Source organism: Pristiophorus japonicus, chromosome 5 (assembly GCF_044704955.1).
Source record: "Pristiophorus japonicus isolate sPriJap1 chromosome 5, sPriJap1.hap1, whole genome shotgun sequence".
In the NCBI taxonomy this organism is placed as follows: Eukaryota; Metazoa; Chordata; class Chondrichthyes; family Pristiophoridae; genus Pristiophorus; species Pristiophorus japonicus.
Window position 1 is genome coordinate 147,973,873 of NC_091981.1, and position 144,179 is coordinate 148,118,051.

General features: G+C 45.0%; 1 long non-coding RNA gene across 2 annotated transcripts; it reads right to left on the reverse strand.

Moving 5' to 3' along the window:
- Positions 1 to 37,186: 37,186 nt before the first annotated feature.
- On the reverse strand, positions 37,187 to 101,772 carry LOC139264475 (uncharacterized). 2 transcript variants are annotated; one of them, XR_011593348.1, is made up of 5 exons: positions 101,598 to 101,772; positions 74,027 to 74,106; positions 66,821 to 67,035; positions 64,214 to 64,345; positions 37,187 to 38,273 (listed from the first exon to the last, which is right to left on the reverse strand). It is a non-coding gene; the product is annotated as an uncharacterized lncRNA (long non-coding RNA). The 2 variants fall into 2 exon arrangements; XR_011593349.1 differs by lacking the exon at positions 74,027 to 74,106.
- Between the last annotated feature and the right edge of the window lie 42,407 nt (positions 101,773 to 144,179).

Sequence of the window (144,179 nt, forward strand, 5' to 3'; positions counted from 1 at the left end):
CAGGGGAATAGAGAGGTGTTTCTGCGGCCGCAAACGAGACACCAGGATGATATGTTGCCTTGCTGGTGCAAGGGTCAAGGATGTCTCGGAGCAGCTCCTGCGCATTCTGGAGTGGGAGGGTAAACAGCCAGCTGTTGTGGTACATATAAGTACCAACGATATGAATAAAAAATGGAGTGAGGTCCTACAAACTGAGTTTAGGGAGCTAGGAGTTAAATTAAAAAGTAGGACCTCAAAGGTAGTAATCTCAGGATTGCTACCAGTGCCACGTGCTAGTCAGAGTAGGAATGGCAGGAGAGCTAAGATGAACACGTGGCTTGAGGACTGGTGCAGGAGGGAGGGATTCAAATTCCTGGGACATTGGAGCCAGTTCTGGGAGAGGTGGGACCAGTACAAACCGGACGGTCCGCAGCTGGGAAGGACCGGAACCAGTGACCGAGGGGGAGTGTTTGCTAGTGCTTTTGGGGAGGGGGTAAACTAATATGGTAGGGGGATGGGAACCTATGCTGGGAGACAGGGGGAAGTAAAATGGAGGCAGAAGCAAAAGATAGAAAGAAGAAAAGTAAAAGTGGAGTCCAGAGAAACCTAAGGCAAAAATCAAAAAGAGCCACATTACAGCAAAATTCTAAAGGGACAAAGTGTGTTAGAAAGACAAGCCTGGGGGCTCTGTGCCTCAATGCGAGGAGTATTTGTAATAAGGTGGACGAATTAACTGCGCAGGCAGCTATTAACGAATATGATATAATTGGGATTACGGAGACATGGCTCCAGGGTGACCAAGGCTGGGAACTCAACATCCAGGGGATTTCAACATTCAGGAAGGATAGACAGAAAGGAAAAGGAAGTGGGTTAGCGTTGCTGGTTAAAGAGAAAATTAACGCAATAGTAAAGAAAGACATCAGCTTGGATGATGTGGAATGTGTATGGGTGGAGCTGCGGAATACCAAAGGGCAGAAAACGCTAGTGGGAGTTGTGTACAGACCACCAAACAGTAGTAGTGAGGTTGGGGACAGCATCAAACAAGAAATTAGGGATGCGTGCAATAAAGGTACATGATGTTATCATGGGCGACTTTGATCTACATATAGATTGGGCTAACCAAACTGGTAGCAATACGGTGGATGAGGATTTCCTGGAGTGTATTCAGGATGGTTTTCTAGACCAATATGTCGAGGAACCAACTAGAGGTCTGGCCATCCTAGACTGGATGATGTGTAATGAGAAAGGACTAATTAGCAATCTTGTTGTGTGAGCACCCTTGGAGAAGAGTGATCATAATATGGTAGAATTCTTTATTAAGATGGAGAGTGACACAGTTAATTCAGAGACTAGGGTCCTGAACTTAAGGAAAGCTAACGTTGATGGTATGAGACGTGAATTGGCTAGAATAGACTTGCGAATTATACTTAAAGGGTTGACGGTGGATAGGCAATGGTAAACATTTAAAGATCACGTGGATGAACTTCAACAATCGTACATCTCTGTCTGGAGTAAAAATAAAATGGGGAAGGTGGCTCAACCGTGGCTAACAAGGGAAATTAAGGATAGTGTTAAATCTAAGGAAGTGGTATATAAATTGGCCAGAAAAAGCAGCAACCTGAGGACTGGGAGAAATTTAAACTTCAGCAGAGGAGGACAAAGGGTTTAATTAGGAGGGGAAAAATAGAATATGAGCGGAAGCTTGCAGGGAACATAAAAACTGACTGCAATAGCTTCTATAGATATGTGAAGAGAAAAAGATTAGTGAAGACAAACGTAGATCCCTTGCAGTCAGAAACAGATGCATTCATAATGGGGAACAAAAAATGGCAGACCAATTGAACAAATCCTTTGGTTCTGTCTTCACGAAGGAGGACACATATAACCTTCCAGAAATACTAGGGGACAGAGGGTCTAGCGAGAAGGAGGAACTGAAGGAAATCCTTATTCATCAGGAAATTGTGTTGGGAAATTGATGGGATTGAAGACCGATAGATCCCCAGGGCCTGTTAGTCTGCATCCCAGAGTAATTAAGGAAGTGGCCCTCGAAATAGTGGATGCATTGGTGATCATTTTCCAACAGTCTATCGACTCTGGATCAGTCCTATGGACTGGAGGGTAGCTAATGTAACACCACTTTTTTAAAAAGGAGGAAGAGAGAAAATGGGGAATTATAGATTGGTTAGCCTGACATCAGTAGTGGGGAAAATGTTGGAATCAATTATTAAAGATGAAATAGCAGCGCATTTGGAAAGCAGTGACAGGATAGGTCCAAGTCACCATGGATTTATGAAAGGGAAATCATGCTTGACAAATCTTCTGGAATCTTTTGAGGATGTAACTAGCAGAGTGGACAAGGGAGAACCAGCAGATGTCGTGTATTTGGACTTTCAAAAGGCTTTAGACAAGGTCCCACACAAGAGATTAATGTGCAAAGTTAAAGCACATGGTTTTGGGGGTAATGTATTGACATGGATAGAGAATTGTTTGGCAGACAGGAAGCAGAGAGTCGGAATAAACGGGTCCTTTTCAGAATGGCAGGTAGTGACTTGTGGGGTGCCGCAGGGCTCAGTGCTGGGACCCCAGCTATTTACAATATACATCAATGATTTAGATGAAGGAATTGAGTGTAATATCTCCAAGTTTGTAGATGACACTAAGCTGGGTGGTGGTGTGAGCTGTGAGGAGGATGCTAATAGGCTGCAGGGTGACTTGTACAGGTTAGGTGTGTGGGCAAATGCATGGCAGATGCAGTATAATGTGGATAAATGTGAAGTTATCCACTTTGGTGGCAAAAACATTAAGACAGAATATTATCTTATTGGCCACAGATTCGGAAAAGTGGAGGTGCAACAAGACCTGGGTACATTAGTCATTGAAAGTTGGCATGCAGGTACAGCAGGCAGTGAAGAAGGAAAATGGCATGTTCTTCTTCATAGCTAGGGGATTTGAGTATAGGAGCAGGGAGATCTTAATGCAGTTGTACAGGGCCTTGGTGAAGTCTCACCTGGAATATTGTGTTCAGTTTTGGTCTCCTAATCTGAGGAAGGACATACTTGCTATTGAGGGAGTGCAGCGAAGGTTCACGAGACTGAATCCCGGGATGGCAGGACTGACATATGAGGAGAGACTGGATCGACTGGGCCTGTATTCACTGGAGTTTAGAAGAATGAGAGGGGATCTCATAGAAACATAAAATTCTGACGGGACTGGACAGGTTAGATGCAGGAAGAATGTTCCCGATGTTGGGGAAGTCCAGAACCAGAGGTCACAGTCTAAGGATAAGGGGTAAGCCATTTAGCACCGAGATGAGGAGAAACTTCTACACTCAGAGAGTTGTTAACCTGCGGAATTCTTGACCACAGAGAGTTGTTGATGCCTGTTCATTCGATATACTCAAGAGGGAGTTAGATATGGTCCTGATGGCTAATGGGATCAAGGGGTATGGAGAGAAAGCAGGAAAGGGGTACTGAGGTGAATGATCAGCCATGATCTTATTGAATGGTGGTGCAGGCTTGAAGGAGCGAATGGCCTACTTCTGCACCTATTTTCTATGTATCTGTGGGGTCAAGTTTCGTCCTGAGTTACTCCTATTTTTTTGGAGCAACTAGTTTAAAATGGAGCATCCTAGAAATTGCAATTTTCGGCATTTAATTTGCTCCAGTTCTAGTGAGTTAGAATAGTTCCATTTTAGAACAGATTTTTTTATTCAAATGGGGGCGTGTCCAGCCACTTACGCCTGTTTTTAAAGTTTAGGCAGCGAAAAATTACACCAAAATGGAGTAAGTGTACATTTTTGAACGCTCAGAAAAACCTTGCCTACACTTAGAAATCAGGCATAGGGAACGAGAGATGGAGGCAGGGGGGGGGGAGAAGGGGTTTAACAAACATTAAACACTTCACTTTATACAAATAAAGTGCCATCATCAATAATAAATGATAAATAAATCAATAAATAAATCAACAAATCAATCAAAAACATTTTTAAAAAATTAAAAAAAATAATAAAATCACTCAATAAATAAAAATGTATTTCTACTCAGCTGCTGCAGCATTGGGGAGAAGAGAGGCAGGGGGAAGAAGAGAGGGGGAGGGGAGGAGAAGGGGGGAGAAGAGATGGGTAGAAGAGAGGGGGCGAGAAGAGAGGGTGAGTAGAGGGGGGAGAAGAAGAACGGGGAGGAGAAGAAGAATGGAGGGGTGACAGAAGAAAAACGTGGGGAGGCAGAAGTCGACGAAGCCGGGCCCCGCCAAGGACTTCGGGCGGGGCCCGCACGCAGCCGATGCTGGGCTGTTGCCGACGCAGGCTTCTCTTTGGGCGGGCCCGATGCGGGGCGGGCAGGCTCCGGCGCCGCCGCCGAAGCCGGGCCCCGCCGAGGAATTCGGACAGATCCCACACGCAGAAGACGCCAATGACTCTTCGGGCGGGGCACACCACCAGCGAGTTGCTGGGCGGGCGGGCCCTGCCGACAAGGTAAGATGCATCAGGCCTCTCGGCCCGGGATAGGTGCGACGTCCTTTCGGCCTGGGAAAGGGTCGTCGCCCGGGAGATGGGACGCGACGGGAGGGCTACGAGCTACTGCGCACTCACGCAGCCTCCACTGCGCAAGCGCGCAGCTGCCGGCACTGTTTTTGGCACAGGGCTGTAGCTCCGCCCCCAGCAGCTCCTGCTGCGCCGCGCCGAGCTAGAAACAGGCCTACAACTATCAGAGAATCGTGTGGTAAGTATTCGGCACAATTTTTATTCTACAAATTAGGCAGACCTCTCCGATGTGCGCCATTCTAGCGGGAGTCCGAAACTTGAGCCCTATGTTTCTAAGTTCCACGGCCTGGGGATGCAGCAGGATCGGTAGCAGGTGGACCAGTCAGCCTAGGGCTACAGCAGGTACAGCGGGGTGAGCAGTCCTTTTGGCTAGAGACTGCAGTCGGGGGTGGAGGGGAGGGGGGCAACAGATGATAATCCATGAAATAGTTCCCTCTGAAAAATCTTCTTCCTTTGCTCCAATTTCAGATTTCCCTGTGAAAAAATAATCATGCATTTGTATTTAAATTTGTATTTTGCCTTGCTCCAATGTCATCTTGTGCGCTGCGCCGATTTCCTTACGTTAACAGATTTGGGTGAAAAAGAACCCAGCTGGACAGAGTTATTTCAGTTCTATCCGAAAAAATTATACATTTGTTTTTTTACATTGTGTTGCTCCAAAAGCTCAGAAATTACTTTCTGAGTTATTTTCACAGTACCCTGTCAAAAAAAAAATCCATGTATTTGTACTTTATTTTGTCTTCTTTTGCCTGGCCCCAATGTCCTTTTGTGCACCACGCCGATTTCCTTAAGTTCACAGACAGAAGGTTTTTCTTTCTTTTTGGGCAGTGTGCGTCGTGCTGAAAAAAATCGTGGACGGCCAAAATCGCTTAACTGCACCAAAACGGCGCCTGATCCCGTTTTCACTTGTGTCTGCGGCAACATTTTTAAACTGGTGCACATGGTCGGCACCGGCATACAAACGTTGGCGAAAGTTGAAAACAGAGGATTTCACGCCAAAAAACAGCGCACACCAAACAAACGGCGCACAATCGTGGCGAAAATACCCTGATTAACATATTCTGGCCACTCAGCAATTTGGCAGCCGGCGCACTTCTGGGAGGGACGATCGGATGTGGGGAGATCGCGCTCATCGGTTGGATCGCCCCACCCCACCACCTCCTATTTTTCGTCCAGAAATTGAGCATGATGGGAAACAATTACTCCCTATTTCCTCCTCAGAAATCGTATTCCCATGATTTGTAGTAAGTCATTAATTCCAGTAAAAAATAATTCAGACCCAGTTATCTGCAAAGATAATCTTTCTTTGTAACCGTTTTGATTATGAGGTAATTCAGTAGACTATAATTCCTGTTTAAGTTGTTATATTACTTCTTTCAGGCCTTGGTCTGGAACTTGTGCTGGAACCTGTGTAAGGCAAGGACACATGATCATGTGTTTCATTAGAGCAGTTGGCAACAAGTTTCTTTATAGTGTGTTAATGGATATGAATCTCTCTTTCCTCATCAGCCATAGCAATAAAAAGGGATCAACAATGGAAGTTTAAAAAAAAGAAATAAAATGAAAAATACTTTTTGAAATAGCCTATTTGTTCTTTGTCATTTCCTGTGTATAACTGACAGCTTCGAGTCGTTTAGCGTGTAAGCCACAGGGAGAATTAACAGCGGTTGAAGTGCAATTACTGAAGATTTACAGAGAAATAATCTGCAGTTGATTACAAGGAAGTGCAGTATAAATGATGTAAGGGTAACAACGATTAATATAACCATTCCAGTTAGTCATGTATAGACATACAAAGAGTGGTATCCAATACAAGCTGGTCATCAGTGCAATGGCTCTCAAGCCAAAAAATAAAGATCCCATATTTCCCTGTGTTGCCATTTATATCTATCAAGCTCCATACCTCAGTATAAATATCTTCCACATTAGACTAAGTGCCTATCCACATGGGAAAGCCGGAGATTTAATCCATTAGTCAAGAGGACTACACTTCCTGCTGTATGCGCAAAATGATTTATTCTGTTGCAGCAGTAATATAAAGTAACTATATCCTGTAATCCCTCTGGCAGATTGAACTGCATTCATTAGTAACAGTAGTTGAAATCATTGCATCAACAATACATATTCAAAATCTTCCTACAATGTATAAGAACAATAGGGATAATTGTGATCCCCAAGAATGGGTGGATTTGACTCAGGCGAGAAGTGAAATTCTTTAAATTTCAAATCCGACCCTAATCTGGTTTTAATGGAGGTGGGTTGGGGAGCAGGTGACCAATCCGCTCTTAGGAGATTGGTCGGTCATTGAAATCTTTTAAGGAGACTCTGTGCCTCCATTTTAACATGAGTTTTATTTTTAACTAATGTAGGTTGTGTTTCCTGGGGTTCGTGAAACCCAGCAGGTAAAAGGAGGTGAGAAGAGCTGGAACCATCAGGTAAGTGCCTTTACAGCACTGCTTGAGAGCCAGGAGGACCAGGAGTGTTTTCTCCAGGCCCAACAAGCAAACTTCTTCATAGACACTACAATTGGCAAACCACCACCAACCCCATCACCCCCAACACCAACACCACCGCTGCCCCCCCACCACCCCCACTGCTACAATCAGTGTTACATTTTTTAAAGGTTTCTGAACATCCAGATAAAATATATTATAGGGTGGGCCACCATTCACTTTATCTGTAATTTGCTCAAAGAAAGGAAGGAGCTTTTTTAACAGGATCTGTGTCAGCTGTGTCTCAGTTTGTAGCACTTACGCCTCTAAGTTAGAGGTTGTGATTCAAGTCTCACTCCGGAGACTTGAGCACAAAATCTAGGCTGATACTACAGTGCAGTACGGATGGAGTTCTGGGAGATTGGGGGGGAATCGGAGGTGGGAGATTGTGGTGGTTGGGGGAGATCACAACAGTGTGGGGGTGGGGGGGGGAGATTGTGGGTGGGAGATCATGGACATCAGTTAAACCGAGGCCTGTCTGCTCTCTCAGGTGGGTGTAAAAGATCCCATGGCATTATTTTGAAAAAAAGCAGAGGACTTCTCCCCAGTGTCCTGGCCAATATTTATCCCTCAATCAACATCACTAAAAAAAACAGATTATCTGGTCATTATCACGTTGCTGTTTGTGGGTGCTTGCTTGTGCACAAATTAGCTGCTACATTTCCTACATTACAACAATGACTACACTTCAAAAAATACATCATTGTCTGTAAAACGATCACGATTTGGGACATCCTGAGGTTCCTCTATAAATCCAAGTCTTTATTTCTTTTCCCCACAACCTCCACAATCTCCCACCCGCAATCTCCCCCCCCCCCCCTCCCGCCCGACATCCACTAGATCTCGCCCCCGCGATCGCCCTCCCTGATCTCCCCATGCGCTCTCCCTCCCCAATGTCACCCCGACCTCCCCAGTATTGCCCGGCCTCATGATCCCCTCCAAACTCCACGCAATTTCACACCCCACCTCCCCCCAATCCCACGATCTCCCCTCCCGCGAGCTCCCATCCCCGATCTCTCGCTCCCTCCCTCCCTCGTCTCGACTTCCCAGCTGCAGCCTTGTGCCGCAAGCTTCCCTGTCCGACAGGCAGCCAGTCTGTCAATCAGGGAAATCTGCAGAAACAGTTAAAAGAATTCCTGCTGCTAATTTCAGTAAAACATTTCGGAAACCTGTATTTCTGGCTTTAACATCTGAAAATCTTCTTCCGCTCTCTTCACAAGTTAATTATGGGGCCAATATCATTTCATTATGCTTTTTAAGGAAAAACATTATTGAGCTGCTGAGGTTTTTAACCCTTATAGTGTCAAGGAACCAGGAATTAAAATGGTTGCAACCAAAACTATGTTATGGTTAGCACATAAATGTATAAAAACAGCTTCTTTTTTCAAAGTTTGTGATTTGTTACCGGGCTGTTTTAAAACCTGACAACAGCTACCTTCACATGCACCCTTAGCACAAAGTTATACTCCTGGCTCTACACTGCTCTGTGGGAGCAAGTCTTCCTCGATTTCGAGGGACTGCCTATGATGATGCTCTGTACTAATCTAAAGTACTAATCTAAAGCAATGGTCTGTATCTGTGTACCCAAGTGTTAATAAAAAATGTTAGGTTCCAGCACTGGTACAACACAAAAGCTGCATCCCATCCATCCAGGGGTTGTAGCATAATCAGCAATGTCTCAAAAGGGATCACCCTACTGTAATGGCAAGTGTTTCAGTGTTTGTTTATGGAATAAAAATATCTTCTTTCAACTGTTTTGGACAATGAGCTGCAGTTAGACTGGAAAAGTCCTACCATTTTCATAGTAAGTAGTTTCTCTTTAAATCATTTCACAAAAGTTTCTGGTAATTTAACAATTTGGATTTTTCCCACAATAAAGTGTCATTTGGTTCACTACAAGCAGCAAATAGCTGTTTATCAGTAACTTTGAGATATACAATAAAAAGGTAATATTCCTTTTTAAGACGTACTGGGTAACTTTCACTAAGTCAGTTGCAAAATTTTCGTATTTATTCGATGGCTTTCTTCATTTTCAAAATAAGAATGTTTATTGAAGTGATATTTTAGATGTTATACCCTTTGCCTAAATGTTCTATTCACTCTAAATTAAGAGCTCTGTTATTGTTTTCTTTTCATTTTTACCCTTATATACAACATTAGAGCAAATAAATGGTCTCTTTTTTCTCAGATAGGTTTGGGCCAGCATTCCAAACATTGAAATTCCTTTTGGGCTTTACTTGGTCGGTGTTTTGAAAGCTTTCCATCATAAATTTTGAACCTTTAGACCAATTCCTATTTAATTGCTGAGATCTGGATCATGAATTATATATCAAAGATGTGTGTGGCGAATTCCCACTTGAGGTCGATCAAGGATAATTGAGTCAGTATGGTGCATCCCACTGAAGAGAGTGGGTCAATCGAAATATACAATTAGAAGATTAGAAACTGGAACAAGCAGTGTCACTATGGGCAAGTTAGTAGCTTTATAAAATCGCATTAATTGACAACATGTTTTGTAAACTAGGCTGACTCATATCCTTCTATTCCTTTCAAATATAAATGCAGGATGTTGGTAATGAAAGTTCGAAGGGTATATTCTTCTACTTTGGCGGATGAAGTAAAAACAAAGTCCCAGTTATAGTGTCCTTTAATCCTCGTGTGTGTAATTATGAGGTGAAAGGCTGGTGCTGTACATGAAATTTAATGAGAGATGGATTGAGAAATATATTTATGAAGCACTGTAGGTGAATAAATTATGATGAACTATTGAATATCGTGAATGTTGAAAATGCTTTAAACAGGCGCTGGAGGTAATTTTAACTCATCAAGTCTGGTGGTAAACAACAACAAGAACAACAACCTGTATTTATATAGCACCTTTAACGTAGTAAAATGTCCAAAGGCACTTCACGGGAGTATTATGAGATTAAAAAATTGACACTGAGCCAGATGAGGAGAAATTAGGGCAGGTGACCAAAAGCTTGGTCAAAGAGGTAGGTTTTAATGAGTGTCTTGAAGGAGGAAAGAGAGGTAGAGAGGCAGAGAGGTTTACGGAGAGAATTCCAAAGCTTAGGGTCCTGGCAACCGAAAGCACCGTCACCAATGACTGAGCGATTAAAATCAGGGATGCTGAAGAGGACAGAATTGGAGGTGCACAGATATCTCAAGGGGTTGTGGGGCTGGACAGATTACAGAGATAGGAAGGGGCGAGGGCATGGAGGGATTTGAAAACAAGGATGAGAATTTTGAAATCGAGGCGCTGCTTAACCGGGAGCTAATGCAGGTCAGCGAGCACAGGGGTGAGGGGTGAGCGGGACTTGGTGCGAGTTAGGACACCGGCAGCTGAGTTTTGGATGACCTCTAGTTTACATAGGGTAAAATGTGAGAGGCCAGCCAGGAGTGCATTGGAATAATCAAGTCTAGAGGTAACAAAGGCTTGGATGAGGGCTTCAGCAGCGGATATGCTGAGACAGGGGCAGAGACGGGCGATGTTATGGAGGTGGAAATAGGCAGATATGTGGTCGAAAGCTCATTTCAGTGTCAATATGACAGCAAGGTGGCGAACAGTCTGCTTCAACCTCAGACAGAAGTTGGCGAGAGGGATGGAGTCAGTGGCGGGATCCTGTTTTACACCCTGCCTGATATTACACTCCATTGAAGTCAAGTGACAATCGGGTGGAGTGTCAAACAGGCAGCTGAACCAAACCAATAGTCTCCCATCAAGCAGGTTAGATTAAAATTACCCCCAGTGTTTCTTTTTCTCTACCTTGGCACAATCTACCAAAAAATTACCTTTGACATGAAAGCTGATATTTTTTGTGCTATGTATAAGAACTTTGGGGGTGAAATTCAGGTACTTTGTGGCTCCCATTACCGGCCCTCGTGGGGCGCTAATGGGGCGCATATGTGTTTTCACCCAGGTGCAGCGAAAATGGCGCCTTCTGCTAAATTGGGCGGGGGCTTTGCGGTGTAAGCTAAATTCGGTTGCAGCCCCTGTCTTACCACTTGGCTCTGACAACATGAGCTTCAGCTGTTGAGTTTCAGTCAGGAGATGGCTGGAGGAGAGCTATTTAAAGGCGCCATCTTGAGAAACAATTTTAGTTGGCCATTACTGTTTGCAGCTTAGTATCACATCGGCAGACAGGCTGTTTGACAGATTTCAGCGATCTTCAGTTGAAGGAGTGTTCTGGCTGTTAAACATTCCTGACTTTCATTGAGGACAGGTTTGAAATGACAGCATACATATCGTTTCATGTATTGGCACTCGACCTCTTGCTGCAAAGTCATCCTTCAGAGGAAACATAGACAGAGAAAAAGGCAGGGAGAAAGGTAGGGAGAAAGATAGGGAGAAAGGTAGGGAGGAAGGTAGGGAGAAAGATAGGTAGAATGACAGCAAAATGTGGCCAGAGGGAGGAGGCCAAACAGGGCTGTCAGCAGGAGATCGTACCCTCCCAGGGTATTCGGGCAGCAGTTCTCCTGCATCAATTTCAATGAGGAATAGTATGTTCGAAGGCTGTGTTTCAGCAAGGACATGGTCACAGAGCTCTGCCACCTCCTGCAACCACACGTCGAGCCTCAGACCAGGGTGAGGGCGTCTCTCTCAGTGGCAGTCAAGGTCAGCATCGCGCTCAATTTCTATGCCAATGGATCCTTCTAGTGCGTAATGGGAGACATCTCCAACATCTCTCAGTTTGCTGTCCATCGCCCCATCGGAGACAAGGGCTATCCACTCTCCACCTTGCTCAGGACTCCCCTCCGCAGCCCCAAAGCTTCTGCCTAGTACTCATTCAATGACAGCTATGCTGCCGCCAGGAACATGATTGAGTAGACCATCGCAGTGCTCAAGCAACAGTTCTGCTGCTTTGACTGCTTGGGAGGAATCCTCCAGTACTCAGCTGAGTGGGTGTTCCTTTTTTGTCATCATCTGCTGCATACTGCACAACTTGGCCATCATGAGGGCGCAACCATTGCCACCAGGCAGAGCTCCACCACCCCAGGAGGAGGAGGAGGAGGAGGTAGAGGAGGAGGACAAGGAGGAGGAGGAGGAAGAACATCACCAGCAACGGAGGAGGCAGCCACTCAATCGCGATTCTGCAAGGGTGGTCCACGACCGCCTCATCAGACTTCAGTTCCAGTGAATTCCTTCCCACTTCCCGGTTCATCTGCACCTCCCTGTTGGGGTAAAAGGAAGACTTCTCTTCCTCGAGGTGGACTACCTGATATAGGAAGTCGACACCTGCCCTTTCTGTTGGGGTAAAAGGAAGACTTCTCTTCCTCGGGGCAGACTACCTGATATAGGTAATCGACACGTCGCCTCGTCCTCCGACCACGGAATCAAACAAACAAAACTTTCAGTTCAACTGGCATTATTTTGAGCAACTGCAATGAATGGCAGTGGTGTGGCTGGCATTTGTTAAATCCCAGTCTTACGTGGGGAGCTGATATCTGAAAGATTTGCTGAAAGAGCGCTGATGTGAGTGACAACGCTGACACACTGCTGTGTGTGTGCAGCTCAGACATCAATGGTGCCCATCACCTTGGTGCCAATTAAAATGTACGTTGATTGATGTTAAGTTGTATTTAACCCTTTCATGGTAAGGAATCACCAGTGTGTAACGGTCCAGCTATCTGAGACAATGTGCAACAAGGTTATGTTCAATAACAAAGATTTAATATCAACATTGGTCTGAAATCATAAGTATCACAGCCAATAACACCCAACCCCTGTCCACACCCCACTTTTTCCACCATTGACATAAATCACATGGTCAACATGCCCAGCAACACAAAATACAAAGGCAAAGCAGGAGCGTGGTACCAGGTCCCATACATTGCAACAAATTGCATACACCCAGATGGAGATATAACACAGCCATCACCTGCACACATGCACATCACTTTCCTTCCCCCCTCTTCTTCTTCTCCCCACCTCTGCCCCTTCCCCTCCTCGCTCCACGGTGCCTGGCCGAGGAGCTCCTCAGGCGGTGCCTCATTGGGGGGCTGAAGGCAGATGGGTTTGTTGCATGGGTACGGGAGCGGGGGGTGCCAAGAGGGCAACATTCTCTGATGCAGAAGCAGGATCTTGGTCCTTGCTCTCATTTGTCATTCACAATCGTGGTATGGAACCTAATGGTGGAGTGCCGCGCTCGGGGACCACTGGGAGGCCTGTGGCAGCAGTGTTCCTGGCTATCGCATCCAGGGACTCCGCCATGTGCGGAATGTACTCAGTCACGGTGGCCAATTGTCGGGATATACCCCCCAATGCTTCGATGAGCTGGTCACCAATGTCTACAGTCCTCCTGGACAACTGTACAATCTCTCCACTATCATCTCGCGCTCGTGGAACAGACCTGCCGTGTCCACAAGCCCTCCACGATGTCGGCACCGTCCTGGGGACAAATGGGGTACCTTGTGGAGAGGTGCTTGGGGCCGGTACCTCAAGGGTGGAGGCGGGATTGACCGGAGGACCACTAGATGGCCTTGGGGTGGCTTCCGGAGCGTGGCGATGCAGGCTCTTCAAAGTCCACGCTCTCATCTGTTGAGAACCGACCCAGTGGATTGACGGGCGAGAATCGGAGCTCCTCAGCACCAGATGTCGTAGGATTGTCTGCCGACTCCTGCCCCGCGCCCCCACCTTCTGGCCTCTGTGGTCTTGCCTGGGACCGCGCTGCTGGCTGAGCTGCAAAACACAAATGAGGTTATTTGAGGAGAAGCGGGTGCTAGGGTCACAAGGTGAGTCCAGCACTACACACAGCATATACACGACAAAAGCACCACCGCTATCAAAATCATCACAGACATCACATTTCATGACCATCAACACATTGTGGATTACAATGATTTTCATTAGGCCAGCATTATTTCTATGACACTTTTAGAAATCATCTATCATATATGATTGTTCGGATATGAGTGGGTGTGGCATCTATAGACTTTACATGACGCAATGCTGTAAGCTTTACTCATGTGGCATCACTTTAGGGTCAGCAGATGCATCCGTGGCTGTCTGGGAGTGCTTCCCCACGAGTGCAAGCACTCGCTCCTCCATCTCTGTGATGTCGCTGGGGACTGGTGGCCCTCCACCCGTTCGCCTCTGCATGGACCTCATCGTCGATAGTTTCTTCTGTAAAAGGTGACAGGACGACATGGCATGAGATCATTGCGTGATATCATTGCTAGTTACTGTCACAGAAATTGATACAACACATAACCGACAGATGTAATCATGATTATTATGATTATTGTCATTCTTTACCTAAACACGTACACCATGATCGCAGGCTTTGAGTAAAATATTCTCGGTAAAAGTGCAAGACCTCACATCTGATGTTAGTCACTCATGACTGTTACAAATCAAGTTATATAAATACATAAGCACATGTAAATCAATGTAATACTTACTCTTGCAGATCCCACAAGGTCGTTCCATCGTTTGCGGCATTGGTTGCCCTCACACACCTCGTTGGTCGCAGACGAGACCACCTCTGCTATCTCGGTCCATATCCTTTGGTAGGCCTTTGGGGTGGGCTTTCCACACCCTCCCTATGTCAAATCACCCCAACGTAACTCGACCTCCTGCAGGAGAGAGGCATTTGCCTTGTCCGAGAACCTCCTGGTTCTTTTGCGGCCTCTAATGTGCTCCTCTCCCACCTCACTGCTCTATCCAGCGTCAGTCTCCACAGCGTGCTATGATGCCACCTCCTCTCTCTCCTATAGGACAAATTTGGACAAATATTTGGCTGGTAACAGCTAATTTTTGTTTTCCTACTTGCTGTGAAGCTCTAAAGTCTCCCTCCTTCCTCCCAAAGCAGCCACACCAGACCCAGCCACACCTTCAGTCCCTCTGAGCTACCTCTCTCTCTGTCTCCTCTTCTGCGCATGTCATGGTGACCCTTGACCTCCAGAATCATGAGAATCGAGTGTTGCCATGCTGTTGCTAAGGACGGACACATTTTATGGCAGAAGGTCAAAAACATTTAACGTTCCTGCCCATTTTATATCGCTCGCGGTAACGCCCATTTTCAAAAGTGGACACTATGTGGTTTGAAAATGGACGAGAAGCCAGCGATCTGAAACCTCTTTTTTACCGCCGATGCTGGAAATAACGCCCATTTTTTGGCATTAACCACAGAAGTGGAGGTATTAGCCCTATATCTCTTACACTCCCCATCAGCACATTTATTTCCTCTTCCATACCACAGCCCCAAAACTGAAATGAGACACATCACCAAGGATGCAACACTTACATTAAAATTTATCTCAAAACATTTAAAAGTATCATAAACAACAAACATATTTAACAATCACCCATGTGCAATTCATTATATCCCCTCTTAACACTCGGTTTAACTATTCTACAGCTCCTCCGCTGTGTGTCCCCTGTGGCTGCAGCATGACTGGTGGAAGGTTGCTGTGTGTCAGGGCCAGAGACTACAGATGTCCTTGCAGAATGCCCTTGACCAGCTCTGGGCCTGGAAGACCCGGCTGCAGATTGCACCACCTCAGGCTGGGCGGTGGCAGTCTGGGGTGGCTGGGTGACAGGCAGCAACAAGTGCAATGGCAGAATGGTAGTGGTGGGATCAGGAATGCTGTCATCGGGAGAGAGGACAGCAGGTTCCTGCTCCACTGACCCAGTGCCACTCCCCCGGGGCAGCACCTCAGCATCCCTACCAATCTGCTGGAGCACAGACTGGTGGCCTACTGTGACACCGTGAGATCCCCGGTCGACTGTGGTGGACCTAGCAGTGATACCAGCAGTCAGAGCATGCGTGGCATCCAGCTGAGACTGCATGGGAGCAGTCTGAGCTTCGATGCCACCAACCATTGTCTGCATTACAGCACTAAGATGTTGCGTTGCTTCCACCCGTGCTGCAATGGAAGCTGCCACATCGCCCATGACATGTGTCATGAAGTCTGGACCTGTACGGTCTCTCGAGGAGTTCATCATCGTCTGCCGACTGCAAATGATGGGTTCCATGGAGTGCACAGAGCTCTGTGCAATGCTGGACGAGGACTCCAACATGCTCCTTAGCATAGCAGAGAGGCTCTCGGGCACCCTTGCCATTGTACTTATCATATAAGAGTGCATGGCCATCACCATGCTTGTGAATGTCTACCATCAAGGTTCTCATCTGAGTCCTGTGCAGCAGAACCCACATGTGAACGTTCCCTCCAGGATACCCTTTCCCCTTGATCTTACTGCAGCCCTCTAGGCTTCGGTGCATCAGCCAGTGCAGACCCCTCTCCTAAGCTAACCTCTAACGACCGCTTACTGCTCGTATCTGAGCTGGTGCCTGCGGGTGAGAGATGCAATGACGCAGTGCTTGGGTCATCTTCCTCCTCTTCTTCCTCTTCAGTGTGATGGTGGTGGGGGGGTGGTTTAGGTACAGGCTGCACATCTGCTTGCTAATGATCTGAAAACATAAATTCAGAAGACTCGTGTTAAGGTGAGGGCAGGAATAGAGCAACGAAGGCAGAAAGTATCAGGAGCTGGAAATTGATAAAGCCTTCTGGTGTGACAGGGAATTGGGACAAACATACCTGTTGTTGCCCCTAGTGGTGTCGACGTCTCCACCAGCCACGGCACCCACCACCCGCGGGCCAATGAGCCGCAGCACTCGCTCCTCCAGGTCAGACAGCTCTTGCAGTTGAGGTTCACCTCCACAAGTCCTCTGCTGCTCCCTTTGATTATGTGCCATCTTGGCCTGCAAAAGAAAGAAACTTGTGTGAGTAAGAGTCCAGCTATACATGTGGGTGATATTCCTGCTATAGTTGAATAGCTGTGAATGTAGGCAAGGCATGAGATGAGGATGTGAGTTTGAGTAGCTGCACATGTTTGATGGTTGAGTGGTGGGGAAGTCATGGTTTGCGCAGTGAGCATGGACAGAGGTTCAGAGGCTGCTATGTAGGAGGTGTGGAAGCATGTGCTCACCTTCACCACCCGACTGAGGTCGTTGAACTTCTTGCGGCACTGTTTGAGGGTTCCATTGACTACAGTGCTGGTAACTTCTCTCCACATCACCCTGAAGACCTGAGGCAATGGCCGACTTCCAGATGCGGGGAACAGTGCATCCCTCCTTCTCTCCACTGCCCCCACCAATGCCTCTAATGCCACATCAGTGCCTTGTCCTCTCCCTTGTAGCAGGATTTCCAGCAGCCATCCCAAAAAGTTGTTTCAATAGCTCGCAATTCTCCCTCAAATGCAGCAATGCTGAAAACGAGCAAGGCAAGTGAAGCTTGAGATAACCTTCCCTTTAAGAATAGGAATCAGTCAGTGTGCTGGTTTGAAGGATGATTGCTGAACATAAGTTACCTGAAGATTGATAGCGCTCTTCCATTAATGCTCCTGCAGTGCTCCACTGATGTCAATAGTGCTTCATTTACTGCCCCCTTCCTTCCTGGGGCACTAAAGCTCAATTTAGCAATCGTTTGCACCTGGTGCTAACTTTTCAAACTTTTAAAAGTTAACGCCTGAAACAGGCGCTACAGAATTTCACCCCCCTTATACTTATAGTGCCAGTTTGGGTCAGTAGTAACACTCTCAACTCTGAGTTGGAAGATAATAATGGATTTATAACATTTATAAATTTAATTAAAAATTAACACAAAACTGCAATTCAAGGGTTTATCCTGCAACAGACAGAACATCTAATATGCAGCAGATTTCCCAGATGACCGTGATATTTAATTGGAATTTTCAAAACAGATTATGTTTGGCTGTTCCAGGAATGAAGCCTACATAAAAATAATACAACTTTCCTTTAAAACTTTTGAATGTATTTGATCATCAACAGAATTATGGGATAGAAACATAGAAACATAGAAAATAGGTGCAGGAATAGGCAATTCAGCCCTTCGAGCCTGAACCACCATTCAATAAGTTCATGGCTGATCATTCACCTCAGTACCCCTTTCCTGCTTTCCCTCCATACCCCTTGATCCCTTTAGCCGTAAGGGCCATATCTAACTCCGTCGTGAATATATCTAACGAACTGGCATCAATAACTCTCTGTGTGAAGAAGTTTCTCCTCATCTCGGTCCTAAACGGCTTACCCATTATCCTTGGACTGTGACACCTGCTTCTGGACTTCCCCAACATCGGGAACATTCTTCCTGCATCTAACCTGTTCAGTCCCGTCAGAATTTTATATGTTTCTATGAGATCCCCTCTCATTCTTCTAAACTCCAGTGAATACAGGCCCAGCCGATCCAGTCTTTCCTCATATGTCAGTCCTGCCATCCTGGGAATCAGTATGGTGAATCTTCGCTGCACTCCCTCAATAGCAAGAACGTCCTTCCTCAGATTAAGAGACCAAAACTGAACACAATATCCAGGTGAGGCCTCACCAAGGCCCTGTACAGCTACATTAAGACCTCCCTGCTCCTATACTCAAACTCTCTCGCTATGAAGGCCAACATGCCATTTGCCTTCTTCACCGCCTGCTGTACCTGCATGCCAACTTTCAATGACTGATGTACCATGACACCCAGGTCTCGTTGCACCTCCACTTTTCCTAATCTGTCGCCATTCAGATAATATTCTGCCTTTCTGTTTTTGCCATCAAAGTGGATAACCTCACGTTTATCCACATTATACTGCATCTGCCATGCATTTTCCCACTCACCTAACCTGTCCAAGTCAACCTGCAGCCTCTTAGCATCCTCCTCACAGCTCACACCGCCACCCAGCTTAGTGTCATCTGTAAGCTTGGAGATATTACACTCAATTCCTTCATCTAAATCATTGATGTATATTGTAAATAGCTGGGGTCTCAGCACTGAGCCCTGCGGTACCCCACTAGTCACTGCCTGCCATTCTGAAAAGGACTCGTTTATCGCAACTCTCTGCTTCCTGTCTGCCAACCAGTTCTCTATCCATGTCAATACATTACCCCCAATACCATGTGCTTTAATTTTGCACACCAATCTCTTGTGTGGGACCTTGTCAAAAGCCTTTTGAAAATCAAAATACACCACATCCGCTGGTTCTCCCTTGTCCATTCTACCACTTACATCCTCAAAAAATTCTAGAAGATTTGTCAAGCATGATTTCCCTTTCATAAATCCATGCTGACTTGTACTGATCCTGTCACTGCTTTCCAAATGCGCTGCTATTTCATCTTTAATAATTGATTCCAACATTTTCCCCACTACTGATCTCAGGCTAACCGATCTCTAATTCCCCGTTTTATCTTTCCCTCCTTTTTTAAAAAGTGGTGTTACATTAACTACCCTTCAGTCCATGGGAACTAATCCAGAGTCGATAGACAGTTGGAAAATGATCACCAATGCATCCACTATTTCTAGGGCCATTTCCTTAACTACTCTGGGATGCAGATTATCAGGCCCTGGGGATTTAGCAGCCTTCAATCCCATCAATTTCCCTAACACAATTTCCTGACTAATAAGGATTTCCTTCAGTTCCTCCTTCTCGCTGGATCCACCATCCCCTAGTATTTCTGAAAGGTTATTTGTGTCTTCCTTCTTGAAGACAGAACGAAAGTATTTGTTCAATTGGTCTGCCATTTCTTTGTTCCCCATTATAAATTCATCTGATTCTGACTGCAAGGGACCTACATTTGTCTTCACTAATCTTTTTCTCTTCACATATCTATAGAAGCTTTTGCAGTCAGTTTTTATGTTCCCAGCAAGTTTCCTCTCATACTCTATTTTCCCTCTATTAATTAAACCCTTTGTCCTCCTCTGCTGAATTCTAAATTTCTCCCAGTCCTCAGGTTTTCTGAGTTTTCCGGTCAATTTATATGCCTCTTGCTTGGATTTAACACTATCCCTAATTTCCCTTGTTAGCCATGGTTGAGTCACCTTCCCGTTTTATTTTTACTCCAGACAGGGATGTACAATTGTTGAAGTTCATCCATGTGGTCTTTAAATGTCTGCCATTGCCTATCCACCGTCAACCCTTTAAGTATCATTCTCCAGTCTATTCTAGCCAATTCACGTCTCATATCATCGAAGTTAGCTTTCCTTAAGTTCCAGACCCTAGTCTCTGACTCTCCATTTAATAAAGAATTCTACTATATTATGGTCATTCTTCCCCAAGGGGCCTCGCACAACAAGATTGCTAATTAGTCCTTTCTCATTACTCATCATCCAGTCTAGGATGGTCAGCTCTCTCGTTGATTCCTCGACATTTTGGTCTAGAAAACGATCCGTAATACACTCCATGAAACCCTCCTTCTCCATATTGCTACCAGTTTGGTTAGCCCAATCTATATGTAGATTAAAGTCGCCCATGATAACTGCTGTACCTTTACTGCACGCATCCCTAATTATCAATGGATTATCAATTTGCCACCTGGGCATAAAACCGACGTTGAAATCACTGGAAATGAAAAACAGGCTGTTTCGATAATACGCAGCCAATCCGCAACACCAGTTTTATGCCCCGACAGCGAGTTGAAAATCTATCCCTCAATCTCCAAACCTAGCATCAATGCCTTGTCAGTTGGTCTCAGAAATGGTAACAAATAATTTTATTTGAAAGTATCTACTGGACGTGCAAAATAAAATGGAGTCCTGATTTTTATTCAGATCTAAACTGACGGCACTATCAGAAACATTCCAGCTGATATCAAATCAAGTAAAGAAAGCAGATGTGGAAGATAATCACTTTAGGCACTCTGAGGGAGTTCTTGACTTTGTAAAACGGGCTGCTGATTTGCTATCACTGGTTTTACATTATCACACAAGGACGAGATCCACCACTCTATTTTCATTTGAGATAAGAGCATCAATTACAATTGTTTTACTTGTTAAGTTAAAATAGGAAATGATGGACCCACCCACTTAGTCATGCATTTACTTTGCAGCACTGCTGTTTCCTCTCATCCCCTTATAATAGATGATAGAATCAGAACACACTGAACAGGGAGGGGCGCATAAAGTAAACATTTTCATTTTTTTTCACAGACTGGTTTTCCCTGTGAGAAAGTTTGCAAGTTGTAACTAAGTGGATAAAGGTTAATGGCATGGGGCACGTGCTAGACAGTCACTTCTATACTGTGAAAGAAGCAGTTTGCAGCAAAAAGCTATTTTGCAAAAACTCGTTACGTTTAAAATATTAGACTTCAAATAGCTTGAAAGTTTGAAAAGGTTAAAAAACACTAAATGTTGAACTCTCATCCTTAATTGGAGGACAAAGCAGCTCATGTCTCAAGGGGGGTGATTTTAATTGCCTCCTCCTGGCGTATGCGATAGCAGCCTACAAATGGTGTTGCGTCACTTACCCCCAATTTATGCTGGTGCCCCAGCAGCTACCATCTTGAATAGGGTCCTGAGATGGGAGGCATGGGCACGGCGTCAGACAAGAGGCCACTAGTTATATGCAAATTAGGGTTCTATGATGTACATAGCACCTGGATTGCAATTTTGAGGTACAAATAAATGAAGCATGCACCGTGCACGCTCCATCCATTTGTACCGGGGCTGAGTGATCAAACCAGGCCGCTCAGAACACAGCCAAAGTTTTTTTTTAACTTTCACTTTTGTGGTGCCAGGACCCTCCTGCTGCTCCAAACTGTATATAACTGCATCATCCAAACAAGGTCAAAGTTCAAATTGTACCCAATGAATGTGAACAGTTCTAATGTAAGTTAATTTAGATTCAAATTTTTGTTTGCTTTTCTTTCCTCTATTATTTCAATAAGCTTTGTCCAGCAGAGATAGAATCTGAATACTGGATAATGGAAAATAAGTACAAGACTGTTTTTTAACCTGAGGGTTTGACGACATCAATAAAGCTTTCAAATTATAGAATTGTGGCTTGTGATGTCATATGAACCTTAAAGATAAACAACAAGCTTTCTTAAATGCCCAACATCCATAATTCTGTGTATTCAAGTCCACTGTTTCAACATCCCTAACTATTTTTGTTCAAATTGCTCCGAGATACAGGCCGATAAATTACTACTTGTGATACGAATGGGTGAACACCTAGTACATTTGAAAGACATTTCTTGCCATTTAAAATAAATAGGCTAATATCATCATTAAAACAGCAAAATAGAAGTATGTCGTATGAATGTTTTAAGCATCTGTCAGCTGATATCATCAGTATCAGTATCCGAACAATAACTTCTCGGCTATAACTTTATGTAGGCTAATATCATAAAATCAGAAAAGGAGGCTAATAATTCTATAATAACCATGCTGCATATCTAATTTTAGCAAAAATGGTCAATGTGAATATGAGCGGAAATCAGGAAATGGAGGAAATTAGCCTCCAATTGCACAGTTTTAGCAAAATGGTGCTGAGACTTAACTCAGTACCCACAATCCAAGTGGACTAGAAAAACGCAGTCTAGATCACAAGAATTAAAACATCAACTTGCATTATTATAGCGCCTTTAACGTAATAAAATGTCTCAAGGTGCTTCACAGGAACGTAACAAGATTAAAAAACTGACACAGAGCCAAAGAAGGAGGTATTAGGATTGACTAAAAGCTTGGTCAAGGCAGATAGGTTTTAAGGAGCATCTTAATGAGAGTGGTGGAGAGGTGGAGGGGTTTAAGGAGGGAATTCTAGAACTTAGGACCTCGACGACTGAAGGTACAACCACCAAAGGTGGGAGAAGGAAGTGAACGATGCACAAGAGGCCAGAGTTGGAGGAGTGTAGATTTCTCAGAGGACTGTAGGAGGTTACAGTGATAAGGAAGGGCAAGTCCATGAAAGGATTTGAACACAAGGATGAGAATTATAAAATTGAGATGTTGGTGGACGAAAAGCCAATATAGGTCACTGAACACAGGGATGATGGGTGTATGATGTTGGTGCGAATTAGGATTTCATGTTCTTACAATAATTCTGTGTCTATTCAAACCATAACAGAAATATGATGGATACGCCAAATTTGGTTCTACCAAAGAAACTTCCTAATTGTCAGTCTTAATATATCACATTTTTATTATTAAATTATGGCAAAAATATCACTGAACATTGTGCATTGTAGTGCTCACAAGATTTTTTTTGCATTAGTACATAGCATTTTTAGGAATAGGAAATATAATGCTCACAAGATTATTTTGAGATATTCAGTTGTTTTCTATGCTGCCAGTCAATCAAACCATATTTCCAGTTATCCCCACAAAGATACGGGCCATGGAATTCTTTGGGAGTCTGGCAGAACATCCTGGAAAAATACAGGGACTCGGATACGCCTGGTCTCAGCCAACTTTGGGAGCTCCTAGTTGGACTTGTATGGGGCAGGACCTCTAAGTTGCCTTGTTCAAAAAGATAGTATTCATGCGAGAGCCTTGACAGTGAGATTCAGCAGGTCATTTAACCATGTGGGCCAGTCCGATCGTAAAATGCTCCTTGTGTCAGTTGAATGGTTGCTGAATGGCATATCAGGAGAGGAATCCCTGTCTGATTTTTTTCTCCCTTCCCAAATCCAGGGGGACTGAAGCGAATTATCGCAACCCTACCGCCCCCTCCCGTCTGAAATCAGAGAGCTCAACACTGACCTGTGATCTTCTTGATCTGTGTGACTTAGCAACTCGCTGAATAAACTTGCTGAGCCCTTAGGGGAGGTTATTGACCATCCTGAAATAAATTGACAAGAATTAATTATCTTTTTAGTCTGCTCACTGTGAGAGTCATAGATATGTTCTAATTGTATTTACTTTGGCAAAATATCATAAAAATAGATTACTAGCTAGTCCATTTTTTAATAAAAATCTACTGATGGTATTGTATTCCCAGTAATTAACTACTTAGAGTTGCAGTGTCTGTGTGACATCACTTTTCCTTCATTGATGTCACGAAGCATCGATAACATGGAGCATACTGGCCTTCACGATAGCCATCACCAGCTAAAAGATAGACACCTAACTCAAAAATAATAATCTCATGAGCTTCGCCAATTCACCCAGCCTGTTAAGCCAATGAATAGCGGAACCACTTAGATCAAAAAGGTCTCAGGTTCAACCCCTATTCTGAGCTGATTTAACTGATCACAACTGGGATATTATCATTGTCTTAGTGCCCATGCGTTATCAAAATCAAATGGCCCTTTCTGAAAAAGAGGGCCAACATGGATTTGGAAAGGATCAGTCATGTCGAATGAGCCGAATTGAATATTTTTCAGGAAATAACGAAAGTAGTCGACAGGAGAATGTCTATGGTTGTAGTTCATATGGACTTCCAGAAGGCATTCGATAAGGTTCTGCATAACAACAACAACAATACCTTGTATTTATATAACGCCTTTAAAGTAGTGAAATGTCCCAGGGCGCTTCACAGGAGTCTTATGAGACAAAAAAATTGACACTGAGCCGCATAAGGAGAAATTAGGGCAGGTGACCAAAAGCTTGGTCAAAGAGGTAAGTTTTGAGGAGTGTCTTGAAGGAGGAAAGAGAGGTAGCGAGGCAGGAAGGTTTACAGAGGGAATTCTAGAGCTTAGGGCTCCGGCAACAGAAGACACGGCCACCAATGGTTGAGCGATAATAATCAGGGATCCTCAAGAGGGCAGAGTTAGAGGATCACTGACATCTCAGCGGGTTGTGGGGCTGGAGGAGATTACAGAGATAGGGCGGGGCAAGGCCATGGAGGGATTTGAAAACAAGGATGAGAATTTTGAAATCAAGGCGTTGCTTAACTGGGAGCAAATGTAGGAATTAAAGCTCATGGAATTGAAGACAAATTATTAATCTGATTGGCAGATCAGATTAGCAGAAGACAGAGCGTAGGCATAATGGATATGTACTCGAATTGGAAGAAGTGACTAATGGTGACGAGTGGTGTCCCACAACGATCTGTGCTGGGGCCTCAGCTCTTCACTATATTTATTACTGGCTTAGATAACACAATAGAAAGCCATATATCCAAGATTGCTAATGACACAAAGATTGGTGGCATAGTAAGTAATTCAGACAAAAGCATAAAATTAAAAAGAGACATTGATAGATTAAGTGAGTGTGCAAAACTACGGCAAATGGATTTCAACACAAGTAATTGTACGGTCATTCATTTTGGATCAAAAAAGGATAGCTATGAGTATTTTTAAATGGTGAAAAGCTAGGAACAGTGGAAGATCGAAGAGATTTAGGGGTTCATGTACACAGATTTCTAAAATGTAATGGTAAGGTACAAAAAAAATAACAATACTAATGGAATGTTAGCCTTTATGTCTAGAGGAATATAAAGGGGACTACGTTTTACTAAAGCTGCACAATGCCCGGGTTAGACCACATCTGGAGTATTGTCTATAATTATGGGCAATGCAACTTAGAAAGTATATACTTGTTATATATGTAAACTTGTATATACCTTGTACAGCCACCAGAGAGCTCATCCCCTGGATTGTGGGATCCCTTGGGAGCACAGGTACTTTAGGCGGCCTCACAGGCTGCAGAGGCACTCTGGAGACCTGCAATAAAAGACTAAAGTCACATTTTACTTTGAGCTCACAGTATCCAGTCAGACTCTCTATTCATACATAACAACTGGCGACAAGATACAGATGACGAACCCAATGATGCAGAGAATAGTGGGCATCCTAGAGAAATTCTCGGAGGGAGCTGATTGGGAAACCTTCGTGGAGCGACTCGACCAATACTTCATGGCCAATGAGCTGGAAAGAGAAGCAAACGCTGCCAAACGAAGGCCGATTCTCCTCACCATCTGCGGGACACCAACATATGGCCTCATGAAAAATCTGCTTGCTCCAGCGCAACCCAAAGAAAATCGTGCGATGATTTGTGCACACTGGTCCGGGAGCAACTGAACCCGATGGAAAGCGTTCTGATGGTGAGGTACCGGTTTTACACCTACAAAAGGTCTGAAGGCCAGGAAGTGGCAAGTTATGTCACCGAGCTAAGACACCTTGCAGGACATTGCGAATTTGAAGGACATTTGGAGCACATGCTCAGAGACTTTTTCGTACTTGGCATTGGCCATGAAATGATACTTCACAAACTTTTGACTGTAGAGACCCCAACCTTGAGTAAAGCCATAGCGATAGCCCAGGCATTCATTGCCAACAGTGACAATACTAAGCAAATCTCTTAGCACACGAGTGCTGCTACAAGTACTGTGAACAAGGTGATGTTGTTTTCAAATCGCAACATACAAGGCAGGCCCCACATGCCTGCAGCTGCACATCCGCAGATGTCTCAGAGTCCAACATTGAGGATAATGAATGCAAGGCCATTAACACCTTGTTGGCGCTGCGGGGATGATCATCGTTTCCATTGATGCCGCTTCAAAGGGTACATTTGCAAGGGCTGTGGAACAATGGGACACCTCCAACGTATGTGCAGACGAGCTGCAAACCCTTTTAATCCTGCAAACCACCATGTTGCAGAGGAGAACGGATCCATGGCGGATCACGACGAACCAGAGCCTCAGACCGAGGTGGCAGAGATATATGAGGTGCACACATTTACCACAAAGTGTCCCCCGATAATGCTGAAGGTTGAATTAAATGGACTCCCGGTGTCAATGGAGCCGGACACGGGCATGAACCAGTCCATTATGAGCAAAAAGACTTTCAAAAAATTGTAGTGCAGCAAGCCCTCAAGGCCAGTCTTGACTCCCATTCGCATGAAACTGATTCCGGTAATCGGCAGTGCTACTGTAAAGGTCTCCTACGATGGTACCAGGTGATGGTCCAACACTGCTTGGCAGGAGCTGGCTGGGAAAGGTATGCTGAACTTGGAATGACGTCTGCTGACGACACTTTGTGCGTCCAGATCTTAAACAAGTTCCCTTTTCTGTTCGAACCAGGTATCGGGAAGTTCCAAGGAGCAAAAGTGCAGATCCACCTAATTCCGGGGGCATGACCCATCTATCACAAGGGAGAGCAGTACCATACATGATGAGAGAAAGGGTAGAGATCGAGCTAGACCGGCTGCAAAGTGAGGACATTATTTTGCAGATCGAATTCAATGAGTGGGCCAGTCCGATTGTTCCAGTCCTCAAGGGAGATGGACCCATCAGAATCTGTGGTGATTACAAAGTAACTATCAATCGTTTCTCCCTGCAGGATCAATACCCACGACTGAAGGCTGACGACCTTTTTGCTACGCTGGCGGGAGGAAAGACATTCACGAAGCTGGGCTTCACCTTGGCCTACATGATGCAGGAGCTGGAGGAATCATCGAAGGGCCTCACCTGCATCAACACGCACAAAGGTCTCTTCATTTATAACAGATGCCCGTTTGGAATTCGATCAGCCGCAGCGATTTTCCAGAGAAACATGGAAAGCTTACTGACATCGGTCTCATGTACGATGGTCTTCCGGGACGACATCTTGGTTACAGGTCGGGACACAGTCGAGCATCTGCAGAACCTGGAGGAGGTTCTTAGTCGACTCAACCGCGTGGGGCTCAGGTTCAAACGCTCGAAGTGCATTTTCTTGGTGCCTGAAGTGGAGTGCCTGGGGAGAAGAATTGCGATGGACAGCATCAGGCCCACCAATTCGAAGACGGGGGCAATCGAGAACGCACCGAGGCCACAGAACGTGACGGAGCTGCGGTCGTTTCTAAGACTCCTGAACTACTTTGGTAACTTCTTACTGGGTTTCAGCACACTGTTAGAACTACTGCACACCTTACTGCGTAAAGGAGATGAATGGGTATGGGGCAAAAGCCAAGAAAATGCCTTTGTAAAAGCTAGTAAATTGTTATGCTCAAACAAATTGCTTGTGTTGTAAGATCCATGTAAGCGTTTCGTACTGGCATGTGATGCGTCGTCATATGGCATCGGCTGTGTATTGCAACAAGCTAATGATTCTGGGAAATTGCAACCAGTTGCTGATGCATCCAGAAGTCGGTCTAAGGCTGAGAGAGCTTACAGCATGATTGAAAAAGAAGCGTTAGCTTGTGTCTATGGGTGAAAGAAAATGCATCAATATCTGTTTGGCTAAAATTTGAATTGGAAACTGACCATAAGCCACTGATATCCCTGTTTTCCGAGAGTAAGGGGATAAATACGAATGCATCGGCCCGCATCCAGAGATGGGCGCTCACGTTGTCCGCATACAACTATGCCATCTGCCACATGCCAGGCACAGAAAATTGTGCCGATGCTCTCATAAGGCTGTCATTGCCCACCTTGGGGGTGGAAATGGCGCAGCCTGCAGATTTAGTCTTGGTTATGGAAGCTTTCGAAAATGCGCAATCACCCGTCACAGCCCAACAGATTAGAACTGGACGTCACTTACTGTCACTAATAAAAAATTGTGTGCTTCATGGGAGCTGGTCCAGTGTCCCAGTGAAAATGCAGGAAGAGATAAAGCAGTACCAGCGGCGCAAAGATGAAATGCCTATACAGGCAGACTGCCTTCTGTGGGGAAATTGGGTAGTAGTCCCCAAGAAGGTCAGAGACACTTGCATCTGTGACCTCCACAATACTCACCCAAGCATCGTAATTATAAAAGCGATAGCCCGATCCCACGTGTGGTGGCCCGGTATCGATGCGGACTTAGAGTCCTGCGTGCACAGGTGTAATACATGCTCGCAGTTAAGCAATGCACCCAGGGAGGCACCACTAAGTTTATGGTTTTGGCCCTCCAAACTGTTGTCCAGGGTCCATGTTGACTATGTAGGCCGGTTTTTGGGTAAAATGTTCCTTGTGGTTGTAGATGCGTACTCCAAATGGATTGAATATGATATAATGTCGGTAAGCACGTCCGCCGCCGCCAATGATAGTCTGTGGGCCATGTTTGTCACGCACGGACTACCTGATGTCCTTGTGAGCGACAACGCGCCATGGTTTTCCAGTGCCGAGTTCAAAGAGTTCATGACCCATAACGGGATCAAACATGTTACATCTCCCCCCGTTCAAACCAGCATCCAATGGTCAGGCAGAGAGAGCAGTGCAAACTATCAAGCAGGGCTTGAAGAGGGTAACTGAAGGCTCACTGCAGACTCGCCTATCCCGAGTCCTGCTTAGCTACCACATGAGACCCCACTCGCTCACTGGGATTCCACCTGCTGAACTGCTCATGAAAAGGGCACTTAAGACAAGGCTCTCGTTAGTTCACCCTGATCTACATGAACAGGTAGAGAGCAGGCGGCTTCAACAAAGTACATATCATGATAGCGCAAATGTGTCACGCGAAATTGAAATCAATGATCCTATATTTGTATTGAATTATGGACAAGGTCCCAAGTGGCTTCCCAGCACTATTGTGGCCAAAGAGGGTGTTTCGGGTCAAACTTTCAAATGGACTCATTCACCGGAAACCCTTGAACCAAATCAAACTCAGATTCACGGACTATCCTGAGCAACCACTTTGGACCCTACCTTCTTTGACCCCCCCAACATACACACCGGTGGCAACCGACACCGTGGTTGGTCACGAAGCAGAACCCATCACCCGCAGCAGCCCAGCAGGACTTATCACACCAGGCAGCCCAGCAAGGTCAGTTGCACAATCGCCCAGAGAGGGCCCAACAAATGATTCACCAAACCAGCATTTGCACCGAGACGATCAACCAGGGAAAGAAAGGCCCCAGATCGACTCACCTTGTAAATAGTTACACTGTTGACTTTGCGGGGGGAGTGTTGTTATACATGTGAACTTGTATATACCTTGTACAGCCACCAGAGGGCTCATCCCCTGGAGTCCCAAGGGATCCCACAGTCCCTTGGGAGCAAAGGTACTTAAGGAGGCCTCACAGGCTGGAGATCTGCAATAAAAGACAAAGGTCACACTTTACTTTGAGCTCACAGTATCCAGTCAGACTCTTTACTCATACATAACAATACTGGCCTTGGCAGGAGTGCATTTTGAAAGGAATTGATCGGTTGGATAAAGAGAAACTATTTCCACTGGTGGGGGAGTCTAGGACAAGGGGATGTATCATGAAAATCAGAGCCAGGTCATTCAGGAGAGAGGTTAGGAAACATCTCTTCATTCAAAGGATGGTAGATGTATGGAACACTCTCCCACAAAATAGAGTAGATGCTAACTCAATTAATTGTTCATTTTTTGTTTGACAAGCAGGGGAAACACCTTTGATCTGCTGCACAAGCCTGCTTCTGTGGTTCTGCTTCAGTCATACTCCTTTAGCTTTGCTTCAAGCCTGTTTCCCCACAACTTCCAACCTGTGCTAGCTTGGCTCTGCCGGTAGCACTCTTATCTTTGAGTCAGAATGTTGTGGTTTCAAGCCCCATCCAGCACATAATGTAAGCTGACACTTAAGTGGAGTAGTGTGAAAATGAAGAATGTTTCTTCTTCTTAGGTAGTCCTCCAGAGTTGAGGATGACATGCTTCCACACTAAAATGAGATCTAAGATGACTGAAGAGGCCAATGCCGGATCTACAATCTCTGTTACAGGTGGGGCAGATGGTGTTTGGAGGGACGGGTGGGTGGGGTGCTTGATTTGTCGCACACTCCTTCCGCTTTTTGTGCTTGGCTTCCGCGTGTTCCTGGTGAAAAGACTCGACGTGTTCGGCGCCTCCTCAGATTCTCCTCCTCCACTTTGAGTGATCTTGAGCCAGGGATTTTCAAGAGTCAGTTGGGATGTTGCATTTTTTCAAGCAGGCATTGAAGGTGTCCTTGGAGCATTTTTTCTGCCCTCCTGGAGCTCGCTTGCCATGATGGAGCTTGAAGTAGAGTGCTTGTTTCGGGAATCTAGCATTGGACATGTGGACAATGTGCCCCACCCACCGGAGCTGGTCGAGTGTGGTCAATGCCTCGATGCTGGGATGTTGACCTGAGAGAGAATGCTGACATCGGTGTGCCTATCTTGCCAATGAATTTGCAGGATTTTGCGGAGGCAGCATTGATGGTACTTCTCCAGTGCTTTGAGGTGCCTGCTGTACATAGTCCATGTCTCTGAAGCATATAGGAGGGCGGGTATTACTACTGCTCTGTAGACCATGAGCTTGGTGCCGGGTTTGAGATCCTGGAATTCGGACACTCTTTTCCTCAGGCGACCGAAGACTGCACTGGCACACTGAAGGTGGTGTTGGACTTCGTCATGGATGTCTGCCCTTGCTGATAGTAGGTTCCCAAGGTATGGGAAGTGGTCCACATTGTCTAAGATCTCATCATGGATCTTGATAACCGGGGAGCAGTACGGTGGGGAAGCAGATTGGTGGAGGACTTTTGTCTTACTGGTGTTTAATGTGAGGCCCAAACTCTTGTACGCTTCAGTGAAGATGTCAACGATGGTTTGTGTTGTGTCTGTAAGCAATCTAGTAATGACTCCACGAGGTAAGGTATTGCACTTGAACAGTTGTGACCTTAGTCCATTTATTGCAGCTCCTGAATGAAGGTACAGTAAGGTGAGCTCCCTTTTATACTTGGTTACCTGCAGTGTGCAGGTGACCTCTAGGTCTCCACCAGTTGTACCCTCTGGTGGTAAAGACATATTGTATACAGTGTGAAGATACATTCAATGGTCGTATGTAACTGTACGTTGGGTGTACAGGATATATACATACAAAACAGTTTGGAGTTCGAGTGTGCACAAATACAAGTGTCATCTGCATATTGTAATTCAATGACAGAGGTTGGAGCAACCTTGGATCTGGACTGGAGGTTGAACAATTTCCTGCTTGTCCTGTAGATTAACTCCACTTCAGGGTGAGGTGACACACTGCAGCGAGGAAGATTAAGAAGAGCATTGGTGCTTGACCCCAGTCAGCACTTGTATTAGGTTTGTGGTGGATCCATTGGTAAGAATCATGGCTTGCATGTCATCGTGAAGCAGATGGAGGATAGTGACGAATGTTTGAGGGCAGGCGAATTTGAGAAGGACACTCCATAATCCCTCTTGGTTGACAGTGTCGAAGGCCTTTGTGAGGTCAAAGAAAGCCACGTATGCTGCTCGCTACATTTTTCTAGGATTTTTCACGCAGTCCATGTCCATTGTGCCCCTTAGTGGGTGGAATATCTGCATTGCAACTCTGGGAGGAGCTCTTCAGTAATGGGAGGAGACGATCGAAGAGGATTCTTGCGCTGATTTTCCTTGCGGCAGACAGCGGGGAAACTCGTGTGTAATTACAGCAGTCGGACTTGTCCCCTTTCTTGAAGATGGTCACGATTACGGCATCTCTGAGATCCTCTGGCATGCTCTCCTCCTTCTAGATAAGAGAGATGATGTCATGGATTCGCACCCAGAGTACTTCTGCACCATTGTTTAGTACTTCGGCAGGGATTCCATCTGCTCCAGATGCTTTGTTTTTCAGTTGTCGGAGGCCCTTTTCAACCTTATGCCAGGCTGGGATTGTGCCGAGGTGGAGATGGGTAGCATTCCGTGGGATGGAGGGGGACACTCACGTCAAAGACAGAGTCCGGGTTGAGGAGATACTCGAAGTGCTCCTTCCAGCGGGCACTGACTGCCTCTCTGACCTTGATGAGCACCTCTCCGTTCTTGGCTCTCAGTGGAATAGGACCTTGAGTGCTTGGGCCGTATGTGGACTTGATTGTCTAAAAAATCCACGTGATTGTCAGCTTGATGCTGGATCTCCTGCGCTTTTTCAACCCACCATTTGTTCTTTAGGCCAAAAATTTTTCATTGGACATCGACCTTCAGTTGTCTGTAGGTCTGCTTTCTTTCACTCGAGTTGTGGAGTTGTTTCCAATTCAGAAATGCCTTGCGTTTGCAGTTTATTAGCTCCTGGATCTCCTGGTCATTCTCATCGAACCAGTCTTGATGTTTTAAGAACATAAGAAATAGGAGCAGGAGTAGGCCATTTGGCCCCTCGAGCCTGCTCCGCCATTCAATAAGATCATGGCTGATCTGATCTTGGGTTCAGCTCCACTTCCCTGCCCACTCCCCATAACCCTTTACTCCCTTATCACTCAAATATCTGTATATCACTTAAATATATTCTATCACCCAGCCTCCACAGCTCTCTGGGGCAGAGAGTTCCACAGATTTACAACCATCTGAGAGAAGAAATTCTTCCTCATCTCAGTTTTAAATGGGCGACTCCTTATTCTGAATCTCTGCCCCCTAGTTCTAGATTCCCCTATGAGTGGAAACATCCTCTCTGCATCCACCTTGTCGAGCCCCCTCATTATCTTATATGTTTCAATAAGATCACCTCTCATTCTTCTGAACTCCAATGATATAGGCCCAACCTGCTAAACCCTTCTTAATAAGTCAACCCCCTCATCTCTGGAATCAACCTCGTGAACCTTCTCTGAACTGCCTCCAATGCAAGTATATCCTTCCTTAAATAAGGAGATCAAAACTATACACAGTACTCCAGGTGTGGTTTCACCAATACCCTGTATAGTTGTAGCAGGACTTCTCTGCTTTTATATTCTATCCCCCTTGCAATAAAGGCCAACATTCCATTTCCCTTCCTGATTACTTGCTGTACCTGCATACTAACCTCTTACGTTTCATGCGCAAGGACTCCCAGGTTTCTCTGTACTGTAGCGTTTTGTAACTTTTCTCCATTTAAATAATAATTTGCTTTTTTAATTTTTCTGACAAAGTGGTAACCAAGAGTCTCTTCACTGGTGCTAATTATGGTGGACTTGAGGGCAGCCCAGACACTATGGACGCTCTGCCGCTCCGGTTCCTTGGAGGTCGTCAGGTTGACTGTGAGGCTTTGGCTGAGTAGGGCTTTCTTTGCGGGGTCTTTGAGTGCTTCAGCATTGATCTTTTTGTGGCTGTATTTCTGTTGCCCCTGCTGTTTTGGGGCTAGGTTGATGGAGATATCAGAGCGGATTAGACGGTGGTCAATCCAGCAGTCTTCAGCTCCTGTCATGGCGCGGGTGATGTGGACGTCCTTGCGGTCCCTCGCTCGGACGATGACATAGTCCAGCAGATGCCAGTGCATGGAGCGAGGGTGTTGCCAGGAGGCCTTGTACTTAGGTTTTGTTTATGACAAGACCATGTTCTGAGAATTTTGTTGAAGTATGATGTTTCAGGTCCAGTATTTATGGTGTGCTGGAGTGTGTGGCTCAGTGTGTGAGCAAGCAAGCAAAGAGAAAAAGAATAACAGGTAAAGGATGGTACTAGCTCTGAACTTGGGGAACACTCTGGGCTGGCTTTTCGGTCTTCTGCTGCCCCGGAGGGGCGGCAATAGCGGCGGGAATGGTTTCCAGGAGGGCGGCCGGCCAGCTTGCAGCTAGTTGCCGGCTTTGCGGGAGCGCTGATCAGCCAGTCAGAGCTGTCCTGGCAGTGGTGAGTGCAGTAAGTAATGAATGAGGTAAGTGGGATTGTTTTGTTTATTTTTATTTTTGCGATTTATCCTAATGTGGGGTGGTCAAGGTATTGGGGATTTTTTTTGTGTGCTTTTTGCCGATTTTTTTTTTTCTTCAAGCAAGCCTCATCTTAGGGCGCTCTGAGGCTGGCTGTTTAGCTGGGGATTTTCGGATGGTCAGCCGGCCTAGCACCCTAAAATAGGTGTGCAAAGCCTCCATTCGTGCTCTGCTCCACACTCAGGGCCCAGCTGATGAATTTTATGGCTAAGGACGCAAACCATTTCCTGGCGCAAACTCTCCTGCCCCGCCATCATTACTACCCTGAAATGACCAAAACCAAAAATCCAGCCCTCTCGTTTTAACCTTCCCCATTCCCTTCACATTTTCCACTCCTACAATTTTGAGGGTCGTCTCTTCAAATAAACTCAAGAGTTAAGGGGCTGAAATTGCCCCTTCCCTTAAAGCCTATTACCACTGGAAATCGGCGGCCACATTGCGGAGTGGAATGGCCGCCAATTTTTTGTGGAATGGCCGTCATTTTGAAAATTCTGCTCCTGTGGTATCCCGGCGGTGACCAGCTCCCCCCACTACTGCTCCGCTGCTGCCGATCCGTCCTAAGTGCATCATCAGAGCGCCACACCGCCGATGTTCCCCCTCCGAACGCAAAATTCCGCTGAGAAAATCTTGCACCCACCGCTCGGTGCCACCGGCAGCCTTTTCTGCCAGAGCACTGTGCTTGGAGTGTTTGCAAAATGGTGATGCAGCTGCCATTAAAGGGGACGGCTCAATGCCACAGCCACCATCTTTTTTTTTGTCGGCCGACAATTATGTTCCCGGGTTCGGTCGGGCTGCCAACAGGCAGCCTGGCATCCTCCTCTTGGGTACGATTCTTTAAGTTAGGTCCATTGGGTCACCAGAGAGGGTTTCAGCCAGGCCACTCTCCGCTTGGGTGCCAGGCTGCTGGCCTGGCCGAAACCCTCTCTAGTGGCCCAATGGAGCTAATTTAAAGAATCGCAGTGGCCCTCCCCTTTAAGTAAAGGGGAGAGATGTGGTGACGCGCCAGCATGATGACATCATCAGCGCTATGCTGATGACTGACAGCAGCGGATGCTCCGTCCGCCCCCCCACCTCCGCCCCTCTAATGTGTAAACTTCCACTCACTACCACACTTCCGCCCCCATTATGACCAACTTTCGGGCTGCTGGAAAAAAACCACAGAACAGAATTTCGCTCAACAGGCCACTGCATCCACCACACCGATAAAACCAGCTGAAACAGGGTAAGTGCGCTGCGTTTTTGGCGGGGACAATTTCGACCCCTAAAATTGCTGGGCTCCCTCCTGTTATGTGTCACCTTTTGCTGCAAGCAGGCAACTGGTGTTAAGAGGTTTCAAGCGAATATGAAATAATACCAAAATGTTCATCCAACATCCTAGTGCACGTGTGAGTAAATGAGCATATATCTTACACTTAAGTTTCTTTTTGGGGTGGGACATTGTTTTCAGGGTTTAGTGCAATGAAGTTGTGGTTTTAAGTTGTAACTAGAAAGCTACAGCTTGGGTATACATGTGAAAGAGTCGGATGGCTGTCTGAATTTTTTTGCATTGTGACTGCTGCTATGGTGCAACAGGCTGAGAAGAAACAATTTGTGGCATGTATACTTTGCCCTTGTGCTTGGTGCAGGAAATTGCTGGGCAGCTTTATGTTAGCAGATTTTTTCAGAGTGAAAAACTTATTTCTCAGTTCTGACGAAAGGACAACGACCTGAAATGGTAACTCTGTTTCTCTCTCCACAGATGCTGCCTGACCTTCTGAGTAGTCCTAGCATTTTCTGTTTCTATAATTACTTCCTCATCTGGACTCAAGCCATCATGATGCAGAACATGACATTCGCCCTCTGCGCCACCTCCTTCCATGCAGTGTGGACAGTTTTCCTGTGGTAAGAGTGTGTTAAGATATCGAACAAAGCAGCTTCCTTTTATTCACAGCTGTATCTGTGAAGTAAAGAGCGCGTAACTGCTGCTGTCCCAGTGTTTGAAGATTATTTCAGGTTCTGTTCAATTTTTACCTACCACAAATAAATCTTTCTTTACATGCCTGCTGTAGCATCTTTAGGAGCCCCAACAGCACCGAAAATCCCCCCCACCATGTGAGCTTCTGGGAGAGGCCGGCCGCCTAATCCAAACAAAGTGTTCTATAATTAACATTCCATCCCTGTCCCAGCCAGCTCCAGGTACACAGAAGGCTGGGATATAGCAACTTGCTGGGGGCAAGCGAAAAGCAGTAAATCTCATCAAGTAGGGTCTCCCTTCCAGAATTAGTTGCTTGCATTGAAATCACCTCCATTTCATCTCTGCTCCCAAGCCAGACATTTTCTTGATGTAGCTTTTAACTGTCAAAGAAATGTCATTAAAATGCAGCAACATGGGCCTAAACTTTCCGAGTAAATGCTGGTGACAAGGATCCTTAATCACGACCAGTGCGTATTGGAAAATGTCAGCGAGTGACCTGCGATTCTGCAGTATATACTCACAGTGGGTGTGTACTCAGGAAACTTTTGGCATGCAGTAAATTGGCAAAGTAATTGTGAGGATTCAAAGTTTCCCCATTCCTTTTACTTATCTTTAAAATGTGCTGACTCGTAGTCCCCCGGAAGATAATTAATGTGTATTAAAATAGCAGATTTCATCCCAGTATCTCCTGGGTGCCATTGTCACGTATCACAATGTTATTCCTGCTGCTTCAATGCTGCTCTTGGCATTTATTAAATTACCATTTTAATCCAATTAGCAAATGGCTTTTCCATACAATTTTTCAATAACTGACTCTACCCCCCTCACCCCAGCCCCAGATTCTGACCTCAGATTTCATACATCTTTCTTCCTCTCCCTTATAGAGGGACAATCCACCATTCTAATAGGTAATAATTGATGCGATTGGAACATTCGGGGCCTGCCCAGCTTCTCATTTTGTATTGTAAAATGAATGAGACATACAAATGCTTTCAAAATCTATTTTTTATTGTGCACCTGAAAAGCACCAAAAAAATCTTTGTAGCTGGTGAACTATATCCTCTCCCTTTAAATGATCACGGATCTAAATGGCAAGCTCACCAAACACTCAGTTGGAAAAAGAGGTGTGTGATTGAGCCATACAGACCAGAATTTCTGTGCTGATTTATCTGATCTAAAGCAGGGGCACTATGATTGATCTCAGTGCCACAATTTCCATTCTTGCTTAGTACCCAGGGAGCTTTGCTGGAAAGTGTGTATTTGGGAATGTTCAATGAGGACAGGATTGGGGGTTTGGTTGTGCTGCTCAATATCTGGGCTCACGCATGAAGAATGGTCATTGGACAAGGTACCGAATGGCACTGGTAGAACTGTATCCCAGCAAGGAGTCAATGCTTTGAGGAGAGGAAGATTAACAAAAAAAGATTCCAATTGCACATCAGTGGTTGGCAACTAGCTTGCACATACAATTCCAATTAAGCTTGAGATGCCAGGTCTGGAACATACTTGGAGCTTGGAGCGCAACAGGATTCAATTAAGAAGGTTGGTATGGCTCAGCACCACTGAAGTAGAAGTACGTGACCTTGTGGCCATGATTCTATACTATCAGATACAATGTGACATATTGCTTCAAACATTACATTCATAAAACAGCAACAAATCAGAGCTGAAAAGGTAAGAACTTATTAATGAACACGTAGTATCTGCAGTTTTTTTTTATATAGACAAATTTTCCTGCGAAAAAGCATTTAGTCTCGAGATGACCACAAGATGGAACATTTGAGCAGATCAAAGATCACATTTTTGTTCCGCTCCAGTTAGAATTTGCAGTCCAAAATAGATAGGTCTACACACAGCTACACCAAAGCAGCAGTAAGCTTTTCTCAAGCCAGTCATTTGATGCCTATTGGAACAGAGCCATTAAGATAGAAACATCATTGTATAATATGCTAGCCCATCTCCTGTAGCATTGCTGCTGTTTGAAGGCATGAAGCTGTATAATCAGAGCTGAAGAAACAGAATTGCAAAGCTTGAAAGGCTTCAAATGGTTTCCCGACGTGTTTTACAGACTGCAAGGAACCAGAAGGCAAAATGGAATCCAGCTATTTATCTCCTGGGAGCAAGCAACAAATTAAAATGACTTAGCATCAAACTGTAAAATCTGAGTAGAAGAAACATACCAAAAAGGATTTAAAGGTTCTAAGGTGACTCATGTGTGGCTCATTAAACATAATGACCCAGATTTTGCAGTAAAAATAATGGTGAAGCTATCAGCACTCACCGTTATTAAAGAGTAAATCGAACAACAACTTTCGGTGACTGCACATGCACAGTTAAATGCGGAAATCAGTAAGTTGCTCTCTGAGTTGCACTGTTCCTCCAAAAGCTGTGCTATAACAGTACCTCGCTGAGAGACTCGGCATTGAAACGTATGGAACAGCATGAAGTTGCAGTATTTACACGATAGATACCCATTAAACTTGGCAAAGTTATAGCTTGTCTATTCCAGTATCAGTACATTTTTTATGCTATGATAAGTCTTAATTACTGCCAAATAACCTCTCTGGCACTGAAAATTAATTTTTACAAGTGTGGAGTCTCATTCCTTCAGAATGTAATTATTGTTGCAAACATTACAAAATAAAAAAAATCTGTCTCTTTTATCTGTCTTTCTTAGTCCAATCTTATTTTCACTCTCTTTATTTTGCTTTCTGTACATGATTTGGCATTCAATTAACTATTCTAACTGACACTTCTTGCTTCAAACTATGCATGCCTTTGTAAGAATTCTTCAATCTGATTGGTTAAGAAGATACACAATTGGTTTCCCTGTTCACACAGGTCCCAGATCTCACAGTAAATAGCGCTGTGCCGAAATGGCTTTCTGATCACAACAAGTACTAGTGTAAAAGCAAATAGAAAGTCTGTGGGCAAGCCGGCGCCATTCGTTCACTGCTGACCAAAAAATCTGGGTCACTATAATTAAGTATGACTTTTAGGCATGACCTCAGGCACTGCTAAGTGTTCACAGTATCACAGTGTATGACAAAAATTGTGACATAGGGAGTAAGGTTGTGTGATACAGGTTGTAAGAACTATATACATGTTAAAGTGTGTGTGTGTTACTCAATTTAATGATCCTATCACTATAAAGCAGCATATTCTCAAGTTACCATGGGCAACACCACAGGAGATTCATGAAGCTAAATGATATGTGATGTTTTTTAATATAAAAAAGCAGAATAAATGAAAAGCTGCTGTAATATATGGTGAAATAAATTTGAAAATAATTTGATTGTGTAACAGACTGTAGTCTAAATTATTATAGGAATTAACTAGTAATATATAACAAAGATTTCAATCATTCTGCAAGCTGCTTTCCAGTATCACACAATAATGTCATTATCAGTCAAATTGAGATTTTGCCCAGTTTATTGAATGTCTGTATATATTGATGACTTGTCCATATTTTGTCCCTCAATTTAACATTTTAAAAATCACTCATATGATGACATACTTCAGAGATTCTTCACCATTACTTTCATAATTTCAAGTGCTCCTCCTAACAGAGCGGTACTATGAACTGGATCAAGCACGTCATAAATTAGCTTATACGGGCAGCCCAGAGCATGACACAGAGAAGGTAAATGAATGAGAACACATCATGTAGAAGCTTTGCATATTTGTTGAAGAATTAATTTTCTTCATTATCCTTGTTTTAGAGCCATATCAGTAAAATTATGGTACAATATTATGCTACTTGTAATCCTGTGGTTTGAAACGTAAAGTAAAGATTAAATAATTTGCCTGTTATTCCGTACAACATGTTTACTGAGGGTCAATACTTAAAGCAACACAACAGAACTCGACAGCAGGTGGTATAGTATGTTGTAGCCTAATGTATGTTGACCCCGAATAGTTGAACATGGTTTTGTGTCTGCAATTTCTCACAAAAGGTACTTTTACATTTAAATTGGGTCACAGGGAAGTTATGCTCAAATGGAGACCCACAATGGGAGTTCCTCTCCCCCATTAATCTTTTGTCGGCCATCACTCCAAATCAAAACCCATAAGAGCTAAAATGGAAGGACTCCAGCTCTGTGAACTTAGTTTTAAGTAGAGACCTGACAGCAACGTGTAAGTCCCATGGAAACCTGGGTCCTTTGGATTATATTAGAGATGGCCATCGATGACAGAAGTACCACCTATCTCTTTCCACTATACTCTTTGTAAAAGGGCCGAAAGAAATGAGTCCACAATCTCCATCTTGCAGTGGCACCAAATTGAGTCTACAAGAAGGAAAGGAGGCAACTGCTGGGAAGTCAGTCTAGCTTGTGGTTTTGTGCTTCCTATTAGCTGATATCAAAGGTCTGGGAATAATTGCCTGCCACTCTCTTGAAAGGAGATGGTCCGGAAAGCCCAATATTGGAAGGTTATTAAAAATAAATTACAAAATCTTTTTTTTAATAAAAGCACAACACAATCAATGCTATCTGGAATCAGGACATTTAGGTAAAACTGCAAAACATTGTTGAATTTGCTGTCAGTGTGTTTATATCTTTAAAGGATGTCATAATACTTGTGATTTTTTAAAAATTGAGTAGGACAGGGCATCAAGATATACTGATATTTAATAAACTAAGCAAAATCCCAATTTGATACAATGATGTTGCTGTCAAGTGATATCTCCTGTAGGGGACGCTGCTGTTAATTTTTTGCTGACAAACTAAGTTCCTCTGCCAATCATTGAATGAGTATGATAGCTTTACAGTGTAATTTATACTCTCATATGCGTGGTATGTTAAAGAATTAATGGAAAATGAGTGAGCAACAGGAAATGACACCAAATACTATAACGCATTCAAATGAGAGTAATGGGTGGGTAATCTGGCACAATTGAATTCTAATAGTTTGATGTGTGCATGATTATCCAGTGATGTGTAGTGAATTGCTCGATTAATCTATAACTGCATAGTTCTGTGCTGTTATCTATTTATTTAGTTTTATCTTCATTTTAATGGATATTGTCATCTCAAAAAAAGAGTTTGCAGAAGCTATGTCATTTGTTTCTCAAACACAGGCAACAATGATTTAACTCACATTGAAGCATATTGTTTTGTCACAGAAATGCTAATGTCTTGCTTGTGCTTGATATAACTGTGATGAAAATGACGGACGGCACATCTCAAATCAGCAATAATCTCCCTTTAAAATTCTGCCTGATTCTTTACAAGTGTTCCATTCCCCAATCAGACATTGCAAAAGTAATAAAAGATATCAACAATGCCAATATTGTTTTGCTCAACACTTTTACCTCATTGAGCACTTTTATCTCAGTGAGCATCTTTACCTCACTGAAATTTTCAGCACTATCACTTTAACCACTGAATCCTGATTTTTTTTTTAAAGTATAACTTATCACACGAAGTGATTGAAATTGCATCGTGTGATTTTGCATTCATATGAAATCATCTATCTAATATTTTAACAAGTTTGAATACACTTAAAATAAACCTGTTTAAAAATATACAGGTCCATGGTTTTGAAAGGTAATGGATGAACAAATTTCACATAAACCTATTAACGTGCTAGTTACTAATGCTGCGCAGCATCAAAATGCTTCTATATTCTTGGTATGCACAATAATCATACTTTATGTTTAGAACAAGAACATGTATTTATATAACACCTTTAATGTGGTAAAATGTCCCAAGAGGCATCACAGGACAAAAATTTGACACCGAGCCACATAGGAGGAAATTAGGGCAGATGACCAAAAGCTTGGTGAAAGAGATAGGTTTTAAGGAGTGTCTTAAAGGAGGAAAGAGAGGTAGAGAGGCAGAGAGGTTTAGGGAGGGAGTTCCAGAGCTTAGGACATAGGCAGCTGAAGGCACGCCCCCGATGGTTGAGCGATTATAATCAGGATGCTCAAGAGGGCAGAATTGGAAGAACATCGATATCTCAAGGGGTTGTGAGACTGAAGGAGATTACAGAGATTTAAAAAAAAATATTTGTTCATGGGATGTGGATGTCACTGGCAAGGTCAGCATTTATTGCTCATCCCTAATTGCCCTCGAGAAGATAATAATGAGTTGCCTTCTTGAACTGCTGCAGTCTCTGTGATGAAGGTACTCCCACAGTGCTGTAGTGGGGGAGTTCCAGGATATTGATCCAACGACGATGAAGAAACAACGATATATTTCCAAGTCAGGATGGTGTGTAACTTTGAGGGGAACTTGCAGGTGATGGTGTTCCAAATCACCTGCTGCCCATGTCCTTCTAGGTGGTAGAGGTCGCAGGTTTGGGAGGTGCTGCCGAAGAAGCCTTGGCAAGTTGCTGCAGTGCATCTTGTAGATGATATACACTGCAGCTATGCTCGCTGATGGTGGAGGGAGTGAATGTTTAAGGTGGTGGATGGGATGGCAATCAAGCGGTCTGCTTTGTCCTGGATGGTGTTGAACTTCTTGAGTGTTGTTGGAGCTGCACTCAACCAAGCAACTGGAGAATATTGCATCACACTCCTGACTTGTGCTTTGTAGATGGTGCAAAGGCGTTGGAGAGTCAGGAGGTGAGACCCTCGCCACAGGATACCCAGCCTCTGACCTGCTCTTGTAGCCACAGTTTTAGTAAGTTAAGTTTCTAGTCAATGGTGACTCCCCGGGATGTTGATGATGGGGGATTCGATGATGGTAATGCCATTGAATGTTAAGGGGCGGTAGTTAGACTGTCACTTGTTGGAGTTAGTCATTGCCTGGCACTTTTGAGACACGAATGTTACTTGCCATTTATCAGCCCAAGCCTGAATATCGTCCAGGTCTTGCTGCATGCGGGCATGGATTGCTTCATTATCTGAGGAGTTGTCACCAGCGAACATCCCCACTTCTGACATTATGATGGAGGGAAGGTAATTGATGAAGCAACTGAAGATGGTTGGGCCTAGGACACTGCCACTAAGGAACTCCTGCAGCGATATCCTGGGGCTGGGATGATACCTCCAACCACCACAATCATCTTCCTTTGTGCTAGGTATGACTCCAGCCAGTGGAGAGTTTTCCCCTGATTCATAGAAACATAGAAAATAGGTGCAGGAGTAGGCCATTCGGCCCTTCGAGCCTGCACCACCATTCAATAAGATCATAACTGACATTCACCTCAGTACCCCTTTGCTGCTTTCTCTCCATACCCCTTGATCCCTTTAGCCATCAGGGCCATATCTAATTTCCTCTTGAATATGTCGAACGAACTGGCATCAACAACTCTCTGCTGTAGAGAAATAGAAACATAGAAAATCATTCCCGATGATTTCAATTTTACTAGGACTCCTTGATGCCACACTCGGTCAAATGCTGCCTTGGTGTCAAAGGCAGTCACTCTCACGTCACCTATGGAATTCAGCTCTTTTGTCCATGTTTGGACTAAGGCTGTAATGAGGTCTGGAGCTGAGTGGTCCTGGCGGATCCCAAATTGAGCATCGGTGAGCAGGTTATTGGTGAGCAAGTGCTGCTTGATAGCACTGTTGATGACACCTTCCATCACTTTGCTGATGATTGAGAGTAAACTGATGGGGCGGTAATTGGCCAGATTGGATTTGTCTTGCTTTTTGTGGAAAGAACATACCTGGGCAGTTTTCCACATTGTCAGATAGAGGTCAGTGATGTAGCTGTACTAGAACAGCTCGGCTAGAGGCGCAGCTAGTTCTGGAGCACAAGTCTTCAGCATGACAGCCAAGACATTGTCGGGGCCCATTGCCTTTGCTGAGAGGGGCAAGACCATGAAGGGATTTGAAAATAAGGATGAGAATTTTGAAATCAATGCGTTGGCTTAAATAGGAGCCAATGTAGGTCAGAGGGCACAGGGGTGGTGGGTGGATGGATGGGACTTGGTGTGAGTTAGGTCACAGGCAACCAAGTTTTGGATGACCTCAATTTTACGTCAACAGGATAGCTCTGCGCTTATCTGCCAGTGTGGCCGGATCATCGCCTACCAGGTCGTTTGCTACGAAATATTGGTCGAGCTGCTCCATAAAGGCTTGCCAATCTTCACCCTCTGAGAACTTTTCTAATGCACCAACGGTAGTCATTTTTGCATGAAAGTTCGTAATCTCGTCGCCAGTTGTTATGTCTTTAATACTCTTATGAATGACTCCATGAGATCTAGTATTGTGCTTGAGCTGTTGTGACCTTAGTACCATTTATTGTAACTCCAGAGTGAGGCATAAGCATGGTGCAACCTTTTATACTGGGCCCTGCAGATGACCCTCAGGTCTCCCACTGCAATGCCCTCTGGTGGCACACATTATGTGACTATACAATTAGTATACATGGTTGCCTGTGACCTAACTCGCACCAAGTCCCATCCATCCACCCACCACCCCTGTGCCCTCTGACCTACATTGGCTCCTATTTAAGCCAACGTATTGATTTCAAAATTCTCATCCTTATTTTCAAATCCCTTCATGATCTTGCCCCTCCCAGCAAAGGCAATGGGCCCCGACAACATCTTGGCTGTCGTGCTGAAGACCTATGCTCCAGAACTAGCCATACATGACAGTCTAAAACCACCACAAACGCCACATTGATTGATTCTAACTACTTCTATATTGCATGCTGGCAGCACATTGTCTGCCATGTTGGTGTCAGCTGCAACCCATGAGTAAATTTGCCAGGATTTGATAATCATCTGGGAAAAAACATGGGGATGACATTCGTGTTTTCACTATTCTCAGTAAAAACATAGACAGCAGCACAAAATGGTGACTTTTTACTCACATCTACTTTTGCACTAAAATTGGCAAAGGTGCAAGTTTCACCCCCTCCCCTGCAATATTCAAACCAGAATTTAACTGTACCAAAGGAAGGGTCTCACTATTGCAGTCTCTAAAAAATGAATGGAAAAGCAATGGCATATCAATTTAGAATCACACAATCATTTGATTTACCATTTGTGTTTCTTGCATTTGTGGCTCTGTTTATTCAGCAGCTGGTATTGTGCTGGGCAAGCCAACAGTGCAATGGAGTAAATGCCAGAGTTTATGCTCACTGGGAGATTTATATGGGACATGCAAAACCTAACTTCAAAATGATCCAAATTGAATGGGTTAGGTCACTTCCTGTTTTCAAAACAATTTGGCTCTTACTCTGCTACATTTGTTGTCCTGTGGCCACCCCTAGCATCTTTAATCATATATGCCACAAGCAATAATACTATAATGACACACTGAACATCATGTTGAATTGAGCTGGGCCACGGATAAATTAATGACACATGTACTGCAGTTCCTGTGTGGCTTTGCTGAGACATATTTGCACCAATGTGTTATCCCGCATCTAAAAATTATAATCAGAAACATTTCTTCACTTCTGTAATTGAAATTACTAATATTACTGGTCATGGAAGGTCAAACCAAAATTGCTGCTAATCATTTTAATTAAAATAACACACTGAATTTATAGATGAATATAGTAGACATTTTTGCTGAATTTTGCAGTCTTCATGCATATTTAAATATTTTGAAAATAATAATGAAGTGAATTAGCTAATTAGTAACTCTAGTGAGACAGTCATGATGCCATTTTAACACGAAAGCATATTGATCCTTCAAATATTGTGAAATAGATAGACTATAACCAAACAAGATGATTAACATTGACGTTACTAACTTGTCCCTGATAATATGGCTCATCCAATCAGTGAGTCCATGTAAACGGCAACATGGACTGGTTGATCTGATTGGCCTGCCTGTGTTGTAGCTTTCTGTTATGTATGCAATACTGAGCACTGTTTAACTAAGCAAGGTACAACCTTGCTTCTGCTTTATTTAGGCCCAAAGTGCCTGACTCTCAAAATGGCTGGCCTTTTATACCTGAGCAGCACCATGTGTGTGCTGTTCAGTGGCCTCCAACAATGATGCCATCTGGTGGCTACAAACAGAATGTACATACATGACAATACCCCCCCCCCCCCATGAGAACTTATCACAGTCTTTCACAGGTTGAGACGGTCCGGGGCTTTGCGCTCCCGGGTTGACCGTCTCAGTTCGATTCCAGCCTTGGGTGAGTATGCGGCGTCTGTTGTGGCTGATGGCTGGATGACTGACTTGTTGGGCGTGGCAGTGGCCATGTCAGGAATTGCAAGTCCATTTTTATTAAACAGGTCCATGATGAAAATTCCGGGTTCACTGATGACCCTCGAGTCCTCTGAAGACTGCTGGTAGGTTGGTTGGTCGTCGATGGTTTCTTCGTCCGACTGTTCTGGCTCGTCTGTGTGCCTCAGCTTTGTCTGATCCATGTGTTTCCTGAAAGTTTGCCCATTCTTGAGCTTAATAACGAATACTCTGTTACCCTCCTTGGCCATGACCGTATCAGCAATCCATTTGGGACCCTGACCATAATTCAACACGTACACAGGATCATTAACAGAAATCTCGCATGACACAGTTGCCCGGTCGTGGTACCCTTGTTGACTTTGTCTTCTGTATTCAACATGATTATTTATTAAGACCTCTTTTCATCATGAGTTCAGCAGGCGAGACCCCTGTGAGTGTGTGGGGTCTTGTCCTGTAACTCAGCAGTATGCAGGACAAGCGGGTCTGCAGTGACCCTTGGGTTACTCTCCTCATGCTTTGCTTGATAATTTGTACTGCACGTTCAGCTTGCCATTGGATGCAGGCTTGAACGGTGCTAAACTTACATGTTTTATGCCATTGAGTTTCACAGACTCCTGAAACTCCTGACTGGTGAAGCACGACCCACTGTCTCTCACCACTATGTCAGGCAGACCATGTGTCGCGAACATGAAATTGAGATTCTCTATGGTTGCCGTGGATGTGCTGGATGACATGATTATGCATTCTATCCACTTCGACTAAGCGTCCACCACCACTAAAAACATCCTGCCCAGGAAGGGACCTGCAAAATCTACATGGATCCTGGACCAAGGTTTGGATGGCCACAACCACAGACTCAGCGGCGATTCCGCTGGTGCTTTGCTGAGCTGCATGCAAGTGTTGCACTGATGCATGCATGCTTCCAGCTCCGAATCAATTCCTGGCCACCATACATGGGACCTGGCGATGGCCTTCATCATCACTATACCAGGATGTCGGCTGTGTAATTCACGCACAAACTTCTCTCTCCCTTTCTTGGGCATTACAACGCGATTGCCCCACAATATGCAATCTGCTTGAATAGACAGTTCGTCCTTGCGACGAATGTACGGTTTGGCCTCCTCACACATTTGCTTAGGTATGACAGACCAATCCCCTTTGAGGATGCAACCCTTTACCACTGATAAAATCGGGTCCTGGCTGGCCCAGGTATTAACTTGTTGAGCCGTGATAGGGGTTCCTTCACTCCCAAAAGCATCCATGATTAACATTAAATTTGCCGGTTGTGGCGTTTCAGGCTCAAAGCATCAGCATAATTCTCTGTGTCAGGTCTGTGGCGGATGACATAATCATAGGCAGATAATGTCAGCACCCACCTTTGGATGCGGGATGAAGTGTTGGTATTGATACCTTTGCTCTCGGAAAACAATGAAATGAGCGGCTTGTGATCAGTCTCTAATTCGAAACTCAGACCGAACAGGTATTGATGAATCTTTTTAACACTATACACACATGCTAAAGCTTCTTTTTCTACCATGCTGTAGGCTCTTTCTGCATTGGACAAACCTTTGGATGCATGCGCGACAGATTGAAGTTTCCCCGATTCATTGGCTTGTTGGCGTATGCAACCAATTCCATATGACGATGCGTCACAGGCCAAAACTAAACATTTACATGGGTCATAATGTACCAGCAGCTTGTTCGAGCAAAGCAGATTGGTGGCTTTCTCGAAAGCTCTGTCTTGCGATGCGCCCCACACCCAGTTGTCTCCTTTTCTCAATAGCATGTGCAGTGGTTCAAGTAAAGTGCTCAATTTAGGTAGGAAGTTACCAAAGTAGTTGAGTAGACCCAGGAATGAACACAGCTCCATCACATTCTGCTGCTTGGGTGCATTCTTGATGGCCTTGGTTTTCACATCAGTAGGTCTGATGCCATCAGCAGCAATTTTCCTCCCGAGGAATTCGACCTCTGGTGCCATGAAGACGCACTTCGAGCATTTCAGTCTGAGTCCCACTCTATCCAAACGCAGTAGAACCTCTTCCAGGTTGTTCAGATGTTCCTTGGAGTCACGACTGGTGATCAGGATGTCATCTTGGAACACGATGGTTCTGGGGATGGATTTCAGTAGACTTTCCATATCCCTCTGGAATGTTGCTACAGCTGAGCGAATTCTGAAAGGGCACCTGTGGTAAATAAACAGTCCTTTATGCATGTTAATGCATGTAAGTCTCTTTGACCAATTCCTGTGTCATATAGGCCGACGTCAAATCCAGTTTTGTGAACGACTTCCCTCCGGCTAGCATCGCAAACAAGTCATCAGCCTTCGGTAATGGGTACTGATCTAGTTTTGAAACCCTGTTGATCATAGCCTTGTAGTCTCCACAGATTCTGACTGTGCCATTACTTTTCAGCACAGGAACAATGGGGCTGGCCCATTCATTAAATTCAACCCGTGATATGATCCCTTCACGCTGGAGTCTGTCCAGTTCAATTTCGACTTTCTCCCTCATCATATATGACACTGCCCAAGCTTTATGATGGAGGGTCTTACATCTGAGTCCACGTGGATCTGCACCTTGGCTCACGTGAATTTGCCGATAGCCGGTTCGAACAGTGAGGGGAACTTGCTCAATACTTGGTCACATGTATCTTTCTCCGACGACAACGCCTTTATGTTGTTCCAGTCGCATCTGAGTTTCTCCAACCAGCTCCTGCCAAGCAGGATTTGGTCATTGCCTGGAACAATCCACAGCAGTAACTCATGAACCGCACTGTTATAAGACACATTAATTTGTGCACTGCTAATCACCTTTATCAGTTTTTGGTGTACGTGCGCAGCTTGGCGTTAACAGGGCTCAGCCTGGACCTCAAAATCTTGGTATCCCACAGCTTATTAAATGCCCTTTCGTTCATGATCGATTGACTCGCCCGTGTGCCCAGTTCCATCGATACCGGTATCCCATTAAACTTCACTTTAATCAAAATATTTTTACTCTTGATTATGAAGGAGTACAGTCCATACACTTCCTCCTCTGGCATCTCGGATTGCGTATCCGGATCCGCGCTAGTCTGACACTCATCCTCCACGTGGTGTGTCGCAGCTCGCTTGCTCATCTGCAGACACTTGCGCTGAAGATGCCCCACTCTCAGACAGCCTTTGCAACTATATTGCTTAATTTGGCACTGCTGGTGCCGATGATTTCCCCCACCACGCCAACACGGAGAAGTCGGATACATTCCTGCTGGCGGACTTTGGGCAGCCACAGTTTCGCGAACACAGCTGGATAGGCTCTGCCATGTGCTGCTCTGTCGAACGCCAAATCAATCGCATTTACAGTACTTGCCGAAGTTCGATTCCTCACCGCTATTTGCTTTATACTCCTGTCCATCATCATACATGATTGAGCGATCTGGATGGTCCTTTTTAAATCCAACTCCTCCACAGCCACAAGTTTGCGCAGGATCATCTCGTGGTTGATACCGATAACAAAGAAGTCCCAAACTTGCACGGTCCCGCTAAACGTTTCAGGTCGGCAACAAATTCCGCCGCACTCTGGCCCTCTGATCGAATGTGTGTATAAAACCTGTATCTTGAGATGATGATGCCGTCGTCTGGCTTGAGGTGCTCCCGTACCAATGTACACAACTCCTTGTACGTTTTCTCTGTTGGATAACTAGGCATGAGTAGATTCTTTATCACACTGTAGATCTTTGAACCACACGCAGTGAGAAACACGGCCTGGCGCCGATCTGCATCGTCGATCCTCTTCATTTTGTTGGCCATGAAGTACTGGTTCAAATGGCTCACAAAGTTTATCCAATCTTCTCCCTCCACGAATCGCACTAAAAGTTCAATCATGCTCATCTTGCAAACAAAGGTTCTTGTATTCTCGTCGCCAAATGTTATGTATGCAATAAAGGTTCAAACTGAGTACTGTTTAACCAAGCAAGGTACAACCTTGACTCTGCTTTATTTAGGCCCAAAGTGTCTGACTCTCAAAATGGCTGGCCTTTTATATCTGAGCAGCACCATGTGCATGTTGCTCAGTGGCCTCCAACACTGATGCCATCTGGTGGCTACAAACAGAATGTACCTACATCACACTTTCATGTACTCCTATGTTTAATTTTTTTTGAATAGAGTGTTATATTCCTACACTATCTCATTGTAGAGTACTAATTCTTTTCAGGAATACACACAGAAGGTAACATTCTCCAGTCTCCTTGCATCAACGATGGGGCATTGCATGCAGCAGTTGGCTTTGTGGAAAATCATGGGCACACTACATGCAATTTCAATGGATTTTGCTCCTGCGGTTTTCCAATAAATAATGTCACAGCGAGGGAAACAGGACATCAGAGACCTGAGTGAACAGGGAAAGCAACAGTGTATCTCCTTAACCAATCAGATTGAAGGATTGTGAAATTAACAGTGCAAGGATTGAAAAAGAAGTGTAAATTAGAGTAGGTGAATTCAATGCCAAATCAGCTTACAAAAAGAGAAATAAAGGGAAAAAGAAATCTTGACTTAAGAGAGAGAAAAAGAAACAGAAAGGAAAAGTAAAAAAATATTTAAATTTGATATTTTAAAAATCTCCAACAACAATTAATGCCTGAAGGAATAAGACTCCATGCTTACAATGATTAATTTTCATTGGCAGATAGGTTGACTTGCAGTAGTTAACACTTTCTGTGCCAGAAATTGCGGTCGGAGACTTCATCCAGGCGAATGCCTCCAACCAAAATTTGTTTTACGAATGTACCTGGTGGTCCCAGAGGAACGAACACTTCGACTCCAAAGACTAGATGCACAGCCCAGTGCAGAGGCCCGTGCATCCCAGGAGCGTACGAGCATCCTGGGATCACATGGGCCTGGACCACCAATGAAAATAGAATATTCTCATTGATACTAATGGTGAGTTCCAGTTGTACGGAGCTCCCATTACTATCAATAAGAATATCCCTTAAAATACAGAAACACAATACATAAATAAAAAAAAATGCCTCACATTAATAAACTTGCTGAATGGGCATATAATTGACAAATTAAATTCAACACAGATAAATGTGAGGTATGACCTTTTGGTAGGAAGAATAGGAAGGTCACATATTACTTGGAAAATAAGAATCTAAATGATGTAGTGGAGCAATGGGATCTGGGAGTACAAATACACAAATTACTAAATGTATTGACACAGGTTAACAAGGCCATAAAAAAGCAAACCAAGCACTAGGGTTTATTTCTAGAGGGATAGAATTGAAAAGTAGTGAAGTTATGTTAAACTTGTATCAAACCTTGGTTTGAGCAGACTAGGAGTACTGCGTACAATTCTGGTCGCCATATTATAAAAAGGAGGCATTCCATAGACTCTGGATCAGTTCCTATGGATTGGAGGGTAGCTAATGTAACCCTACTTTTTAAAAAAGGAGGGAGAGAGAAAACAGGAAATTATAGACCGTTTAGTCTGAAATCGGTAGTGGGGAAAACGTTGGAATCAATTATTAAAGATGTAATAGCAGCACATTTAGAAAGCAATGACAGGATCGGTCCAAGTCAGCATGGATTTATGAAAGGGAAATCATGCTTGACAAATCTTCTAGAATTTTTTGAGGATGTAACTAGTAGAGTGGACAAGGGAGAGCCAGTGGATGTGGTATATTTGGAGTTTCAAAAGGTTTTTGATAAGGTTCCACACAAGAGATTACTGTGCAAAATTAAAGCACATGGTATTGGGGGTAATGTATTGACGTGGGTAGAGAACTGGTTGGCAGACAGGAAGCAAAGAATAGGAATAAACGGGTCCTTTTCAGAATGGCAGGCAGTGACTAGTGGGATACCGCAGGGCTCAGTGCTGGAACCCCAGCTATTTACAATATACGTTAATGATTTAGATGAAGGAATTGAGTGTAATATCTCCAAGTTTGCAGATGACACTAAACTGGGTGGCAGTGTGAGCTGTGAGGAGGATGCTAAGAGGCTGCAGGGTGACTTGGACAGGTTAGGTGAGTGGGCAAATGCATGGCAGATGCAGTATAATGTGGATAAATGTGAGGTTAACCACTTTGGTGGCAAAAACAGGAAGGCAGAATATTATCTGAATGGTGACAGATTAGGAAAAGGGGCGGTACAACGAGATCTGGGTGTCATGGTACATTAGTCATTGAAAGTTGGCATGCAGATACAGCAGGCGGTGAAGAAGGCAAATGGCATGTTGGCCTTCATCGCGAGAAGATTTGAGTATCGGAGCAGGGAGGTCTTACTGCAGTTGTACAGGGCCTTGGTGAGGCCACACCTTGAATATTGTGTACAGTTTTGGTCTCCTAATCTGAGGAAGGACACTCTTGTTCTTGAGGGAGTGCAGCGAAGGTTCACCAGACTGATTCCCGCAATGGCAGGACTGACATATGAAGAAAGACTGGATCGACTTGGCTTATATTCACTGGAATTTAGAAGAATGCGAGGGGATCTCATAGAATCATATAAAATTCTGACGGGATTGGACAGGTTAGATGTAGGAAGAATGTTCCCGATGTTGGGGAAGTCCAGAACCAGGGGTCACAGTCTAAGGATAAGGGGTAAGCCATTTAAGACCGAGATGAGGAGAGTGGTTAACCCGTGGAATTTTCTACCGCAGAAAGTTGATGAGGCCAGTTCGTTCGATATATTCAAAAGGGAGTTAGATGTGGCCCTTACGGCTAAAGGGATCAAGGGGTATGGAGAGAAAACAGGAATGGGGTACTAAAGTTGTATGATCAGCCATGATCATATTGAATGGCTGTGCAGGCTCGAAGGGCCAAATGGCCTACTCCTGCACATATTTTCTATGTTTCTATGTTTCTATGAGAGGGTGCAGAGAAGATTTACAAGGATGATACCAGAAATGCGAGGGTATAGCTATCAGGAAAGGATGAACAAGCTGAAAAGAGAAGGCTGAGGGATGATCTAATAGAGATCTTTAAAATTATGAAATGTTTTGATAGAGTAGATGCAGAATGTTACCAGTTGTGGCGAATTGCAAAATTAGTAGCCATCAATATAAGATAGGGAATTCAGAAGAAACTTCTTTAGCCAGAGAGTAGTGAGACTGTGGAACTTGCTACCACAGGGAGTGGTTGAAGCAACTAGTATAGATGCATTTAAGTGGCGGTTAGACAAATACATGGGGAGAAGGGAATAAAGGGTTATGCACATACAGTTAGATGAGAAAAGACAGGAGGAGGCTCGAGTGGAGCATAAATGCTGGCATGGACTGGTTGAGCTGAATAGCCTGTTTGTGTGTTGTATGTCCTATGTAAACATATGTAACACTGAGATTCTAGAAACACCTACAGTTGTACATGTTGCACACACACACTTCCACGTAAGTTTAATCTTTACCGTAGCTTAATAATGAAACTGCGACTTGAAGCACAATATATTCCCTTTAAGAGGGAGAATATTCTCTCGGAAAAAAATCTTAATCAAAGGGACTCCTTTTACTATTTACATTTACAATATACATTAATGATTTGGATGAAGGAATTTAGTGTAATATCTCCAAGTTTGCAGATGACACTAAACTGGGTGGCAGTGTGAGCTGTGAGGAGGACGCTAAGAGGCTGCAGGGTGACTTGGACAGGTTAGGTGAGAGGGCAAATGCATGGCAGATGCAGTATAATGTGGATAAATGTGAAGTTATCCACTTTGGGGGCAGAAACACGAAGGCAGAATATTATTTGAATGGCGGCAGATTAGGAAAAGGGGAGGTGCAATGAGACCTGGGTGTCATGGTACATCAGTCATTGAAAGTTGGCATGCAGGTACAGCAGGCGGTGAAGAAGGCAAATGGTATGTTGGCCTTCATAGCTAGGGGTTTTGAGTATAGGAGCAGGGAGGTCTTGCTGCAGTTGTACAGGGCCTTGGTGAGGCCTCACCTGGAATATTGTGTTCAGTTTTGGTCTTCTAATCTGAGGAAGGACGTTCTTGCTATTAAGAGAGTGCAGCGAAGGTTCACCAGACTGATTCCCGGGATGGCAGGACTGACATATGAGGAGAGACTGGATCAACTGGGCCTTTATTCACTGGAGTTTAGAAAAATGCAAGGGGATCTCATAGAAACATATAAAATTCTGACGGGACTCGACAAGTTAGATGCAGGAAGAATGTTCCCGATGTTGGGGAAGTCCAGAACCAGGGGACACAGTCTAAGGATAAGGGGTAAGCCATTTAGAACTGAGATGAGGAGAAACTTTTTCACTCAGAGAGTTGTTAACCTGCGGAATTCCCTACCACATAGATTTGTTGATGCCAGTGCGTTGGATATATTCAAGAGGGAGTTAGATATGGCCTTTACGGCTAAAGGGATCAAGGGGTATGGAGAAAAAGCAGGAAAGGGGTACTGAGGTGAATGAGCAGCCATGATCTTATTGAATGGTGGTGCAGGCTCGAAGGGCCGAATGGCCTACTCCTGCACCTATTTCTATGTTTCTATGTTACTGTTCTTTTTCTCGGTGTTGTTGCAAAATGAGAAGGATCAGTTACATTTCCATAGAAGATCAAGGCACTGGGTTTGGCACACTGGGCAAAATTTCACTCTTTGGGATGAATTAGTAGGGGCTGGGATTTCCATCCATCCCTCTGACTCCACAGTCACCCCAAATCATTTTCTGTGCGAGGCGGATTCCCGACGGATTCCCGCCACCCCCAAAAGGGAGCCTCTCCACTGTGTGTTAGGGAAATCATGTGGTGCTGTGGTAGGACTGCTGCTGCAGCACCAAATGATGTAATGAAGAGCCCCAAAGATTCAGAAACTTACCAGCTTTAGTTTGAGGCCTACTAGGTAAGCATATGGGGACCCATCCATGGGGAGAAGAGGCCACTGCGGACTTTCTCTCCCCATTGGCAAAAGCTCCCCTGGGCCTACTGTCATCCTTCATCAGGCAGTCCTGGGGAATGGTACTTAAAGGGGCAGATGAGAAGAAAATGGGATAAGACATCAGGCCCCTGTTCCTCTGCTGGCACTTACATGGGTGCGGAAGGAGCAGTGGGCAGTGGTTCTGATGGGGATGGAGAAGAGAAATGGAACTTGGGAAGGGAGGCAGCTGCTGCGATGGAAGTCTTCATTGAATGCTGAGTGTAATGGATCCTCTGTGAAATTAGTTTGGGAAGCCTCACTATAGTTCCTGTTGGCAGTAATTGGCAAGATCACTTTGACATGGGACACATAATTAAGCAGAGTAGAGGGAGCATGTCATGTAGCTGTGCTATACCTGACCTGGGAACATATTCCAAAACCTGGCACCAGCAAATCCTCATATTGATGAGCAGGAAAAATGCTACAAAGGCCTTAACTCTTACTATCTTTCCTATAACTAAATATGCTGTTAATAAATACATCATACCTACCAATGTTTTTTTTTGGAAGTAAGAAAACAGAAGTCATATATTAACTTCAAACAGTTTGCTCTGGGCTCTGAATGTGTAAGTGCCAATGTTGGGCAGGGAGCACAGATATACAAACAGCATCTGATGGAGTCAGTGCAGTAACTGCCTATCTATTTTATTGGTGGAAATTGCAATATTGTAGCTCCTGCCATTTCTTCTTTGATTTTTGCTGATTAACTTTGTTAATATGTCTAAGGATAACTGATCATATAATTGTTCTGCCATTGTGACCCTGGTAAATATTTAACACAATTATAGTTGTGTGATGCGTACCCAAGGGTAACTCCCCCCCATTATTTAGAGTCTCCATGGAATTTTTGGCAGCATAGATACGGGAAATAATCTCCTTTTAATTTTGCTTTTTGTTGAAGGCACCCTAACCAGTAAAAGCATCAATAATTAATTTTGTATTGAAAGATCTCAGTTCCTAGGCATGACATTTTCACTGCATTGTCCTGAAACATTTATTATGTAAATCGGGAATCAAAGATTATAAATTGCAGGGTTCTTTCAAAGCAATGCAAATTATGTGCAGAGTTGCTTTAGGCCTAAATGACTATTAACTCATATTGTAACCTGTATCTTTATGTGTAGAATGATCTAATTTTGGCTTTACTTAAGATTTTAATCGGAATATTTATTCCTCTGCCTCCTTTCTGGTTTTCTTGCTTTTCGAGATCAAGACCACAAGTTTGAAGAATTAGTCAGCAGTAATTTTTGAAGCTTTTCTTTACACCATGAAATAAAGTGGACTTACCATAACAGTAAATACTGCATTAGTGGCGCTGTCATTTTATGTGGCTCTGCTGCCAGCACAGAATCTCACCAGCAGTAACTGTGGTTCGACAAATCAGGTCTATAATTTTATAAACCGATATCCTACCAGTGCTCACTTCTCGTGGCTTTGGAGACAGAACAGATTGGAAAGGAGCAACAGGAGGCAACAGGAGGACTGTCACTTGGAGGACTCCTCAGTGACAGCAGCAAGAGCTTCAAAGCTCAACTTATCAATGAAGTGTTCTCATTTGTTTATCAGTCTATCTTTGTCATCACTGCCATTAATCCTTCTCCTGCAGTTTCAAATAAATGACAAATTCTTCAATCCATTCCCCACCCTAGAATGTCATGTCACATCACACCTCTTTGGCCTGATATGAAGATGCAAGTCTTAATTATCTGATTGAATAAATGTGAACAAAATAAATGTTCCCCTCTTTGTTTCACTGTATGGGAAAAAATTTAGTCAGCAGTCGGATTCACATTTTTCCCTATTTTTATTTCCATTGACGTTGGGTTGCTGACTCAATATTACCTGTTTTATATGATGGCGGGGGCGGGGGGGGTAGTAAGGTGATGTAAATGGATAGAGCGACTGAAGAGACTGCATTGAGACATATAATGAAGTGGCGGCGGGCCTTCAAATGAACCTATACAATGCCACCATTCACCTATCACCCTGCCCCCACCCCAGCTGCTAACCACACTGTTATGTATGCAACACCTTGTAACCAGCATTCTATCGCCACCAGAGACCGCATCTATTGGAGTCCAAAGGGATCCCAGCATCCCTTGGGAGCACTGCATATAAGCAGGCCTCTCATGCTGTGCCAGCACTCTGGAGTCAGAATAAAGAGATTAAGGTCACACTTACTCAAGTCTACAGTACTCAGTCACATTGCTTTATTTGAGACATAACAACTGGCGACAAGGATGGGATCCGAACCCATGCGTAATAGATGACGAATCATCACGTGAAAATGCAGAGAACTGTTAGTATCCTGGATAAATCCTCAGAAGGTGACGATTGGGAAGCCTTTGTGAAGCGACTTGACCAATACTTCGTGGCCAACGAGCTGGAAGGGACTGAGAACGCTGCCAAACGAAGGGCGATCCTCCTCACCGTCTGTGGGGCAACAACCTACGACCTCATGAAGAATCTTCTTGCTCCGGTGAAACCAACACCCAAATCGTATGAAGAACTGTGTACGCTGGTCCAGGAGCACCTAAATCCAAAGGAGAGCATTCTGATGGCAAGGTATCGATTTTACACATGTCAACGGTCTGAAAGCCAGGAAGTGGCGAGCTACTTCGCCGAATTAAGGCGCCTGGCAGGACATTGCGAATTCGGTGGATTCCTGGAGCAAATGCTAAGAAACTTTTTTGTGCTTAGCATTGGCCATGAGGTTATCCATTGCAAACCATTGACTATTGAAACATCAAATCTGAGCAAAGCCATAACAATAACCCAGACATTTATGTCCACCAGCGATATCAGCAAACACATTTTGCAGCATAAAGATGCATCGGCAAGTACTGTACACAAAGTAACGTCGTTTTCAGGCAGGAATGCATATGGCAGAACATACATGCCTGCAGCTGCATGACCTCAGATGATCCAGAGTCCACCATCAAGTGTGAATGCGAGGCAGTTAACACCTTGTTGGCGCTGCGGAGGTGATCATCGAGCCCATCAATGTCGTTTCAAACACTATGCGTGCAAAGGCTGTGGAACAATGGGACACCTCCAGTGAATGTGCAGACGAGTTGCAAAACCTGCAAACCACCACATTGCAGAGGAAAACCGATCCATGGTGGATCAAACTGAACTAGAGACTCGAACGGAGGAGGCAGAACAGTACGGGGTACACACCTTCACCACAAAATGTCCACTGATCATGTTAAAAGTTAAACTGAACGGAATTCCAGTATCCTTGGAATTGGACACAGGTACGAGTCAGTCTATCATGAGCAAAAAGGCCTTCGAGAGGCTGTGGTGCAACAAGGCACAAAGGCCCAAGCTGAGCCTTATTCATACCAATCTGAGAACTTACACTAAAGAGCTGATCCCTGTAATTGGCAGTGCAGCAATAAAAGTCTCCTATGATGGAGCGATGCACAAACTACCATGATGGATTGTACCAGGAGATAGCCCTACACTGTTCTTCAGAAGCTGGCTGGGAGAAATCCGCTGGAACTGGGATGACATCCGTCGATGACGCCTCATGTTCCCAGGTTTTGAGTAAGTTCCCGTCATTGTATGAGCCAGGCATCGGAAATTTCTCTGGGGCGAAGGTGCAGATCCACTTGGTTCCCAGTACAAGACCCCACTCGCTTTCCAGGGTTCCCCCTACCTAACTACTCATGAAAAGGGCACTCAACACAAGGTTCTTTTTAGTCCACCCTGATCTCCATGATCACGTCGAGGGCAGGCGGCATCAACAAAGCATGTACCATGATCGTGCAAATTTGTCACGCGATAGTAAAGTCAATGATCCTGTATTTGTACTCAACTATGGACATGGTCCCAAATGGCTTGCTGGCACTGTCGTAGCCAAAGAAGGGAGTAGGCTGTTTGAGGTCAAACTTGCAAATGGACGAACTTGCAAAAAGTATTTCGACCAAACCAAACTGTGATTCACAGACAGCCACGAGCAACCTGAAGAGGACACCACCAACTTCGACCCTCCGATACACACACAAGTTGCAACCGACATTACGATTGACCCAGCAAGGCCAGCTGTGCAGCAGCCCAGTGAAGGCCCAACCAACTCACCTGCACCTGTGTTTGTACCGAGACGATCGACTAAGGAGCGGAAAGCCCCAGATCATCTCACCCTGTAAATAAGTGTACTATTGACTTTGGGGGGGGGCAGGGAGTGATGTTATGTATGCAACACCTTGTAACCAGCATTCTACTGCCACCAATGGGCATATCTGTTGGAGTCCCAAGGAATACCAGCATCCCTTGGGAGCACTGCATATAAGCAGGCCTCCCATGCTGTGCCAGCACTCTGGAGTCAGAATAAAGAGACTTAGGTCACACTTACTCATGTCTATAGTACTCAGTCACATTGCTTTATTGAGACATAATGCACACGTCTGTTGTTTTCTGCTTGCGGATGACCAGCTACAAGCACAACATCCTTCAAGGGAGCCATCTACATCTGGCCATAGGGGAGACAATGAGGCAGAGGAAGAGAGTGTTCTGCCTGAGCCTCAGAGCACACCAGTTGTCCCGTCTGGCCTCACTACATCTGAGGATGACGCTGATTACTGGGGGTTTGAGGAGTTGGGGTCTCCTGACCCCAGTCGCCTACAGCAACGGAGTGCGAGAGGGAAATCTCGCAGGCCAGCTCTCTGGCGGATGAGTCGGCAAAGTTTGTTTGCTCAACGACGGGCAGGCATGGAATTGGACTTGGTGGAAATGTCCAGCGAAACCACAGGAATGCACCGTGAGCTTATGGATGCATTGGAACAGAGAGCATCGACAAGATTACGACGACTAATGTGGAGGCAGCATCACAGATCGCCTTTCCAGCGAGGCCCTCATTGCCCACACACACAGGTTGGTGGCCTCGAGCAGTGACAGTGACGTTCCAGAGAGTGTGGCGCGTGCCCTTGATCATGTCACAGACTCAAGCTCATCGTAGGCACAAGCTTTGCTTCAGTTTGGTCAAGTGATGCAGTCGATGTCTGCTACCAGACTCTCTGCGTTCCCCACTGTCCAACAGGGAAGGGATGGTGCCGATGCAGACCAGCAAGTTGTGGAGTCACATCGTGCTCCGGATGCTGAGGCCCAGCTCCGTCGGAGAGTCAGTAGCTCCCAGGAAATGTAAGGTGCGGTCCTTCCTGAGGATGACAGAATTCTGACTCCCACAACTGACTCGCTAACCATGCACCATACATGGTTGACGCCCCAGCCACCAGTGACTGCTCTCGCCGATGATGAGGCGCAACAGTCCGCAGCCGGGCCTTCCAGGCCAAGACCAGGTCTAGGGCATCCTCAGACGCCATCTGTACTGTCTGGCCGCCCAACACAACAGCCCTCTAGCAGCGTTGCCGTAGACACTGAGGCCTCATTGAAGAGGAGCAGCAGGTGTGGGAGGGGGTTGAAGGGGAGGGGGGGAAAGTGTGGCTAAGGGCCATTAAGGGATGGCACAAGTTTGTGTTTATGGATGTATGTACAATTGTAAAAATTGTAAATAGTTGTGTGATAGCAATTGACTCATTTGAATTGTCTTGCTGCAGGAAGCAGTTTTGTTTTTATTTACTTTTACTTTAACCATTGTATAGTTTTGGGTTTTTTTTGTGGGGGGGGCGACCATTGCTAATTATTCATGTTTATAAAAATGTTTGTTTGATCTTTGCCATTGGTGTCTTGTGTCTCATTGCAGAATTATGTGTAGGTTAGCTGGCATGGTGGTAGAGAGTATTGAGTCATTGCTGCAACCCCACCTACACCATTCAAGCAAACCAGTCAATGATGAGCTGCTGACGTAAGGCTCTTGCTGCGGCCACATCTCCACGCTGCCTCCCCTGTGGTTGTGGTGGCACCGCAATGGGTTCCTCACCAGGCTCCTCTTCCTCATCCTCCGCCTCCTCCTGAGGTGGTCCAGCACTCCCACTTGCAATTCCTAGTCCCTCATGATGGCTAAGTTGTGTAGCATGCAGCACATGGCAATGAATTCGGAGACCTGTTATGGGGAGTATTGAAGGTTGCCTCCAGAGCCGTCCATGCATTGGAAGCGTTGCTTGAGCATGTCAATTGTTTGTAGATGATGTTGCAGGTGGCTGCATGGCTCTCATTATAGCACTGCTCAGCTTCTGTGGTTGGGTACCAGAGTGGGGTCATGAGCCAGGTGGCCAGGCTGTATCCTTTGTCCCCGATCAGCCAGCCCTGCCCTTGTCTTTGTCGCTGAAACATTCGTGAGACACTGCGTTGCATGTGGTCGCAGACCAGCTGTGCCATTAGAGAGTGGTATCCCTTTTGGTTTTTGAACACCTCTGCGTTGTGTAATGGTGCTCGCAAGGTGATGTGTGTGCAGTCAATGACAACTTGAACCATGGGGAAGCCTGCAAATCATCTGAAACCTACAGCCATCTCATTCTGGCTATCCCTGCTCAGTGGGAACTTTGTGAAGTCCATTCTGCATGAGTACAATGCCCTTGTAACCTGGCAAATGCAGTAATGTGTAGCATGCTGAGAGATGCTTCACATGTCTTCTGCTACTGCCTGGAAGGAGCCGGAGACATAGAAGGACATTGCCACAGTCATCTTCACCTCAACGGGCAGTGCAGTCCTGTTGCCGCTGGTAGGCTGTAGGTCTGCCTGTAGAAGCTGGCATATCTCTGTCAGCACATCTTTTCGGAAGCACAGCCTTCTAATGCACTGCGCCTCAGAGATGTGGAGGTATGAGCAATGTTCCCTGTAAACCGGTGGGATGTATGGCCTCCTCCCCATACGTCTGCGAATCAGTGGCCCAACATGGCCAAGAATCTTTCTTCCAGCTTGAAGCTGCCTGCCAATAGCAACCAGCATGGCACATAAAAGTGGTGTTTGCAACGCGGAGCCTCACACAGCCTTCTGCGCCCAACTGCAATAGTCACTGACAACTGCGATACAAGATCCTCCAGCCTCCATTTAAATATTCCACCAATAGCGCCTGCTGCACCCTGGGACCACCTGTTTTTTTCAGGCATTTTCTGGGGCAGGCGTTAAGTGAGGCGTTAAGTTTGAAAGTTCCATCCGGGGTGCGAGCGCAGTCTTGTACAATGATTGATGTCATCATCACATTGAAACCGGAGGGCGGGGCGCTAAGTTTTTGCGTCGGCGCAAACCAATAGCCGAATCTTCCGGCCGTGCGCTATATCCTGAATGCCCGCCAGCACACCCAGAAACAGCATTTAACGTCCTGCCGGGGCGCTAGGCACAAATTAGCCAAAAATCCAGCCCAAAGTGTCAGCCATGAAATGTTAAACCAAGGCCCTGAATGCCCACTCAGGTGGACGTAAAAGATTCCATGGCACTATTTCAAAGAAGAATTTTCCCCAGTGTCCTGGCCAATATTTATCCTTCAACCAACATCACTAAAAACAGATTTTTTTGGTCATTGCTGTTTGTGGCACTTTGCTGTGTGCAAATGTACTGCTGCATTTCCTATATTACAACAGTGATTAAATTCAAAAGTACTTCATTGTAATGTGCTTTGGGACATCCTGGGGTCGTGAAAGGCGCTATATAAATGCTTTGCTTTATTTAACACATTGATGCTTTATTAATACTTGAGGCCTTTTGCATGACTGCAGTGATGTTAGCTCTCTCCTTGTGCATTTTGTACGATTGATAGTAAAAAAAATGTAAACCACCTCAGTCAATGTTTCAGGTTTAATTTTTAAGAGTTGACGATATAATTACCAGTTGCAGAGTTAGAATTGTGTCTTACAGGCGGCTCCCAAACAACATTAATTGTATCGGAGCAGGCCGGGGAGTGGATGGAGTAGCGTGGCAGCCGAGCCCAGCAGTCTGCTTGGCCCCCGGCCTGCGAGCACCATCAGGGCAGGCCGGGGAGCGGAAGGAGCAGCGTGGCAGTATACCACTCCAGGGAGCAGCACGTGCTGGAGCAGGAGAGCAACGGCAGTGAAAAGGGACATCACCAAGATCCAGGTCGGTGATTGGAGCGTGGGCAGGTACATCAAGAGCGGCCAGGTCGGGGCGATGGAGCGGCGAGAGATTGTAAAGGTACGTGATCGGGGCCCAGGAGAGGTGCAAGTTCGGGGCCCAGAAGAGGCAAGGGCCCAGGGGCAGCACGGGCCAGCCCACACTGCGATGTGTGTGCGCACTAGGTCCATGCAGCAGAGCAGGTCTCCAGTCATCTTGGTTAATACTTGCTACTGGACCAAGACCTAGCTCTGTCAAGCCCGTGTGGTGGCTGGTGTGCAACGGTCACCACACGTTAAAAAAATCCAAGCACAGGCATCTTCCACCCTTCAAGATTTAGTTCGGACCTGGAATTTTAGGTCCATTATTGGAACACCTGTGAACTTTTTGACGTGGAAGCAAGTCATCCTCGGTTCGAAGGACTGCCTATGAAGGTGATGATGATAAATTGTATGTTACTTGCTCATCCATGGAATAATGGAATTTAATTTTGGGAGCAGGTCGACAAAGAGGCCAGTTCCACTTTACCACATCGACATGGTAGAGCGGCATATGTTCTACTGAGACCTGGACCCAGAGTCCAGAGCAAACTGTTCGACCATTGGGGATATCACAGTTAAGCTTGATCTCACCCTCCGACTAGAAAGTGATCAGGGATGGGGGCTTTAGCTGAAGGGTGTGAAAACAACTGTAGTGTCCCTATTGCTGCCCCACCAGAGATCAGTTACTCCAGCACAGATTCAAACCTAGAACCTTACACACCAGGCAGAAAGTTTAGTTTTTGAGGACCCAATAGAGCTGGATAGGAAGAGCTTTATTAATGCAATCTTTAAATGGTATATTTTGGAAGATTGTGCTAGTCAAACTTTCCAAATCAATTCCTATTGAAAAATTTGGGGTGCCTCACTCTGATATCATCTTGCTTTGATATAGTATTGCTTGCAGAAATGTAGCCAACGTTATAATGTAGGAATTGAGGTGGCCACAAACAGCTATGAGGTAATGACCAGATAATGGCCTAGAAATCCTGTTTAGCTGCTTCCCATGGGTGATCGGTTAAAAAAAGAAAAAAAGATGCGCACTTACCAGAACCTGCTGTGTCCATGAGCAATCCCGGTTGTGGGCACGTCAGGAAGTCCACGGAGCTGGAGCTGCAGTCACATGGCTCTGGGCAGCCAATCCAGGTAAAGTATTTTCTCAGTCATAATAATGGGAACTCTGTAAGATTGAGAAACCCCCCAAACATCCAAACACAAATAAAAAGTAAAAAAGATACACCACATATTTAACATTAATTTAAATTAAAGTTATATATATCTTATAAAAAAATATATTTTCCCGATTTTTTAATTATGGTTTAAAATAAACTTACCAGAGTGGGGAGGATTTTTAACAATATATGGGATTTAAAAATTTTATTTTATTATGTTTTTGTGTGTTTTAAAACTCTTAAACAGAGAAACATAGTGAATAGGTGCAGGAGTAGGCCATTTGGCCCTTCGAGCCTGTACCGCCATTCAATGAGTTCATGGCTGAACATGCAACTTCAGTACCCCATTCCAGCTTTCTCGCCATATCCCTTGATCCCCCTAGTAGTAAGGACTACATCTAACTCCTTTTTGAATATATTTAGTGAATTGGCGTCAACAACTTTCTGTGGTAGAGAATTCCACAGGTTCACCACTCTCTGGGTGAAGAGGTTTCTCCTCAACTCGGTCCTAAATGGCTTACTCCTTATCCTTAGACTGTGACCCCTGGTTCTGGACTTCCCCAACATTGGGAACATTCTTCCTGTATCTAACCTGTCTAAACCCGTCAGAATTTTAAATGTTTCTATGAGATCCCCTCTCATTCTTCTGAACTCCAGTGAATACAAGCCCAGTTGATCCAATCTTTCTTGATATGTCAGTCCCGCCATCCCGAGAATCAGTCTGGTGAACCTTCGCTGCACTCCCTCAATAGCAAGAATCTCCTTCCTCAAGTTAGGTGACCAAAACTGTACTCAATACTCCAGGTGTGGCCTCACCAAGGCCCTGTACAACTGTAGCAACACCTCCCTGCCCCTGTACTCAAATCCTCTTGCTATGAAGGCCAACATGCCATTTGCTTTCTTAACCGCCTGCTGTACCTGCATGCCAACCTTCAATGACTGATGTACCATGACACCCAGGTCTCGTTGCACCTTCCCTTTTCCTTTTCTGTCACCATTCAGATAATAGTCTGTCTCTCTGTTTTTATCACCGAAGTGGATAACCTCACATTTATCCACATTACACTTCAGCTGCCATGCATTTGCCCACTCACCTAACCTATCCAAGTCGCTCTGCAGCCTCATAGCATCCTCCTCACAGCTCACACTGCCACCCAACCTAGTGTCATCCGGAAATTTGGAGATACTACATTTAATCCCCTCGTCTAAATCATTAATGTACAATGTAAACAGCTGGGGCCCCAGCACAGAACCTTGCGGTACCCCACTAGTCACTGCCTGCCATTCTGAAAAGTACCCATTTACTCCTACTCTTTGCTTCCTGTCTGACAACCAGTTCTCAATCCACGTCAGCACACTAACCCCAATCCCATGTGCTTTAACTTTGCACATTAATCTCTTGTGTGGGACCTTGTCGAAAGCCTTCTGAAAGTCCAAATATACCATATCAACCGGTTCTCCCTAGTCCACTCTACTGGAAACATCCTCAAAAAATTCCAGAAGATTTGTCAAGCATGATTTCCCTTTCACAAATCCATGCTGACTTGGACCTATCATGTCACCTCTTTCCAAATGTGCTGCTATGACATCCTTAATAATTGATTCCATCATTTTACCCACTACAGATGTCAGGCTGACCGGTCTATAATTCCCTGTTTTCTCTCTCCCTCCTTTTTTAAAAAGTGGGATTACATTGGCTACCCTCCACTCCATAGGAACTGATCAAGAGTCTATGGAATGTTGGAAAATGACTGTCAATCCATCCGCTATTTCCAAGGCCACCTCCTTAAGTCCTCTGGGATGCAGTCCATCAGGCCCTGGGGATTTATCGGCCTTCAATCCCATCAATTTCCCCAACACAATTTCCCGACTAATAAGGATTTCCCTCAGTTCCTCCTCCTTACTAGACCCTCTGACCCCTTTTATATCCAGAAGGTTGTTTGTGTCCTCCTTGGTGAATACCGAACCAAAGTACTTGTTCAATTGGTCCACCATTTCTTTGTTCCCCGTTATGACTTCCCCTGATTCTGACTGCAGGGAACCTACGTTTGTCTTTACTAACCTTTTTCTCTTTACATATCTATAGAAACTTTTGCAATCCGTCTTAATGTTCCCTGCAAGCTTCTTCTCGTACTCCATTTTCCCTGCCCTAATCAAACCCTTTGTCCTCCTCTGCTGAGTTCTAAATTTCTCCCAGTCCCCAGGTTCGCTGCTATTTCTGGCCAATTTGCATGCCACTTCCTTGGCTTTAATACTATCCCTGATTTCCCTTGATAGCCACGGTTGAGCCACCTTCCCTTTTTTATTTTTACGCCAGACAGGGATGTAGAATTGTTGTAGCCTGTAAAAGTAGGCTTTTATCAGGCGCAAGAGTTTTCAAGACATTTGCTGGGCAAGAGATGGGTAAATGCTACAGTCTTGCCCCTGTGAATGCCCTGGCTGCCAAGATGCGGAGGGTTGCTGGTCAGGGCTTGATGACTTACAGATTCAACCTGGCAGGTTTCTTGTCTGGATGGCATGGTGCCGCATTGTCCAACTGGCTAGTGGAAGATCTTCTATTTATTTTACTTTTGATATATTCTTCAACCTACTCCATTGTTTCTCCAAACTATTGATCCACATCTGCAGCCATAGTGACAATATCACATGACCTTAATGCACCTGTTCATTCATCATCATCAAGCAAGCCAGTGTTCCTCTGAAATTACAAAATGATATATGCATAATTCAAGAACTTCAATCAAAAATAAACTTCTACAGTATATAAATAGAATACCCGCTAATCCTGGTATACACATTTCTAAAACTACGTTGCTGAATGCCCTCTTCATGATATTAAGCATTTTGCATCATTTTCTCTTTCATTCTTTCATCAATATTAACATATTTTATGAGTCTATTCCCTGAATTTAACAGATTCCACAAATTCTATTCTTAGACCATCACCTCACCCAACATTTGCTGTTCAAATATTAAATTTACATAGGAAGTAAGTTGTCATTTCACATTAGATTAACATTAATCTATTAAGTGCATCATAAATATTTTTTTAAATTTTTCTCAAAATGTTCTCTTTTTTCCTTTTAACACCTAAAATCTCCAACTCTTGCTTGAGTTACACTTGCAGAGACACAAAATAGCCTCCGGTACCTTTCAAATTGTCCATTTTTCCTGTGTTATTGTCAGCAGGCAAGTTCAGCATTGAGGGCATAGCAGCTGGTTTTCACTGTTTTCTGACGCATTTAGCACACTACACTATTGGAGAGTTGCTAGTTATGTTACTATTAACACTCATTTTCTCCAGTGTCATTACTGGTAAGAGTACAGTAAGATGGCGGCCATGGTAGTTCCTGCTCCCGCTCCCACCCCCGGCTCCCGTGATTGCCCTCGCCATTGCCGCTGAGTGTGAATGTCACTAATACTCGCGCGGTCCCCCGATGCAGGGATCATCTCCATTTTTTTTCTGCTGCTTGCCGCCCGATATCGTCGGATTGAGTTGGAGCTTAGTCAGAGAGGCTAGCGTTGAGGTCGGGATCCGGGAGCGAGGTCGGGGCTCAGGGGCGAGGTCGGGTGGACCGAGGTCGGGAGAAGCAGCGAGGTCAGGGCCCAGCAATGAGGTCAGGGCCCAGCAATGAGGTCAGGGCCCAGGAATGAGGTCAGGGCTCAGGAGCGAGGTCAGGGCCCAGGAGTGAGGTCAGGGCCCAGGAGCGAGGTCAGGAGGAGCGAGGTCGGGAGAAGCAGCGAGGTCAAGGCCCAGGAGCGAGGTCGGGAGAAGCAGCGAGATCAGGGCCCAGGAACGAGGTTGGGAGGAGCGAGGTCAGGTGGACCGAGGTCGGGAGAAGCAGCGAGGTCAGGGCCCAGGAGCGAGATCAGGAGGAGTGAGGTTGGGAGAAGCAGCGAGGTCAGGGCCCAGGAGCGAGGTCAGGAGGAGTGAGGTTGGGAGAAGCAGCGAGGTCAAGGCCCAGGAGCAAGGTCGGGAGAAGCAGCGAGGTCAGGGCCCAGGAGTGAGGTCAGGATGAGTGAGGTCGGGAAGAGCGAGGTCAGGAGGTGCGAGGTCAGGGCCCAGGAACAAGATCGAGGCCCAGGAGCGAGGTCGAGGCCCGGGAGCGTGGTCGGGAGGAGTGAGGTCAGGAGGTGCAAGGTCGGGTGGACCAAGATCGGGAGAAGCAGCGAGGTCAGGGCCCAGGAGCGAGGTCGTGAGGAGCGGGACCCGGGAGAGGTGCAGTGAAGATGGGGCTTAGGAGCGAGGTTAAGGTCCAGGAGCGAGGTCGGGACCCAGCAGCGAGGTCGGGACCCAGCAGCGAGGTCGGGGCCCAGCAGCGAGGTCGGGACCCATCTGCGAGGTGGAGTCCAGCAGTGAGGTCGAGTCCAGCAGCGAGGTCGGGGCCCAGCAGCGAGGTCGGGACCCATCTGCGAGGTGGAGTCCAGCAGTGAGGTCGAGTCCAGCAGTGAGGTCGGGGCCCAGGAGCGAGGTCGGGAGGAGCAAGGTCGGGAGGAGCGAGGTCGGGGCCCAGGAGCGAGGTCGGGAGGAGCGAGGTCGGGAGGAGCGAGGTCAGGGCCCAGGAGCGAGGTCAGCCCCAGGAGTGAGGTCAGGCCCAGGAGTGAAGTTGAGGCCCAGGAACGAGGTCGGGAGGAGCGAGGTTGGGAGAAGCAGTGAGATCAGGCCCAGGAGTGAGGCCGGGGCCCAAGAGCGAGGTCGAGGCCCAGGAGTTTGATCGGGAGGAGCGAGGTCAGGAGGTGCAAGGTCTGGTGGAGCGAGGTCAGGGCTCAGGAGTGAGGTCAGGGCTCAGGAGCGAGGTCAGGGCTCAGGAGCGAGGTCAGGGCCCAGCAGCGAGGTCGAGTCCAGCAGTGAGGTCGAGCCCAGCAATGAGGTCGGGGCCCAGCAGTGAGGTCGAGCCCAGCAGCGAGGTCGGGGCCCAGCAGCAAGGTCAAGCCCAGCAGTGAGGTCGGGACCCAGGAGTGAGGTCGGGGCCCAGCAGTGAGGCCGGGGCCCGTGTTCTCTGAAACCGAGGGAGAGATGACCTATGGGAAGGAGGGAGGAGAACAGTAGGAATATGTGTGTGTGTGTGTGCTAGGTCTATGCAGCAAAGCCTGGTCTCCGATTGACTTGGATCCCCTTGCCATTGGACCAAGACCTTTCTCTGGCAAGCTCGTGTCCTAGCTGGTGTGCAACAGCCACCCCACATTAAAATAATTCACTCACAGGCATCTTCCACCCTTTAAAATGAAGTTCGGGACTTGAAACATCAGGACCTACATGGACAGCCACATTACTGACAGATGAAGGTTTTTTAGTAAATACCCAGCTTTGACTAGAAGTGCTGACTCATACTGGCTTGGCAGCTGTCTGGTACTCGGCCAAGTAGCTACTTTTTCAGTGTGAACCTAGACAGTGAGTATCAGCAGGCTATTTGGTCATGGAGGAATCACAGCTGAGCTCAATACTTTCCTCACACGCCAACCATACTTATACTTTGCAGTCGGGGTCTCTGGATAGCAGCAACTCTATTTGGTTTCTCCTTTCCTAGCCGCTGTGGCATCAATTTCAAGTGTGTCTAAATCCACTTCATACCAATGAAATCCATTCTAAATTTTAAGAAGTCAATGCATAAGTAAAAGCAAGTGAAATCAAGGAGTTACTATGGAAGCTTATGTTTTGTAACTTCCACAAATGTTAAGAAAGCACAAGCCTATACACAATGCACATGTTACAGTCTGAAATGAAGCAAGCACCTTTGGCAGTTTCTGGATTGCCCTTTAATGTGCCTTTTACCAGAAGTGCATCCCAAACAGCTGGGAAAATTAACACCCCACCCTCAGGAATTCAGCATCTGTTCAGTTTGCCTCATAACATAAGAGTACTTGGCATTCCTTTTCAACAACTGACACAGTCCAGTATTACTTTAGTACTAACATTTCCTGTACATATCGCTATGGGTCAGTTTTGCTTACTTCATATGGATCTGCACCAAAGTGCTGAATATCCTGGTTTCTCAGAAACCTCCCAGAGCATTGTACACATACAATGATTTGCAATCACTGTTATTCTGCAGCCAAACAAGATAAATGACCAGTTGGAAAGAACATTGGCAAGGACACTGGGAGAAATCCCTGCCTATCTTCAAATAGTGACATGTGAGGGTAGAAATTCCAAACCTTCAGAGGCGTGGGGGGGCGGAATTCCAAGAAAGTCATGGCAGGGAGGGTCGCAATTTGGGATGGAACTATTTACTTTAAGATAATCGGAGCACTTCTTCTCTCCCTCCCCTTTCCCCAAAATCCTGGCAGCATCTTGGGGGCATCTGTAGTGGAATTTCCAGACAACCTGGGAATTCTCCTGTTAATTATGGAAGAATGTAATTTTTAAACTTAATCTTCAGCTTGATGAAGGCTTCGGGCTCTGAGTGGCATTGGAGCAGCCACTCCAGATTTCTGCTGGTAAAGTGGAAGGGGTGCCTCTATTTCACCTCTACAGGCATGAGCCATGCCCCAAAATATTGATATGACCCTGTTCCTGAGATTTGGGACAGGGTCATTAGTAGGGTCAAGGCACCAGGTCAAAGACCTGATCACTCCATGTCCACCACAATACAGAATTTCCAATTTGGTATCTTTAGTGTCCATCTGAACAGAGCCTCAATTTAACATCTCAGTCAAGATTATAAAATAGCATTCAATCTTTCTCATTGGCTTGAATTTGATAAAGCAGCATCTTTTTCTTGCACAATTAGGTTATGTTGAGATCAGAATGCTTTCTGATATCTTATGATAAACAACTAATCAAGCACCTCCAATATTTGAAACTTATTTTAAAGAAGTTCTCACTAAAACTCTGGTAGCCACTTTGAAATGTATACAAAATTGTGGAGAATGGGGTCTGGAAGCTGTCAATCCTAATTGTAGTGATCTCTTATTGGTGGTTTTAAGTGATACAAAGTATATTGGGACATCACCAAATGTTATGTGCAAATCATCTATCCATCACCTATTCCTAACATTCCAAAAGTTGATCCACTGTACTGGAAAGGAACAGTGTGAGGAATGAATACATGAAAACATTGCGCAGATTTTTTGCTGTAAACTAACACTAGTGATTATTATATGGTGCTAAAACAAATTTGTGACAGTACAAAAGAAGTTGATACTCCCACATTAGAAGGAAGATTGAATATGGTACAGCATGCCTATGGGAAAGGACGGGTCATTAAATAAACTAATGCAAATAGTCATTGATGTGGTATATCCAGTGTTGGACATGATTCATATGATTAATCAAGGTGTCAGCCTTGACTCAGTGGTAGCACTCTCACCTCTGAGTCAGGAGGTTGTGGGTACAAGCTGCACTCCAGAGAGTTGAAGGATATAATCCAAACTGACACTTCAGTGTAGCACTGAAGGAGTACTGTATTGCCGGAAGTGCCATCTATCAGGTCAGGTGCTAAAACCAAGGTCCTCTCAGGTGGATATAAAAGCTCCCATAGCACCATTTGAAAAAGAGCAGGGGAGGTCTTCAGGTGTCAGGACAATATTTATCCCTCAGCCAACATCACCAAACCAAACTATCTGGTCATTAATTTCATAGATATAGAAAAACTATTTCCTCTGGTGGGGGAATAAAGAACAATAGAGCATAATATTAACATAAGAGCTCGGCCATCTAGGAGTTAAATCAGGAAGCACATTTTCACACAAAGGGTAGTAGAAATCTGGAACTGTCTCCTGCAAAAGGCAGTGAATCTCATATCAATTGAAATTTTGAAGACAAAGATTGATAGATTTTTGTTAGGTAAGGATTTTAAGAGATATGGAACAATGGCAGGTAAATGGAGTTGAATTACAGATCAACCATGATCTAATTGAATGGTGGAGCTGGCTTGAAAGAAAGAAAGAACTTGCATTTATATAGCACCTTTCACAACCACTGGACATCTCAAAGTATTTACAGCCAATGAAGTACTTTTGAAGTGTAGTCACTGTTGTAATGTAAGGGCTGAATGGCCTACTCTTGTTCCAATGGGCTCAATTTTCCCCAGTGATTTGCACCGTTTTTTTGGAGTAGGCTGCTCTTTTTGGCCTAAGTTGAAAAACCACAGTTTCCCCAATCAATTTGCACCAGTGTAACTCAGTTAATTACGATTTTTTAAGTCAGTTTTTTTTCAGCCAAATGGGATATAACCAGCCACCTATTGTGTTCAGTTTTGGTCTGCTAATCTTAGGAAGGATGTTTTTGCTATTGAGGGAGTGCGGCAAAGGTTCACCAGACTGATTCCCAGGATGGCAGGACTGACATATGAGGAGAGACTGGATTGACAGGGCCTGTATTCATTGGAGTTTATAAGGATGAGAGGGGATCTCATAGAAACATATAAAATTCCTACGGGACTGGACAAGTTAGATGCAGGAAGAATGTTCCCGATGGTGGGGAAGTCCAGAACCAGGGGACATAGTCTAAGGATAAGGGGTTGGCCATTTAGGACTGAGATGAGGAGAAACTTCTTCAGTCAGAGGGTTGTTAACCTGTGGAATTCCCTACCGCAGCGAGTTGTTGATGCCAGTTCATTGGATATATTCAAGAAGGAGTTAGATATGGCCCTTGCGGCTAAAGGGATCAAGGGGTATGGAGAGAAAGCAGGAAAGAGATACTGAGATGAATGATCAGCCATGATCTTGTTGAATGATGGTGCAGGCTTGAGGGGCCGAATGGCCTACTCCTCCACCTATTTTCTATGTTTCTATGTTTTCTATGTCACTTCTGGCCATTTAGGGAATTTTGGCCAGCTGACAGTTACTTCAGTTCTGATTAGGCCAGTGTATATGGCCCCTCCAAAAAAACCTTCCCTAGAGTTAAGGAAATCGGCACAGGTAAGGACATTGGCGCAACAGAAGCCCGGGCACAGTGAAAGAATTGAAAAACACATAGCAGCAACTTACTTCAAACCCTGCCCGAAGGCTGTCCGGTCCCATTCTCAGTCCCTGGTACACACACACAGTCTGGTCCCATTCTCGGTCCCCGGTAGACACACATAGTCCGGTCCTATTCTCGGTCCCCGGTGAGAGAGAGTGAGAAAGAGAGAGAGAGAAAGAGAGAGAGTCCACCCCCAAAACTAAAGGTTGGGTTAGGCCACGCCAAAATGAAGAAATCCAACGGGGAAACTTAGAACATTTATTTTTTGCCGTACTTGGGCCCAAAAAAATCTGGCGTAACTCTTACGTACGCAAAAAAAATGCTCTGGGGAAAATTGAGCCCTATGTGAACCCATGTCATGTCAATATAGATCTCAAGAATGTGTGTATCCTGGAGTGCAGAATCAGAACTAAAAGTTTCAGGACCTATGTCCCATATATTCATAGTTGGCCTGCTGACCTAACTCTGGCTAGTAGAAGTCAGATTGGCATGGCTTAGTGTGGTGTGTCCTGATGATTTCAGTTTCACTTCCAATGGCCAGGAACCCACACTGTAAAACTTTCCCAGAGTGTTTTCTTTTGTTCTTAGTTTTGAGAAAGCAGAACTAAGCACAGACAATCTGAAAATGAAAGAGGATACAGCCTTCATGAAAAGGCGTTTGGCAAAAAAAAAATAATTTGTTTACCAAATGCACAATGTGTTGATGCAATTGTGTCAAAATGTATCACTTTGGCACATAATTATAATTTGCACAATTAGGTACCATAATGAATATGGTCTGTACCTCTCCTGGCTATTTGCTCTCCTTGGTAACAAAGCCTGTTCATTCTTTTAAAGTCAACCCACAGAATTGAAGTTCACCACCTGATACAAAGCAAAACAAGAAGTTTTATCCTTCAGTAACTGTAAACACTAGCATTATGAGTTGAACCTTACCATGTTATTGAGAGATTCATCACATTTACACTTCAGTTTATTCACTTCCTCTTTAAATCCATTTACCACCCTTTCTTGTGGTCAAGAACAGAAATTTGTAAAATTAGCAGTCAAAAAGTTCCAACTGATTTTTTTTTACTTTATGCTCAAATTGTTGCTTTCTCAGAAGGTCAAAATATTTCACAAACATAAGATTTTAAAAATAAAATGTCCCATAATAAGCATTTTAAATAATGAGGGATACCCTGAAGAGTTAATTACGCCAGTTTTGATAATTTTGCTTCTCCAGGTTTTGAGCAGCATAAATCCATTAGCATTAACAGAAGAAAAATGGTCAATAACGGTGCATGATCAATAATACTCGTCGCACATCTCTCAAGCAGCTAACAGCTGATTAACTGGTACTGTATAAAGAATGACAATCTAGTTAACCCAGCTGTACAGAACATAAACAAAAAGACAGGTTGAAATATTAGTAAATTCAAGTTCATTGACTAGGATTTGGATGTTCTGTTGAACTCCATTATTGCAAAGTTGGGTGAGCTTTTTGGATTAAGGGAATAGTCCACAAACATCTCAAGAGTGTTACATATAGGAGGGTTGAAGGGATAAGTTAATTGCCAGAACCATCTGATCACCACTGCCAGACCTGATCTGGCCTCTGGAGAAAGAGACATCCTGATACGTCCTTACTATACAGTATAAATGTGCACGAGGCCCATGCTTGAGAGAAGGTCAGTCTGTGACCTGTCCTTTATTCCATAGCACTCAAGTGATGGAAGTGTGTGGAGCTTCCCCTTTTATATCTGAAGGTCTAGGTTAGGAGTGTCTCCCACAAGTTCACCACCTAGTGGTCATTGTTCTCACAGTGTACAACTTAGGTCAGATTATACATGGGTTACAATGCTGGTTGAATACATGACATCACCTCCCCCCCTCCAAAGTCTTATTGGGATCACAGGTTGAGTCTCTCTGGTGGTTTACGCTCTCTTGTAGAACGCCTGAGTTGGGCTCCGGTTGTTGGGCGCTGGCTTGAGTGTCTGCTGTTTGCGGTCCCTCAGGCCTGTCTGGACTACCCACAGTGACTGGGCTCTCCTCCCTTTGGTTCCTGTGTTCGGTCATCTGTGGAGGAGTGAACTCTATATCGTGTTCTTCCTCTGCTTCTTCTATGGGGTTGCTGAACCTCCTTTTTGTTTGATCCACATGTTTGCAGCAGATTTGTCCATTGGTAAGTTTAACTACCAGAATCCTATTTCCCTCTTTGGCAACCACAGTGCCTGTGAGCCATTTGGGCCCTGCAGCGTAGTTGAAGACAAAAACAGGGTCATTTACATCAATACATCGCGCCCTCACATTCCTGTCAAGGTAGTCATATTGTGACTGGCGCCTGCTCTCGACAATTTCTTTCATGGTGGGGTGTATAAGGGATAACCGGCGTCCTTTTCATTAGCAGCTCTGCGGGTGGAATCCCTGTGAGCGAGTGGTCGGGATCTGTAGGCCAACAGGAGGCGTGATAAGCGGCATTGTAGGGAACCCCCTTGGATTCTGAGCATCCCCTGTTTGATTATCTGCACTGCTCCTTCTGCCTGGCCGTTTAAGGCCGGCTTGCACGGTGCTGTTCTGACATGGTTAATTCCATTGCCTGCTATGAAGTCCTGGAATTCAGTGCTTGTGAAGCACGGGCCATTGTCGCTGACCAAGATGTCCGGTAGACCGTGGGCGGCGAACATTGCCCGCAGACTTTCTACTGTGGCAGAGGATGTGCTTGAATTTAAAATGTCACACTCGATCCATTTGGAGTAGGCTTCTACTACAACCAAAAAAATTTTTCCCATGAAAGGACCTGTGTAGTCCATATGGATGCGTGACCAAGGCTTGGCGGGCCATGGCCAGGGGGTAAGGGGGGCTTCCCTGGGCGCATTGCCCAGCTGGGCACACGTTTTGCACCTGCGAACACAAAGTTCCAGATCTGCGTCTATCCCTGGCCACCAAACGTGTGACCTGGCAATTGCCTTTATCGTGACAATGCCAGGGTGCTCATTGTGGAGTTCTCTGATGAACACCTCTCTGCCCATCTGGGGCATGACTACGCAGTTTCCCCACAGTAGGCAATCGGCCTGAATTGAGAGTTCATCCTTGCGCCTGTGAAATGGTTTAAATTTCTCAGGGCATGCCCTGTACTTGGCTGCCCAGTCCCCATTCAGGACATATTTCTTGACTAGAGACAATAGCGGGTCTCTATTTCTCCAGACTTTAATCTGACGGGCTGTCACGGGTGAGCCTTCGCTTCCGAAAGCTTCAACAGCCATGACCATCTCAGCAGCATGCTCGGTAGCCCCCTCAGTGGTGGCTAGTGGGAGTCTGCTGAGTGCATCGCCGCAGTTTTCGGTGCCCGGTCTGTGCCGAATTGTATAGTCATAGGCGGCTAATGTGAGTGCCCACCTCTGTATGCAGGCCGATGCGTTTGCATTTATGGCCTTGTTGTCAGCCAAAAGGGACGTTAGAGGTTTGTGATCTGTCTCCAGCTCAAATTTCCTGCCAAACAGGTACTGGTGCATTTTCTTTACCTCATATACAAATGCGAGCGCCTCCTTTTCTACCATCCCGTAGCCCCTTTCTGCCTGGGACAGACTTCTGGAGGCATAAGCTACCGGCTGTAACTGACCCTTGGCACTGACATGCTGCAACACACACCCGACACCATAGGACGACGCATCGCACATTAACACAAGTTTCTTACATGGGTCATATAGCGTTAACAGATTGTTGGAACATAACAAATTGCGTGCTCTATTAGAAGCCCTTTCCTGGCTGTCCCCCCCCAGACCTATTCGCGACCTTTGCATAAGAGCACGTGTAGCAGCTCTAGCAGCGTGCTCAATTTGGGAAGAAAGTTATCAAAATAGTTCAGGAGCCCCAGGAATGAACGCAGCTCCGTCATGTTACAGGGTGTGGGTGCTCTCTGGATTGCTTTCATCTTGGATGCAGTAGGGCTGATCTTGTCTGCTGCTAACCTCATCCCCAGGAATTCTACCTCTGGAACTAGGAAGACGCACTTCACCTTTTTCAGTCGCAGCCCTACCCGGTCCAGTCTGCGTAGCACCTCCTCCAGGTTGTGGAGGTGTTCTTCAGTATCGTAACCCTTGATGAGGATGTCATCCTGAAAAACCACTGTCCCTGGAATCGACTTGAGGAGGCTTTCCATATTTCGTTGAAAGATCGCGGCGGCCGAGCGAATCCCGAACGGACATCTGTTGTACTCAAACAACCCCTTGTGTGTCGTGATGGTGGTCAGCTTCTTCGACTCACTCGCCAGCTCCTGGGTCATGTAAGCTGAGGTCAGGTCCAATTTTGAAAAAAGTTTGCCACCGGATAGCGTCGGAAAGAGGTCCTCCGCTCTCGGTAGTGGGTACTGGTCTTGGAGTGACACCCGATTGATGGTGGCCTTGTAATCGCCACATATCCTGACCGACCCATCCGCCTTGAGCACCGGCACAATCGGGTTCGCCCAGTCACTGAATTCAACTGGCGAGATGATGCCTTCCCTCAGCAGGCGGTCCAATTCGCCTTCTATCTTTTCCCGCATCACGTACGGACCTGCTCTGGCCTTGTGGTGTACTGGCCTGGCGTCCAGGTTTATGTGAATCACGACCTTGGCCCCCATGAAAGTGCCGATGCCGGGTTGAAATAAAGAGTCAAATTTGTCCAGGATCTGTGAGTATGATACTCGCTCCACAGAGGAAATAACATTGACATCGCCCCATTTCCAGTTCATGACAGCAAGCCAACTCCTCCCCAGTAGTGCGGGGCCGTCCCCTGGGACAACCCAGAGTGGCAACCTGTTCTCCGAATCTTTGTGGGTCACGACTACCGTGGCGCTGCCTAGCACCGGAATGATCTCCTTTGTGTATGTCCGTAGCTGTGTGTCAATCGGCGATAATTTTGGCCTCCTGGCCTTGGATGTCCACAACTTTTCGAACTGTTTGATACCCATCAGGGACTGGCTGGCCCCCGTGTCTAGCTCCATTAATACTGGGATGCCATTGAGGAGCACTTTCATCATTATCGGTGGCGTACTGGTGTATGAACTGTATACGTGCTCCACATGAACTCGCTGAACTTCAGCTTCCAGCGATTTTCCCCAGCGTTCATTTCTGCAGGTATTTTGCTCATCTCTGCAAACTCCGGCTGAGTGTGTGCCTCCACGCCTCCAGCATGAGCTGCTGTTTGAAACAAAAGGTCCCTTGCCAGTCGATCGTCCCTGACTGCCCCTGTTATTGCCCTTGAGTGCGCCATTAACAGGTGTTGATGGCCCCATTACTGGCCGCATTGTCCCTTGCAATGGCGTGAATCACCGTTCAGCTTGCCATTGTCTCTGTCGAACTCCCCCTCTGGGTTCGACTACATGTTGGGGGATGCCCGATTGCCCTTGTCTGCCTGGAGAACTGTGTGCTGCTTTAACAATGTTGAATCTCTGTCCCAACCATCCCTTAACACAGTACCTCTCGTCTGTTCTGCTAGTGGCCATGCTCGCATGGTTTAAATCCCAGTTTCTCGTCGCCATTGATACGTCCTTACTATACAGTATAAATGCACACTAGGCCCATGCTTGAGAGAAGGTCAGTCTGTGACCTGTCCTTTATTCCATAGTACTCAAGTGATGGAAGTGGGTGGAGCCTCCCCTTTTATATCTGAAGGTCTAGGTTAGGAGTGTCTCCCACAAGTTCACCACCTAGTGGTCATTGTTCTCACAGTGTACAACTTAGGTCAGATTATACAAGGGTTACAATGCTGGTTGAATACATGACACATCCAAATACTCAGCTTTTCAAAACAAATGTTCGGGGAGAAATTCAACTCATGGATGTTCATTTTCCACCTGAAGAATGGGCATCTAGGAGTTGGAAATCAAGGGGGGGAGAACCTTGGCTTCTCCATCGATGCCTAAGGCCGGTCTGATGTCATATTCAGGCAGGCTTGTAACTGGGCCATTATGGTAGTGCAGTGGTCACATTACTGGACTAGTAATCACTAGTTCAAATCCCACCATGGCAGTTTCAGAAATTTAATTCTGTTTTTAAAAAAATCTGGAAATAAAAATTTGATGTGAGTGGAATTTAGCATGAAACTGTTGGATTTTTGTAACAAGCCATTAGGTCCACTAATGTCCTTTAGGGAAGGAAACCTGCCACCAATACCCACTCTGGCTTATATGTGACTTCACTCACACACTGACGTGATTGCTCTTAACTGGTTCTCAAATGGCATAGCAAGCCACTCAATTTTTCAAGTAGAAGGCCCATCACCACCTTCTCAGGGTTACTAGGGATAAGCAATACATTCCAGCCTTCGCAGAGATGATGACATCCTGATAATGAATAAAGGAAAGCTCTTCTGCCTGAATTAGGTGTAATGCTGCTTTATTATGCAAATGAAGGCCAGGTTCCTCATGTTGAGAGCACCCAGCTCTACCTCACTAACACCCCTCTTGACCTCTCAACTGCATCTGTATCCTGGATGACGCAAATTTCCTACAATTAAACATTGAAAAGTCTGAAGCCAATATCTTGGGCCCCTACCACAAACTCCATCTCCTCACCACTGATTCCTCATCCTCCTTGGCCACTCTCTCAGGCTGAATTAGACTGTTCATAACTTTAGCATCCTATTTGAGCATCCAACCCCATATCCTCCCCACCATAAAGACGGCCTACTTGCACGTACAAAACATCGCTGGATTTTTGGTTTTCAGTGAAAATAATTGTTTTATGTCAAAATTACCATTTTCGTTGCACTACCGTTTTTAGGCCTAACTTTTAGCCTTTACGGCATCGGTAAAGTCGGTGCTGTATGAGGATTTGCGGCAGAAACCGCGAGTTTCGACAACTTTAGTGCGGGGCCGTTAGCGCTGAGAGAGAGGCCTTGGGAGGGAGAAAAAAAATTGCAAAAAACATTCACAAAACAGTCAAAGAATCCTTACCTACTAAATCGCTGAGAAATAATTAAAAAATAAAAACTTTAACTTACCTTTTTGCGGGTCGTCATACTTATCGCTGCTGGCAGGGCAGCACTGACAGGTTTGACCCTGTCGCAATTCTGGGCGTGGCATATGTGTCCCAAGAGAGCCGAGAGTGTGATGCAAACGCAATTTGTGGCGCTGTATGTCAGCGCTCCTCTCCCCGGCGGTATATGAAAGTGCCGCCGCAAAGAGGTCACCAAAGATCCCGCCGACGGGTTTTCGTCACGGAGGGTAAATTTGTGGCGAAAACCCAGTCACAAAGTCGGCGAAAAGCGAGGCTATATATGACTGCTCCACAACAGGAACAGGCATAGCTTCTTGTTGAAACTTGTATCATGTATTCTTTCTATATTCATCCTGTTGCTGAAAGAAAGTAAAGTAAATAATTTCCTTCTATATAGCGTTCTTGAGATGCCACAAAGCACTTCACAGCCAATGAATTACTGTTGTTTTGTAAGACAAATGCAACAGCCAATTTGCACACAGCAAGATCTCACAAACAGCAATGAGTTGAATGACCAGTTAATCTGTATTATAGATTAAGGGAAGAGAAGATGTTGGTCAAAAAAGTAAAAGGTGCTATATAAATTCAAATTGTGGTGGAGGCGTAATGGGTTTATAGTAATGCTGAACAGAACAAGAGTAGATATTTTTAAAGCAACTGCTCTTCATGCATAACTTCATGCAAAGCTCTGTGACCCGATCACATCCAGCGGAGCAAAGTGGTGGACAATCATGCAGTTAATGAGAGGAGGAGGAGGCTCCAAGAATGTTCCCATCCTCACCCATGAGTGCAAAAGACAAGGTTGAAACTTTTGATCCAAGTTGACCTCTTCCCAAGGTCACCACCATCATAGATGTCAATGTCGAACCAATTCATAAGATCACAACATTCTTACAGATGAGGAAGGCCATTTAGCCCATCGGAATTCATCCCACTGCTGCATTTATTTGGGTACATTTTTGTCTTCACTGCATGGATAGTAATCTGACAGAATGAATTGCACAGCCATTATAAAACCCATCTGATTTTCATTTCATTGAGACCCATCAGATTACCGCCCATGTGGTGAAGATAAAACACTATATTTAAATTATTCCAGGTTTTCCCCTCCACCATTGTGTCTGGAAATTCATTCCAAGTGTTGATCATATTTGTGTGAGAAAAGCTACCTGATATCAATCCAATTGTTACCTTTTACTAGTTTCAACCTGTATCCCCATGTCTTATTCCTACTGTTTATATTCACTGTAGTATTCTGGAAACTTTATTCATATCATTTATTATCTTCACGAAGAGGCTTAGAACTAGATGTCATCAGCTTTAATATGGAAACTGACCCCATATCCATCGATGATGTCATCGAGGGCCACATGTGGGTGATGAAGAGGACTAAAGATGGATCCTTGGGGCTCCAGAGTTGACCACTGGAGAGCTGGAGGAGGAGCCATTGCTGGAAACGTAGTGGCTGCACTGGGGCAGAGGCAGATAAAGAAGGAGAGGTTATGGAGAATGATGTTGGACACTGCATAAAGGTGAAGGAAATTAAGGAGAAATAATTGTCACGGTTGCAGTCACAGAGAATGCCATTTCTAACTTTGGCTATGGCAGACTTGGTGCAGGGCACAGAGCAGTAAATAGACTAACTGCTTTTTAACAGGGACTGACCCCTCTGGGCAGCCTCCACATACAACCCATTCACCGCCCACATCATTAATGTGCAACACCACAATTGCCCCCTACATGTACAGATTTCTCAGCAGCTTGCTTTGGAGATACTTAAATATGTTAATGAGTTTATATGCATATCAAATGTTTAGCTGACCAAAAATAAATTGTGGATTAAGGATTCTCCCTGCACCACTCACCACTATTAATATGCTCCCAAGCACAGAATGAGGAGTATACCTATTTATAGGGGGTGTCTCATTGGGAACAGTTGATATTTTAGTGGATGACTCCTCTCATGTGAGTGATGGAATATGTGGATGCCTGTCACTGTGGAGTTAGAGACCTAGAAATTGAATCACGCATTGCTTATTTTCCACATGAAAACAGGTGCTGAAGGGTTAAATATGCTGTTCGGAGTAGATGCATGCCATATTGATTCAGACACTCTATAGTCATCCAGGGTGCCCCCCTAAAATTAGCATTCGGCTCATTGCCTATGCAAGCAGGGGCTAAACACTTATTTCAGGCCCGTTTCCAATATTGGATTGCAAGTGACTGCATCGTGCACCATGCATGCTGCAGTCAGTTTTCTCAGGCCAACAGCAGCTAAACAAATGATCTTAACAGGGAGAAAGGTAAAAAGAAATTGCTTTACTTACCGAAATATGAAGCCAGAAGAAGCAGGAGTGATCCTCCTGGCTCCACATTAAAATTGCAGGCTACTGCCAAAGACGACTCAATTCCCCCCACCATCCCCAATGTCCTCCACCCGCCCTCCTCCCGGACTCATGGTAGGTTTGATGGGCAATCTTCAGCTACTTTGCAATCGGCAGACTACATACATAGGATTACATAGGATATACGGCACAGAAACAAGCCATTTGGCCCAACCAGTCCATGCGGCATTATGCTCCTCTTGAGCCTCCTCCTGTCTTTCGTCATCTAAATCTATCAACATAACCCTCTATTCCCTCCTCCCTGCTTGTCTAGTCTCCCCTTAAATGCGTCTACACTATTCACTTCAACCACTCCCTGTGGTAGCGAGTTCCACATTCTCACCACTCTTTGGGTGAAGAATTTTCTTCTGAATTCCCTATTGGACTTCTGGGTGACTATTTTATATTGATGGCCTCTAGTTATGCTTTTCCCACAAGTAGAAACATTCTTTCTGTATCCATTCTATCAAAACCTTTCATAATTTTGAAGACCTCTATTAGGTCACCCCTCAGCCTTTTTTCAAAAGAAAAGAGACCCAACCTGTTTATCCTTTCCTGATATGTATACCCTCGCTTTTCTGGTATCATCCTTGTAAATCTTCTCTGCACCCTCTCCAGTGCCTTTATATCCTTTTTACAATATGGCAACCAGAACTGTACGCAGTGCTCCAGGTGTGGTCTAACCAAGGTTCGATACAGGTTTGACATAACTTCCCTATTTTTCAATTCTATTCATCTAGAAATAGACCCTAGTGCATTTTTTATGACCTTGCTAACCTGTGTCACAACATTTAGTGATTTCTGTATTTGTATACCAAGATCCTTTTGTTCCTCTACCCCACCTAGACTCTCACCCTCCAAGTAATAAGTGACCTCTCTATTCTTCCCAACAAAATGTAAGACTGCATCTGAGGCCACAACAGGCATTCCCAGCATGTAAGTTGCGACCTAATAACACAAGAGCATCAATTTCACATGGTTCCGTTGCTTATCAGTTTTGGCGTGGTGGTTCATGGTCGACAGTGGTTTTGCACCCAAACCAATTTCTTGACTATGGTGTTTACTTTACATTTTTAAAGTGACATTCTACTGGTACAATGGAATAATTTGGTTAAGAAAAAGTCAGAGTTCCTGTTGTTATTATCTCCTAATATCAGCCATGAGGAACTGAATAAATATTTAAATTGTGTGCTGTTACTATTCTGCTGTTTTTACTTTTGAAATGTGTAGATGGGAAAGAAGACATTAAAACGAATGGGGAAGTACAGGGATCCTATATCAACCCCCACCCCTGCCATAACCCATTCCACAGTCACTACAAAATGTTGAATACAATGGCAAACAGTTAAAGAAATATTCCAAAATTCTCAATGAATATACCTTCCATCGAGAAATAAAAAGTCCACAGGAAAAGTGATCCATCTGTGGATAAGTAAAGAAGTTAAGGATAGTATTAGATTAAAATAAGAGGCTTATAATATTGCGAAGAATAGTAGTGAGGCTGGGGATTGAGAGAGTTTTAGAAACCAGCATTGATGAAGATGGAGAAAATAGAATATGAGGGTAACCTAGCAAGAAATATAAAAACAGATTGTAAGAGCTTCTACAAGTATGTAAAAAAGGAAGAGAGTAACAAAAGTAAGTGTTGGACCCTTAGAGGCTGAGACAGATTAAATTATAATGGTGAATAACAAAATGGCAGAGACATTAAACAAATATTTTGTTTCTGCCTTCCCAGTAGAAGACACAAAACGCATACCAAAAATAGTGGAGAACCAAGGGGCGAATAAAAATTAGGAGCTTAATGTAATTAATATTAGTAGAGAAAAAGTACTTGAGAAACTAATTTCAACTAAAAGTCAACAAATCCCCTGGACCCAATGACCTATATCCTAGGGTTCTAAAAGGGATGCCTGTAGAGATAATGGATGCATTGGTTGTGATCTTCCAAAATTCCCCAGATTCTTGAACAGTTCCAGCAGATTGGAAGGTAGTATATGTAACCCTGCTATTCAAAAAAGGAGGGAAAGAACAAACAGGCCAGTTAGGCCAGCCCACATGAACCCAGTGATGCATATGAAGCCCTTAGCTCTTGGGATAAGTGGGCCTCTACGCAGGCCTTCGCATAGTGGCCCGGGACCACAAGGTACTTTCGCAGAAATTTTTGCAGCCAGAGGCATCCACCCGCGAGAAGCCTCCGATCACAAATTCTGGGCCATTGAGTATATTCAAGGCCGAGATAGATAGATTTCTGGACTCTAGCCGAATCAAGGGATATGGAGGTCGGGAGGGAAATTGGAGTTGGGGTTGAAGACCAGCCTTATTGAATGGTGGAGCATGCTCAAGGGGCCATCTGGCCTACTCCTGCTCCTAATTCTTATGTTCTTGTAAAACCAGCCACTTCAAGGAAAACATTAAAAAATATATTTAGATTATTTTTAAATGTGAATGTCAGGAATGGGCAACAGCTTTCACTGATCCACTCCCAGCAAGCTTGTCCACACGCAGGAAGTAATTAGCATGCAAGTGTGTCCAGGAAAAATTAGATACTAAGAAGAAGCCAGTTAAAACCCATTGAAAATTCAAACCTTATTGAAACAACCTACTGTGCACTTAGGAATATAAGATAAGAACATAAGAAATAGGAGCAGGAATCGGCCATGTTATGTCCAAGGATGCTGTGATAATGACTCCATGAGGCAATGTGTTGTATTTGAACTGTAGTGATAAGGATCACACCTGAAGGCCTGCCTTTTATACTAGGCCAGACACACCTGAACAGGTAACCTACAAGTCTCCCACTACAGTGCCCTCTGGTGGCATACCTTTTGATAGTACAAACAGTCGCCATGTAGGATACATGCCATCATTCTCCCCCAAGCCTTTAGTGCAAATCGCCTCTGCATTGACTGTGCTCTGGGCTTAGCTCTATCTGGTTGACCCTTGGTAGGTCATTTCAATCTTGGGTGAGTGGTTGGTATTTCGTTGGAAGTAGAGTGCTGGTGGTTTCTGTTTGTGTGTGTCCCTGACCACTCCATTCTCTCCCCACCGCCATCCCCCACACATATAGATTATGCCGGAGGCTCATTGCATTCATGTACACTCAAGTCCAGAAAAACAAGTTTGCATTACATTTGTGATTCAGTTGTGAGACAAGTTCATTCGACTGGTGAGATACATTATCGATACATACTGGGGATCGGTGACCGGTGTGTAAGGACAAGCTAGTTCCAGAACTGCTGGATGGTGTCCAGGCAGCCTGGTGGCGGTGCAGTGCCCAGTGCTGGCAGTGGGAAGCTGGTGGACTCAAGTTGCCTGCTCTCGGGGCTGTTGCCGTTGCTCCTAGCATCAAGCAGGTTCACAGATTCCTGTGACCTTCCTGTCCTTTCTTTGCACCCTGGGTCGCTGTTACTCCCTGTGGAGCTGTTGTCTAGCAGTGCTGACTCGCTAGCCTGGGCGTTGTTTGGTTTCGGATCCTGGCTGGTCCCGGCCCCCTTTGGGAGAACTGTTGCTGGTGATCCTTCGTTCCCGGGTATGACCTTGGTGGCGACGGGGTCTATGGGCTGCGCCTTAGCACAGTTTGCTCTTTCAGGCTCATCGCGTGCCTGAGAGGCGGAGCCAATCAGGGGCAGGGTATCGATACCGGTGCCGTTGCCGTTGCCCTCCCGTGATCGTGTGTATTGGCTGCCTATGGCCACACTCCATGGTGCATAACTCTGGTCCCAGGGATGCTGGCCACAACGTTGGGTAGCTCGCTGGACCTGTGTGCTCTTGACGGGTGTTTGCTTGCTGCATTAGCTGTATGCAGTTGAAATCCTACATCACACAACGTTTCATTACTTATTGTGAATGCCCTGTAGCTCCAATCGTGATCGCGTGACTTTTCCTTGCTTGTTGCATGTACACATCTTTGATCATCAGTTACACATTTTACCTCTAACTCACAGTTGCTATTACATCGCTTGAGTGTGTGGAACTGTCCCTTTAAATGCGGTGGGTTACAGACCTCCTTTAAGAGAGCCTTGCTATCTTTACCCCAATCCTCTTCTCCGTTTGGTGCCACGTGTTGCTCCATCAGCGCTGCACCTCGTGGTCTGGCCGCCGCCATCTTTTTCTTCAGTGCATCACCTCGTGGTTCTTTCCTCCATCCACGATGTCGACTGCTGTGATCCTCTTCTCCCCGGGTTCTGACACCGAAGCTGGGGAGTCGCCTTTGGATCCGATTTTCTTCCTCCGGAGTCCTGCCACTGGAGCCTGGAAGGTGCATTCGGGTCGTCCCAGCTAGATCATCTCCACACAGTCGTGCTGGGCAGTCTGTGACTCGAGTGCTGTGTTGCTCTGCTCTCTGGTGTCAGGTCCAACCTCAGGTGATGGCTTGCTTTACTTCTGAGTGCAGAGGACGTCGATCGCTGGAGGGGTGAAGTCCTCCCACTTCCAATGGATCTTCTCCATCCACCTTCTTCCGAGTAGCGTTGGTCCATCACCTGCAACAATCCACAGAGGTAACTTGTGCACCGTGCCATCATGGAGTAACTTTACATCCACACTCTGATGACTGGGATAGGTTCATCGGTGTAGGTGCGCAGCTTTGCCTGAACCAGGACCAACTTGGGTCGTTCAGCGTGATTGTCCCACAGCCTCTCAAAGGCTTCTTGATTCATTACTGACTGGCTCACCACCATGTCCACTTCTATGAAGATTGGAATGCCATCTATCTCGACTTCGATCCTCAACGGGGAACATTGGGTGTTGCAGGTAAACATGCCATATACCTCGTAATAGGGCTGAGCTGTCTCTCTGAGTATCGCTTCATAATCCGCGCTGGATTCATGGCCATCTGCCGACTCTTCATCGACACAGTGAGTCATATTTCTCTTACATGTTCACTGGAGGTGGCCCTTTGTGCTGCAGCCTTTGCATACATAGTCTTTAAAATGGCATTGGTGAGCCCTGTGATTCCCTCCACGACGCCAGCATAGGGCTACGCGGTTAGTCCCCCTTGGTGGACTCTGAGTTAAGGGACTCGGGGCCTGTTCTCTCTTCCCTGAGAAGGTTCACGCTCTACAGTCCAGCCTCTAAAAGGCGCCACTCTGTGCACAGTACTTGCCGGGTTTGAGTCCTAAGGATGAGTCATCTGCCTGGAACTGCAGGTAGAGGACATGAATGCCTGGCTCACCGAGATGGCCTTCTGCAGTGTGACTGTGGTATCCACCGACAGTAGCTTATGAAGAAGGCCTTCATGGCCGATTCCAATGACAAAAATGTCCCGTAGCGCTTCGATGAGGTGGTCGCTGAAATCACACAGTGCCACCAGCCTCCTGACATCTGCAGCATATTTCGCGATTTCTTGGCCTTTGGGCCGTCGGTGGGTGCAGAACCTGTGTCTGGCTGTTAGGATGCTCTCCTTGGGCTTGAGTTGCTCTTGGATCAGTGTTACAAGCTCCTCGTATGTCTTGGTCGTTGTCTTCGCTGGTGCCAGCAAGTCCCTGACGAGGCCATAGACAGTGGGCCCACAACTGGTTAGCAGGATAGCTCTGTACTTGCCAGTCAGTGTGGCCGGGTTGTCTCCTGCCAGGTCATTTGCTGCGAAGAAATAGTCGAGCCTCTAGACAAAGGCGTCCCAATCATCACCATCGACAACCTGATGCAACATACCAAGGGTAGCCATTTTCGCGTGAAAGTCCGTAATCTCGTCGTCAATTGTTATGTCCAAGGATGCTCTGATAATGACTCCATGGGGCAATGTGTTGTACTTGAACTGTAGTGACATTAGTCCTTTATTACAACTCCAGAGTGAGGATCACACCTGGTGGCCTGCCTTTTATACTAGGCCAGGCACACCTGTACAGGTAACCTAAAAGTCTCCCACTGCTGTGCCCTCTGGTGGCACACCTTGTGATAGCATAAACAGTAGCCATGTAGGATACATGACAGGCCATTTGGCCCCTCGAGCCTGCTCCTCCATTTAACAAGATCATGGCTGATCTGATCATGGACTCAGCTCCACTTCCCTGCCCGCTCCCCATAACCTTTTATTCCCTTATCGCTCAAAAGTCTGTCTATCTCCGTCTTAAATATATTCAATGACCCAGCCACCACAGCTCTCTGGGGCAGAGAATTCTACAGATTTACAATCCTCTGAGAGAAGATATTCCTCCTCATCTCAGTTGTGAATGGGTGACTCCTGATTCTAAAACTATGCAACCTAGTTCTAGATTCCACTATGAGTAGAAATATCTTCTCTGCATCTACCTTGTCAAACCCTCTAATTATCTTATATGTTTCAATAAGATCACCTCTCATTCTTCTGAACTCTAATGTGTATAGGCCCAACCTACTCAAGGCTTTCGACAAGGTCCCACACAGGAGATTAATGTGCAAAGTTAAAGCACATGGGATTGGGGGTAGTGTGCTGACGTGGATTGAGAACTGGTTGTCAGACAGGAAGCAAAGAGTAGGAGTAAATGGGTACTTTTCGGAATGGCAGGCAGTGACTAGTGGGGTACCGCAGGGTTCTGTGCTGGGGCCCCAGCTGTTTACATTATACATTAATGATTTAGACGAAGGGATTAAATGTAGTATCTCCAAATTTGCGGATGACACTAAGTTGGGTGGCAGTGTGAGCTGCGAGGAGGATGCTATGAGGCTACAGAGTGACTTGGATAGGTTAGGTGAGTGGGCAAATGCGTGGCAGATGAAGTATAATGTGGATAAATGTGAGGTTATCCACTTTGGTGGTAAAAACAGAGAGACAGACTATTATCTGAATGGTGACAGATTAGGAAAAGGGAAGGTGCAACGAGACCTGGGTGTCATGGTACATCAGTCATTGAAGGTTGGCATGCAGGTACAGCAGGCGGTTAAGAAAGCAAATGGCATGTTGGCCTTCATAGCGAGGGGATTTGAGTACAGGGGCAGGGAGGTGTTGCTACAGTTGTACAGGGCCTTGGTGAGGCCACACCTGGAGTATTGTGTACAGTTTTGGTCTCCTAACTTGAGGAAGGACATACTTGCTGTTGAGGGAGTGCAGCGAAGATTCACCAGACTGATTCCCGGGATGGTGGGACTGACCTATCAAGAAAGACTGAATCAACTGGGCTTGTATTCACTGGAGTTCAGAAGAGTGAGAGGGGACCTCATAGAAACGTTTAAAATTCTGACGGGTTTGGACAGGTTGGATGCAGGAAGAATGTTCCCAATGTTGGGGAAGTCCAGAACCAGGGGTCACAGTCTAAGGATAAGGGGTAAGCCATTTAGGACCGAGATAAGGGGAAACTTCTTCACCCAGAGAGTGGTGAACCTGTGGAATTCTCTACCACAGGAAGTAGTTGAGGCCAATTCACTAAATATATTCAAAAGGGAGTTAGATGAAGTCCTTAGTACTCGGGGGATCAAGGGGTATGGCGTGAAAGCAGGAAGTGGGTACTGAAGTTTCATGTTCAGCCATGAACTCGTTGAATGGCGGTGCAGGCTAGAAGGGCTGAATGGCCTGCTCCTGCACCTATTTTCTATGTTTCTATGTAACCTATCTTCATAAGTCAACCCCTTCATCTCTGAAATCAACCTAGTGAACCTTCTCTGATCTGTCTCAAATGCAAGTATATCCTTTCTTAAATAAGGAGACCAAAACTGTTATATATGTAAACATGTAAATACCTTGTTTAACCACCAGAGGACTCATCCGCTGAATCCCAAGGGATCTCACAATCCCTTGGGAGCAACTGTACATAGGGAGGCCTCACAGGACCTGTAATAAAGGACTACAGTCACACCTTATTTTGAACTCACAGTACCTGGTCAGACTCTTTATTCAATACATAACAACTGGCGACAAGATACAGATGACGAACCCCACTGCAATGATGCAGCGAACAGTTGGCGTCCTGGAGAAATTTTTGGAGGGAAATGATTGGGAAACCTTGATGGAGCAACTCGACCAATACTTCGTGGCCAACGAGCTGGAAGGAGAAGCGAACGCTGCCAAACGAAGGCCGATCCTCCTCACCGTTTGCGGGGCACCAACGTATGGCCTTATGAAAAATCTATTTGCTCCAGCGAAACCCACAGAGAAGTTGTATGATGATTTGTGCACACTGGTCCGGGAGCATCTAAACCCGAAGGAAAGCGTTCTGATGGCGAGGTACCGGTTCTACACAGACAAGAGTTCTGAAGGCCAGGAAGTGGCGAGTTACGTCGCTGGGCTACAACGCCTTGCAGGACATCGCGAGTTTCAAGGACACTTGGAGCACATGCTCGGGGACTTATTTGTACTGGGCATTGGCCATGAAGTAATACTATGCAAACCTTTGACTAGAGACCCCAACCTTGAGTAAAGTCATAGCGATAGCCAAGGCATTCATCACCACCAATGACAATACCAAACAAATCTCCCAGCACACGAGTGCTACTGCAAGTACTGTGAACAAAATAATGTTGTTTTAGAATCGTAATGTACAGGGCAAGCCTTACATGCCTGCAGCTGCACATCTGCAGATGTCTCAGAGTCCACCATCAAGAGTGACGAATGAAACATAGAAACATAGAAACATAGAAAATAGGTGCAGGAGTAGGCCATTCAGCCCTTCGAGCCTGCATCACCATTCAATAAGATCATGGTTGATCATTCCCTCAGTACCCCTTTCCTGCTTTCTCTCCATACCCCTTGATCCCTTTAGCCGTAAGGGCCATATCTAACTCCCTCTTGAATATATCCAATGAACTGGCATCAACAACTCTCTGCGACAGGGAATTCCACAGGTTAACAACTCTCTGAGTGAAGAAGTTTCTCCTCATCTCAATCCTAAATGGCCTATCCCTTATCCTGAGACTGTGCCCCCTGGTTCTGGACTTCCCCATCATCGGGAACATTCTTCCCGCATCTAACCTGTCCAGTCCCATCAGAATCTTATAAGTTTCTATGAGATCCCCTCTCATCCTTCTAGACTCCAGTGTATAAAGGCCGACTTGATCCAGTCTCTCCTCATATGTCAGTCCCGCCATCCTGGGAATCAGTCTGGTGAACCTTCGCTGCACTCCTTCAATAGCAAGAACATCCTTCCTCAGATTAGGAGACCAAAACTGAACACAATATTCAAGGTGTGGCCTCACCAAGGCCCTGTACAACTGTAGTAAGACCTCCCTGCTCCTATACTCAAATCCCCTAGCTATGAAGGCCAACATACCATTTGCCTTCTTCACTGCCTGCTGTACCTGCATGCCAACTTTCAATGACTGATGTACCATGAGACCCAGGTCTCATTGCATCTCCCCTTTTCCTAATCTGCCACCATTCAGATAATATTCTGCCTTTTTGTTTGGCCCCAAAGTGGATAACCTCACATTTATCCACATTATACTGAATCTGCCATGCATTTGCCCACTCACCTAACCTGTCCAAGTCACACTGCAGCCTTTTAGCGTCCTCCTCACAGCTCACACTGCCATCCAGTTTAGTGTCATCTTGCCTTGTAGATATTATACTCAATTCCTTCATCTAAATCATTAATGTATATTGTAAAGAGCTGGGGTTCCAGCACTGAGCCCTGCGGCACTCCACTAGTCACTGCCTGCCATTCTGAAAAGGACCCGTTTATCCGAACTCTCTGCTTCCTGTCTGCCAACCAGCTCTCTATCCACGTCAGTACATTACCCCCAATGCCATGTGCTTTAATTTTGCACACCAATCTCTTGTGTGGGACCTTGTGTGGGATCCCACAATCCCTTGGGAGCACCTTTACATAAGGAGGCCTCACAGGCTGCAGAGGCACTCTGGAGACCTGTAATAAAGGACTATGGTCACACCTTACTTTGAGCTCACAGTATCTGGTCAGACTCTTTATGCAATATATAAAAAAACAGTATGCAATAATCTAGATATAATATTGTAGCAGGACTTCTCTGCTTTTATAATCTATCTCCCTTGCAATAAAGGCCAACATTCCATTTGCCTTCCTGATTACTTGCTGTATCTGTGTACTAACTCTGATAGATTCACAGAGCACACAGCTCAAGTCTTTTCAAATGGCAGATCCTCCAGAAGCCTGTGGAAGCCAGTCGAAGCTTCCTACTTCTTGTCATGTGACCTGTCTGTTTGTTAAACACTCTAGTTGCAGTAACACGATACGTCCACAGTGTGGCGCTACAGACATTACACTTCTCCCTCCTTAATGAAGAATTTATTATAACAACAATCATCATACATAACTTGCACGGATATACATAACAAAGGATATGGACTTATTTTGCCATATTTACAAATTAAGCTTAACCACTTGTTTTCTGTTTTGAAGAGGATACCTTCGCTCTCGAACAGAACCTTCCAAACATGGTGTTGAATTTAAATTTATTCACGGCTGATCCTGAGGAAAGTTTTCCTCCAAGGGGCGCCCTTGATTTTTATTTGAACTCACTCTAACTTCAGACTATTCGTTTTTCTGACTCTGACTCAGACTTAAATTCTGATTTTCTCTTGGATTTGTTTCCAGTACATTAGATGTAGGATATGCTACTCGTGTATCAAAACTATCTGATGAGTCAGAAATAATTGAATCATTCCCACTTTCAACTCCTTCGATGTCTGTAGGTAAAATATGATCAATGTGAATAAATCTAACCTGTCCATGCTCAAACATCTTTACCAAATATGTGCGAGGACCACATATCTTCACCACTCTTCCTAGTAACCACTTTACCCATTTATGGTGATGGTTCTTTAGTCTCACCTTCTGATTTAATTTCATACTTTTATCTTTTACTCTACCCCTATCATGATTCTATTTCTGTCTTAATTGTGTCTCTTCTACGGACTGTGCCAAATTTGAATTTAACTACGAGAATCTGGTTTGTGGCTGTCGTTTGAGAAACAACACTGCTGGTGTTCTACCAGTAGTTGTATGAGGCGTATTACAATACATAATTAGAAAATTAGCCAATTTGTGATCCAATGACAACTGTCATTTCTTTGGATTTGGATCCAATATCTGTTTTATGAGGGCACGTTTTACAATTTGTACAGTGCGCTCTGCTGCACCATTCGAAGCAGGGTGTTACAGTGGAACCTTGGTATGTTTCACACCATTTTTGCTCGTGAACTGTGCAAATTCTTCTGAATGAAATTGTGGTCCATTATCCAAATCAATTTCTTCTGGGAGGCCAAATGAAGAAAATAAACTTCGTAAAATGTCTAATGTTTTACTTGTTGTTATTTTCCACATTGGAAACACCTCGATCCACTTCGAATGGCTATCAATCATAATGAACAATTCTTGTCCTTCTAACTCAACAAAATAGATGTGTAGCCTTTTCCACACCCTGGGAGGCCATTTCCATGGCTGTAATGGTACTGATGGTGATTGCTTTTTTACTGATTGACATGTCGTACATTGACTCATGATGTACTCTATATCTTTATCAAGACCTGGCCACCATAAATAACTACGTGCAAAACTCTTGGTCAAGCACATTCCCAGCTGCTGGTCAAGGGGGTCTCCTAATAATATGGACCTGAATTTATTTGGTATAACCTCTCTTGCACCCCACATGATACAATCTTTATCAACTGATAATTCATTCCTACGAATGAAGAATGGATGAATATCTTTGTCTGTTACCTGGCTTGGCCATCCATTTGCAATATAATCATACACTGTTGACATCATTGGGTCATGTTTGGTTGCTCTATCAATCTCTTCAGCTGTGACTGTCAGTTCATAAATATATGAAAAATAGATCCTGGGGGAAAGTCTGGCGACCGGGGAGATGCCCCTCTCTTGGCGCAGGGCAGTCATCATCCTGCTGCCTAAGAAGGGCGATCTCCACCTCCTTAAGAACTGGCGCCCGGTCTCCCTCCTCAGCACGGACTACAAAATCTTCGCCAGGGCGATGTCTGCTCGCCTTGGTGCCGTGCTGGACCACATGATCCACCCCGACCAGTCCTACACGGTCCCGGGCCGGACAATCCACGATAACATCCATCTGGTCCGGGACCTCATCCATTGTTCCCAGGAGGCTGGTCTGTCGGTCGCCTTCCTATCCCTCGACCAAGAGAAGGCGTTCGACAGGGTGGATCACGACTATCTGCTCGGAACTCTGCCCGCTTTCGGGTTCGGGACGCATTTCGTCGCCCGGATCCGACTTTTGTACGCCGCCGCGGAGTGTCTGATTAAGGTTAACGGGTCCTTGACGGCGCCCCTTCGCTTTAGGAGAGGGGTGCGCCAGGGATGCCCCATGTCCGGCCAGTTATACGCCGTTTGCGTGGAGCCTTTCCTGCGCCTCTTGCGGACGAGGTTGACGGGACTGGCTCTGCAAGGACCGGGCGTGGAGGTTGTCCTCTCGGCTTACGCCGATGATGTGCTCCTCGCGGTAGAGGATCCCGCTGACCTGCGGAGGATGCGAGAGTGCCAGGAGATTTACTCGGCCGCGTCCTCCGCCAGGATCAACTGGGAGAAATGTTCCGGACTATTAGTGGGTCAGTGGAGGGTGGACTCCCTGCCGGAGGAGCTCAGGCCTTTTGCCTGGAGCACGACCCATCTCCTCTATCTGGGAGTCTACCTTAGCCCCGACGAGGGAGCCTGGCCGGCGAACTGGCAGGAGCTGGAGGCCAAGGTCGCCGCTCGCCTAGGGCGCTGGACAGGACTGCTCCGAGTGCTGTCCTACAGGGGTCGAGCGCTAGTCATAAACCAGCTGGTGGCCGCAATGTTGTGGTACCGGCTGGTCACTTTGACCCCTCCCCCTGCGTTTGTCGCCAAGATACAGAAGAAGCTGGTGGACTTCTTCTGGAACAACAGGAAGCATTGGGTCTCTGCTGTGGACTTGAGTCTCCCGCTTGAGGAGGGCGGTCAGTCGTTGGTGTGCGTCAGCGTCCAGCTCGCGACTTTCCGTCTTCAGACCCTGCAGAGATACCTTTACGTCGAGCCCCCTTCTAGGTGGTGCGCTCTGGAGACGTATTTCTTCCGCCAGCAGCGCGACCTCAACTACGACACGCAGCTCCTGTTTGTGAACTTGAGGGGTGTCAGGACCGCCCTCCGGGAGCTGCCTGTCTTTTACAGGGACCTCATCAGGGTCTGGAATAAAGTCTCCACCAAGCGCAGCTCTCCGCCGGCTGGAGTGGCGGCTGTCCTGCAGGAGCCGCTGCTCGGGAATCCGTACCTCCACGACCGAAGTTTTATGTGGCGGTCGGAAGAGAGGGCTGTGGCTGGTGAGGTGGCCAGGGTCAGGGACCTGCTCGATGGCGGAGGAGCGGGCTGGATGGCGCCAGACACGCTGGCGCGGCGCCTAAATTCTGCCAATGTCCGCCACGTGGCCGATGCCATCGAGTCGCTAAAAACAGCTCTGGGCCCTGACTCCGTTAGGTGCATCGAGGAGGCTCAAGCACGTGGGGAGATCCCGTCCGAACTGACCCCCGTCCGGACGGAATTCCTCATCGGCGCCAAACCCCGGAACCTCCCTCGGGGGCCGGCGCCTCACAACTTGAGCCGCCTCGGGGAAATCCCCTCCGTGCCTTTCAGTTCCGCGCGGAGGGGTTTCCTGTACGGGCTGCTCCTGCACACCCTCAACTTTGCCATCCTCGCCGGCCGTCCGGACACGCCATGGCGTACCATCTTGCCGTCCGGAGGAGGCGGGGGTCCCCGATGGAGGGCATTCTACGCAGGGGTCCTCCCACTATTCATCGGGGACTTGGCCTGGAGGGTGGTGCACGGAGCAGTGCCGTGCAATAAATTTTTAAGCCGGTTCACGGACCCCCAAGCCGCCTGCAATTTCTGCGGTCTGGAGGAGTCCGTGTTCCATGTTTTTATTGAGTGCACAAGGTTGCAGCCCCTGTTCCATTATTTGAATGGGCTGCTCCTGAAATTCTGGCTGCACTTCAGTCTCACTCTCCTGATCTTTGGGCACCCTGTGCGGAGGGGAGCGGGTAGGTCCAAAGGCCTCCTCGTAGGACTGCTCCTGGGCACGGCCAAGGGTGCCATCAGCCGGTCCAGGCAGCGGGCGGTCGAGGGGGTCGTTCAACCTGACTGCCTGCCTCTCTTCCGCTCTTACATCCGGTCCAAGGTGTCCTTGGAGATGGAGCACGCGGTGTCCACCGGTACGCTCGCGGCCTTCCGCGAGAGGTGGGCACCGGAGGGACTGGAGTGCATCATCACGCCCGGCAACCAAATTTTAATTTGATTTTACGTTTTTAAGTTTAATTTGTTTTAATTGCCGGTGCTTTTAGTGTCCCCCTTCCCTTTTATAGGGGGCACTGGGGAAAATTGTGATTTTAGTGCCCAAAAAAAAAACCAAAAAAAAGAAAAACACAAAAAAAAACAAAAAAAAAAGGGGAAAAAAAAGGGCCTTGTAAATGTCTGGTGTGTCACCCAGGTCGGGTGGCATGGTTTAATGTTTTTTTGTTTTGCAGATGAACTCCAAAAAGAGTTATATGAAAAATAGAACACTTCTTCCCTATCGGGTGTAACTTGTGATGGGGAAGGCAATCTAGACATAGCATCAGCATTACTGTGGTCAGCTGATCATCTGCATTCAATTATCATATGTATATGCTGACAAAATCAAAGTCCATCTCTGCATTCGGCTGCAGCTAATGTTGGAACTGGAGACTTTGGATGGAAGATTGCTGTCAGGGGCTTATGGTCTGTAACGATGGTAAACTTATGACCATACAAGTATTTGTGGAACTTCTTGACCCCAAACATTGATGCGAAAGCTTCCCTTTCGATTTGCGCATAATTACTCTCACTGACACTGAGAGTGCGTGAAGCAAAAGCAATTGATCTCTCCTCCCCACAACGTGATACATGAGAGATCACTGCCCCAACTCCATATGGAGAGGCATCACATGCTAGCTTAATTTCCTTTGATACGTCATAGTGAACTAACATGGTGCTCTCTACCAATTTGCTTTTGCACTCCTGGAATGCTGTATCGCATTCTTTTGACCATTTCCAATGGACCTGTTTTTTCAATAGTTCATTTAGTGGATGTAATACTGTAGCCAAATTTGGTAAGAACTTCCCATAATAGTTCAAAAGACCCAAAAATGATTGAAGTTCAGTGACATTCTTGGGAGTGGGTGCATTTCTGATTGCATCCAGTTTTCCCATGGTTGGATGTAAACCATCTTTGTCTACTCTGTACCCTAAGTACTCCACTGAGTTTTGAAATAACTCACACATCTGAGCAGACACTAGTACTCTGTGCTTCTCTAGCCATTTGAGGACTTCATTAAATATGTTATCATGATTTTGCCTATTTGGTGCTGAAATCAGTATGTCATCTAAATAACATACTACCCCTTCAATGCCTTGCAAAATCTCATTCATCACCCCTTGGAATATGGCAGGGGCGGAAGATACTCCAAACGGTCGCCTATTTATAGTCAAGCATGACTTAGCCTCCTCATCTAATTCAAGCTGTAAGTAGGCATTCATAAGATCCAACTTTGAGAAGATCTGACCACCCTTCAGTGTTGAAATCAAATCTTCTACATTTGGCAATGTATTGGGATATTACGCTCTAGAACCTGGTTTATGATTGCTTTATAATCACCACACAATCTTACCTTACCATCAAACTTAGGTACAACAACAATGGGTATAGCCCTATTCCATCGATCTATCTTACAAATAATGTTCTCAGTCTCTAGTCTTTTGAGTTCTTGCTCAACTTTTTCCTTTAGTGCATCTGGTACGGAACATGACTTGCAGTAAACCGATCTAGCATCCTTCTGTACCCTGACACTCGCCTTGAAGCCTTGGATCGGACTGACCGTTTTGCAGAATAAATTTGGATAATTCTTGATAACATCATCCGTTGATGCAAATCTTGTTTCAACACGGAAAATCTCACTCCGATCCAGCTTCAGTGATCCCGATCAATTTCTTCCTAGTAAGGCAAGCTTGTCTCCTTTCACTACTATTAGAGGTAAGTTCTGAAATTGATCCTTGTATTTCACCGGTACGGTCTTACGACCTACCACAGGAATGTTCTCTCCCGAGTAGCCTCGCAGCTCTATCTTCGATTTCTCCAATGGGAAATCACGCAATTTGTTGAGGTATAGCGACTCCGGTACTACACTCACCGATGCACCCGTGTCGATTTCCCTGGGTATCCTGAATCCCGCAACATCTATGTGGATTATGATACTTTTCGAATTGCTGTCCATTAACCTCGTGCTCCTGATGACGTTTAACGCTAACATCTCCTCGTCTAGTTGTTTCCTTCCATGCTATGTAGTCTCTGGGGATTTCTACTCATAGCTTTGAACGCTGGACTCATAGCTTTAAAAACTGGTTTACCCTTCAGTCGGCATGCCTTCACAAGATGCCCAGTTTTCCTACAGAAGAAACACTCTGTCTTTACATATGGACAACTTTGAGCAATGTCTTGTCCCAGGCACTGATAGCACGACTTCAACGCTCTGTTACAATTTCCAGTTTCTGAAACTTTGGGCCCCCACCGCCTTTTACTTTGAACCTGCAGGCAATTCACCTCGGTTGTCTGACGGCTGAAAATAATATGAAATTCTCGGGAATATTGGTCAGCCATGCTCATCGACCTAGCTGTCTGACAATCTATATCAAATGTCAAGTCAGGCGTTTTCAATAACTTTCTTCAGATCGCATAATTTTTCATCCCACAAACAAAACGGTCACGCAATGCTCCGTTCTGAAAGTTTCCAAAATTAGTGAATAGATAGTTTTTTAATGCTACTATGTACTCACTGACAATTTCATCAGCCTTTTGATTTCGTATACCGAAACAATAGCTTTCAGCAATTTCCAAAGGTACGGAGTTGTAGTGTTGTTCCAGCTTAGTTAAACATAGAAACATAGAAAATAGGTGCAGGAGTAGACCATTCGGCCCTTCGAGCCTGCACCATCATTCAATAAGATCATGGCTGATCATTCCCTCAGTAACCCTTTCCTGCTTTCTCTCCATACCCCTTGATTCCCTTAGCCGTAAGGGCCATATCTAACTCCCTCTTGAATATATCCAATGAACAGGCATCAACAACTCTCTGCGGCAGGGAATTCCACAGGTTAACAACTCTCCGAGTGAAGAAGTTTCTCCTCATCTCAGTCCTAAATGGCCTACCCCTTATCCTAAGACTGTGTCCCCTGGTTCTGGACTTCCCCAACATCGAGAACCTTCTACCCGCATCTAACCTGTCTCGTTCTGTCAGAATCTTATATGTTTCTATGAGATCCCCTCTCATCCTTTTAAACTCCAATGTATAAAGGCCCAGTTGATCCAGTCTCTCCTCATATGTCAGTCCAGCCATCCCGAGAATCAGTCTGGTGAACCTTCGCTGCACTCCCTCAATAGCAAGAACGTCCTTTCTCAGATTAGGAGACCAAAACTGAACACAATATTCCAGGTGAGGCCTCACCAAGGCCCTGTACAACTGCAGTAAGACATCCCTGCTCCTGTACTCAAATTCCCTAGCTATGAAGGCCAACCTACCATTTGCCTTCTTCACCACCTGTTGTACCTGCATGCCAACCTTCAATGACTGATGTATCATGACACCCAGGTCTCGTTTCACCTCCCCTTTTCCTAATCTGCCGCCATTTAGATAATATTCTGTCTTTGCGGTTTTGCCCCCAAAGTGGATAACCTCACATTTATCCACATTATACTGCATCTGCCATGCATTTGCCCTCTCACCTAACTTGCAGCCTCATAGCGTCCCCCCTCACAGCTCACACCACCACCCAGTTTAGTGTCATCTGCAAACTTGGAGATATTACACTCAATTCCTTCATCTAAATTATTGATGTCTATTGTAAAGAGCTGGGGTCCCAGCACTGAGCCCTGCGGCACTCCACTAGTCACTGCCTGCCATTCTGAAAAGAACCCGTTTATCCCGACTCTGCCAACCAGTTCTCTATCCACGTCAGTATATTACCCCCAATACAATCTCTTGTGTGGGACCTTGTCAAAAGCCTTTTGAAAGTCCAAATACACTACACCCACTGGTTCTCCCTTGTCCATCTACTTGTTACATCCTTAAGCATTGTGTCCTTTGGCTCGGCAGGCAGAAGCAAATTTATCAGCGTTTCGTACAACTCAAGGCCAGCTTCAGTTCAGAAAATAGCTCTTTTTTGTTCCAACACAGACCGATTCTGCTCTGCATTTTCTGGGACTTCGATTATGTTATTTGCAGTGAAATACATTTCTAGCAACGAGACCTGGGTGTCATGGTACATCAGTCATTGAAGTTTGGCATGCAGGTACAGCAGTCGGTGAAGAAGGCAAATGGTTTGTTGGCCTTCATAGCTTGAGGATTTGAGTATAGGAGCAGTGAGGTATTACTGCAGTTGTACAGAGCCTTGGTGAGGCCACACCTGGAATATTGTGTTCAATTTTGGTCTCCTAATCTGAGGAAGGACGTTCTTGCTATTGAGGGAGTACAGCAAAGGTTCACCAGATTGATTCCCGGGAAGGGAGGACTGACATATGAGGAGAGATTAGATCAACTGGGCTTGTATCCACTGGAGTTTAGAAGAATGAGAGGGGATCTCATAGAAACATATAAAATTCTGACCGGATTGGACAGGTTAGAGGCAGGAAGAATGTTCCCATTGCTGGGGAGTTCACAGTTTAAGAATAAGGGGTAAGCCTCCGAGATAAGGAGTAACTTCTTCACTCAGAGAGAGGTTAACCCGTGGAATTCTCTACCGCAGAAAGTTGATGAGGCCAGTTTGTTAGATATATTCAAAACGGAGTTAGATATCGCCCTTACGGCCAAAGGGATCAAGGAGTATGGAGAGAAAGCAGGAAAGGGGTACTGAGGTTGAATGATCAGCCATGATCTTATTGAATGGCGGTGCAGGCTCGAAGAGCCAAATGGCCTACTCCTGCACCTAATTTCTATGTTTCCATGTTTCTATGTTAGCCGATCCACATATGCTTTAAACCTTTCCCGATCACGTTTATATTTACCTAAATGCCCCATCGCTCCCATAGGTGCAGCCATTTTGACTCTGGCACTTCAAACAGTGTGCTCGTAATTTACCTCGAGTTTGTAGCTGTAATCAAAACAGAGAAGCTTTCAAAGTCTTTCTGTCGGCTGGCTGAATCCTTCACCAACAAAAATTTCCGTTTTGTTTTATCCGATTATCCCATACGTCGTCGCAGAGATTCACAGAGCACACAGCACACAAGTCTTTTAAAATGGCAGATTCTCTGGAAGCCTGTGGAAGCCAGTGGAAGCTGCCTGCTTCTTGTCATGTGACCTGTCTGTTTATTAAACCCTCTAGTTACAGTAACATAATACGTCCACAGTGTGAAGCTAGAGATTACAGTAACTTTTTGTGTTTCATGCACAAGGACCCCCAGGTCCCTCTGTACTGCAACATTTTGCAATTTTTCACCATTTAAATAATAATTTGCTTTTTTATTTTTTCTGCCAAAGTGGATAAGCTCACACTTTCCCATATTGTACACCATCTGCCAAATTTTTGCCCATTCACTTAGCCTGTCCCTTTGCAGAGTTTTTGTGTCCTCCCACAAATCTTTGTATCATGAGCAAACTTGGCTACATTACACTTGGTCCTTTCATCCAAGTCATTAATATAGATTGTAAATAGTTGAGGTCCCAGCACCGTTCCCTGTGGCCTACTAGTTACTGCTTGCCAACCGGAAAATGATCCATTTACCCCAAATTTATTTTTTCTGTTAGTTAGCCAATCCTCTATCCATGCTAATATATTACCCGCAACCCTGTGAGCTTTTATCTTATGCCATAACCTTTTATGTGGCACCTTATCGAATGACTTCTGGAAATCCAAATACAACACATCCACTGGTTCCCCCCCTCACCCCTCTATCCACCCTGCTCGTTACATCCTCAAAGAACTCCAGAAAATTTGTCAAACATGATTTCCCATTCATAAAACCATGCTGACTCTGCTTCACTGCATTATGTTTTTCCAAATGTCCTGCTATTGCTTCCTTAATAATTGACTCCAGCATTTTCACAACAGATGTAAGGCTAACTGGTCTATGGTTTCCTGCTTTCTGTCTGCCTCCTTTTTTAAATAAGGGCATTAAATTTGCGGTTTTCCAATCCACTGGGACTGCCACAGAATCCAGGGAATTTTGGTAGATTACAACCAAGGCATCCACTATCTCTGCAGCCACTTATTTTAAGATCCTAGGATGCAAGCCATCAGGTCCAGGGGACTTGTCCACTTTTAGTCCCATTATTTTACCAAATACTACTTCTTTAGTGATAGTGATTGTATTAAGTTCCTCCATCACTGTAGCCCCTTGATTATCCATTATTGGGATGCTTTTAATGTCTTCTACCATGAAGACCGATATGTGTTCAAAGTCTCTGCCATTTCCCTGTTCCCCATTATTAATTCCCCTGTCTCATCCTCTAAGGGACCAACATTTACTTCAGCCACTTTCTTCCTTTTTATATACCTGTAGAAACTCTTACTATCTGTTTTTATATTTCTTGCTAGTTTACTTTCATAATCTATCTTCCCTCTCTTTATTTTTTTTTAGACGTTCTTTGCTGGTTTTTAAAAGTTTCCCAATCCTCTGACCTCCCACTAATCTTGGCCACTTTGTATGCCATTGTTTTCAATTTGATACCATCCTTTATTTCCTTAGTTTGCCACTGATGGTTATCCCTTCTCTTAAAGTCTTTCCTTCTCATTGGAATATATTTTTGTTGAAAGTTATGAAGTATCTCCTTAAATGTCTGCCACTGCTCATCAACCATCCGACACTTTAATTTATTTTCCCAGTCCACTATAGCCAACTCTGCTTTCATACCTTTGTAGTCTCCATTATTTAAGCTTAGGACACTGGTTTGAGATCCAACTTTCTCACCCTCCAACTGAATTTGAAACTCAACCATGTTATGATCACTCTTTCCTAGAGGATCCTTTACGAGGAGATCATTTATCAATCCTGTCTCATGACACAGTACCAGATCTAAGATAGCCTGCTCCCTGGTTGGTTCTGTAACATACTGTTCAAGGAAACTATCCCAGATACACTCTATGAACACTTCCTCAAAGCTGCCTTGGTCAATTTGATTTGTCCAATCAATATGAAGATTAGTATCGCCCAAGATTATTGCTGTTCCTTTTTTACGAGCCTCCATTATTTCTTGATTTTTACTTCATCTAACAGAGTTGCTACTGTTAGGGGTCCTATCGACTATGTCCACCAGTGACTTTTTCCCCTTATTATTCCTGATCTCCACCCAAACTGATTCTACATCTTGATCTTCTGAGCCAATATCATTTCTCACTACTGCACTGATCTCATCCTTTATTAACAGAGCTACCCCACCTGCTTTTTCTTTTTGTCTATCCTTTCGAATTGTCAAACACCCCTGAATATTTAGTTCCCAGCCTTGGTCACCTTGGAACCACGTCTCTGTAATGGCTATCAGATCATACCCATTTTTATCTTTTTGTGCCATGAAATCATCTCTTTTGTGCTGCGTGCATTCAGATAAAGAGCTTTTAAATGTGTTTTTTTTCAACATTTTGCCCTACTTTGACTCCACTGATACTCTCTTATATTTATACATTCTATCCCTTCCTGTTACGCTGTGGTTATCATTTCCCCCAGTGCTACCATGCTCTATTGTCTTCTCCTTGCACTTTGACTTATTAAATTCCCGCTCACCTGAACCCTCCCCCCACCATTGGTTAGTTTAAAGCCCTATCTATTGCCCTAGTTATTCGATTCACGAGGACACTAGTCCCAGCATGGTTCAAGTGGAGCCCATCCCAACAGAACAGCTCCCTCTTATCCCAGTACTGGAGCCAGTGCCCCATGAACAAAACCCATTTCTCCCACACTAGTCTTTGAACCATATGTTTAACCCTCTGATCTTATTTACCCTCTGCAAATTTGCTCATGGCTCCGGTAGTAATCCAGTGATTATTACGTTTGTGGTTCTGCTTTTTAATTTGGCCCCTAGCTGCTCATAATCCCTCAGCAGAACCTCTTTGTTTGTCCTACCTATGTCGTTGGTACCCACATGGACTACGACAACTGGATCTTCCCCCTTCCACTCCAAATTACACTCCAGCCCTGAGGAGATGTGCTTAACTCTGGCACCGGGTATGCAACACAGGCTTCAGGACTCACGCTCTCGGCTGTAGAGAACCTTATCTATCCCCCTAATGACATTGTCCCCTACCACTACAACATTTTTTTTTACTTCCCCCACTTGAATGGCTCCCTGTAGGATTTCTGGATCTCTCTGGGCTTATATTTGACAGTGAGACAATTCATTCAAAACAATTGGAAGGGTTTATTAAAAACATACACACATGCACATTAGTAGCAGTGATCAGTTATCTTAAAAAGACACACACATGCACATTACCAACAGTTGTCAATTATGTTATAACAGAGCTATAATGAGGTTATAATAACGAGTGATATACGTTACGCCCCTTTTGATGGCTGGTTTGGACACACGGCTTGCTGTTTTAGTTGGTCTTCAGGGATGTCTCGTGCCGTGTGTCCAAGTGGGAGAGAAGAGAGGAGAGAAAAGTTCCTGGCTTGCGTTTTTTATATTCCTCAAGGCCATTGTCCTCAGAAAGCCTCATGATTGGATCTTGGCTCCAGGGCAGCTCCTTATTGGCTCTTGTCACACATGTGGCTGTCTGGTCTGGCTCAGCCATCTCTGATTAATTTAAATGGCTTTCCAATGCACAAAATCCATGTGGCAGCTCTGGGAGCTTTCATTTTGTTTCTTACAAAACTTAGCCCATGCTGGCAATCTGTGGGCTTCCATTTTATCTCAACACAAACAGGCCTTTACGTTAATCTACACTTTTAACATTTATACATACACATAATCAATTTTAATCATTAATAAACACTTTTATTCTTACAGTACTATGGTGTTGTGGTCAGTTTGCTCATCCTCCCTGCAGTCTTTGCTCTCGTCCATACAGAGGGTAAGTGCCTGTTGGACAAGAGCAAGGGCTAAAACTCCTCCATCTCTCCATGCGGAGTTCTGATACCTTCCTCACTCATCGTTACACCCTCCTGTCCCTGACCACGGACCAGATTTGAATTAATTAATCTAATTGGTGTGACTGCCTCCTGGAATGCAGCATCCAGGTAACTCTCCCCCTCCCTGATATGTCGCAGTGTCTGCAGCTCAGACTCCAGCTCATCAACACGAAGCCGAAGTTCCTCGAGCTGCAGACACTTGCTGCAGATGTGGTCGCCGTGGACCTCAATGGTGTCCACCAGCTCTCAGATGTTGCAGCAGTAACACATCACCTGCCCTGCCATCTATAATATATTTAATTAATTAACTCCCCCTATGTTTGCTGCACTGTAACAAGCATGTCTAATATTAATAAAATAATAATAAAAATATTTCCCTCCTTAATTTTCAGTTACAGTAAAAACATGTCACACATAGACAGTAATAGGGTGACCTCATGGTGTCCTCAGTCACACATTGAGTTAATGTTCTGACTGACTCAATGACTTAAGTAGAACAAATTCACTCGCCTGCATTAGCGTTATCATTGAGGCTGAATTTGTGAACCCTATGGGTGTGCACTCACCCGTAGAAGCCTCGCAAGTTCTGGGTTTAGGCATGCACTGCGCATGCACTGAAACCCAGAACTTGCGATCTGTAAAGACTCCTCTTGACAGAGCATATGAATCCGAAAGTAAAGGGTATTTGTGGGTGGAGAGTTGGGCTATCTGCCCAACTTATGCCCACTGAATTCCCTTGAAATTCTTACGCCTGGTAAAAGGCCTGCTTTTACCACAGTAAGAATTTTAAAAATAGAAAAATAATATGTTACATTCATTTATACATTAAAACACTGTCCAATAATGTAAGTTTATTTTTAACCCCGATTGGGGGCGGTAATCTTCTGGGGCCGGGACTTTTATCGGCCAGACCAGAAGTCCCTCCCCCGATATGGAATTGGGCCGTGCTTGCCTAAAGGAAGCGGAGTGTTGTCTCCGGCGCTCCGCTTCTGTGAGGGCTGCTCCCCTCATTTAAAGGGGAGGGCCGCTGCGCACCTTGCAGGCCCTTTGGTGGTCAGTCACTGGGCCACCAGGGACACGATCGAGCGGGCCAATCACCCGGCACCCAAATTGGAGTGTCGGAGTGCATGATGGCGGCCTGGTCGCCGCGAGGGTCACCATTGTTGGGCCGACGTAAGAGTCAACCGACAAAATAAAATGGCTGCCTGGGCGCTAAAGGTCTCCCCTTTAAGGGGCGCCCCGACGATGGATGTCCGCCAGCTTTGTGTCAGGTGGGACAATTTCCCCTGTCGGCCGCAAAGAGATGGGGGCGGGGTGGCAAGGGGTCGCCGCGCACAACGATGACATCATCACCAGGTGTGCACGCCAACCCCTTACCAGCACAGCGCCCCCCAAACCCTGCGCCCCCTGTACAAACGGAACTCGCCATAAGTTTGAATGGTGATTCCCTTCTTATATTGGTTGGGCAAGCCCACATGATCTCTGGGGTGCTTGCAAACCGCTTGCACTCCTGGGATATGTCGCTCTGTACCCGGTAAATTCGTAGATTTTTTACAGGTCGGAGGCATCCGCCCGTGGGAAGCCTCTGACTGCAATTTCTATCTCATTATATATTTTTTTTCCACTGAATTTATTATACATGTACCACCATATACAAGAATACATTGGTGGCGATCAGAAAGAAAAATGAAACATTCAAATGCTTTTCATGTCAAGTAAAAGAAGAAAATAAACTGCGGCCTTTGGAGGGTTAATGATCATCCTAACACTTCACAAAATAATTTTAAAATACCACTGCTTATGTGGATGGCTTTCAGTGAAATGTCAGAATGAATCCATCAGCTGTATAACAAGACCTTTCTGATTCATAAGGCTTATTACAGAAGAATAAGCCTGCCTTTGGGGTAGAAGAATAATGTGGCAGATAGAGTTTGAGACAGAACTTCTCTGACAGTTGTGCTCTGGTAATTGAAGAACTGATCATCCTTGAGGGGCTGTAGCCATGCAGTCTATATTAGAAGGTAAAAGTCGCTCTTTAAATTCATGCTAGGATTTTGAGATGAACAACTTGGCTGATTTCCATTATTAATTCTAGTCCCGTGGAGCAGCACCCTGCCTTCGAAAAACAGTCTGTGGTGTGTATGCTGCCCATTTTATTTATGCTAGCTGCAAAATAAAGCAGTCAAACAATTACCATCTGAGGGTAAGGGTTCGAAGGGGGCAGAGGAAAGGTTTTGCTGTGGTGGGCTCAGACATGCTGACCCACAATGGTGGCCATACGCTGAAGTTTCTGGAAGTTTATAGCCCAATGTGTCGAGATGGTCCACAGGAAAGTTGAAACAACATCCATTGTCGCAAACTGGTTTATCTGACTTTAATGCACATCAGTCAGCACCTTTGTTCAGTGAATTGAGAGCTAAATGTTGCTTAATAGCAATATTTTTACACAAATATATCAAGATCATTCTGTGGGAAAATATTGAGTCACAAATCCTGAAACATGACACTGATATCCAGCAATGTAAAACCTTAGGATGTAAACTTCAGTCAATATTTTTAAAGACACTTTTAAGCAAATATTTTCCATTAGATTCCAATAAAGGTAATGTTATTTTTCTGTAAAAAAAAAGTACAAGGCCTATGGAAGCAGATTTGCACTTGATATTCTTTTAACAAGTCATTTTTCAATGTGGTGGTGCAGATAATGGGAATGATTTCATGCATGTTAGCTATCATGATCTCGGTTCACAGCGGTACATGCTTCTTTTCTGCTCTCACTGAGGTACTGCTTACTGCACTTAAGTAGTAAATTTATGTTTAGTTCTTGTCCCAAATTCTGTGGGAAATAACCTGTTGATTTTTTAAAAAATGATTAGACTTGGAGAGCTCCCACATAGTTGCTGATTAGTCTATGATAACCACATGATCATGTAATGGCCAACAATCAGTCACATGCCAACAGTTAACAGTATAAGAACACAAAAGGCAGTCATTATTTTTTAGGTTTAGTGTATGCCCACATCTTTCATTTTATCCTATTTCCTATTTATAAAGTATTGACTTCAATTTCATTTTAACTCTATTTTTAGCATTCTTCACTATTTTTTTCCCAGCATGATCAGATCCTAATGTGATTGAGACAGTGCGAGCAGGAAAGAGGAAGACAGAAAGAGCAAAAGACAAATAACTTATCATTGGGATATTAGTAATAAACAGATTCAGATTAAATTCATCTATTCACTATCTTGATGAGGATGTTGATTAATTAAAATTCTGATAACAGATCTACACTCAAAAAGTTAAGCCATCTTTTCTCCATCCAGATATTGATGGGTCTATAGCATACAGTGTCTACAGTGGTTTTTGACAGGGTTCATTTTCTGGTAATGATGCTGAATCAGCATGACTAGAGTGATGCAGACATCACACTTGCTTGACACCGCTTCCCACCTCGACCTGACTTTGATGCTAGTATCATTAAATTAAAGAATTTTAAAGTACAGAATACCTTCTTTGATCTGGCCACAACTGGGTTAAGCTTTCAGCCTCCCTGTCCAGCCCAAAAGTGCAGTTTCACCATTGCTGCCATCTATCATAGAAATCATAGAATCATAGAAATTTACAGCACGGAAGGAAGCTATTTTGGCCCATTGTGTCCACGTCGGCTGACCAAGAGCTTTCCAGTCTAATCCCACTTTCCAGCTCTTGGTCCATAGCCCTGCAGGTTACAGCACTTCAAGTGCACATCAGAGTACTAAGGGCCTTTCCATTATATTGAGTGAAGTCCAAGCCAGAATGGTATTTAGGCTATGATTAGTAAATTATTTGGTCCTCCCTCTCAGTTATGAATAGAGCCTGTAATGTTGAGTCAGATCAGTTTGTTCACCCAAGGGTGATTCATGAGCTGGAACATGTGATTTGCAAGCCTCTTGCCCTTACCTTTAACAACTCGCTGGAGTGTAGGATTGTTCTCTTGGATTGGAAAGATGCTCATGTGGTGCCTATTTTAAAAGAGGGTGACAAGTCAGATCCAGGGAACTACAGGCCCATTAGCCTGATGTTATTCATAGGAAAGATGCTTGAAGGAATCACAAGAGCTGCTCTCTATGATCACCTAGATGGATACGGTATCATCAGAGACACTGAACACGGCTCCTGGAAAAGGAGGTCCTCCCTAACTAATCTACTAGGATTCTTGAGGAAGTTACAATGTTAGTGGACGAGAGCATCCTGGTAGACATTTTGTAAATAACCTAGATAGTGCTGTTGGGGGAAAGCTCTCCAAGTTCACAGATGATACTACTTTTTGTACGTATATCAGGGCTACACAGGAGAAGAAACTTCAACAAACAGATCTAAATGTCAAGGTGCTTGTCCATTTCTTTCAGCATTTTACTAATTTCTTCAACTTAAAGCAAAGGCCTAGAAAACCCGTAAGGCCATGCATGGTGACATAGGTGCTCAAGGTGTGCCAGCCAATGAGCATGTACTCGGGGGAGGTTACGTGAGTTGCATGGCGTTGGCAGACAAAGGACGCATTTGAGCGTTCCAGCTAGTCATTGATTACAGAAGGTCCAGAAAAGAGTCTTGCTTGGGTGGGAGGGAATCAGGTCCCTCCCAGAACAAACAATTTAGGTGGCCCCATGGCCCCCATATAAAAGTCCACCTTAAAATCATTTAAAGATAATAGAGGTGAAATTGGTATTTGCCGTAAATGAATCGGCAGGCCATTTTACACAGTCCCCAATGAACTGAAATGGAAAAGAAAATCGGTGTGGTGTAAAACAGCCAATTCGCTATTGTCCATTTCGCACTTTCGCTGAAGACCAATTTCACCGTCAGTAGTTTATTATTCTTTCCAGATCCGGGCTGTGACCTTGGCCTGAACCCCCAGGTAGGCCCACTCTCAGCAACAACCATAAACTCCGATGTTCCTGCCTCCCCAAATCTTGTAAGAAGCAGGTGGAAATTTCACCCTACAAGGCATCCAGGTAATCTGACCTGGTGTAAGTGGGACTAACTTACGACTGTTCCAGTGGACAGCCCCTGACAAAGTTACGGTGGAAGTCCGCCAAAACAGCAACAGATTTTTGACCCCCGATTGTTACCGCCAATATAGAACAAACCAAAAGTCTGGATTTTTCCACTTATATGTATGTCTTGTGATGCGGAGGTATTCAATTATTAAGATTATTAATGAATTTTGAATACAGTAATTTGAACCACAATCCCATTTCCTACCCCAGTCCAGTTTTGGATTCAGCAGAAAGTTGCAATCCTGTTGTGGCATTGCATCATGCTCTCACTCCCAATCACTTCCATAAATTGTAAGGCACTACCTAACTGCTACAGCCCTCAGCTGCAGTCAGTACTATTTGAGTACTATATCATTTTCGGCAGCAAAACAAGCTGCTGTCGATTTTTTAATGAATGTTTGTAGGATGAGGTGACAGAAAGCAGATGTCTGAAAAGGAATACCACATCCCTCAGGTTCTTTACAGCACGTCAGGGATAATTAGAAGGCAGTCACTTTTCACATCCTGTCACAAATCTCAGAATCACTCTTAATAAAGTCACTTTTATTTGTATTTTTTGACATAAAGTGACTAAAAGGGAAGCTGGCCATTAAAAAATAACTATGTAAAAACCCCAGTTCCAACTCACATTGCAAATTGTGTTGAATGATGTTGTTCACTGATGTCTTTCTTTTTAAACACAGTTAAATATTTTAAAACTAATGATTTGGACAAGACAATTCATTTCATTCATGGTAGCTCAGCAGGGAGGGAGAGGCGATCTTGTGGCTGCGATGCGTCCATCCAGTCCCTGTATACAATCAAAATGGCACATGATCTTAATTACAGGAGCTGCAACTACTCTATAAACAATCTCAGTCATTCCTCTATCACTACTTTAGGACTTGAATTTGACAGCTTCCCCCGATTATTTAGTGGAGAAATACACCACCTGGCAGCAAAAGCTTGCACACACCTAACTGCTATTCAATGGTTTGTAAAGACAAGTGTTTGTGTGGCTGTTGGGTAAGGACAGGATCAGGTGAAGCCATGATGTCCCCTATGGTCATTGCCGACACTCATATTCAGACTGTTGTTCAGAACACAAAATTATTTTCCTACATTATAACAGTGACTGCACTTCAAAACTACCTCAGTGGCAGTGAAGCATTTTGGGATGTCATGAGGTCATAAAAGGCCCTTCCTTCTTTCCATCCTTCCTCCCGTCGTTCCTTCTTTCCGTCCTTCCTTCCTTTCTTTCTCCAGCTCAGCTCCATGCTCAATTGAAGCTCTTCATATTACAAAATACATCATCATCATAGGCGGTCTCTCGAAATGAGGATGACTTTCTTCCACGCTGAAAAGGGATGAATTCACAGATGTTTCAATGAAGGACCTAATATTCCAGATCTCGAACTACATCCTGAAGGGTGGAAGATATCTGTGCTTGGATTTTTTTAATGCATGGTGACGATTGCACCTCAGCCACCACACGGGCTTGACAGAGCTAGGTCTTGGTCCAGTGGCAAGGGTTAACCAGGACAACTAGAGACCAGCTCTGCTGAATAGACTCGGCGCACACACATATCGCAGTGTGGGCCAGCCCGTGCTGCCCCTGGACCCTCGCCTCTTCTGGGCCCCGACCTCTCGCTTTAACCGTAAAACACACTCAGCTCCCCGTGACCCTGGTACAAGGTTTGCGAATGTCCCCCGGGTGGTCCTGGTTGAATCATACCAGCCCTTGAAGAATAGGAGGGGGGAGGGTCTGGAACGAGGGACTGGGGTCCTGGAGAGGTCCAGAGGTCCGAGCCAGAGCATGTTCTGAAGCGTCGACTCCAAACGCAAGCCGAGACGCGGAGGCGGTGGGGGGTGGGGATGGGGGGAGCACGAAGGGAGTGGAGGCCATCGAGAATTTGCCATCGGCTATCCGGGGGTGGCATGGCAAGTCTCCAAAACGAGTTCAAAAGGTGGCTTTATCCGTTGGAAAGGATGGTAGGTCGTCCGCCCCATACAAAATATACCACACAAAGACAAACATTTGTCCCACATTAAGGAGGATCTCAATGGAATATTCCACACATATTCAATCAAATGAAAAAATGACTAAAACATCTTGAATGTCATTAGTGACACTCGTGACAGTTCTGGTAGTGTGTTCCTAGAAGTTCTCACGCATACAATTGGTACAAAATAAATCTAAATAGCAAAAAAGCCATTGAAGTGATTGATGACTACTGATCAATTTAGAGTGTGTGTGTATTTTATGAATCTGAAAGTACCATTTTGACGCACAGGTCATTTAACCAGATGTGACACCTGCAGGGCGATTTTGAACTGCTGGACCACCCGTTTCTCATCTGAAAGGTGCAGAGACAGGCAATATTGTGGGGCTGGGAAAAAGCAGTCTGGATGTGGATTCATCATCATCATCATAGGCGGTCCCTCGAACGAGGATGACTTGCTTCCACACCAAAAGGGATGAGTTCATAGATGTGTCAATGCAGAATCCGATGTTCCAGTCCTGAACTCCAATTGAGGGGATGGAAGATGCCTGTATGTGGATTTTTTTAACGTGTGGTGACCATTGCACATCAGCCACCACATGAGCTTGACAGAGCTAGGCCTTTATCCAGTGGCAAGGGTTAACCAGGATGACTGGAAACCTGCGCTGCTGCACGGACCTAGTGCGCACACAAATTGCAGTGTGGGCTGGCCCGTGCTGCCCCTGGACCCTTGGCTCTTCTGGGCCCAGTCCGCTCATTTGCCGCACCTCCGCTACGACCTTCTCGCTCCTCCGCTGTGCTTGGGACTCGCCGATGTTCCAGCCCACGCTCTAACCGGCGACCTGGGCCACCCCGACCTGCGAGAGGAACCATTGCAGGTCGGGAGTATAAAGAGCTGGAGCATGCCACTGCAGCTTCCAGCGCGAGTCATCCCAAATGTGCGGCGACTTTGAGGTGGGCGACTGGGTGACGTCATCAGAATAGTGGCTACTTAGACAAGGTACTGGAAGGCAGCGTTACCAGTGGAACCATCCTGAGCAAGAGGATTAATTAAACATCGCAATGAGAGGATATGGAACGTGTGCTCAAGCAGTTTTCCAGGATTCCATAGCTTCTGACGCAGCCTGAGGGAGCAGCTGTGGAATGAGGAGTAAAGAGAGAAAGAGCAAGTGTTGACACATTCTCCACACACAGCATTTCTCTCAGGAATTCTACAATGCAGGCTGCTGCATGCCACATGGTGAGGCTAAAGGGCTCAGCTGCCAGTGCACATTCTACATAATTAACATGCTTCTCTCCACAGTACACTCAAACACTGTCACCATCTTTTGACTCCTCCAATGTTATTTGATTTGTTTAATTTCATTCCTGATTCGTGTTGTTTTCAGCAACACCTCTTTGACTCCAAATCTCAATACTAAACACATGAATGTGCTTTTGAATTTAATGTTGGAATTTTTACTATATTGTGTATATATTTGGCCTTTAGGATTAGTTAATATGGTACTAATAATATTGGCTACTGAAAATCATATGAAGAAACCACATCTGTACCTACTGTATATATTTTGATTTTGACAGACCACACAGCAGTGTAAGTTACTGTATTTGTGAAAACGGAATTGTCCTTTTTGCTCATCATGGGAAAGAAAAGGGGAAATAAAGATGTCATTAAAAGGACAGTGTCTTTATTTTAAAAAATATATAATTTGACAAACCTTCATTTTGTTTGTTTGGAGGGAGAAAAGCCATGAATTTCTGTCATGCAAATGACATATTGATGCATGTCAATGCCATTTCTGTCATCATGTGATATGTTTGTAAACCAAAGATAACAGCATTTTTCAATGAAGACATTGCCTCTTTAGAGAAAATATTTCATGGTGAAGGAAAACATTTTCTCCTAGAGGGGAAAGTGGTAAAGTAAATGCCTTCTGGTTGTCATGTACTGTTATGTTAACTAAGGGAAAATGTTCATCTTAGTTTCACATCAGGCAACTACAATTACCTGAATTCAGGATTTAACTTAATAAGGCTGATAGTTCTAGTATGTTTATGTCTAAAAACAAATATTGATTGTCCCGACAGGCCTACAGTTAAGCCCAGGAAAAGAACACATGTAATTTATGTATCTCAGGAGGATTGCTGACCAAGCATTTAGAGGTTTGAAATCTTAGGAAATGGCATAATCAAATGACCATACATATATTTACATGTATAATGTGTTTTAATGTTTGCACTTATTAAAAAGTAAGATTCTACAATTTATCAAGAATCAATATATTATTGTTGCAATGCTAAAGACATGTGACTACTAGATGGTACACATGAACTGGTGGCAAATTAGAAATCTAGTAAATCATTTTAGGGATTCGAGTAAGCAAGTAAGATTTTCTTTAAGAACAGTTTTGTGCAAATCAGGTATTCACCAGGCACTAATTGGATTAGTGCTGGGTTTATTCCAAGACTCTAAAAACTTTAAATGAACTTTGTGTTGAAGAATAAAAACAGCATATACAACTCAATCTGCACTTCAGATTCTGATCACCAGTGTTTCAACAGGCTGAACTGAAACTATATCACCATCTGTTGTTAATCATGTTGTGCCCAGATTTCTGAAGGCTGTCTCTAAATGTTGAGCACTGGAAATTTGGAAGTTCTTTGTCAAAGACTTTGGGTTGTTTGTTTTTTATCTCCACCTAACTTTCTGCTTTTTTCCCTCCTCTTCTCCTGAAGGTGGTGACTCCACACTGGAATAGGTTCCATAGGCACCGTCAGCCCTCCATTAATAAATGACCATTCTTCAGATCTGAGGCTATGCAGTCAATGGACTATCAGATTGTAAGGGATCATCACAGCTGTGTCTGGTTCTGACACACAAACACGCAAACACACTCGATGGTTATCCAGAATCCAAAATGTAATCTCCTTTAAATTTTGCTTATCAGCTTGACAATTTATTTGCTCATAAAAATACAGGTAATAGCTGAACATATCCAGCAAAGACATATATAAGTAAATTCTATTAATTTTCTTCATTAATGCAGTGATTCCTTTTTCTGATATTCTGGAAATGTGCTGTGGAGCACTTGCAACTTCTGATAAGGGTCATTTTAATAGCATAACAATATAATTACTTTATATCAGGATGATGCATGTCAGGTGACATAAGGGCAGAAGCAAGCAGGTTGTTTCAGGTGATAAAGCCGAATGGGTACAGGACACTGACTTCGCTGCAGGTGCAATTAGTTCTATCAGTCTATCTTTCACAGAAGACAATTTTACATTGAAAAAGTCACTAGCACCCAATTCCTTGCCCACCTCTCTCACCATTTCCTCTTTGAGTCTCACTCCCATCCCGTCTGCAGTGCCAAAACTGCTGAGGTCAAAGTCACCAATGATATTCTCTGAATTGACTGTCCCCTCCTAGTTTGTTGAGATCTGCAAATTTGACTCGTTTGCATTAGGCTTCTGAATCTAAGTCAGCAATGTAGATTAGAAACAGTGAGGACCCAGGACCAATCTTTGTGGGACTCTACTCAGTACTTCACCTCCCACCAACCCAGCGTCACATCCTAAAATGTTCCCCTGTTTCCTTCCCTTCAGCCAATTCCTAATCCATACCTGGGTTTTACCTAGAATTCCCACTGTCAGTTTATCCCCCAATCAATCTATTTAGTAATTCCGTCATACTCTTGTAGTAGGCGTTTTAAAAATTACCTTGTTATTGGCCCTCAGAAGTCTTGAATCCCAAATCATATCAAGCTTAGTCATAATGTAATTTTTATGACCCAGATATCTCAGGAGTTCCACTTTCAGTATGTTGAAGGAGTCTCTTATTATTAGTCAGTCAGACAAGCCCCTTGACACACCAGGTCATGAAGCAATCATTTATCAATTCTCGTTCTAAGCCACTTTGACATTCCATACGTATATTTAGTTGACCAAAATCCACATTAATATAACATTTCCTTTTTCACATATCCTCCTTGTCTCTTTGGAAAATATTTTGTTCTCAGTCTCATTCCATGTTGGTGGTCTGCAACAAACCCATGGAATTGAGAGGTGTAGCACCAGCCATTAAGGTCAGTTTTGCTGAAAAAATGGCAGCTGTCTCACTTCTGGCGTGGAATGCGGCGGCCGCCATTTTGAGCACATTGGCTTCGCTGCTGTTGCCTGCGCTCACTGCCCACATTTAAATGATGCAAATCGTGATGTCAATCGGCCTGCAATGCCTTAATTAACGCACGACTGTGATTTTGGCAGTCGGCGTTCTTAATACCACCCTCTCCAAACCTTGCACAGATATGTACAGCAGTACTACAGAAACGCCGCCAGCTTTTCTTCAAGAGACTCACACATCATTTACGTATGTTTAGATTTTTGCATTTGAACTGTTTCTTTTACATTTAATTGGAGTAATGGCTTGGTGCAAAACTTTTTTTTTAAAGTTGTTTATGTTTGCAGGAAGTGCAAGGAGGGCTGCTGGACATTTGCAAGGCTTTGGCTGTTAAAGGAAGGCTTCTGAGAGCATCACTTGCTTCTGGGGGCTCTAGTTACAGTCCATTTGGGTTGCAATATCACATGAAAATGAAGCAGAGGCGACAAAAGGGACAAGCTGCTCGTAGAGATTGGATGAAGCAAAAAAGGAAAAAGCAGCAAAGGAGGAAGCTGAAAGAAGGAGGCAACTCAGACAGTCCCTTTCTGGCTGGAATATTCGGGATGGAATCATCCGCCTGTGATACAGTGACCACAACACCAATTCCCCTTTCAACATTTGTCCCAAACCTTCCCTTCCCTCTGTTATTGACTATCACAGCATCTTCTTGGCCACAATGCTGAAATAAAGCCACCACAAAACAAACTTTCCAATCCAACTTTATCCATATATTCATTCAATATTACATCAAAAAATCAACTAATCACCCTTGTGCATTCCCTTAGTGACTGTCTTGCATGTGCCTTTTTCTTACCTAATAATGTCACATAGTGCAACCCAGTGACTGCAGCATGGCTGATGGAAGGCTGCTGACTTTCAGTGGGGTCACTGCTGATGGCCTTGCAGGATGACCTCGAGGTGTTGTTGGCTGGGAATGTGAAATCGAGTGACAGCATTTCTTCTTCTTCTTCCATCTCATCTCCCTCTTCTTGGTCACCCACTGGCTGGGCAGGATGGATTTCTTGGGTGCCTGAAATGAGGAAGGCAAAAGTGTAGGGTTGTGGTGAGGGGATTGGCGTAAAGCAAGAGGTGCATGCTTATGCAGCTTATACATCAGACGATATTGTGGGATGAGGGGGAAATGGGATGTGAGAAGGAGGATAAGGTATGAGAATATCAGCATCTTATATTCTTTCAGCCCCGCCACTGGCCAAGGGCTCAGCCATGCCCCTGCCAAGAATGGCTAGCACCTCCAAGGGTGTGAGGTGAAGTTAGGAATGTGAGGTGTGCCTCATGTTTGGTAGGGATTATTGGTAGGTGACTGATGACTGATGGGTGGGGGGATCGTCCATTGAGTAGTGTGTGAGGCTAATGGTGCAGTTGGTGGGAGATGGCTTTTGAAGATGCATCACTGACCTTGACTACTCGACTTGCACAAAGCTGGACTGCTGCATCTGTTACCCTGGGTACTCTTTCCCTGGCCTGTTGAGCCATTTGTATTAGGGCTGAAGCACTGTTCTCATTTTTTATGGGCACAAGGCAGTTGTGCTTTAAGAGCTTAGACTGCCTTGAAGAGGACTAGGCTAGCTTTAAGCCAGCCTCGCTCCAGTGATGCAAATTTGGGCCCCCTGCTGAGTGCGCAGCCTGTCAAAAGTACGTTCCTCACTAGACTGTGCATTACAATCATGATAACTAGCAGGCAGCACCAAATTGACATGCTGCCTGTGCTTTCTGAATGGGCACGGGCATATCTCGCATCGCCGTGCCTGCGCCTGTTTTCAGGCGTTATCGAATTTCATCCGCTCGTGTTCTTTGCTTTTACATTCTTTGTATTAGAAAGCTTCAACCAGAGTGTTGCACTGGATAATCTTTCCCTTTATCTCTCTAGTAGCTCTGTCATATAAGCCTAGATTTTCCTTTACAACAGTATTACTGTCAGAAGTTTCGAGGAATAGAATTTCCGCCTGTCTGATAGCAAATCTTCAGGAGTCAGTTTAATTTACATAATGATGATGGGGTCCCAGTGGTATTCCTGACTTCACCACTATGGGGAGGTCGGGGCAGGGAAATGGTTTCGCTAATACAGGAATTAAGGGGGCGAAATGCTGCCTCCCGATAAGCTCGGCGCTGACGACTGACTGCGGTGGAGACTCCGTTGCCGCCCCCACTTCCACCCTGCTCATGACAGTCAATCTGTCCCATCTCCACTTCCACCCCCAATATGACCGACTTCCGCTCTGCTCAAAAAACAATGACAAAGAGCTAAATTTCGCAGGATGGGCCGCTGCATCCATTGCGGCGGCCAGAACACAACAAAAATGGTAGGAGCGACCCATTTCCGGCAGGGGTGAATTTCGTCCCCTAAATGTCTTCAACAGATTAAAACGCAATGGTGAAATGCCCGAGGGTTCAGGTGCAGGATGAAAAACCGGCAAGTTTTCAGAGGCATCCATAGAAGTGTTGCAGACTCAAATTTGAATGAGAAAAGAGGCCTACTTTGGGCTATGGTAGAAGGTCAATGGAACTATCCAAGCAAAAGGAAAGGAAGTGGCACAGACATAAGGGTCACCTCCACAAAACTCCACATGGCTTTTCAAAGCTGCATGATGATTAATGGCCTTTCCAGGTTAGGCAAGGTAAGAAACATTAGCCAGGCTGTCCAAGGCTGGTCATGTTTATCACTTACAATCACCTTGTCCACACTGTGATGAAGTGCTTCAAGAACTTACCATTAATATCCAAATCGTTCCATTGGCCCTCTATACCCCCAATTGTCACCTGCAAGTATTCCTTTACTCACAGCCTCACATGCAGATAAAAGCCACACATGGTATGTAAAAGCATCTGTCATCACCCCTATTATGATCTGTATGCTTACATTTGGGTTTCTCGTAAAGGGCATTCTGACATTATGTTTTTTTCTGAAAGAAGAGTACATCTTATAACAGTTAAGAGAGAACAAGACAGCCCTGGTAGACCCATCATTTCATAGAATCATAGGGGCCGAAATTCATCAACTCACCGACCGCTGCTGCTGACTGCCGGCGACATTCCTCGTAGAGATCCGCTCAGTGCCACTTTGGAGGTGGACGGGAGCAGGCTGGAGCGAGCGGGAGGAGAGACCCGACGGGAACCACCCGCTGACGTCAGCGGACTGCCCAGTGGCACAACTGACCTCCCACCTGTCGAGTTCCCAGATTCCTGCGGATGGGAGTCAGTGGGACTCGCGGCAGAACAGGGGTGGACCGCTGGCTGGAGGCTGGTCTGTAAGTAGGAAGAAAAAAAGGTAAGTGAACATTTTTTTTTTAAACTTTCAACAGCGACTTACCTGAATGGGGTCCCCTGAAGGTCTTCCGATAGTTTTTTTATTTTTTACTGTGGTTTTTTTTTTCAGGTCTTCGATCATCCATGGGCCCGACTCCATCCTTGGCGGCACTTGGGCGGCAAGCGCCTCTGCTACCGAGAATGAGACTTCCCGCTCACTGCCGCCCAGATTGGCGGCATACATCTTCCATTTGCCGCCCGCCGACCTTCGAGAGACCTCGGTGATGAATATCCCACCGAAAGTACCGTTCGGTACCTCGGCAGTCATCGACGGCACTTTGGGCTGCACTTGGGCAGGCAGAGGACTTGATAAAAATCGGATCCATAGAATCATAGAAATTTACAGCGCAGAAGGAGGCCATTTCAGCCCATTGTAACCGCGTGGCCGACAAAGAGCTAACCAGCCTAATCCTGCTTTCCAGCTCTTGGTCGTAGCCTTGTAGGTTACGGCACTCCAAGTGTAAATCCAAGTATTTTTTAAATGTGGTGAGGGTTTCTGCCTCTAGTACCCTTTTAGCCAGTGAGTTCCAGATCCCCGCCACCTTCTGGGTGAAAGAAATTCCCCTCAAATCCTCCCTAAACCTCCTACCAATTACTTTAAATCTATGCCCCCTGGTTGTTGACCTCTCTGCTAAGGGAAATAGGTCATTCCTATCCATTCTATCTAGGCCCCTCATAAATTTTATACACCTCAATAAGGTCTGCCCTCAGCCTCCTCTGTTCCAAAGAAAACAACCCTAGCCTATCCAATCTTTCCTCATAGCTAAAATTCTCCAGTCCAGGCAACATCCTCGTTTATCTCATCTGTATCCTCGCCAGTGCAATCACAGCTTTCCTGTAATGTGGTGACCAGAACTGCATGCAGTACTCTAGCTGTGGCCTAACTAGTGTTTTATACACTTCAAACCTACCCTCCCTGCTCTTGTATTCTATGCCTTGGCTAAGAAAAGCCAAGTATTCTGTATGCCTTCTTAACCACCTTATCTACCTGGCCTGCTACCTTCAGGGATCTGTGATTATGCACTCCAAGGTCCCTTTGTTCCCCATACTTCTTAGGGTCGTACCATGTAAGTATATTTCCTTGCCTGGTATTACCTCACACTTCTCCAGATTTAATTCCATTTGCCACTGTTCTGCCCACCTGACCAGTTCATTGATATCTTCCTGCAGTCTACAGCTTTCTTCTTCATTATCAACCACACAGCCAATTTTCATATCATCTGAAAACTTATTAATTATACCCCCTACATTCAAGTCTAAATCATTGATATATACCACAAAAAGCAAGGGACCTACCACTGAACCCTGCAGAACCCTACTGGAAACCACCTTCCAGTCACAAAAACACCCATCCACCATTACCCTTTGCTTCCTGCCTCTGAGCCAATTTTGGATCCAACTTGCCATTTTGCCTTGGATTCCATGGGCTTTTACTTTCGTGATCAGTCTGCCATGTGGGACCTTATCAAAAACCTTGCTAAAATCCATATACATGACATTAAATGCACTACCCTTATCGATCCTCCTGGTTACCTCCTCAAAATATTCAATCAAGTTAGTCAGACACGACCTTCCCTTAACAAATCCATGCTGACTGTCCTTGAATAATCCATGTCTTTTTGAATGAAGATTTATCCTGTCCCTCAGAATTTTATCCAATAATGTCCCCACCTCCGAGCTTAGGCTGACTGGCCTGTAATTACTCAGTCTATCCCTTTCTCCCTTTTTAAACAATGATATAATGTTAGCAGTCCTCCAGTCCTCTGGCACCACACCTGTAACCAGAGAGGATTGGAAAATGATGGTCAGAGCCTCTGCTGTTACCTTTCTTGCTTCTCTTAACATATGGGATACATTTCATCCGGGCCTGGGAATTTATTCACTTTCAAAGCTGCTAAACTCTTTAATACTTCCTCTCTCACTATGTTTATTTCATCTAATAGTTCACACTGCTCCTCCTTGGTTGCAATGTCTGCATCGCCCCTCTCTTTTGTGAAAACAGACGCAAAGTATTCATTAAGAACTATACCCACATCTTCCACCTCCACACACAGATTACCTTTATGGTCTGTAATAGGCCCTACTCTTTCTTTAGTTATCCTCTTGCTCTTAATGTATTTATAAAACATTGTTGAGTTTTCCTTGATTTTACTTGCTAAAATGTTTTCATGCTCTCGCTTTGCTTTCCTAATTTCCTTTTTAATTTCACCCTGCATTTTCTACCCTCCTCTAGGGTTTCTGCAAAATTGAGCCCTCAGTATCTATCATAAGCCTCCCTTTTTTTCTTTATCCTACTTTGTATGTCTCTTGACATCCAGAGAGCTCTAGATTTGTTAGTCCCACCCTTTCTCTTTAAGGGAACATACTTGCTCTGAACCCTTCGGATCTCCTCCTTGAATGCCTCCCACTGCTCTGACACTGATTTACCTTTAAGTAGCTTTTTCCAGTCCACTTTGGCTAAAATCACATTCAACTTAATAAAATTGGCTTTCCTAAATTGAGAACTTGTATTCCTGGTCTATCTTTGTCCTTTTCCATAACTACCCTAAATGTGAGTTTCACCCTGTTCTTGCCCACGGAACTGATTTCTTCCAATCTCAACTCTAATTTTTTTCCCCTTGTCTATTTTCTTCCCACCTACATCCGTGACTCTTCCGACGCTTTGCACCACTTTAACAGTTTTCAGTTTATGGCCCTAACTGTCATGTTTGTAACCTCACATAACTGGAATCTTTATGTAACAATACTGTACATTGTATATACCTGAGAAATGCACACCTTGACCACAGGGGGTGAACTTGTGGGAGACACCCCTCACCTGGTCACCCAGGTATATAAAGGGAGGTCCCACGCAGGGTCATAATTTCTTGGTCCTATGAATAAAGGTACAGGTCACAGAGTGACCGCATCTCCAGTATGTGCCTCGTGTTGATTTGCTATAGTGTGTAAGGACAAAACATTTGGCGATGAGAAACGGAAACCAACGACTCAAGAGAATGGCCACCGGTAGCACGGAGGAACGGTACTGTGTTGGTGAGGATTGGGACGATTTCATTGAGAGGCTCCAGCAGAGCTTTGTCACGAAGGACTGGCTGGGAGTGGCAGCGGCTGACAAGTGAATGGCGCATCTACTGACCAGCTGTGGACCAAAGATATACGCGCTGATGAAGGACCTGCTCACACCCGAGAAGCCGGCGGACAAGACCTGCGAGGAGCTCAGCAAACTGATCGGTGAGCACCTCAAACCGTATACAAATAGTATACACATGGCCGACACCGATTCTATACGCACCGACATCGGGAAGGGCAGAGCATACAGGACTTCGTTGCGGACCTTCGCCACTTGGCCAGCCTCTAAGTTCACAGATGCCTGCAGGGGGGAGATGTTACGGGATTTCTTCATTGAGGGCATTGGTCATGCTGGGATTTTTAGGAAGCTAATTAAGACCAAGGGCTTGATCTTGGAAGCAGCGGCATTGATGGCTCAAGCCTTCATGGTGGGGGAGGAGGAAACCAAGATCATATACGCGCGCAACTCTGCTCCCAACGTGGCGATGGAGCAGGGAGTTAACATGGTAAACGCGACTCAGAACCCCGCAGGCAGGCAAGGGCATTTCAACACCAACCAGGCAGTAACAGACTCTAGGGTGGGTTCGCAACAGAGACAATGGCAGGTTGAATGGACATTTACACCATCACAAGGGACAATACGTCCCGGGATGGGACCATTGACACCCACAAACAGAATACCCAAGAATAATCAAAGAGACAATCAGAGGGGAATGCCTGGTAATGGCTCTTTTGTTCACAACAATCTCAGCTCATGCTGGAGGTGCGGGGACAAACATGCTACGAAGACCTGTCGGTTTCAAAAATTCATCTGCAGAAATTGTAACTTGAGTGGACATTTAGCCAGGATGTGCAGGAAGCCCGCAGCGAGGCTGGTTTACGAAGTGGATGAACCACAAGAGGGGGCTGCAAGGCAGGGGTATGCCTGGGACACAGCAATGGATGCTGAAATTCAGCGTGTCCAGGTGGCAAACATCCACAGCTTATTCACAAAAATGCCACCTATAATGATGGGAGTACTGTTACACAGCATCCCGGTATGGATGGAGCTGGACACAGGAGCCAGCCAGTCACTTATGAGTGTCCAACAATTCGAGAAACTGTGGCCACTCAGAGCTAGCAGACCCAAACTAGAACTCATTGACACGCAATTACGGACGTACACCAAAGAGATCATCCCAGTGCTAGGCAGTGCAATGTTGGTGGTCACACATAATGAATCTCAGAACCGGCTGCCACTCTGGATTGTCCCGGGAAATGGGGAGTAGCTGGCTAGCCGAGATGAACTGGAAATGGGGGGATGCGCACGCCATTTCAGCTGTGGAGCGAAGTTCATGCTCACAGGTCCTACAAAAGTTCGAGTCATTATTTCAACCTGGCGTCGGGACTTTCAAAGGCACCAAAGTAGTGATACACATCACCCTGGACGCCACACCAGTGCACCATAAAGCCAGAGCTGTGCCGTATGTGATGTGGGAGAAAATTGAGAGTGAGTTGGACAGGTTGCTAAGAGAGGGCATCATTTTGCCCGTTGAATTCAGCGACTGGGCAAGCCCCATCATCCCTGCTCTAAAAACGCATGGCTCGGTCAGGAGCTCTAGCGACTACAAGGCCACCATCAACCGAATGTCCCTTCAGGACCAATACCTGCTTCCGAGAGCGGAAGATCTTTTTGCCACGCTGGCAGGTGGAAAGCTGTTCACCAAGTTGGACCTCACTTCGACCTACATGACCCAAGAACTGGCCGAAGAATCCAAGCTACTGACCATCATCACCACGCACAAGGGGCTGTTTGTCTCCAACAGGTGTCCGTTTGGCATTCGTTCAGCAGCTGCTATCTTTCAGAGGAACATGGAAAGCCTGCTCAAATCCATCCCCGGAACAATCGTATTTCAGGACGACATCCTCATCACGGGTCGAGACACTGAGGAACACCTCCACAACCTGGAGGAGGCGCTACGCCGACTGGACCAGGTAGGCCTGCGACTAAAGAAGTCCAAGTGTGTGTTTTTGGACCCAGAGGTCGAGTTTTTGGGCAGGAGGGTTGCCACAGACGGGATCCGGCCTACCGAATCCAAAACGGAGGCGATCCATCGCATGCCCAGGCCCGGCAATACATCGGAGTTGCGTTCATTTCTGGGACTATTGAACTATTTCGGGAATTTTCTACCGAACTTAAGTACATTGCTGGAACCGCTACACGTGCTCCTGTGGAAGGGTTGCGATTGGTTTTGGGGGGACTATCAGGAATGGGCTTTCAATCGGGCACAGAACCTGCTTTGTTCTAATAAGTTATTGACCCTGTACGACCCCTGTAAGAAATTGGTTTTGACATGCGATGCATCATCCTATGGGGTTGGGTGTGTGTTGCAGCAGAGTAATGATGAGGGCCAACTCTAACATGTGGCTTATGCCTCCAGGTTGCTCTCCCAAGCAGAAAGGGGGTATGGGATGGTTGAAAAGTGTCATGTATCTTACATTATTATATATAACTGTATCCTAACAGGCTATACATGACTGTAATAAGATATGACCTGTAACCACCAGCATACCTTACCACCAGGGGTGCACTTGCAAGAGACAGGTATATAAGGACAGGTCTCAGGCAAGTGTAGCATTCCAGAGCTGTGAAATAAAGGTGCAGGTCCAGAGTGACCTTGACTTCACTACATGCCTTGTGTGAATCTGTACTGAGGGGACAGGACTTTACAGTGGCGACGGGTTACGGGATTACAGAATCCACAGAATGGCGAACAACGGATCAGATGAAAAATACAATGCGGGAGACAATTGGGAGGACTTTATAGAAAGGCTCCAGCAAAGCTTTGTAACCAAAGACTGGTTAGGCGACGATAAGGCAGACAAGAGAAGAGCCCATCTCTTGACCAGCTGTGGCTCGAAAACATACTCTTTAATGAAGGATCTGTTGGCACCCGTGAAACAAGCAAGCAAGTCATTTGAAGAATTGAGCACACTGGTAAGAGACCACCTGAAGCCAGCGAGCAGCCTACACATGGCCAGACACAGGTTCTACAACTACAGACGCTGTGTGGGCCAGAGCATACCCGACTTCGTGGCGGAACTTCGGAGGTTGGCTAGTTTATGTGAGTTCTCCAATGAACTGATTCTTTGTTCCAGTCCAACTCAGGTCCCCTCCTGCATATCTTCTTCCAGTACATTTATGACTGTGTAGGTACAGTTTCCAGCTCTTGCCCTGAACTGCAAAATTTAATTCACTTTCCTTCCAATATTCACTTTCCCTCGCCTTCACATGGTCCATCTCCATCTCTTCCCTCCCCTTTCTCGATTTTTCTGTCTCTGTTTCTGATAACTATCGACAAACATCCACTATAAGCCGACTGAATCCCACACCTAGCTGGCCTACACTTCCACCCATCTGGCTTTCTGTAAGGACTCTATTCTATTCTCCCAGTTTCTCCGTCTCCATCGCATCTGTTCTGACAGCGCCACTAGAGCTTCCGCTATGTCTTCCTTTTTCCTCAACCGAGGATTCCGCTCTACTGTGGTTGACATGGCCCTCGACCATGTCCGTTCCATTTTCCGCACTTCTGCTCTCACCCCTTCCCCTTCCTCCCTGAACCATGATAAGGTTCTCCTTGTCCTCACCTTTCACCCAACCAGCCTTCATATTCAATGGATCATCCGCCGCCATTTCCACCACCTCCAGTGTGATCACACCACCAAACACATCTTCTCCTCCCCTCCCCTTTCAGCATTCCGTAGGGAGCGTGCTCTCCGCGACCACTGGTCCACTCTTCAATCAATCCCAACTCCCCCTCCCCATCCCACAGCACCTTTCTGTGCAATCGCAGGGGGTACAACACCTTTTACCTCCTCCCTTTCCACTGCCCAGGGCCCCAAACACTCCCTCCAGGTGAAACAGCGATTTACTTGTACTTGCAATTTAGTATTTGCAGCTCACGATGCGGTCTGCTCTACTTTGGGAACACCAAATGCAGATTGGGTGATCGCTTTGCGGAACACCTCAATCAGTCCGTAAGCATGACCCCGAGCTTCCAGTCGCCTGTCACTTTAATTCTCCGCTCCACTCCCACTCTGGCCTCTCTCTCCTCGGCCTCTTGTACTGTTCCAACGAAGCTCAATGTAAGCTCGAGGAAAGGCACCTCATTTTTTGATTCGGCACTTTACAGCTTTCTGGACTCAACATCATGTTCAACAATTTCAGACTATAACCTCTGTCCTTATTTTTCCAGATGGCAGCTGTTGATGAATCTGCTATACCCATTTACACCTCTTCTAGAGCCATCTTTTGTTTCTTTACTTGTCCCATTACCATCTGCTTTTGCTTTGTACAATCATACCTTTTGTCATTTAATCACTCCTGCCTTCCACCCTATCACAGACCTTCCCTTTTGTTCTTTCCTGACCTCCTCCTTTCCCTCTCCCTGCACTTGCTTAAAAATCTGTTACATCTCTAACTTTTTCCAGTTGGGATGAAGGGTCATTGACCTGAAACGTTAATTCTGTTTCTCTCTCCACAGATGCTGCCTGACCCGCTGAGTATTTCCAGCATTTTCTGGTTTTATATTAACAGAAATTAGTCACAGATTATGATCCGAACAATTGCTGTCTTCTCACTTCTTATCAGGGGGAAGTTTGGAGCTCCTGGGGCGGCACATCGGAGACAGGGAGGTTCTAGGACAGATGCCAGCTGTAGATTTGTCACGGCACTCTGTTTCTCTTCCTCCTCCTTTTATTGGACCACACATAACCTGTTAGCAAGGCATATCTTGAAATTCTTTTACCAAAAGTCCTTGCTGCCTGCTCAGGCAGCAGGTTACAAACACGAATGATAGGATCGTGGTGGCTCAATGGGGGTTAATAATTCGAGACATGTTAAATGCCTACCTACCCTGTTTTTTCCAGGTGGGAAGGGTTAAAATCACCTCCTCAGGTTTCAAAATCTTATGTTCTTGAAATTTAGTTGGGGGTTCCTGATGAGCAAAATAAGACCACTCACATTTGTCTTAAAAATAGGAGTTTCAGACACATTTGGTTTTTAAAAGCTAAAGTTTAAAAAGAGACTTGAGGGTGAAAATGTTAATTGAACCTCAAAATAACAGAATTATCCCTGACAAGGGATTCTCAACAATAGTAGCATAAGAAGTTTGGGGCAGGACAGCCTGTGTATTGCTAATGCAACAATAGCAAGTGCACTTCCTAATGTGAGTGCCCTTGCTTCCTAATGTGAGAGTTCTAAGCAGTGCCTTACAATCAAAATCAGGATGTGTCTGACAAGGGAATCAAGATAACCCATGCACCAGTAATATAGGAGTGGTATGGGGCTTCCTTAATAAGGAACACCCAAACAGTCACAACCATAAAAATACAATAAGACGTAATAGCAATAAGGGTGGCATTAACAAGGGAGCCCGGCATTTACGAAAGAGTGAAAAGTCCTGCTCCAGCATACGACACACATGCACATTACACATACAGTGTACAGTCATACTCGTTACAGGGAATTGTACAGCCATATCTCTCAAATGGGATTCCCAAAATGGCAAAAAATGTACAAATATCACAACAACTAACAACAGTGAAACAGTACAAAGAAAAGACTTACATTTATATAGCGCATTTCATGGCCTCAGGATGTCCCAAAGGGCTTTACAGCCAATGATGAACTTTTGAAGTGTAGTCACTGTTGTAATGTAGGAAACGTGACAGACAATTTGCACGCAGCATGTTCCTACAAACAGAAATGTGATAATGACCAGATAATCTGTTTTTAGATGCTTGTTGGGGAATAATTAATGGTCAGGTCGCCGGGAGAAGGCCCCCACTCTTCAAAATAGTGTCATAGGATCTTTTATGTGCACCTGAGAGGGCAGACTTGGCCTCGGTTTAAAGTCTTATCCGAATGACTGCACCTCTGATAGTGCAGCACTCCCTCAATGTTACACTGGAGTGTCAACCTGGATTTTGTGCTGAAGTCTCTAGACTGATAGTAAGGGTTCATATTTGTTAATAAATAAGGCAAGTGAATCCACGATAACATTCAGCAAATTTCCACACTTACTGCGTGTAGCGCAATTTGTTGTACGAGTCTGCAATTTTGCATGAAAGCTTCCTAAGAAGCAACAAAAATGTTGGTTTCTGAGTCAATCTGAGTAATAACAAATATATTACCACAATAAATCACTTACCCTATGAGTAAGTCCTAAACTAACAGCTGTTACATTCTCTACAACATTTACTGCACCTTTAACATCCCTGTGGCCCCGAGCAGTGAAAAACAACCGAGCATGCCATAAAAGCCATACTGGGTGAAGTTCTGGCCAGCCCATTATAGAAATGTTAGAGTATCTGGGAAAAGGTGCAACATAGGTGAGAGGATATAATTCTAACAATAGATTGAAATACTGGGGCTGTATTCACTGAGCAGAGATGATTAAGAGCAGATCTAACAGAAGTGTACAATTTTGAAAGAGTTTGAGGAGGTAAATAGTGAAAGATTATTTCCACCGGTCAGTAATAAGAGCATGAGGACAAGGATCATAAAGAAGGTTAAAAGATTTATTTGATCCAATGGCAACATAAAATTCATTATCACAAGTAGCTTTGAAGTTAAATTAATCATAACATTTAACAGTGAAGAACAATGTTAGAGAGTATACTGAAAGAGCGGAGAAATAGAATTAGACAGGCACAATGGGCCAATTGGCCACTTCTATGCTGAAATTTCTACGATTCTGTGAAAAGTGACAAACTTAATTCTGGAGCTGGATGTATGTGGGACACAGTGTTGTTGACATTCTCAAGAGTAAGTCAGCAAAATACCAGACTAGCTCAGCAGCTATCTGAGTACATAATATTCTCCAAGTTTGAAGGACAACAGCTGCAGTTTAGTTTTTATTATTCATTAAGAAAGGCTCTGGTTTCCATGTCCCCCGCCCAGCAGGAAGGGGATGATAGTGAGCTGAAAATGGCAGTGCGTCATTTACCTTCCCACTCCCGATGTGGCCTCCACCATTGTGAAAATAGGTGGCCAGTGTGGCTCCCTATTTCGCCACGCACGATCCCCCATTGCTACTAGGTGTTGAGTGGCTTAAACAGCACTCCTTAAATGGACCACTGCAGGCCGCTGTCGAAACAGCTAAGTCTTTCTTTCTTTTAAGATTTTTGTCGGGTCAGGAGTGTGAATCTCATGGCCCCCTGTTGGCTTGTCCCGTCTCCCTCCCATTGTGATTGCCTCATCCTCCCCCACCCACCACCTCTGCCCCTCCTCCCCACTTCCCCCACACCCCACTTTAACATTGAAAATCTGTCTCAATTCCGTGGAGACTTGTGACCGTTGGTTCAGCACTCACATCTTGCCGTCATTATACAAATGTGGTTTAGTCGTCTAAATGGCTTGGGTTTTATCCTGAGGACAGCGGGCGGGCAGCACTATCCCCACATCAGCCGCCTCCCCATTGTCCTCCCAAAGTTAAAATTGCCTTGAAATGTTCTAACTTTTAAAAATATGGATTATTTTTCTTTCTCCTCCAATTTTCTTTTCTCTTCTAAAGACTTTTGCAGGGATATGAACCCAAACCACACTGGCTGCCCTGCCTACCTCACCCAAGTATTTATTTTCTGTGTGTGAAACTGATGACCATTAACAGACTATTTGACTGTGGGAGGCCTCACTTTCAAATAATAATGGTCTTGATTTTGCGGGGCTGATGACGGTGTATGCACAGCATGTGTCGTCATAAGTCCTCAGAATGGCCCCGTAAGTTCCAGGTTTCCGATGCGTTGCGCATGTGTGAAAACCTAGTTCTTGCGATCTGTCACGTTTTTCCTTGACAGATCGTCTGCATCCACCCCAAAAATCACTTTATCTGTTGCAGTGTTTGGCTATTTCCCAACTGCTGCCCAGTGAATTCCCACAAGACCCTTACACCTGCTTGTACCAACGTAAGGGTTAAAATAAATGTCAAATTAAAATTTTAACAATGATTAAAACATACAAAACATTTAAAATTAGTTCATGTAAATTTTGGGCTGGAATAAAATGTTTTTATTTTATTTTTCAAAAATAAAATGTTTATTTTAAATGCTTCATCAAAGGTACTTTTAATTCATTTTGAACATGAGAATATTTATTTTTATTAGAATTGTGTTTTATTTGGGGATTTCCCATAAGCTTATGAGAAATCCCCCTTTCTAATTGGTTGGCCTGGCCCACGTGATCCCAGGGACGCTTCTGAACTGCCTGCGTCCCTGGGATCTGTTAGACTTTACACAGGCATACGCCTGCAGGCCCAGGAAATCGCGCGGGAGTAAGCGAAGGCGCTGATATGATAGCGCCGTGCGCAATGACCCCTTAGCGCCCCGCGGCACGCCTTTTCCACCCTGCAGTGGAAATTGGCTAGCGCCCCACGAGGCTGCCAAGAGCGGTGTCAGTGCCAGCCTCATGGGTCACAAACCGGGCCGACATCCGCTTGCGGGGCGGAAATTAAAGAAGAGGTGCGCTGTGCCGTACGCCGCTATTTTTTTTCCACTAACTCACCCGTCGGCCCGTCTTGAGTGTTCGTGGAATGGTCCGGGCCACCTTCATGCAGCCCGGCACTCCGTTTGGGACCACACCGCCCTGGTGGCCCAGTGGAGACCATCAGAGGCCATGCAGAATGTGCAGCAGCCCTCCCATTTAACAGAAGGGAAAGCGTTGAAATGCATCAGTGCTGCATAGTGCTGCTGAACACACCTGAGTAGTGCCCCTAAACCTGTCCCAACAGGAAGTGCTGTGTGCGACATTGTGCTCCACTTCCAGTGAGGGGTGGTAACCACAATTTTGAGACTGGGGGTGGGACTTGTGCGCCGGGCGCAGGAAGTCCTGCTCCAACTCCGTTACTGCTCCAAAACGGCACACTGGGGAATTTCGCCTCCCAGGTACTTTGGATTTCTTGTCGGGTCGGAAGCATATCCTCTGGTACAGCATTATTTTTCCAACCACATATAAATAGGGCCAATATAATGTGCCCTCATGTCTTCAGCGAATGCTGTTTATTTTAATCTTGCTTTAATAGTTAATTTAGTGCACATCTAATCGAGCCACTCATAGATTCATCCAGACAAACCTAATAATGAGCCTATCACTGTAGCATGTGCTGCTTGGAAAACAAGGCTGCATGGTTATGAGTCAAGAGGCTTCAGTCGTCCCGACCGACCCACATTTAAAATGCTAGCTCCAGCACAACTTCACTTGGAGTTCATTTTACAAAGAAACATATTATTAATAATGCTGTCACACCACAGCTAATTAAAGGGGCAATGTTTCAAAAGAGGTTTGTTTTTGTTTGAGGAGAGAGAAAAAAGCTGCAGAATTTTGGATTAATGTGATATGATCTACAAGTGGCACAATAACATATTTAAATACGAGTTGTATAAGAAAATATTTGCGAAGAAAGTTTTTTAAATACATTTTCATGACGATATTGCTCTTTTAAGGCATACAGGCCCTTTAACACTGTGAAATGATTCCAGTTCTTTAGCAGTGCAAACATTGATAACTTATTTGTCTACTCACCACTCAATAAAAAGATCATGAGAAACACAAGGGGACAATGAATGCAAAAGATAAGAAAAGTGCTGCAGCATTATCTTCAATGTAGGAGTTCAACAGGATGGCAGGAACAACCCACCCATTTCATCGAATTGTTTTTAAAAGCTAAGTGAAAAGTTTTAACCCCTTGCTATAATACACGCTAATGATGAGTACAAAGTCAGACAGGCCACATGTCTGGTTGTGTAATGGTTATAAAATCCAGCAATCATTGGGGTAGATTTTGGTCTGAGCTCGTTTGCGGGCCCAGACTCGGTGCTGTATGACCAGTCGTGCCCAAACCGAGAGGCTCAAGGATCGCTAGAAATTAGTCCTCGGACCTCATCAGAGTACTCGGCTGGTCGCACCTCCACAGGCAGCTCGCCCAAGTGAAAACACTAATGTTGTGCTGCCTCAGTATGTCCTGGGAGGGGGAATTCGAACCACTCATGGTTAGTGGGGGGGGGGGGGGGGGGCAGCGCGATTGTGATTCCTGTTTATTTTCTGATTGTTTTATTTCACAAATAAAATTACTACTTACCTTACATTGCCATCCACGAGGCCACTGAGGAATTCTCATTCGCTGTTGATCATGAAAATGGGTCTTTTAGCAGGTGTTCGGCCTCGAATTTACATATTTAAGGGGCCAAAAATCTTTTTTATGTGTCCGCCTGGACGCCTAAACAAAGGGCCGAATGACTTTAGCACGGGACCAACACAGATTGGGTGCAGCCTGTCTCACTGCTATGCTGGTATTATTTGCATCTGTTTTATGCCTGAAAAATGTCTCAACGTACACTCATTTCTACCCTATTGAAAATAAAATAAGAGGGACTTCAGATGTGGTGAGATATTTGAGAAAGATTTCTTCTGTTCGCTATATATAATAATACGTAAATATCTTTACAATGATATTTGTGATTTTGTGACAAATAGTGCAAAGAAGGAAGTTTTCCCCTGAACACACTCAATCCTTATTACTTCTGAAGTTAAACCTAACTAGACTTTCTCAACTATCAACAAAACGTTTGATCTGTGGGGCTGGCTTGGGTCTGGTTGAACTGGTTGGTTTCTGTAGACCTCTGAACCTTACAGAATCATCACACCACTGGGGATGCCTGAAAGTCAGCAGAAGATGCTCTTCTTTCTCAGTAAGTACTAAGGGAATGTACCTTTCTTCTATAACTTTCTCTTTTCCTCATACTTTTTACTTCAGCATCTTTTTTCTCCACCTTTGTTGTCCTTCCATTATTTTTAAATTCTACCATTTATCTTTAAGTTTGCAGTGTTCATCTCTCCCTTGGATTTGTCGTATTCCACTTATCATGTTGTTTTGTTTCTAAATCTTGTTTAACAATCGTCTCTAACTATGGTTTGTATTTATTTATACACACATATAAAAGCCAGTCTGCACCTCTGTGTTATTTAAAAAAGTAAACAAATATTACTGTAAAATTTGACATGCGGACGATTGTGTTTCCGGTGAGCAGGATTTTATCACATGTCTACTGTGCAGTCATGAACTGTAACTGTTTATTTTAAAGGCTGCATTTTCCTTCCTGAAGCCACTTTCCACCACAATCCCAACAAAAAATGGTCACAGGAGTGCTCCTTGGTAAAATCCGCTCATTGCCTTTATCGCCTGCCCTGAGCCTGTTCCGCCACATGTAAATGGTGAGTGGGCGTGGTCACCAATGTTCCCTGTGGAAAAAAAAATTGTGCGTGGTCCCTTTAACAGGCTGTGCGGCCCATTCAAATGTTCACGCATGCCCGTTTTCTTCCATTGAAAAGCCGGTGAGCGGCTTGCACGGGCCTCCAGACCACTGCGCAGCCACACAGCCACTTAGCTTAGCAGGAACATTGGTGCTCACAGTTTCAGCACAATTTCACCCAATTAATGTCCTAACCCATCCCTCGGAAAACTCCTCCATTAGTGGTAGCATGTTAGCAGCACATGCTGTATTGAGGAGGCCATCATGGCTGATTCATCTGAAGCTTTGTGAAACTTTGATGCCTTGACGCTTCTCTGAAGACTTGTCCTGCAATATACCCTCTATTTTTTGTGTGCACAGCCCCTTTAAAATCCATGTAAAAGCCGATGAGCAGTCTGTGCGGGGCCTCCAGACCTCCATGCAGCTTAGCGGGAACCTTGTTGTCCTGCCATTTACAATAAAGGTTGAGGGGAGAAACCTCTCTAGCAAGTCATTTTTCTGCCTGCCAGTGGCAGCAAGAGGTCTTTGCTAATTTCAATCTCGAGCCCTAATTTAAATGCCGCCAGTCCACTTCCCACCTAGCCAGCTTCCAGGAAAGTGCTGGGGAAGGGGCTTTGGAAGCGGCTTGCGGGAGAGAATTAACCAAGACAGGCCACAACTTTCTCCTCCTTCTACTGGCGCCAGAAAGGAACATTTTGACTGAACCTTTGGGGTTTCTTCGTGCTTACTGACAGTTACCGACCTGCTTTCACCAGTCCTCTCTTAAGACTGGCTTAAAATGCATTCGGGGTCATCTTTTGGTAATAGGACCCAAATTTGCATAAATTTGTGTGCCCTCCACCCATAGGGCCCAAGTTTCGGCCTCAGTTGCTCCTGATTTTTTGGAGCAACTGGTGTAGAATGAAGTAACTTAGAAATTCAAATTCTCGGCATTTAGTTTGCTCTAGTTCTAGTCAGTTGGAACAGTTTCACTTTGAAACAGAATTTTTTTTTCAAAAGGGGGCGTGTCCGGCCACTTACACCTGTTTTCAAAGTTTTGGCAGTGGAAACTTACTCCATACTAACTTAGAATGAAGTAAGTGAAGATTTTTGTACTTTCGAAAAAACCTTGTCGACACTTTAGAAAACCAGGCGTAGGTTACAAATTAGGCGTAGGGAATGGGGGGGGGGGTGGGCGGTTTAAAGGGAAGTTTACAAACATTAAACACTTCAGTTTTACAAACAAAGAGCCATCATCAATAATAAATGATAAATACATCAATAAATCAACCAATAAATCAATCAAAAAAATGTAATAAAAAATAAAAAAAAATTTAAAAATCAATAAATAAAACATTTTCTACTTACCGACTGCAGCACCGGGAGTCCTTCAACAGCGTGGGGGGGGGGAGAAGGAGAGAGGATGTAGGGAGGGAGGGAAGGAGAGAGGATGTAGGGAGAGAGGAGGGAGGGGAAGGAGAGAGGAGGGAGGGAAGGAGAGAGCGGGGTGGGAGGGAAGGAGAGAGGGAGGGGGGAGGGAGAGAAGGAGGCTGAACGGCCGGGCCCAAGACCTCGGGCTAGATTTACAGGTAGGTGGCGTCGGGTCTCGGGCGGGGAGAGAGAGTCGCGGAGGTTCGGTGGAGGGGGGGGGAGAGAGAGTCGTGGAGGTCGGGTCGCGGGGGGGACGGGACGGGGAAGCGGGAGTCGAGTCGGGTCGGGAGGAAGCAGGAGTTGGGCGTGGGAGGTGCAGCCTTATGCATGCAGCCCCAGTGAGGCCAATCGGCCAGGGCTAGGGGCTGCGTGCTTCAGGCCTCTCCCACACAGTTTTGGGCGCTTGGAGCTACTGCACATGTGCGCCCACTGTAGCGCGCATGTGCAGAGGTCCCGGCACTGTTTTCGGCGCAGGGACCTGGCTCCGCCCCCAACAGCTTGTGCTGCGCTGTGCCCGGCTGCAGAAGACCAGCAGGGAGCCGGAGAATAGGGAAGTTTTTTTTAGGCGCACTTTCTAGCGCGAAAAACGGGCGTCCAGGTCCGGGCTGCGCCGTTTTAGGCGGGTCCCGAAACTTGGGCCCAATATTCCCCCAATTAATTTTTGGGTGCGCAGACCCCTTAAGGGGCTATTGTAAGATTTAACTTCTTTGGACAGGTTTTTATCCTGTAAAATTTTGTCTTGTTCTTTTCACTAAACAGAGTCAAGAGTTATTTACTTGTAGATTTGACTGTGCACTTTCAGAGTTTGAACTTGTGAGACAAAACAATGCAGACACAGACTCAGGATGTTTCTTCAACCACCCCAATCAAGGGGTTATCTTTACTTAGAATAATCAAAAGAAATACAAGCAATTTACAATAGCATTAAATACACAATAATTTCTTAATTATTAGCTCGCACTAACCTATCCCATTAAATCCCTTATAATGGTTAAAATTGCCTATCCCCAAAATGATTAAAAGAAACAAAGACACTCACACCAGACCATGATTGTAAGACTTAATCCCCCCTGATTCTCTTGGCCACTAACCAGGTTGCCAGTTCCCTTGACTGCCACAGTTCCTCTCACGTGTTACAGCTATTTTATACTATTTTTCTGGATGTCTGCCCAACATGTGTATGCAATTGCTAAGATTAAAACAAAGGAATATTCTTAAATGAATCCTTCCCATGAATAGATCTTCTCATTTCTTTATCGCCATGGTTGCAGCTTTCTTCACAGTTCGTGGACAATTCAAGGATGTCTCTTACTACCTTATAAAAAATATCTCTTCGCAGCTGTAAGATCTCTCAAAAGTTCATTAAAAAAAGATTACTTGACTATCGCAAAGCATTTTGTGTCATTAAAAAAAATGGTCAAGTCATGTTTTCAACCATCTTGGAGCAGTTTGCAAGTACAGTTATTAGCAAAAAAATGAGACAAGAAAATGCTGTAGTCTTACAGGGCTGAGTGGCCCATTTCACTGTTTCACGTAGCAAAACTTAATATTGGAAAAGCCACTTCCCGGCTGCACGGGAATGGCAATCAGCTGCGCAAATGTACAGCTTAGAGGGAGCGTGGCCCCCACTTGCTTTAGGCGGATGCCTCAGCCGCCAGCAAAGCACTGCAAGTTAAGGTCACCCGTGGTCGGAAAGGTCTGAGGGGATAACTAACCTCCTTGGTTTTAACTGTCTAACCACCCAAACTTTTCAGGGATGCTGGAGAACTGTATTATGAAGAAGAGAAAGATGAAGAAATGAAGGAGCTTATGTTGGACAAATTTGTAGTGAGGTCTCACATAAGGCATTTATTTCTAATTTATAAATACCTGCTCCACTGCGTTTACACACCTAGAAAGTCTTATATAGATTTCTTTGCCAATCAATGCCTCAGAAAGCTGCACTGCCCCCACCCGCCCCCTGCCCCCGAGGTTACTGAGTTGTTCCAGCTGTTGGTTGAAGGCCTGCAGCCCACTTCAATGAGGAGCACAGGATTATCTGTAGTGATGAAGGCAACCTTTAATTTGAATTTTTTGCCACTGGATCTTTCAAATACCCTTGAGTGACCTTTGTCACGTTTAGCCACTTATCACTGCATAAAACTCACTGAAGCGCCATTCAGGTGGGTCTCACAGTTCATTACCTTCTCAATGGTACTTGAAAACAAAAGGAGCGAGCAGTCCAATTCTACAGACTGACATGACTAATTACTCCAGTATAGCATCTGCAGACAGAGGCAAGAACAGATCATTTGAGGCCCATGAAACTGCAAGAGGTATGATAGAGATGACAATTGGCATTGTGAAATCTCATTTGGATGTCTGGATAAACCTAGTTGAGCCATAGTGGAAGAATGGCACCCTTACTATCTTTGATTTCCATGTTTTCTAAAGGAAATCTGGTCTTGAGTATTTATTGTTAGCGCAAATAAGCCCATGAAGACGCAGCTCTTCCTGTGACTGCAGCACAACTCTGGTCATATGACAGCCTAAATAACAGAACAGAGAGCACCAACACTACCAAGTGAAGTTATTTATCATGTACGTGATTCTGACCTTAAACAAATTTTACAGAATGCAGTAAATTATGACTACTTGTGAATTTATTTTAGAGAAATCAAACAAGAAACAAAGCAATACAGTACTTGCATTTGTATAGTGCTTTTCACGAGCTCTGGACATCCCAAAGTGCTTTACAGCTAATAAAGTACTTTTGAAGTGTTAATCATTGTTGTTGTTCAGGAAACACGGCAACCAATTTGTGCACAGCAAGCTCCCACAAACTGCAATGTGATAATATTCAGATAAGTATTATCCAGGACACCAGGGAGAAATCACCTACTCTTCTTCGAAATAGTGCCATGTGATCTTTAACATACACCTCAGTTTAGCACCTCATTCAAAAGTGAAGAATGACTTGTGAATCCAGCTTTTACATTTATTTATTTAGTTGTGAATTTTGTGCTCATTAAAGTTAAAGATGTTGAAAAAGTTTTTATATGGGATAATCCTGATCTTCTTCAGTGCATTATGGGGTGGACACCTACATAGCATAGATGTTGATAGCCTAATAAGCTTAGTGCTAAACTTATCATGTCTCCTAGCTTATTGTGTTGCTGGCACATTGAGGCATATTGAGACCAAAATTCATTAAAGATCTCTGGTCTTTCCAGAGAGCAGGCACCCATGATTTTATTATTAGCCCTACTTGTGTGCTCATAATACTAAAGGATTGCCTCCAATGGCAGTACATCATTGGGGGATAAACTGTAATAAAGTTGGCCTCAGGTTGCCAACTCTAGTTGGACGTATTCTGGGAGGTTTCGTCACATGACCTCCCGCTTCCAAGCACCCCACCCACGCTCCCATCATTAGTCACCTGATATGTCCACCCTTGCGGTGCACCGCGCTCTCACAGCAATTAATAAACAAACAGATTCTTCCTTACCTGATTGGGTGATACTTGACTGTCAATCAAACAGCCTTTTATTCCCATCTCCAATATTTTTATAACTAATAAACAAAATTATTCAAAGAAATACTACCGCCATGATTTTTTTCCTGGGTTGCTCGAAGCAATGTCCAGAAGATTCATCTTTATTTTGTGAAGACTCCAGGACAATCCTGGAAGGTTAGCAACCCTAAACTGGCTGCAACACTTGCTGGATGTCACTTCCTGGCTTTGACTGAAAGTGGAACCAGTGACAAATATAGATAACTATTAGAATTTGCAGCCCAGTTGTCATTTTGGGTTTGCCTTCACATAGGTTGACACCCCCATCTGCCTGTATGGGCTAGCAATCTTCTTTAACATTACTGGGCTGCACGGAACCTTCCCCGACTACTTGGAAAGCCCCATGCATAATTATATCTGGCTTTGCACTAATACGCAGTAGCATTAAAGCTTTCATCGTGACTGCAGAGCAATTGATCATGTACAAATTTGCCCTGCAGTTAAAATATTTCAGTAACATAAAAGGATTAAAAAGCTGAAGCAAAACTGAAGGCATCATTATTCTGAAGTGTTTTCTACAAATAAAGGCTTGTACAGGTTGAACCTCACTTACCCAGAACTCCGGAACAACCCCTTGTCCAGAACCATTCCCGGCCACCGAGTACTGCATGTGCAGAACTCCGACATGAACAAATTGAACAAATTGAAGTCTTTCCTCGCTGCCGACTCCCACAATCGCTGGCCTGAACCCACGATCCACTGCCCCCGCAACACTCTCTCCCACACTCCCAGCCCCAAGCCAATATCCCCTTGCTCAGTACCTGTACCATCCAATTTAACGTGACTACTCCTCGTCTGGAAAAATCCCTTAGCCAGAACAGGCCAGGTCCCAAGGGTTCCGGATAAGAGAGGTTCAACCTGTATCATAAAGCTTTGAAAAATAATGTTAAACCATGCATAAATTAGAAAAAGGAGTAACATGATTTACTAATTAAATCCTGGGTAAGTAGCAGGGTGCAATTTTCTCCTAAATGCAAGTGAATAGTGTGCTCATCTCCATGCTACAAGTAAGTGGCAGTTTTTAAAGGTAGGTGAAATATTGACCTGTAATTTGCAGTCAGCGGCGAAGCAAAGGCATTCACTGCTGGCACTGAAGAAAACTGCCCATGGTGATCCCGTGATCTCTGTGGCAAGAATTTTGAGTTTTTCGACATCTACAACAACAATAATTTGTATTTAAACGGCGCCTTTAACATCGTGAAACGTCCCAGGGCGCTTCACAGGAGTGTTATAAGACAAAAATTTGACAGCGAGCCATATAAGAAGAAATTAGGGCAGGTGACCAAAAGCTTGGTCAAAGAGGTAGGTTTTAAAGAGCGTCATGAAGGAGGAAAGCGAGGAAGAGAGACAGAGAGGTTTAAGGAGGGAGTTACAAAGCTTAGGGCCGAGGCAACAGAAGACACAGCCATCAATGGTTGAGTGATTATAATCAGGGATGTTCAAGAGGACAGAATTGGAGGAGTGCAGATATGTTGGGGGGTTGTGGGGCTGAAGAAGATTACAGAGCAAGCAAGGGGCGAGACCCATGGAGGGATTTGAAAATAAGGATGAGAATTTTGAAATCGTGGCGTTGCTTACCCGGGAGCCAATGTAACTCAGCAAGCACAGGGATGATGGCTGAACGGGACTTGATGCAAGTTGGGACATATTTTGGATGACCTCAAATTTATGTAGGGCAGAATGTGGGAGGCCAGCCAGGAATGCATTGGAATAATCAAGTCGAGAGGTAACAAAGGCACAGATGAGGGTTTCAGCAGCAGAAGAGCTGAGATAGGGGCAGAGATTTGCAAAGTTATGGAGGTGGAAATAGGCGGTCTTAGTTATGCCGCAGATATGTGGTCGGAAGCTCATTTCCGGGTTAAATATGACGATCAGGTTGCGAACAGTCTGGTTCAGCCTCAGACAGGATGAGGGATGGAGTCGGTGGTTAGGGAACGGAATTTGTAGCGGGGGCAGAAGACAATGGCTTTGGTTGTCCCAATATTTAATTGGAGAAAATTTCTGCTCATTCAGTACTGGATGTCGGACAAGCAGTCTGACAATTTAGAGACAGTGAAGGGGTCGAGAAAAGTGGTGGTGAGGTAGAGCTGTGTGTTACAAGAACACAAGAAATAGGAGCAGGAGTAGGCCATTTGACCTCTCGAGCCTGTTCCGCCATTTAATAAGATCATGGCTGGTCTGATCATGGACTCAGTTCCATTTCCCTGCTGGCTCCCCATAACCATTTATTCCCTTATCGGTCAAAAATATGTATATCTCCACCTTAAATATACTCAATGACACAGCCTCCACAGCTCTCTGGGGCAGAGAATTCCACAGATTTACAACCTTCTGAGAGAAGAAATTCCTCCTCATCATAGTTTTAAATGGGTGGCTCGTTATTCTGAGACTATCATAGACCGGTTAGCCTGACATCAGTCATGGGGAAAATGTTGGGCGCATGTGGGAAGCAGTGACGGGATCGGTCCAAGTCGGCATGGATTTATGAAAGGGAAATCATGTTTGACAAATCTTATAGAATTTTTTGAGGATGTAATTGGTAGAGTGGACAAGGGAGAACCAGTGGATGTGGTGTATTTGGACTTTCAAAAGGCTTTTGACAAAGTCCCACACAAGAGATTGGTGTGCAAAATTAAAGCACATGGTAATGGGGATAATGTACTGACATGGATAGAGAACTGGTTGGCAGACAGGAAGCAGAGAGTCAGAATGGCAGGCAGTGACTAGTGGAGTGCCGCAGGGCTCAGTGCTGGGACCCCAGCTATGTACAATATACATTAATGATTTAGATGAAGGAATTGAGTGTAATAACTCCAAATTTGCAGATGACACTAAGCTGGGTGGCGGTGTGAGCTGTGAGGAGGACGTTAAGAGGCTGCAGGGTGCATTGGACAGGCTAGGTGAGTGGGCAAATGCATGGCAGTTGCAGTATAATGTGGATAAATGTGAGGTTATCTACTTTGGTGGCAAAAATACGAAGGCAGAATATTATCTGAATGGCGGTAGATTAGGAAAAGGGGAGGTGCAATGAATCCTGGGTGTCATGGTACATCAGTCATTGAAAGTTGGCATGCAGGTACAGCAGGCAGTGAAGAATGCAAATGGTTTGTTGGCCTTCATAGCTAGGGGATTTGAGTATAGGAGCAGGGAGGTCTTACTGCAGTTGTACAGGGACTTATTGAGGCCTCACCTGGAATATTGTGTTCCGTTTTGGTCTCCTAATCTGAGGAAGGACGTTCTTGCTATTGAGGGGGTGCAGCGAAGGTTCACCAGACTGATTCCTGGGATGGCAAGACTGACATATGAGGAGAGACTGGATCGACTGGGCCTGTATTCACTGGAGTTTAGAAGGATGAGAGGGGATCTCATAGAAACATATAAAATTCAGGTTAGATTCAGGAAGAATGTGCCCGATGTAGGGGAAGTCCAGAACCAGGGGACATAGACTAAGGATTAGGGGTAAGCCAGTTAGGACTGAGATGAGTAGAAACTTCTTCCCTCAGACAGTTGTTAACCTGTGGAATTCCTTACCGCAGAGAGTTGTTGATGCCAGTTCATTGGATATATTCAAGAGGGAGTTAGATATGGCCCTTACGGCTAAAGGGATCAAGGGGTATGGAGAGAAAGCAGGAAAGGGGTACTGAGGTGAATGATCAGCCATGATCTTACTGAATGATGGTGCAGGCTCGAAGGGCTGAATGGCCTACTCCTGCACTTATTTTCTATGTTTCTATGTTTCTATGTTTCTATGACTATGTCCCCTAGTTTTAGTTTCCTCTATGAGTGGAAATATCCTCTCTGCATCCAACTTGTCAAGCCCTCTCATTATCTTACATATTTTGATAAGATCATCTCTCATTCTTCTGATCTCCAGTGAGTATCGGCCCAAGCTACTCAACCTATCTTCATAAGTCAACCCCCTCATCTCCGGAATCAACCTAGTGAACCTTCTCTGAACAGTCTCCAATGCAAGTATATCCTTTCTTAAATACGGAGAACAAAATTGTACACAGTACTCCAGGTGTGGTGTCAAAAATACTCTGTACAGTTGTATCAGGACTTTTTTGCTTTTATACTCTATCCCCTTTGCAATAAAGGCCAACATTCCAGTTGCCTTCCTGATTGCTTGCAGTACCTGCATACTAACTTTTTGTGTTTCATGCTCAAGAACCCCTAGGTCCCTCTGCACTGATGAACTTTGCAATTTTTCTCCATTTAATTTATAATTTGCTTTTCTATTTTTTCTGTCAAAGTGAATAACCTCACATTTTTCTACATTACACTCCATCTGCCAAATTTTTGCCCACTCACTTAGCCTGTCTATATTCCTTTGCAGATGTTTTGTGTCCTCCTCACAATTTCCTTTCCCACCCATCTTTGTATCATCAGCAACCTTGGCGACATTACACTCAGTCCCTTCATTCCAAGTCATTAATATAGATTGTAAATAGTTGAGGCCCCAGCACTGATCACTGCGGCACCCCACTAGTTACAGTTTGCCAACCAGAAAATGACCCATTTATCCCGACTCTCTGTTTTCTGTTATTAAGCCAATCCTCACTCCATGCTAATATATCACCACCAACCCCATGAACATTTATCTTGTGAAGTTACTTTTTATGTGGCACCTTATCAAATGCCTTCTAGAAATCCAAATACACCACATCCACTGGTTCCCCCTTATCCACCCTGCTTGTTACATCCTCAAAGAACTCCAGCAAATTTGTGAAACATGATTTCCCTTTCATAAAACAATGCTGACTCTGCTTGATTGAAT